This window comes from Rhododendron vialii, chromosome 3a (assembly GCF_030253575.1).
Source record: "Rhododendron vialii isolate Sample 1 chromosome 3a, ASM3025357v1".
In the NCBI taxonomy this organism is placed as follows: Eukaryota; Viridiplantae; Streptophyta; class Magnoliopsida; order Ericales; family Ericaceae; genus Rhododendron; species Rhododendron vialii.
Genome location: NC_080559.1, coordinates 3,786,818 through 3,928,583, shown reverse-complemented (window position 1 = coordinate 3,928,583; position 141,766 = coordinate 3,786,818). Strand labels below are relative to the sequence as shown.

Here is a 141,766-nt window from a genome sequence, read left to right as displayed (position 1 = left end):
TAATAGGGAAAGAGACCTTAGCGAACTAATTTGGTTCTTGACACAAAGTAGCAAAAACCTTTGAACTTGGCTTGGGTAGGGTGCGCCAGGCCAAGGCAGTAGTGCAACACCAAGGCGACGCATGAGATTTTTGGGCCAACTGAAACATTCTTAAAAGTTTTTTTTTTTTGTTGAGATTTTTCCAATGGGTTTTGGCTTAAAATGAGGTGGGCCAGCTGGTAAGCTGAATTCAGTCCACTAAATCCTAGAGGCCCACTTCAAAACCCAAATTCCTCATTAGAAGACCCACGCTTTGGCCACGATGACGGGTATACTAGTCCCGCTTTCAGAAAATCACTGCAACAAGCAACCAATGTAATAAGAAGCGGCCAAGTGTAATAAAACGCGGCCAAAAGTAATAACAAGCGGCCAAGTGTCAAAACAAGCGGCCAGGACTAATAAGAAGCGGCCAAGAGTAATAACAAGCGGCCAAGTGTCAAAAAAAGCGGCCAAGAGTAATAAGAAGCGGTCAAGTGTAATAAGACGCGGCCAAGTGTGGGTACATGGATAGAACAGCTCAAATTGTGGGCACATGGATAGAACAGCTCAAATTGTTTAGACAAATTCTCTTTAAGAATAGCACCACTAGTTTCAGAATCATACTCAAAATGCCCTCCATTTTGAGAATGCCATAGAACTATTCCGGCAAATGGGCAATGGAAGTTTAGAACTAGTGGCTGATATCTTTTTTTTTCCTTCTTTTGACGAGTTCTGTGGCTGATATCTCATCTTTAAATGCCTCATTGTTATGTAAACTAATATTGGCGGCTTGAAACTCTGACCAATAGGATGATAAATAGTGCACTCGTGATATGGACATCGGTTATTGAGGGCTGTGGAACCCGTGGGCTAGGTTTCGAAGCCCTGCAAATTGTTCGTCAAATGGTGGAAAAAGGACCAGAGCAAAAAAGTATTGACCTTCTTGAGCTTATTATCTACTTGTAGCCACTCTTGGCCTTCCTTCTAAGTGAAGGCTATAGATTCTTTTATGCCATGAAATGGAGATTCAGAATGGAACCTGATCTAAATCATTACACTTGTATCATGGATTTGTTGAGTCAGTCTGGGAAGATCAACGAGGCTTTCGGTATGGTTCTGAAACTAGTGGCTTTTCTATGAGGTAGTATTTGGGGAGCGCTATTAGCAGCCTGTAGAGTTCAATAGGAACAAAAAAAAAAGAAGGGGAATATGCAGCTGAAGGCTCTTGAATTTGGAACCCAATAATGCTTGCTATTACACTTAGTAATGTTCAAGAAGTTGTTTACATTTGATGCTTTTTAAGCCTTTTGTTACATTTCACTGAAAATCTGAAACTTGGTAATACCTACATGTATGGTAACTATAGAAGTTTTCAAGATCATGTTTTTGCTGACCTTAAAGTTTTCAAGATCATGTTAACTACACTTAAGCTATTGTTTGCCAACTATCATGTTGGATTGTGACTTTTGATTTCCCATGAAAGCAATAAAAATATTGCATCAACCATTGTTTGGCTCTGCAACTATTTTGCCACAACCATTGCCTGCATGACTTCTCTTCGATCTCAAACGCATTAATTATTTGATAGTTTGGCATAGTTCTTTTTTGGGAAAATTTCAAAAAAGCCCCTGAACTTTCTGACAACTTGCAAAAAAACACCTGAACTTTCACTATTAACAAAAAAACACCTAAACTTTGCATTCCGTTAGCAATTAAACCCCTGCCATCCAATTCGGTCAATTTTTAACGGATGGAGCTAACGGAAGGCGTTAACTTTTTATTTTTTTTACTTTTTAATTCAAAAATTACTTTTAACTCTTTCTTTTTTTTATTGGTAAATAAATATACAATAAAGTTCTTTTTTTTTCTTACTATTTATCAAAAATTACTTTAATCATATTTTTTATTTTCAAATTTTACCTCCCCCGCCCCCCCCCCCCCCCTCTTTTTTTGCTTATTAGAATCAACTCCACACCACCAATTAACCCCACAACCAACCGCCAAAGCCTTAGCCACAATTTCAGAAATTCAAAAGTTCTTTTAACCTCCTCTTTGTAACCTTTTCTTTTTTTTAGTACTTTTACTTCCAAAAATTATTTTTAACTCATTCTTTTTTTTAGTCATAAATAAATATGCAATAAATAGTAAAAATGGGTTAAAGTTATTATTATAAATAGTAAAGATTAGAGTTAAAGTAATTTTTGATAAATAGTAAGAAAAAAACTTTATTTCATATTTACTTACTACTAAAAATAAAGAGTTAAAAGTAATTTTGGAAGTAAAAAATATAAAAAACAAGAATGCTAAAAAAAAGAGTAATTTCGAATTTCTAAAATTAGAGCTAGAGCTTTGGTAGTTGATTGGTGGAGTGGGGTTAAAGTTCTAAAAAAAAAAAGAGGGAGAGAGAGAGAGAGAGAGAGAGAGAGAGAGAGAAGGGGAAAGGTACAATTTGAAAGTAACAAAAAAGATGGTGGTTAAAGTTATTTTTGTAAATAGTAAAAAATAGAGTTAAAGTAATTTTTGATAAATAGTAAGGAAAAAAAAAGAACTTTATGGCATATTTATTTACCAATAAAAAAAAGAAAGAGTTAAAAGTAATTTTTGAATGTAAAAAGTAAAAAAAAATAAAAAGTTAACGCCTTCCGTTAGCTCCATCCGTTAAAAATTGACGGAATTGGACGGCAGGGGTTTAATTGCTAACGGAATGCAAAGTTTAGGTGTTTTTTTGTTAATAGTGAAAGTTCAGGTGTTTTTTTGCAAGTTGTCAGAAAGTTCAGGGGCTTTTTTGAAATTTTCCCTTCTTTTTTTGCTTGGAAAAAGATGATTTTATAAAAGCTCGATAATTGTATATTGAGCGGAAGAAAAAGTGGATAAGCAACAAAAAAAAAAAATTGCAAGAAGGATACTAGGTACTATATGTGAAGGAATCGTTTGTAAATGCCATTGTGTTACAACTTATTGTCATGCTTTCAGATATCTTTTCCTTCAACAATATCAGCTGATTAATGATCCACTTACGACTTTTCCCAGTGACACAAAGTGAATTTGTATTTGGAACCAGAATTATGAAGTTCACAGTTAAAACATTTTGCCACTTTCGAACATGTTGGCTTGTTATTCAGTGGTTCATTACATCGAAAGAGAAAAAAGTAAATGCTCCCGCGTAAGAAGCAAGTCAAATGCGCCTGCGGCGCATTATGAAATGATAGAAAATAGGACTCACCCGAGGCACATTACAAAAAGAGAGAAAATTTGGACGCGCCCGGGCGCAACTTAAATTTGCCGGGGGTACATTGCGCCCCAGGCGCATGTGATGCAACAAATGTTTCTAATTTGTTTCTTACTGAGTTTTTCTAGTCTGAATTGGCAAGCGACTAGGAAAAGGCAATTTTTTGAACATTTTAAGGATTGTAAAAGCATAAGAAGGGGACAAGATGCCCGTACAAAGTGATTCCATGAGTTCCATCCATGAAGATTTCATTGACATACGTTTTGATTCTCAGGTATACATGATTCATAATTTGTTCTTCACTGCTTTGCAAGTTGTGTAGGAGATCATGGACCCCATAGTTTCCGAACCTTATAAGGATTGTTAAATCAGTTTCAGTTTTATTGATAATCCCAAATCATTCTAGTTTACCCATGCTTATCCTAAATGTGTACGCATGATCGATGTAGAAGCCTTTGTTATGCTAGACTATGGTGTGACAGGGTGATAAATAGAGAACTCGTGACACAGAAATCGATAATCGAGGGCAGTGGAGCACATGGGCTAGGTTTCGAAGCCCTGCAAATTTTTCGTCAAATGGTGGAAGAAGGTATGGAACCGAATAGTATGACCTTCGATCTTGAGCTTATTATTTGCTTGTAGCAACTCTGACCTTCTAATTGAAGGTTGTAGAGTCTTTTATGCCATGACGATTGGAGGTTGAGATTTTGGGCATGGCCTATTAAATGACTCGAACCCAACATAAAGTTAGAGGGGCCAGGTTGACAACTTTTTAACTCCAACACGAATATGGTATACTTTTTGGGTAAGTTAAATTCATGAAAACCAAACCAAGTTACAAAAACTACAGAGTACACAACTTGAAAGAGACCTTAGCCCCGCAATTAAACGGTTGATTCACAATTACACACATCTGCATATGTCAAGTCAACTAATTTGGTTCTAGACACGAAGTTGCAGAAGCTTTTGAACTTGGTTTGGGTGGGGTGCGCCAGGTCAAGACAATAGTGCAACACCAAGGCAATGCATGAGAGACCCCAGTAGCTTGCAAATGTAGTGGGTCCTCCCCCTCAAAAAATTAATTTAATAAGGAGTGAGCCGATAGCCCACATATAACATATCAGTATATGGTCATGTTTTCTCTTCTCGTTTTTGTGCTTAGTCAATGTGGGAAACAAACCCCAAAGTAACACATTGGTTTTTTCTGCTTTTTCACATATTTTGCTTGGTTTGTGCCGTCAGCTCAACTCGGTTGTTTGAAGCCTCAGAGCACCTTGTGAATCCGTGTGTCTAACCGCTGAATTTATTGAGTATCAAATTGCTTAATAAAATAAAATAAAACCCCTCTAAATTAGCCGTGTAGATAGCTGGTTTCCCATCCTTTATTAGGGGTCAAGGTTGAACGTCTTACTACTCTCTTTTTCAACCTTAACCCCTAATAAAGGATGGGAAACCAGCTATCTATAGGGCTAATTTAGGGGGGGGGGGGGGGGGGGGGGGGGGGGGGGGGGGGGGGGGGGAGGGGGTTATACTAAGCAATCTGATACTCAATAAATTCAGCAGTTGCTACAATTTAATTGGGATACATGGATTCACAAGGTGCTCATAGGCTTCAAACAACCGAGTCGAACTGACGGCACAAATCAAGTAGAGCAAAACCCAGTTTGTAACTTCGGGGTTTGTTTCCCACATCGACTAAGCAAAAAAACGAGGAGAGAAGACGCAACTATAAAATAAGCAGCTCAAGAGAAGAGAAGACATACCTTTCTCGGCCTTCTAGCTAAGATCAAGTGTAGTATCTGTTCTTATTAGTTTAATATCTGATATATGGGCCATCGGCTCACTCTTTATTAAATTAATTTTTTGATGGGAGGGCCCACTACAGTACATCCACTTGGGTCTCTTATGCGTCACCTTGGTGTTGCACTATTGCCTTGGCCTGGCGCACTCCACCCAAACCATGTTCAAAGGTTTCTGCTACTTCCTGTATAGAACCAAATAAGTTGGCTTGACATCCGCAGATGTGTCAACTAATTACTATCTAAAACTCAGTAAAAAAACAAATTAAAAATATTTGCTGCATCACATGCGTCTCAACACGTCATGTCATGTCCAATTTGGTATTTTTTGATTGCCTGTCCAATTTGGTACCTTTGAAATTTTTCATATTCTATGCAAGATTATATAGGATTTTATGCTAGAAGAATTGCATAATGACAACAGTAAAAGTAATCAAATAGTCAACCAATATATCTTCGAAAAGCCTTTGGGGTGTTTGAGGCACGCATAACCGCGCTCTCCCTTAATTATGAACGATACACCTCCTTCTAAACCAGGTTGGATGATGTTATTTCCTCAAAATACAACGATCTTTAAGTCCACTTTTTTAGAGTGAAGCGAAACTTTACGAACCAATTATTGCCCAACACCGATATACTCTGAGAAATATATGATCACGATGTGCAGATAATTACATAACCAAACCTTGAAGAAGTTCGAGCAAGTGTTTTGTTTTTCTTTTTGTGTTGTTCTCAAAATATATGATCACGATGTGCAGATAATCTCAAAGTCGTTTTCTATTGCTTTTTCTCCTACTAATCCACCATCACTTTACCAATGTCGTTGGATTAAGAATATTTTCCTGAATAGAGAATGTTAGAAATCCATTGTGGCGGCACTAAAGATCATTGTTGTAATGTGGTGGCAGTAGAATGAAATATAGAAAATACTGTTAATCCTTTTTGGTGTTCTCGTTCGGAAATATTCTCAATTTTTGTTGTGTTGGTAGTTTTAGCAAGACACCCAAATTTGAATTTGAAAATATTTAAGCCTCGCTTTGGGAGAATTTCAGTGATGAAACGGTTTTTCCTACGCTTTGATGAAAATTGGATACTCTATGAACACAATGAAACACTTAAGCAAACAAGCAATTACTTTGAATAGTAATTTGATTACCAAATCGAACGTAGAACATGTTTTAGCCTTAGTGGCTTCGGCGATTTTTCTAGTCGTCTTGTTTCTATCCAGTTTTCATGAACGAAACGCAAATTTTTTTATGGCTGGATTCCGCCATCTTTTAGTACTTTCAAATCTGTATTTATTCATATACAATGGGTCTTGATCCAACTTAAAATGAGCTAACATACATGCGTTTTACCTGAATGAATCATATTTTGAACCATCGAGGGTAAAATGGTAACTTCATTTAATGTACAAATGATTTTTTATCCAAACTACTTTGGATAGAAAGTAAATTGGACAAGCTTTCTAGCGGTTCAAACCACTTGCAAATTGGAGTTCGGGGGTGTCCGGGGCAAGTCCGCAAAGTTTGAGCAACATTAATGCATCTCGGGCGCAATCCTACTCGCCCAGTCGCATTTAAATGCGCCCCGGGCGCATCTTGAAATGCCTCAAGTCCCAAATTTGCGAACTTGCCCCAAACACTCCCGAACTCCAATTCACTCGTGGTTTGAACCGTTAAAAAGCTTGTCCAATCTACTTTCCTACCGAATTGGTTTCGATGAAAATTAATTTGTACATCAAAATACATAACCTTTTTACCCTCAATTGATCGGGAAAAAAATTATTTCAATAAAACGCTCGTATTGTTTTCATTTTGAATCGGATTAAGACGAATTATATAATAATAAATAAGGCTTTCACTATATTAAAACATGATGGAAACGAACAATTAAAATAATGAAGTTTTATTTATGTAAGGTTGTCAAAGGGAGAGTGATTCAAAGATCATCAAAGTGACAAAGGCTAAAGTACGGTTTCGCTCCCATTTACACATTCTAAGTTCCATTTGATGCCCACATCCCCAATTCTAGGGTATTCGTTCATTCTGTAAGAGTGCCCGGCCACAAGATTCATTGGCTCACCACACTTCATTAAATAATCAAATACCGTTTCACCATCAGGATTCACCTAGGGCAAGACTTGTGGTGAGGGTGAGAGATAACCTAAGGGAGTTGAGCTCAGAGGGGTGCTCCTCAAGAGAGTTTTTCTTAATGTTATTGCATATGATCCTATAATTGTTAAGTTTCTCTCAATTTGTGTGTGAGTGTTTGGTTTTGATCCTCGACGCACTACACAACCATGAGACATAGATCGAGGATTTGATGTCAACATGGTTTCTGCAAGTTAGGCTCTCTATGTCTAGAGACTTTCCCCAGAAAATTATTTTGATCCTCTCACACCACATGTGGTAGACGGTTAGTGAAAGAGAGAACTTCAGAAAGTATTTAGCCATGGTTGAACACCTAGCCAAGCTTCTCATCCGAGAAATGATAGTATCGAAATATCTTGATCATCATGTTTTAAGGGAAGGAAGAAAGACGTTCAACCTTGACCCCTATTAAAGGATGGGAAACTATCTATCTACGGGTCTAATTTAGAGGGGGGTTTTATCCTAAGCAATCTGATACTCAATAAATTTAGCAGTTACTACAATGTAATTGGGATACACGGATTCACGAGGTGCTCAAAGGCTTCGGCGAATTTTGTAGTTTTCTTGTTTCTATCCAGTTTTCATGAATGCAACGCAAATTTTTTTATGGCTGGATTCTGCCATCTTTTAGTTCTTTAAAATCTCTATTTTTTCATATACAATGGGTCTTGATCCAACTTAAAATGAGAAACATACACGTGTTTTACCGGAATGAATCATATTTTGACCCATCGAGGGTAAAATGGTCACTTCTTTTGATGTACAAATGATTTTTTATCCAAACTACTTTGGATAGAAAGTAAATTGGACAAGCTTTCTAACGGTTCAAACCACGCGCAAATTGGAGTTCGGGGGTATTCGGGACAAGTCCGCAAAGTTTGAGCAGCATTAATGCGTCTCAGACGCAATCCTTCGCGCCCAGGCGCATCTCGAAATGCCACAACAAGTTCCAACTTTGTGGACTTGCCCCAGACACTCCCGAACTCCAATTCACTCGTGGTTTAAACCGTTAAAAAGCTTATCCAATCTACTTTCCTACCGAATTTATTTCGATGAAAATTAATTTGTACATCAAAATACATGACCATTTTACCCTCAATTGGTCGGGAAAAAAATTATTTCAATAAAATGCTCGTATTGTTTTCATTTTGAATCGGATTAAGACCAATTATATATTAATAAATAAGGCTTTCACTGTATTAAAACATGATGAAAATGAACAATTAAAATAATGATGTTTTATTTATGTAAGGTTGTCAAAGGGAGAGTGATTCAAAGATCATCAGAGCGACAAAGGCTAAAGTATGTTTTTGCGCTCATTTACACATTCTTAGTTCCATTTGATGCCCACATCCCTAGTTCTAGGGTATTCGTTCATTCTGTAAGAGTGCTCAGCCACAAGATTCATTGGGCTCACGATACTTCATTAAATACTCAAAAACCGTTTCATCATCAGGATTCACCCAAGGCAAAACTTGTTGTGACGGTGAGAGATAACCTGAGGGAGTCGAGCTCGGAGGGGTGCTCCTAAAGAGAGTTTTGCATACACAACACCACAAAAATTCATATATAAACCATAAAATCTCATATATTGGGCCACAAAAATTCATAAAAGTAAGCCACAAAATTCATAAAGGTGTACCGTACACCAGTGGCGTAGTCAGAAAACTTTGTAAGTGGGGGCACCTTTTAAACACATTTCAACAATAAAATTTCGTTTTAAGCAACGTTAAAACATTTGTGCTAGGAATTGAAAAACCTAACATAATTTTTTAATATAGTAAATTACATAGAATATAAAAACAATCGAATTACTTGAATTGTCTCAGCGGATCAAGTCTAAGAGCAATTCACTACACAATATTTAGCATTATTGCTCCCATTGTTAATAATTGCTAAAGTATAAAACATATAACCCATGGTTTAGGCATTTTTGAATTTTGGACATTATGCATTAGAGAGTTCCAAATAGTAAGTGGAGGCTATTTTTCACATTAGACATCTCATTTCGCCAGTATAATGACAATGTTCAAATATGTGGAAAAGAAATTGAGAATGAAATGATATTTGACTAGAGAAAATACAATTAACTAGAGAAAATACAAAATATACATTTTAAAATCTTAAATTTTAAAAAAAAATATTGAGTGGGGGCGCGTGCCCCCGCTCGTCCTATTCTCCCTCCGCCACTGCCGTACACACTTTCGTACGATGAACCACAAAAGCTAATAAAGTGAGCTACAAAAAGTCGTAATTATCAGCCACAAAATTGGTATATGATGGTGTGTATTGTAATTTTTTCCGTTCTGGTAATTATCTACACATCGTGATTGATAAGAGTATTTGAGTGTTGGGCAATAATCGGTTCGGTGGTTTTGTTTCACGGTAAAAAAAGTGGACTTAAAGATCGATCATTGTATTTTGAGGAAATAACATCATCCAACTCGGTTCAAATCAAAAGGAGATGTATCGTTCATAAGAGGAGCGCGGTTCCGCTTGCCTAGACCACCCCAAAGCTTTTCTAATGTATATTTCGTTGAGTACAATGATTTGTCGCATAGCCAAATAATATATGGGTTAACAGAAGAACCAATGACCTCTGGAGTTTTTGTTTTTTGTTTGATCCAAAATTACGGAGTTCACAGTGAAAACATTTTGCACTTTTGAGCATGTTGGCATGAAATTCAGTGGTCCATTACATCAAAAGAGAAAAAACTAAATGCTCCCAATGAGCAATTCAAATGCGCCTAAGGCGCATTTCAAAATCAAAGAAAGTATGGATGCGCCCAGACGCAACTTAAATGCATCTGGGCCGCACTCGAATTGTGCCTGAGGTGCATGTGATGCAGCTAATCTTTTTGATTTATTTTTTTATTGAGTTTTTCTTGTCCGAATTGGCTGGAGACTAAAAAGGCAATCCTTTAAACATAATAAGGATTGTTAAAGCATAAGAGAGGCACAAGAAGAGTGTACGAAGTGATTCCTGTTAATGGACAACTCCTTCGGGAGTTACCGAGTAAGCCGGCTGTGAGGTGAGAGGAGAGTAATGTGAGGAAAAATAGAGATGTTGGGGGTGAGTGAAAAACATAGTGAGCCAAGTGTTAGGAGCTCGAGGAGAGTTTTTCATCTCACATTGTAATCTCTTATTTTTTGTATAGTGGATTATCTCTCTCCCATGGACATATACTCTAGTTTAGGAAATCACGTATTTTCTTGTCTGTTGTTTCCTTGTTTATTGCGTGTTTAATTTTTTCGATTACGCTTCCGTTTGCGCGTGGGATTGATTTAGGGGAATAATCCCAACAATTCCAAGGGATGTTCAAGCATAAAGAGTGGCACAATTTCGAGTCACTTTTTTGTTTTGTTCTCAAAAGGAGATTAAGGAGCTATTTAATCTCAAAGTCGTTTTTCTGTTCCTTTTTCTCCCTCCCATATTCCCCAGCTATTTGCATACCCAATAGATAATGGAATGGGGAATGGTGTTGACAGTGGCATGCGCAACACTGTGCTGCTGCGCACCTCTGAGTTATTAAATTATGTATCCGATGGCTCGGATCTCATTTCAACAATGAACGGCTTTCGATTGTTGATTGCATCTGAGCCGTCGGATGCGTGATCCAATGGCTAGAAAGTGCGCACAGCTCTCGATGTTGATTGCATCTGAGCCGTCGGATGCGCGATCCAATGGTGTGAATAGTAGAAGTGTCGCTCACCTACCTAATTCAAATCCGCGATCACTGCTCACACTTTAAATAAATCAATTTTTCTTGCTCTTTTCTCTCCCCCGCGATCACTGCTCACACTTTAAATAAATCAATTTTTCTTGCTCTTTTCTCTCCCCGTTCATAAATTCCTCCACAAATATGTAGTCTAAAAATACATTGGATTAGTACAATCTGCGCAAACCATAGCACTCATTATCGAAATATCTTGATCACCATGTTTTAGGGGAAGGGAGAAAAAGAGAGCAAGAGGTTCAACCTTGACCCCTAATAAAGGATGGAAAACCAGCTATCTACACGGCTAATTTAGAGGGGGGTTTTTTATCGTAAGCAATGTAATACTCAATAAATTCAGCAGTTAGACACACGGATTCACGAGGTGTTCAAAGGCTTCAAACAACGAGTTGAACTGACGGCACAAACCAAGCAAAATATGTGCAAAAGCAGAAAAAACCAGTGTGTTACTTTGGGGTTTGTTTCCCACATTGACTAAGCACAAAAACGAGAAGAGAAAACATGACCACATACTGATACTAGCGTTTGTGCCCGTTCTATGCACGAGATCACCATTACGGGTTACCTCAAATTTAATTTCCACCGCACATGTTTTTTGGTGCATAAAACGAGACTAATGCTAGCTTGCATTGAACATGAGACCGGAAAAAAATATTAAACTATTTCACTTAGGCTCCATTTTCGCCAAGGTTCTTGGCAAAAAAATAGAATCCAACTACTGCAATCGCCTTTGAACATTTTAAATGTAAAAAAACACAGAGGAAATCAACTTACTTGGTTGAATTTAAGAAACCCCTGAAGGCTCGTAATCAACAATTGACTCATCGCCTCTTCTGAACCTTGCCTCTGAACTTCGCCTCTGAAAAACAATAGATGAAAGAGAGGATTTTAGATTGGAAAATACAAAAAAGAGAGAGTAAAAGAGTGAAGGAGGAGTAGTCCTACCTTTTTGTCACAAGGGGCGGGGGGTGGGACGGTTCTATCAAGAACGGGGGGCGACAGATATTGGGGGGGGGGGGGGGGGGGGGGGGGGGGGTTGGTGGTGGAGAATGGATGGCAATCAATTGTTCTTTTGTTTGGATGGCTTTTTTTTGTTTGATGTGTACGGGAATGGTGTATGAGGAGTGTTTTACAATGGTAGGTGGAGGGAAATAGCGGAAGAAGATAGATAGATAAATAGATAGATGTGATATGTGGGCTATCGGCTCATTCCTTATTAAATTATTTTTTTTTAGAGGGAGGGCCCACTACAGTAGCAAGCTACTGGGGCCTCTCATGCGTTGCCTTGGTGTTGCACTATTGTCTTGGCCTGGCGCGCCCACCCAAACCAAGTTCAAAAGTTGTTGCTACTTCGTGTCTAGAACCAAATTAGTTGACTTGACATATGCAGATGTGTGTAATTGTGAATCAACCGTTTAATTGCGGAGCTAAGGTCTCTTTCAAGTTGTGTACTCTGTAGTTTTTGTAACTTGGCTTTGGTTTTCATGAATTTAACTTACCCAAAAAGTATGTAATAATCGTAGTGATTTGGTGTTAACATGAACAAAACACGATTGGCTTAAAAAATTTGGAGACTTATATGGTTGTAAGTGTAAACTTCAAGATAAATGTGTCTTTTAATTACCCGAGTATTCATCTGATCAGTGAGATTTGTTGTGTGTACGACAAACTTGACAAGTCAAATACATACATAATTTTGATCATTTTTTTTGGCTTGGTCAGCCTTTACGTGACCAACTACACAATACTTGAAAAAAGCGATCAGGAAATAAAGAGGCGTTACAAGCCGAGCAAGATAAAGATAAACAACTTTAGGATAGAAATATAAAAATGTAGAACCAAAGAATAAGACAATATAACCGTTATGAGCGGTACGTTTCAACCAATTCTTTAGTTCAGCTTCATGCTCTCGTCATGTACCAGAGTAGTATAGATAAAGAAGGGTGGCAGGATGCCATAGCAGAGTTTTCATATTAGAAGTGGTAAAAAAGAAAAGTGGTAGTCAAGGTAGGTTAAAAATATAGGTTTGATTCAGTCAAGCGAGTGAATCACCAAAGCGCATGGAGCCTTAGGAGCTTGCCAGACACATAGAGTCAAGTTACAACGGAACGTGTCAATCAAATTCATTTTTAGGCCCAAGATAGAGAGCTCCATGAAAAGAACGAGCACAATGCCCCCGGTCCAAGAACCACAGGTTACTTGCATAGTTCTACCATTTCTAAAATTTTGAATCATGTAGACCTGAAATCAAAACATACGTCAATGAAATCTTCATGGATGGAAATCACGGAATCACTTCGTGCAGGCTTCGTGTGCCTCTTTTATGCTTTAATGATCCTCATAATGTTCAAAGAATTGCCGTTTATAGTCTCCTGTCAATTCGGACTAGAAAAATTCAATAAAAAAAATTAAAAATATTTGCTGCATCACATGCGCTAATTGAGGCGCAATTCGAATGCGTCCCAGGAGCATTTAAGTTGCGCTTGGGCGCAACCACATTTTCTCTCTTTTTGTAATGCACCTTAGGCGCAATTGAATGCACCCCGGGCACATCCTATTTTCTCTCATTTAGTACTGTGTCTCAGCCGCATTTGAATTGCTCCTTGGGAGCATTCACCTTTTTCTTTTTCTTTTTTCATTGGTTCTTATGTTTTGAACAAAAAATTTGAGCCTCGAGGCTCTTTCAAAAGGAAACAAAAAAATTTCATTCCTCGTAGATCTCTAGCATTTGAGGATGTGATCGATCTCGAGAAGCAAAACCATGGATCAATCCTCTAGCTTCAACGCAGCTCCATCCCGGCTTCTTCATGAAATTGTTGTCGTTCATACATGTCTGTAGTTCTCCAACTCCATCCCACCTCTCAACAACAGCTTGAACAATACTAAAGCTTAGTTTGATTCGGGGATTAGGCGCCTGGGATTCGACTAAGAGAGTCTAATCCCGCTTTTTCCTTCGTTTAGTTCCTGTTTCTGCACCCGATATTATTAATACCAGCACAATTTCTATCTCTATATGGGGGATATAATACAATACCAGGAATCCGGGCTCTGATTTTATTCCGAACAATAGAGGGCTTATAGGAGCCCGCTACAGTAGAACCAGGAACAAAGAGGATTTATAGGAGCTCAAATTAAATCTGAGTCATTCGTACTAAGATGGATGGCCGGATACCAGATCTTGGCGGCTTTGTTCTGAGCTTCTTTGGAATTCCTGCTGTCGTCTTCGGTGGTGAAAAGGACCCCACTGACGGTTACGGTGGCGGTGAAGCTAGGAAATCGACTTCCCTAGCTTCACCGCCACCAAACGGCCAATGGCGTCCCTTGAGAACTCCGGTAAGCCCCACGAGTTGCACTGTCACAAGATTTGCAGTTTCAATTTGTACGTGACTCGTTCTATCGATGGCGATGGGGAAGGAGAGGGGTGTGAGAGTAGGTTCGAAATCGATTTTTATCTATTGATCTGATCAGTTTTTCGAAAAACTATGATTTTCGTTTTTGACTTGTACATCAAACCTCAAGAACTTCTCTTTCTTTTTTTTTATCGGGAACCTCAAGAACTTCTATCTTCTTTTTTTTGGAAATTTGGAACCTCAAGAACTTGTCTGTACCCAATTTTAGTCCCGCGCTAATCAAACAGGGGATTGTTTTGTTTAGGATTGAGGACGAAATTTGTACTAAGATAAATAGTCCAAAATCCCAGAACTCATAATTCTGTCTAATTTAGTCCCCGAATCAAACGGCCTATAAGTGTAATAGCCAGCATTACTGGGTTCCAAATCCAAGAGCCATTTTGCTGCATATTCCCCCATTTTTTTTGGGAAATATCAGAGTTTCCAATTTGTGGCAATCTTTCTTTCAGAAAACAAGTAAATCCCATATAGATGAATAGAGCATTACACATTAGCCATAGCTGCCTTAGCAAGTTTATGGGCAGCTACAACTTCAGACCTGGGAACTTTAATAACTTTTACAACTTCAAATCTAGTACACAAATAACAAAAATCCAGAAGAGCAGGCAGTAGCAAAGTGGGAGCTGCTACTGGATTGATAAGCCCCTTGACAAAACTCCATGCTATCTGTGTAGAGACAAACCTTCATCACTTCTTTGTTGCTGGCCCATTGCAAAGCCAATATGCCAGCTCTAACTTCGACCAATGCCGCAGAACTAGCTTGAAATTCCCTCACTCTTGCTGAGCTGCCTCCATGTTTTGACCACTCCTTTAACCCGAGCTCCACGCATTGACTCTACATCCCAAAGCCCCATCCGTAACTAAGTGCCAAGCTTCATTCAAATACACACCCTCATTCAGCAAGTTGAAGATGAACGAAGACTCGGAATCCTTCCCTGGATAACTTTTAGTCACTGTTGAGACCTCCAGAATTCTCCAAAAATCTCACTTATGCTTCTTGTCTGGGTTCAAAACCCATTCGCAAGGCTGCTAATCTGGCTAAAGCATCATCCAAACTCCCCAACTCTCCTCGAAATTCCATGACATTACGACTGCACCTAACTTGCATGCTTAAATAGAAAGACGAATAATTAAAACAATGTCTATATTTACTCTAACTGAATAACCAAAATGCGATATACAATGCATCTTAGCAATCGGGCAATTGTATACGGTAAAGAACTGCAAATTGCATTCAATTGGCTCATTCATGGCATAGAAACAGCAGACATGGAATTTCAAACACAAGTTCCTTGGAAGAGTTATCATCATGAGGCCTCACCACACCTGCAAACCATTTATGATATCACTATCTTCAAGCCATCAGAAAGCCAATGAGCCTATGTCGGCCCATATGATTTGTAAATCCAGCCATTTTAACTGCCTTCCTTACAAGTTTTACGGGAGCACCTTGCAAGTTTTACGGGAGCATCAACTTCTACACATCTTTCTTCTTTAGATATTAACTATCAGCTTTGAAGCCGAAAGAAAGCGATGAATCCTCAGCCTTTTTCTCTGTATAAGCTACAAGAAGTAAACAGCAAAAGGTGGACAAAATAACGTTTTCGAAGACAAGAAGATTAATGTTCAACAGCAATTTCATAAGAGAATACTAACAGATAGCAAAAGAAGAAATGCCAATGTTTAGAGCAATACTTTGGTGACCATCTCTGGTGACCACATTTTGGATATCATGTGACTCGTCATCATCGCATTGGTAAAGAACATGACAAGTGAGAGATACTCTACCAATACAATGATGACACATCACATGGTATCTAAAATGTGGTCACAAGAGTTGATCACCAAAGCATTAGTGCAATCTTTAAGGAGTATATCGACTTTCTCTGAATAGCTCAACAACTCTCCACATCAATCAGTTGATCTGGTAAGTATCACAACCACAACAATATGGAAGAAGGTGGTGAATAGTAAATAAAGGCCCATAATGCACGGAAGCTGCCTTTCGCAGAAAATCTTGCAACAAGGAAAACACATCTGAATACATGAAAATAACATGTGTATCCACAAGTTACAAAAAGCCAATCGCAGGAGAACTAGAGACAAAATCCTACCTATGACTCCCCTTCCACGATGATCAAGCTACTAGCTAATACCAAAAGCTCAAAAAATGACTTTGGTTAAAGAAATAAGGCTAATCAACATTCCCATATGTATATCTCAATGTTGTCTGTAATGGTAACATACAAAGGATCGTCAACCTAAAGAAGCCCAAGCATTTGTGAAGCATTCTTCTAGTGACAAGGGCAAGCCCAAATTGCTACGTAATTTTTGAAGGCTATTGGTAGTCTGTACTACTCAACTCAACAATCCATTACAGTTGAGCAAAGAAGTTACAACAATCTCTCGAGTGCAGCTTGATGCAGCAAACAGCCTTTTGAGCAATCAAAATCCATGATACTGTATATGGAGCGGAGGAATCAAACACCATTCAGTCCAAGTCAACAAATGAAGTACAATCGATATCTTGGAGAGTAATTTTTCCCATATGCAATGCGTTTATGTGATCACAACATAGAGGGAGACACTTCCGATTCAGACATTCATGAATCGTGCCCATCCCATAAACCCACTTCTTTTCATCTGATGGGTTTATATTCAAATCTTTCTGCAGTAACCGAATTCGGTACACAATAGTGTCTGTTCTGTGGCAGAAATGAGCAACACATTTGTATGAAGGCTCATCAGAAGCCAATCTGATCAGAGCCATTGTTATAGACCCATCCACTGGTTTTGGATCCACAAGATTATTATCTCCCATCATCTTGATCTCCCTTTCTGTAGGAAAATGCACTTCTTCAACTCCATTAACATCAGGAACTTGCAAATCCTTAGTATAGTGTCTGATTGCCTCATGCTTTGTCGCTTCATGCTTTTCTGCTAATGTCAAGATACAAGAGAACCTTAGGTGATAAGTTACACAAGTTTTCACCATTTTAAAGTTGTGGCAACAGCAAAAGAAATCAAGCCATCTTCTCCCTACACCCGCATACCATCTTATGATATCACTATCTTCAAGAGCCATGAGTAGGCCAATGGGCCTAGGACGGCCCATATGATTTGTAAATCCAGCCATTTTAACTGCCTTCCTTACGAGTTCTATGGGAGCAGAGACTTTTAGACACAGTTTCGCCAAATCTTCAACTGTTCTTTCAGCATATCTCCGTTCCTCTTCCTCTTCTATCCTCCTCTCTTCTTCCTCTAATGCCTTTCTAGCTTTCTCCGGCTTCAAATATTTGTCAACTTGCTCTTGAAACTTATCATATGATTCCACAAGCTCTTCAGGCAATTGATCTCGTATTCTTCTTAAAGAGAGAAAATCACCAGCAGATAGCTCCCTATGCCAGCTCCATCGCTCATCCAAAGAACCCAAAAACTCGCGCACTGTTTCATCAGCCCATGTTCTAAAAATTTGTCTCACTTCGTTCTCAATATGGAAATCAAATTTGAATCCATTACTCTGTTTCAACTTCTTAAAAACATGACCCATAAGTTTCAACCCAAGTTTCTTCCTGTTAGTCTCTCTAGCATTCCTCAATTCTAAAGACCTAACTTCTTTCTGTCTGAGGTACTTCTCCCGTGCCCTAATCGCTTTCTCAGACATAGGCAGACGCAGAACTGAAGGAGGAACGGCCTGAAGTTCCATTCCCAAAAAATCAATCTTTTCTGTAATTGCACTATGAATCGCTGTTTTCACTCTATCTACCCTCAATTCCAAAGTATTTTCCAAAAAATCTACAACCCTCTTCTTCAAATCCATAGTCAACATCTTTGTCCCTGAAGTGACCAATAGTATCTCATCCAAGTACCTAACCACATGAATCTTCAATGGCTTATAGAAAACATTACTAGACATTGTTTCTAGCTCATCTGACTCGAACTTGGGATTCTCCCGGTTTGTTCGTAGACGTAACTCTTGAATTTCCCTATCAAGCCCATCAAAATAGACATTAATCAAAATTGAACTCAATGCGCTTTCTTGAGGAAACCCCCTCCCTAAATAACATCCACCCAATTCAATCCTCACCACTCCCAATTTAAACAACCTCTTGATCACACCAATCAACATCTCATCTCCAATTTTCTCTTCCATAATAGAACATAACTTCTCAACATGATCAAAATCAAACTTTTGTCGATCAAACGACACCGTAAACCACCAACTAGGGTTTTCTACGTAGTTCTTGAGGTATCGAATTGCGGTGTGTCGTCCCATACCCACTCTCCCACCATAAGCAAACGTAGCGAACCTATCATCATAAACAACTTCTAACACAATCCTAATAGCTTCAATCAAAACTTTGAGCTTCAAATTGGGAAGAACAAGCGACTCACCTCTCTTACCCATTGGCCCGACCGCCACGCAGCACGACTCGACGTCGAACCGGTTGTTTCCGAGTTGGGTCGCCGTTTCTTGGACCCAGTTGAGAATGGGTGACTCGGGCGAGTTGGGTTGAGTGGCGTTGTGGGTTTGGAGGGGTTTGAGGTTGTGGCAAGCGGTGAGGAGGACGGACGGAGAAGCGACGACGTTTTGGAGGAGGTTGGAGAACTTGCCGTGGCGGTAGTGAGAGAGGACTAGGGTTTTGAGCTGGGGTTTGGTGAGGGGTTCGATGGGAGTGTGTTGAATTGGGTTTGAGGAGAGAGAGAGGGTTGAGCGGAGAAGATGAGGAGAGAGAGTTGGAACTGGGACGCAGCGGAGTACGGTGGCTCGCCGGAGGTTCAAGAGCATTGCAACGGCGGCAGACGGCTGATAACGTGAGAGGACGGAACACTGAACAGAATCCACTATAGTAAGTAGGGGAAAAATTTCTGTGCCGAGGGGGCACCTCGTGTTGCTCGCTCGGTACATCCGAACCGTTCATTGCATTTTTGAACGACTCAGATTTGAAGAGAGAAAAATAAAAAAGAAAGTGTTGGAATGAGAAAAGATAAAGCGTTTCAATCCGAGTCGCCCAAGAGTATATTGGACGGCCCAAATGTGTCGAGCGAGTTCCACGAAGGATATATCCATCTAGCACAAAAAAAATTCTCACTAACTAGGCTTTGTTTAGAACTTATAAAAAATGAGAGAAAGAAAATAGGAGGAAAAGATTATACTATTCACTAAATTTGAATTTTTTTTGTTATCTCTTTCTTTTCCAACCGAACAATAAAAGGATTTTTTTTTTAATTTTCATTTTTTTCCTTTAAGGGCTTGCTTGAATGCAAGTAAAATTTCGGAGGTTAAAAATATGAAGAAGGATAAGATAATAAAGGATATTATTTTCGATGGTTAGCCCACATCGATTTGATATTTATAGAAAGGGATAAAATAGTATATAGTTTTGATGAGGTATGAAACAGGAGGATAAAATTTAATTTTGTTTGGATGGTTATAAAATGGGGGGAAAGGGGTGGATGATGGGAAAGGGGATAAGTAAGGGTAATTTCGTCCAAATTCCACGCTCTACAGTCAGATAAAATTTGGGGAACCCAAGAGAAGTCCAAAACTTTCACAGCAGCAGCCCTTGTATGCGTCAAAAAGAACAAGGAATAAAAACGAAAGAAGGGAACCAATTCTGCATCCAAACACCAGCAAAAGCAAGGGACCCACCCCATTTACCTCCTCTTATATTCCCCTCCTCTTTTAACTCTATCCACGCAGACACTAAGGGCCTGTTGGATGCAGTTAAAAGAAAGGGGGAAATATAAGAGGGGGTAAATGGGGTGGGAATCACTGTTGTGCCGTTGTTTGGGAACCAAAATTGGAGAGGTCTTAGTTTTCACCCCTTCTTTCTTTTCACGCGTTTTAGGGTTTCTCCAGTAGAATTTTTGGGCTCCTCTTAGGTTCCCCAAATTTAATCTGGCCGTAGAGGAGAGGAATTTGGACGAAATCACCCTTGCTTATCTCCTTTCCCTAACCCGAAGACTCCTTATTTAGTTTCAAGACTCTCTTAGGATGCTCATTTAAAGGCCTTAAAGCCAAAAATCCATTATGATCATTTAAGATAAAATAATCAAAAAAATAAGATCTTTGCACCGGTTCAAACGAATTGAAAATTGGAATACTTATTTTTTTAACTATATTTTTTAATATAGTTTCAGGGCTCTCTTAGGATGCTCGTTGAAATATCTTAGAGCAAAAAATTTACTACAACCATGTAGAATAAAATGATCAAAAAAATAAGATCTTCGCAAAAATTCAACCGGATTAAAAATTGAAGCACTTATTTAAAAAAATATTTTTTAATATAAATTTTTTAGAATTGACATTTTTTAATATTAATTTTTGAATTTATATACTTATTTTAATACATAATCAAATTTAACACTGCACATGGACAAAATAGTCATTTAACAGCTTTTCCCATCATCCACCCCTTCTTATCCCTCATTCTATAAACCATCCAAAAAAAAGTCAAATTTTATCACCCCCCCCCCCCCCCCCCCACCCCATTTAATACTCCCCCCCCCCCCACCCCATTTAATACTCCATCCAAATCACATACTATTTTATCCCTCCTCCATAAACCATCAAAATTAATACCCCCTACTATTTTATCCGTCTTCATAATTTTTACCCCAATTTTATATCTGCATCCAAGCATGCCCTAAGTTCCAAATAGAGAGACTAGGTTCTGCCAAGTAAAAAGTGTTTTTAGCCAGTTTTTGTTCTCATTTAATTTTTTTTTTGTGTTTCACCAAACTTTTGTGTATTATTATAAGAATTTTTTTTTTTTCTCGAGTATTATACGAATCGAAAAAATAAAAAATCATTTGGAGTTCTGTATCCCTGCTTTTTTTTGGAGAAAAGTGTTGCAACACAATCGCACAGCTTAAGATTGCGCGTAAAGTATCACTTAACATTTAAATTGTATAATGGTGTGAGTGTTGAGTTTTAAAGGCTAGGAGGTTCTTATTGCCGATCAACAAAAAAAAAAAGCTAGGTTCTTATATGAATTTCAAGGATCATTTCTCTGTGTAAAGTGGTTAAATATCGTATCAAAATAGGAGTGGCACTTTTTTCGCAATTTGATTCAAACATGACCACCACATTTTTTACGGATTATTTTTTGGAGACACGATTTTAATTATATCACTTTTGTCCAGTGATTATCAAGGCCGGCTGACAAGGGAGGCCGGAGAAATATGGGTTTTGGATCCCAAAAGAACGCTTAAAATGAGGGCCCCTAAGGCCTCGTTCAGTTGTCAGGAAAGTACAGGAAATGATGGAAAAATCAACTTTTCCATAACTTTTGAAGTGTTTAGTTGCCAGGAAAGTAGTGGGAAACATGTTCTTAAGTTTTCCTGCAAGATTTACTTTCTTGCAAAATTGATCTGGCCAAAAACATAGGATTTTGCAGGAAAGTTTTCTCCATTGTGGAGCTAAAATAATTGGCGGGTAAGAAAAAAAGCAAATGACGCCAATACCAAAAAAATACGAATTAAATTCTTAGAAAGGCACTTTGAGACTTACGTAAGTAACAACAATTTTGACTACTGTGGTACTTTCTGAGATAATTGTTGTGGAAAAAAATTAGTAATTGATTTTTTTGTATTTATTTATCTTGTCATTAGTCTTCAGTTTTGTTTTGTACTTACTAATTATCAGTTTATCAATGAGTTTTTATATCGGCAACTAATCAAGCATAGTTGTTTAAAATTTATTTATTTAGTTATCATCTACTTATTTTTTAAGCTTCATGTTAAGGCTTTGTATTAGATAAAATACATTTTTTGGTATGTGTTAGCTCTCAAAGTTACGTTAAGCCATGGAAAATAAAGAAGTTTCTCATAAGGGTCTTTTCCCGACAAATGAACCACTAAACTTGAGTTTTCCTGCAAAAAAATTTTGTTAAATGAACACTTACAGGAAAATAGATTTCTTTTTCCTTTACTTCACTTTACTTGACTTTTCCTGAGAATAACTTTCTTGTACAACATTCCTGACAACTGAACGAAGCCTAAGAGATAGTGAAGCAGTTTGGCTATGAAGGTTTAATTAATACGTTTGCAGCAAAAAGTGCGAGAAGACTAATTTTCAAATGATAGATTTTGAGATATTGTAATGATTGCATTTTTATGAGATAATTATAGGCTTATATTTTGTAATGGTAAATCTATTGTAATGATTCTTTTTCTCTTTGTCAAAATTTAAGCTCATCAACAAATCAAGAACTTACAACGGGAGTTGATTCTCAAACAAAAAGAATATGTCAATAAACAAAGGCCTCGTTTGATTCAGGGATTAAACGGTTAGGATTGGACTAAGGGCGCCTAATTGCACGTTTTCCCATGTTTGATTCCCGCTTGAGGTATGCGGCATGTGCACCTAAGTGTTCATGTTTCCTAAAAAACAACTTTTCAGATGAGCGACTTAAAATTCAACGAAACCTATGGATAACGAAATCCACCTCTTCTTTTCTGTATAAATGAAAAGCCTAGTACTGAACATTGTCTATTCGAATATAGAGCAATTACTCTTGGTCGAACTCAACATTGTTTTTCTTAATAACCTCGAGGGGTTGGCGATGAAGGTTTGGAAGTTTAGCAGTATGCTCTCTCCGAATGTCTCAAGTTCAAAATATCTCATGTACTATTAACTCCAACTTTGATTAGGATCTCCGTAAATGGGTGGTCGGATTGGTTTCTAACAATCAATCGAGTTGCGTGTAAACTGACCCGAGCACGTTTTAAAAAAAAATTTTAATTTCTTTAGATCATATCGTAAGATGGGTCGGCCCCCACCAAACATGAAGATCACTGAACTAGTAGCCCCCTTTTTTACAGCAAAAATTCCCCCTTAACATTTTGAAACGTTTGTGGGAAGCTAAACAGTAGGCCGCAGTTAATTTCAAGCATTCATAAAACATTGTTTAATGCACAACGTGAGACCCACAAAAAAAGCCAAAACCCAGAGAGAAAAACCAAAACCCAGAGAGACAAAAAGAAAGAGCCAGATCTGTTCGGGGGAGGGGCCGCCGCCTCTTCCCCCCCCCCCCCCCCCTCAATTTCTCCCATTTTCGTTCCTCCCCGCTTTCCCCCTCCCGTTCTTTTACCTTCCTTTTTCTGTCCAGTGGTTCGGCTCTCGTGACGGGTTTCCGTCCCTGTTGTTCGGCGATGCTTGTTCAGACCGGAGCTAGAAGGCGGTGAGTGGTGGTCCGGCAAGCGGCAGACGTTGATGTGGTAATAAGGTGAGATTTGGAGTTAGGGTTTTTGCTTTTTTCTTTACCGGCCATTTGGTCTGGCTTCTACCGGCCTGTCCGGTTTGCACTGGTCTAGGCTTCTAGATCCAGTGGGTGTTGGTGGTGGGCAAATAAATTTAGGTTAGGGTTTGGTGTTGGCCGGAGTTTTCAACTACTGTTCCGCCTTTTTGCATGTCTGGGTTGTGTCGGCGGTTTTGGTGCGCGATTGGGTTGTAGTTGAAGGTTTTGGTGTTCGGGTGTGGTGTCCGGTGCTCCGCCGCGGTTACGTGAGCCAGTCGTGTTGCCGACAATCGCGTACTGGAGCCTGAAGTGTCAACAAGGCTCGCACCGGTGTGGTCCTACCCGTGTCAGTGAGGTCGTCGACAGTGGTGGTTCGCCAGGGTTGTTGTGCTTTTCGGATGCGGGTGTGCCGGCGTTTTTTTTTTTTGAGCTCTTTCTGGACATCGTCCTCGACCAGATTGCATCTTGAGCGTAGCTGGGGGATTGGACTGTTGTCCCTTGGGACTTCTACGATCACTTTCGACGACTGGCTCCTAGTTCGGCAACCGAGTTGCAGGCCTGCTCCGGCAGGGGTGTCGAGAGTAGTGGTGTCTTATTGGCATGTACTCGCGTCTAGCTTGTATTAATTTTGGTTCAATCCTGTATTTTGTGATGTAATCTGTTTGCCTTCGGGCTTTTCCATTATTTAATGGATTGACATTTCAAAAAATAAATAAATAAATAAAACATTGTTTATTTGAATATAGACAATGGCCCCTTGGTCGAACTGAACATTTTTTTTTGCTTTCTAACTCCGAGGGATTAGTCTAGTGGTCAAGATTTGGAATTTATGGATTCGCTCTCTTTGAAAATCTCAGTTCGAAATCTCTCAGATGCTAGTCCATGTACAGCTTTGCTTGGACTTTTACTAGGACCCCCGTCAAATCGTGCTGGTCTCATTGAATTAATCAAGGAGTCCATAAACTGTCCCGGACATCTAAGTAATATAAATATAAAAAACAACTTCCCCCCACCAAACAGGAAGCGTCACTAAACTAGTAGCCCCTTTTTTACAGCAATTCCCTCTTGCCATTTTGACATGTCTGCGGGAGGCAAAACAGTGGGCCCCAGTAATTTCAAGTATATATATACACCATCTCCAATGCCTCCAATCCCCCATTAGGAAACAAATACTACCCCAAAACCTTCTTCTCCCCTTTCATTTGTAGTACTTCATCTTCAAACAAAAACCCATTGCATAGATCACAAAAAAACCATGGTTCCTGATATTGACAATGATTTTGATGATCAACTCTATAGCCGGCCAACTACTTCTGAGGTAAGGAAAAGAAAAATTGCAAAAAGAAGAACTCACCATCCCAGTTTCCCAATCTTTACGAAGAAAGTAATCACAACTTCTTAATTTTCTGGCATTTTCTCGATTGGTTTCTTCCTTCTTTTTTTGTTTTTAACGTAGTGGAAGAAATCAAAGAAATAGGGAAGATCTCATGTCCAGCAGCAATAGCAGGGCTACTACTAATCAAGAGCCAGGATCTCAAATTCTCAATGCTATTCCTCGACTACCTCAGCGAGCTAGAACTCGCCGGCGACTCTCTATCCATCGGCTTCGCCAACGTTACCAGTTACTGTGTCATATCCGGCTTTGACATGGGCATGGAACCCACCTGCGGCCAAGCCTACAGCACAAAACAGAGGAAACTCCTCCTCCCATCTGCGGCCAAGCCTATGGTGTAAAATAGAGGAGCCAAGCGTGCGTTGCAAAACAGAGGAAACTCCTCCGCTCCTCTGGTTCCATTCCAATGGCTAAGCCGGTGAATTCTAGTTCGCTGAGGTAGCCGAGGAATAGCATTGAGATTGTGGCTCGTGAGTAGTAGTAGCCCTGTTATTGCTGTTGGACCTGAGATCTTCCCTATTTCTTTGATTTCTTCCATTGCGTGAAGAACAGAAAAAAGAAGGAAGAAACCAATAGAGAAATTACCAGAAAATTAAGTCTTTGTGATTTTTTTTTCTTTTAAAGATTAGGAAAATACGACTGTGGGTTTTTCTTTTTGTCTTTTTACCTCAGAAGTAGTTGGTCATCTATCGAGTTGATCATCAAAATCATTGTCAATATAAGGATCCATGGTTTTGTTGTAATTTATGAAATGGGTTTTGTTAGAAGAGACAAACTCATCAAAATGGCAAGGGGGAATTGCTGTCAAAAAGCGGCTACTAGTTTGCAAGACCTTAAGAGGTGCCTCACTGGTATCAGAAGCTTGAAGGGTCCTAAGATGAAAAGACCATTCTTGTCATGGGTGACATAGTGATTCTCAGCATATTTGGCTGGGGTGGCTGTTTGTTCTTTGTCTATGGGGTGTGAGTTTTTTTTTCCCTTTTTTTTCTTTCGATCGGATAAAGTCAGTATTATTTTTCGATCGGTGTGTGAGTCTTGTAGGTAGGTGATTCTTTTCTGGGTGGAGGGTTGAGGTCTGTTGTGCTCAAGTCTTGTGGGTTGGTGGTGTTTGGTAAGTTGCAATTCAAAAGTTATCATTGTCTCTCTGGTGATTGGTTCTCGTTAGTTCAAAAGATCCGTTTAAAGCTCAGGAAAAATCAGGTTGGTTTCTCCAAAGCCTTGTTCAGATTTGTCCAAGCTATGCTGCAATTCTAGGGATGCATTGGGTTCATGGTGTTGCTATTGATGTCTAACTAGGGTCAAGGGCTTCCTCTTAAGAGATTGGTTGAGTGGTCTTCTTTGATATTGCATAGGAATGAAATGCTGCTCAGCCTTGGTGATTCATGATGGCCGAATCATGTATACTTGCTTGGAATATGCAATGGAGACATCTATTTTTTTATTTTTTATTTTTGGTGAAATATGAGAAGGTGTTTCACAATTTTTTCGTCTATTTGAATGTAGTAATGCTGTCGGTATGAGTCTTTCCTTTATGTTGTTGTAACTTGTAAGGCTAGGAGTGTGTTCTGATAGGGTCTTTCCTATGTTTGTACGTACGCCTGGTCTCAGGTTACTGTTTGGTTCTAAATAAATTAAAAAGTTTCAAATTTGGAAACTAATTTGAAACTTTTTAGGCCTTTATTGGGTCTTTTCTATGTTTGTATGCCATTTTGTCGATGAGTAATGATTGGAGGTATGAGTAATAAGTAGAGAAAGAAATGAGAATAGTGATTGGAGAGATGCGAGATAAATTAAAGTAATGATTAGAAGTAAGGGTAATGAGTGTTTTTTGAGTTGAAAAATTTCTAGGCCGGTCTTAATATTGGATTTCATAGCCCACCAAGTCCTATGGGGTAAAATTGCAATGCTCACTAAGTCCTATGGGTGTGATTTTACTTCTTTACCTCAATTTAAATAGCAACAAATGAACACAGCCCATCATTTAAGATTTCAAATGAATGCAGCCCACCTCTCTCTCTCTCTCTCTCTCTCTCTCTCTCTCTCTCTCTCTCTCTCTCTCTCTCTCTCTCTCTCCAGTCAGCCCCGCCACCACCGGCTACTCCTCCGTCGATCTCAACCCCGCCACCGGCCACTCCTCCGTCGGTCTCAGCCTCGCCACCGGCCATTCCTCCGCCAGTCTTAGCACTGTTAATTGTAAATTTAGACATAATTTAACACTGTTAATCATAAATTTAGACATAATTTAACACTGTTAATCGTAAATTTAAACTTTAACACTGTTAATCGTAAATTTAAACATAAGTTAACACTGTTAATCGTAAATTTAGACATAATTTAACACTGTTAATCGTCAATTTAGACATAATTTAACACTGTTAATCGTAAATTTAAACAAAAGTTAAACACTGTTAATCATAAATTTAGACAGAATTTAACATTGTTAATCGTGGCAGTGGTGGCGGCGGCGTGGTGATGGGGATGGTGGAGGCGTGGTGGTGGTTGTGGCGGCGGCGTGGTGGTGGTAGTCATTGTGGTGGCGGTGGCGGTGGCGGTGGAGACGTGGCGGTGGTGGTGGTGGCGGCAGCGGCTTGGTGGTGGTGGTGGCGACGGCGGCGATGGTGGTTGTGGCATGATGGTGGTAGTGGTGGCGTCGTGGTGGTGGTGGTGGCGGCGGCTGGTTCGTCTCGTTGATGTCTCTCTCCAATTGCCTTTTTTTTTGCGAGGGGTGTTTTTGTCAACAAAATAATAAATAGGACCAACTGGGTTATGGGCTCTTTGTGTAGGACCTAGTAGGCTATTCTTCACCCAGACAGGACCGGCAAGGAAGTTCCCCTTATGTAGCCCGCCTCCCGCTCAGGCAACTGGCTAGTTTGGCGTTTAGGCTAGTTTCCTTCAATAGCGGCAACGGCATTTAGGACTCCCTTAGCCAGTCTCGTGCTTAAAAATCCTCTCTCTTGAATTAAAGTATGGTGTCAGTCTATGCGCAACTCAAAGTATTCTTATGGTCCATTCTACAGTTGTTTCACACACATATGAGTTGAGGTGAACTGGCCATGGGTGAAAGCAAACCCTCGAAACCCAGACACAGATTTTTTGTGTGGTGCAAGATAAGTAGGTAGTTCACATGTTCACATATATAGTTTTAAAAAGATTTTTTGTGTGGTGCAAGATAAGTAGGTAGTTCACATGTTCACATATGTAGTTTTAAACTTACAATGGCTTTTAAGGTGAATGTTTGACGTTCGTGTCTATGGAGAGCCGTCAAACATCTTTTCTTTGTTAACCCACTAATTTACTTCTAGCCCTCCACTGGTGTATACTATATTGGCAAAAAAACAAAACAAGGCTAAAACTTCAACTAATAACTCGATGGGTGCAACTCATAAATTGGTCGCACATGTAATCAGCTAGTATGAAAAAAAAAAAAAAAAAGGGAAAAACCAGAGAGAGGCATAAATGGAGAACTCGACAATCATATGACAAATTATTTAAAAGACTAGCCAATGGTTCAACCGGTACATTCTATAGTAGTACTCTCTCTTTTTAACCGAATGTCTGGACCGGCTTACGCGTAACTCCACTATTTTTTGGGCTCTAAAGTTAACATCCGAGCAAACCCTCCAGACTCCAGGTGGCCTGAAGGTTGGTATATTGCAATTATTTGCAATGCGAAATCCAAGCTCAATTGGACAGCGATCCAAGAAATACGAATTGGGTTTCCCTAGAAAAATTAACTTGTCTTTTTATTTTTGTTTTTATTCAAGTTTTTTTCGTGTTTATGAATTTTGCATCAAATATCTGAACAGTTTTCAAATGGAAGCCAAACAATGATTGTTCATCTTCTGTGCGGCTTTCATTTGAAAACCCTAATAAACTTTCTGTTTTTCTCGACGTGTTCCTCCCGCATGCGTAGTTACACAATGATTCTACCCTCTACAATATGGTTCTTCATGACAACTATTGCCCGAATTTTGGCTCCGTCACCGCCTCCGCAACAGCAACTCTCAATTTGGTCATCAGCCACTCTAAGACGGTAACTAAAATATCGACATCCAACTGGTCTGATATTTTGCATGGATACCCGGTGTCGAGCCCAAATTGCCCAATAAAATGAACAGAATCAATCAAATTATGAATCTTGGGACGGATTCAATTTTCAATTTCAGCATCGAGTACATAGCTTCCGCTGCGGTATTGAATAACATTAGATGATTAATCTAGCAAAATACGAGGATAGTTAATGGAATAGAAAAGAGACTTCATAATCAGGTTGCTCGCAATGAAGACGAGAGATAAGCACTACTTGGTTGCACTAGTTAGAACCAACTAGCTAGTGCTATATATCCTACTTGGCCAGCCCTTTTTTTCCGGATAACTCAGGGTGTCGATTCAGTTTACGCGCACTTCGACTAATCCTTAAGAAACGATCCCACATTTCACTACCGGGAGTCTAATTAAATTAAAGTCCGGGCAAAGTCACTTCTAGATTGGCCTTATAAGAGTTGATAAGGTCAAGAATTAAATCTCGTCACAAACAAAAATTGTGGTATAGTAGTTCCCTAGGTAGAAGTGTCATTCGTTAGTTTATTTCTTCTTCGGAAGCACGCGGCTGTCTCAGGCTGTCGTGTATTAGACCGGACTTAATTGTCGCGAATCTCACATGATAGTCACAGCGTCCAGTAATTCTCGCGCGCTTGACATCAATGTTTTTTTAAAACTAGTTGGGATAGTATTTAATCGGCATGGTGTGCGAATATGCCTTTGGTAGCGTTGAGGATTAAATATAGTTGTTTTTTTAGACTTTCTCGCATATGTTCTTGCTATAAATAAACACGTCTTTAATTAATTATTATAAAAATATAAATATAGAAAGGTGAATAAAACAAATGCTACGATTGTTCTATGAAATCGACCGACTATTTAGTTTTTTATTATCGGCTTTTTAGGCGGCGTGTGCAAAAGGCAGAGATGTAGTTAGACGGATTATTTATTTGAGTTCGAATATTTTACGTTGCTCCTTTTTTTACCCGATGACCAATTAATAATTAGATCACGTCAAAGCTTCTCGACCTATGTGTTAAGGTCAACAAAAAATATCTCGATACATAAAAAATCCATTGGTTTCAACTTTAAACAAAATTAAAAAATCCACCCAATGTTTTTGCACAAACATTCTTATAATTACCTAACCACGACATACCGCCTATATCAAGGCATGCACATGCTAGCATGTGATTTACGCATTAGTTAATTTTAGATTTTATAGGGTTTTGCTAGCTCCCTAATTAATAAGTTTCCAGAATCGAAACCTCACAGGCGCAATCAATTTCTTTGTGGCCAATTCATACGGAGATTTGCTCTTGTTTTAATTGGGCTATCCGTAAATGGGTAGGATTGAGCCACTAAAATTAGACGAGTTGCGTGTAAGCTAGTCCGGAATCTTGAGCTATTAAGAACGACTATAGATTTTTAACCTTCTTATAGAGAATCTCCGGTGGGATGGCAAGATGTAATTAAGTTTTAATTATTGCATAAATAGGTGACCAAATATATAGGGTGAGTTATTAAACGATAGGCTAATAACTTAATTTATCTAATCCATTGGAGTTAGTTTTTGTACATTCACTACTCAGTAGCTAAAGTTTTAGCCATTCACCCAATTGAGGGTGTGTTTTACTAACTCAAATAAGTACTTATCTTTCAAAAGAAAATAAGTGTTTATTTTTTGAATCAAAGGTGGTGTATTTCTGAGAGAATGGCATGTCTCGTAAAACAAAAAATAAAAACTTAAAAAATAAGAACCTCAGCGGAACAGGACTTCAGTGTTTCATAGGGTCCATTTCGAGATGCTCTTATACATTACACCCACACACACTCACAAAGATATGGGCTCCACCACACACGGGAGGTGTTTAGTATATGTGGGCTCCACATACCTTGTGAGTGCATGTAATTGTTTATGTATTTGTTTGTGGTCGTAGATTTACTGATATAATAGGTAGGATCTCAGTACTCTGATGTTATACCTCCCCGCCCCTTGTTTCTCCTTCCACTCCACAAAAAAATTTCAAGGAGAAAAGGGGGAAAAGAAAATGAAAACGAAAGGGTACAAAAACATCACCAAATGTGAATAAGACATCACTCCTTATTTTGCAACAAGGGAGTGCCAAGTAATTTAATTATATTCCACTCAATGTATATCCAGCGAGGGAGGTATCATCTCAATTTAAGAAACCAATCTAAACAATTTTGTCGTTGCTTCTAAATTCTAATTAATTCAACATCCATGACATCAAGCTTTGACAACATATGTCTATTGTATAAATAATATATAAACGATTATAATCGTCAAATACCATTGCCATGAGATCCAGTTTACGTTAAATCACTGAGAGGATACTTGTATACTCTAGATGATATGCATGGCCCTAGGGACCAAGCTTGCACAACAGGTTGCTATGCCTGGAGAAAGAGTGTCGGTTTGGGTCATAAAAAGTAATCGAAATTGTTCACTTTATAGAGCTTGGCTCTTGTACCCCTAAAAAATCTAGTCAATAGGTCATTGGCAATCACATTTTTTAGCTCTAGCGTTGCAAACTTCGATAATTGCTCCGTTGAGACGTGTTTTGGCCACTAGGTTACCTAGTATATCAGCTTCTAAAGCAGACTGCCTGATTGACGTTTTAACAATTTCTTGAGCACAGCATCCTGTAGTGGCCCGGCCCCTTAGGAAAATAGTTTGATGGTCTTAAGACATCGCTATGCCGTAGTTCTGATATTCGATAATTTTTTTTTGTCAATAAATGGGAGAAATCATTTACATCATATCATAAATTACGAAATATAAATCACGGAACACTACATCAATTATGTAAAACTCCACAAGATAATCAAGCCTGACAATTAAACCATCACAAGTACTAAAGCCCCATTACAGGGAAGGAGAGGAAGAACCCCTCTGGGGAGATATCATCCATCGATTCTTGCCTTGGGCAAGACTCTGAAAACTTAGAGGGTGTTTTCAATAGTGAAAATTTTGTAAATTTTTATTTGTGGTTGGAAAAATTGTTAGGTGTTTTCGGTAGTGAATAAGTTGTTGAGAAATTTTAAGTTGTTTCCGGTAGTGAAAAAGTTTTTGCTCGGAATGTGAGTGAAAAATTTGTTGAGTTTGTAAAAACTTTCTTGTTAGTGGAAACAAGTTGGTAAAATGTGTTTAAGTTTTTAGTGTTTTTTTGTTAGTGAAAATGATATGGTAAAATTTTTGTGATTTTTGTTAGTAGAAATGGGCCTAGGGTTTTTTGGCTAAATAAAGAAAGTGGCTTATTCTTTTATCCTTATTCAATTTTTTTTCGCATTTATTAGTTTTTTGTCAATTTTTTATGAATTATCCCTTCGTCATGACAGGAGCAATCTAAAAAGTAAAATATTATGACCGAAACTCTCTCTTTTTAAAATAAGCCAAAAATCAATTTTTTTCGTTTTTATTCAAAATATTTTGAGTTTCAATGTTAATTTTCTACTTTTTAGATTCCTCTCGTCATAACGACATATTGATTCACAAAAAATCGACACAAAACTAACAAATGTAAAAAAAAAAAAAATTGAATAAGAACCAAACAAAAAAAAAAACACTTTGCTTATTTACTACTTAGCCAAAAAAAAAAAAGGCAATAACCTCCCAATATCATATGTTGATGCCATGCTTCCACTAACATTTTTCAACAACTTATAACATTTTACAAAGTTGTTCACACTAATCAACAAATCATCAATTAGTAAAAACAACCATTTTTCAACAACTTAATATTGATTAGTGAAAACAACTATCAGACTTGTCTGCAACAACAAAATCTCTTTTTTAACTCGCAACAACAAAATCTCCGTTTGACTTATGAGATTAATTTTTTTACATTGCCGGTGTGAACATTTATTTTCTCCAAATCAATTATATCACGCCTTGTTGCAAAACAATGGTCCCAAACAATAAAATATGACGAGATGACGCAGTATAATTAATTTAGAGAAAACAAATATTTTGTACCGACGATTTAAAGAATTTAATCTGTTTTAACTTATCCCCAACCTGAAACTCCCCACAGTAGCCTTTAGGAATAAAAAACAGTCTCATTGTTGCGTAACGATAGGAGTAATTAATTTCCTCATATATACGGCAGATTGAAAACAGATACATAAAGCAATCCAGGCCGTCCGATTGCTCACGGCTTTTGATCGGACGGTTTTCAACTACCACAAAAAAAAAAACCACAAAAAAAAAAAACCAAAAATTACAGGAAACTTCTTCCTCAGCATCAGGAACACCACAAATAAACCCCCGACCGCGACAGCCCATCAAAACGGCGACGGTTTCGTTCATTCACCTCTGCTGCTCCATCATACGCGAGAAGTCCTCGAAACACACGAACCCGTCCCCGTTCTTATCCACCCCACTTATCATGCGCCTGCAGTCCTCTAACGTGCACCGCTCGTCCCCGATCGTGCCAAACACCGCGTGCAGCTCCTCCGCCGTGATCTTCCCGTCCTTGTCGGCGTCGAAGAAATCGAACGCCTCCCGCAACTCCGAGTCGCACGACGGCGGCCCGAACGCCGAGCTGATCGCGCCGAACTCCTCCAGGCTGATGCAGCCGTCGCCGTCCGCATCGACCTCGCTCAACATCGTCACGATCTCGTCCTCGTCCCCGCCGACCCGGCTCAGCAAGCTTTCCAGGTCCTTCCTCGTTATTTTACCGTCGTTGTCCTTGTCCATCATTTTGAACGCTTGGACGAAGTCGAATTGGTGGAATTCTGAGGGCGGCAGCACGCTCCTCGGCGTGGCTTTTCCGGTTTTGGACTTTTCGCGGTGGATTGATGGCGATTCGGGAGAGTCGGACGAGGATGAACTGGAGCTGAAGGAGGAGGGCTCGGAGCGGGAGACGGAGCGGGTTTTTTTGGATCTGGCGGTGAAGAGTTGTTTGGGGTTGATTTTGTTCATGAGTGTCATGGTGGAAACGTAAAAAGTACAAGGAGAATGCAAGGTGGAGTTGGGAGAGAGGGGTAGGAGAGTGAGGAGAGAGAGAGAATGGGGGAAGGATGAGAGAGAGAGAGGAGGGCAGGGGCGTTAAATGGAGGGAGAAAGCCATGGCAAGGGCAACTTCCAGGAAACTTCGTTTGTTTAAAGGGTATTTATTGGGGGTAGTTTTAATTAGGTGAAATATAAGAGAAAAAAATTCACGGAACGGTTCTTTGTATACTTTTGTAGCCCCTTTCAAATATGGGGTGGGACCAAAACATAAATATGGTCCACATCATGTAACGGGGCATTAAAGTAGGGGGCAGAAGAAGCAAAAATGCTAAGTGTATAATTATTCGAGCACAACATCAAACACAATTACTCACATATATATAAATCTGTCTTGTTAAATGTATGTGGAACTCACGTGTATAAAAGGAATTGTATTTAGTATCGTGTTCGAATAATTATGCACCTAACATTTCTCGTACTTGTATTTGGTGTACTCATAGTCGGGCTAGGGAGGCAAATTGCTTTTCCCCCTCCCCTGACACCACACCCCCTTTGGACCCCACAGTTGTTTTCCAAATTACCCCCCAACCTCACAATTTCTTTTTTTATTTAATTGTCTTTATTTTATTTATTTATTTTATTCAATTTTAAAAAAAATTAAGTGTTCCAAATTTCAATTCGTTTTTTAATTTCTTTCTTTATTTATTGAATTATAAAATTCAATTTTTTTAAAAAAATTCAAGTGTTCCAAATTTCAATCTGTTTGAACCGGTGAAAAAATTTTAATTTTCTGATCATTTTATTCTAAATGGTCATACTCGTTAATTAGCTCTAAGAAATATTTGATTCTACGATTTTCTTAAGGCTAATCAACGAGAGTCCTAGATTTAAAATTTAATTATGATCATTTAAGATAAAATGATCAAAAAACTAAAATCTTTCCACCTGTTCAAATGGATTGAAATTTGGAACACTTAATTTTTTACCCATATTTTTTAATTATTTAGACCATTTATACATTAAAAAATATGATTAAAAAATGAAGTGTTCCAAATTTCAATCCGTTTGAACCGGTGAAAAGATTTTAGTTTTTTGATCATTTTATCCTAAATGGTCATAGTTAAATTTTAACTCTAGGGCTCTCGTTGATTAACCCTAAAAGATATTTGATTCTACGACTTTCTTAGAGCTAATCAACAAGAGTTTTAGATTTAAAATTTAATTATGACCATTTAGGATAAAATCATTAGAAAACTAAAATCTTTCCACCAGTTCAAACGGATTAAAATTTGAAACACTTAATTTTTTAACTATATTTTTTAATATATAAACTGTCTAAATAATTAAAAAATATGGTTAAAAATTAAGTGTTCTAAATTTCAATTCATTTGAACTAGTCGAAAGATTTTAGTTTTCTGATCGTTTTATCTTAAATGGTCATAATTAAATTTTAACTTTAGAGCTCTCGTTGATTAGCCTTAAAAGATATTTGATTTTACGATTTTCTTAAGACTAATCAACGAGAGCCTTAGAGTCAAAATTTAATTATGACTATTTAGGATAAAATGATCAAAAAACTAGAATATTTCTACCGGTTCAAACGGATTGAAATTTGAAACATTTAATTTTTTAATGGAAAAGGAAATAAATAAAGAAAAGAATCAGAAATTAGGAAAAAAAGATAAAATGAAACGGAACAAAAAAAAAAGGATTAAAAGGGGGGTGTTGTGAAGGTTAAAACGGGAAAGAAGAGGGGGGGGGGGGGGGGGGGGGGGGGGGGGTGTGTGTGTGTGTGTGTGTGTGTGTGTGTGTGTGTCAGGGGAGGTGGGAAAAGCACCTCTCGCTAGGGAGGAAGAGCATTGGGTTTTGTTTTATTGATGTGGATTTTTGAGGAATCAATGTGATTTGGTTTTGGTAGTGGTATATGTGCCGAGCGAGTATATTCCACATTGTATACATTCGGCGCATATGAGTTGTTCGATTCATTTTTGGATGGTTCGGATTGAAATATTTTCTCTCATCTCACTCTAATATTTTCTCTCGCATATTCTCTCTCCAAGTTTGAGCAGTTCAAAAATGAAATGAACGACTCGAATACACGAGTGGACACCACTGGTACCCGTTCGGGCTCGGGACTAAAAGTTTTTTAACTTTTTTCGTGGAAGTGGAGCTGTTTCAGACTTCTTGTTTGGTGATGATGGAGGAACAGGGGAACCCAAGGAAAAAAGGCACTTTTTATGGGAAAGTAAATTCGTCTTTTGACCTCTCTTTCCAGTTTAGGAGTATTTTATTTTTGTTTCGATTTTTTTAACTTTGTAACAGTTTTTTTTTTCTTTTTTAGGAATCTTGCCCTACTGGAGACCAAATTTTTTGTAACTACTAAACTACCCAATCGTTTTGGGAATTTAGATTTGAATTTGAAGGTACTGATTGTAGAGAGAAATAAAATAATGATTGAAAATAAGAGTAATAATTGAAAAGAGAGAAAATGAGATTAATGATTGGAAAGAAATAAAATAATAATACTCCCTCGATCTCATTTTCATTGTCCATTTTTGAATTGCGTGCTATTTTTGAATTGATTATATCTCTTCAATCTATAATGTTTTCATAATTTTGAAAACTTTGTATTATAAAACCAATCTAGATTTATCAGACAATATCCAAATTGCATAGTTTTCAAGATCCATACTAAAAGATATTGGCAAAAAATATAAAAGAGACAAACAGAATAATGGACAGTGAAAATGGAACGGAGAAAGTAATTAGAATTCAAAATTTTAAACGAACGGGGTCTAAGGTTTCAGACCACTGAGAGTGCTTCTTATCAGCTCGAAGTGTTTAGGCCATGTTCCATAACCTTAAATAAGTATTTATTTTTTAATAAGGTAATTTTAAGCTAAAAATAATGTGTTTATGCAAATAAATTTTCTGCCAATATGAATCTTATTTGATAGATCTCATCAAGATCTTTTTATACGGTGCAACAAAAATCAAAAAATTATATTTTATTTATATTATTTTTGAGTTTGAAAATATGAAATAAACTGCTTATTTTTTAAGAATATTTCTGAAACGGAGCCTTTAATTGTTCAAGTCTGTGCGCCTTTTGAGAGGCTTTTTCGTTTTGTTTTTTATTTATTTTAATTTTGTTTGTTTTTGTGTATTTTGTTTTGTTTTGTTGTATTTATTCATGTTTTGATATATACACATGGGATGATTTTATTTGTAAAAAAAGTCTATGCACCTTTCTGCTAGTCCCTCCATCTTGTATTTTTTTCCACTCTTCTAGACATCTAAATTAATTTATATGCAATATTTTTAACTGTATAACATTTTGTCCACTCTCAAATTATACTTTAAGTGTACAATATTATTATTTGCTATCAGAATCTTATTTAATAGATCTTGATTATTAATATTAAAAAAATTAAAATTATCAATCAAAAAATATAAATAATATACAGATGACACTCACACCGAAAAAATAGACGAAACAAAATTGGGAGGGAGGGAGTAATTTTTAGATGACTAATTTTATAGTCCCCTAAAGGGTGGTCCAATTAATTTTTAGAGGTTATGTGTGTAAGTATATTCCACTAACTAAAATAAGTACTTATATTTTGAATTAAAGTTGATGCATTGTAAGAGAATGATCTGTCTCATTAAACGAAAAATAAGTACTTAAAATATAATAACTTTAATGGTACATGCTTAATTTTGACTCTACGAGGTTTCAAACATGAGACCTAATTTTTTTACAATTTATTTTTGTTTGATGTTTCTTGCTTTTTGCACTGTTGCACACGAAACAAGCTAGTGAACAATTTGCATAATGTAATTAAGGATTTTGACTGCAAACTAGTAATATTTTATCATCGTTAATCGTTTGATGTAAGAATCCATCAAACGGTGGGCTGTGCGCCAATAGATACATACATGCAAAGATATACAGTGGCCGGTGGGTAAGTAAATGGAGTGAGAGTAGCATTGAAGAGTGAGACGGGATCGGATCACTTCTGTCCCGAAAATTTTTGTGTCTTTGGGTCGAGGAGTTTTTCGGCTGTTGAATTGTGTGTATTTTTTTTATATTTTAAATTTAACGGCCGAAAAATCTTTCGATACAGAGACTCAGTCACACAAAGATTTTCTGTACAGATAATCCCGTCTAGATTGAGAGTACGTAGCGTTGAAGACAAGCATGTCTAAATATACTGTGCCCGAAAAGTTGTCAAAATGATGACACTGAACAATTTGACAAAATAATCCACAGACGAATTTTCTTGGAAAATCCAACCCACTGGAGTAGTATTTTCCAAGCTAATTACAGCATCTTCCCGAGGAAATGATAGGAATTTTCCAATTAACACCTAATCTTATCCTATCCCATTAGTCTTTTCAGCCGGCTGGGTGCGATTAGCGTTGCAACCGAATAATAACTTTACTTTTTTTTATGAAAAATTCTAAAATTAGCTCAGTGGGCTGACAATAATAAATATGTGAATGTATATTAAAAGGTATAAAAAGTACACAGAAATACGTATTTTTCTTGTTTTCTAGTGTGCTTATCGTCAGCCCAGTAGGCTGACAATAACAAGACCGTTGTTTTATTTATTTATTTATTTTGACAATTGATGTTGTCATAAAATACTAGGGTGTTTTAGTAAATTCACTCTAATAAAAACAAAAATATAGACGCATTACCACAGCCGTTGATTGAGTTTTGGTGGTTGGTTTCTGTCCGGTCTGGATTTCAGATCCGGGTTTGGGTGCTTGCAAGGAGGTCTGGCTTGTTGTGGGTTGTCTGGTCTTCTACCGGGCCCGGAGTTTCGAAGTGCCAGTAGAAACTCGCTCTGGAGCTTCCCTTTGCAGCTGCAAGGGATTCGTCCCTTTCGCGGTGAAAGCCAACATTAGCCATTAAAGGACCGTTCTAATGATTTGAGCTCTGGGTTGCTCATATACCGTTGCTAGGACGGATCCTAAGCCGCATCGCGTTGGTCTGCTTTTGCAGTAATGCATCTTTGAGCTTATATGCCCTTTGTGGTTTGCTCACTTTCTAGTTTTCAAATAGATTTAGCCATTACCGACTGTTATGTTTATTTCATGTAAATGCCGTTAGGCTTCTTGGTATGGAATGAATTTTGCTGCTGATAAAAAAAAAACAAATAGAGATGTGACAAAATTGTTAGCCTTTATTTTACGGGCTATATGCTCTCTTTCTTTTTTCAATAATTCTACAACCACACCCATTTTACACACCCAAATGCACACTCACACACACAAGTGTGTGGGACTCCACACACTTGTGTGTGTGGGTGTGCATCTGAGTGTGTAAAATGGGTGTGGTCCTAGAACTACTCTATTTTTTTTTTTCCGGGATATGTTCCTGTGGAATTGTTTAGAAGAATTTAAAAAACATATCAAGCCAATTTTTTTTTTTTTGTTGTGTTTGGTTGAGAGTTTAATTTAATTTAGTTTTGGTAGTGGGTGGAGAGAGAAATAGAGTAATGATTGAAGATAGGGGTAATGATTGGAGAGAGATAGAAAAAAATGGAAAAATAATAATTAAAAAAATAAAATAATGATTGAAAAAAAAAATAAAATAATAATTGAAAACAAAACTAAAACTATATATATGTTTTCTGGAATGGAGTCCCAGAAGTGTTGGGATTCTGTTTGGCGCCAGCAGATAAAAGCACACGGAAACAGTTTGCACTGATTGCACACGGTTATTTCAGTCATCTATCTATCAATCTATGTCTTGATCGAGACGTGTTTACAACTCAACACGCTTTTTTAAGTTATTCTCCGGTTCTTGTTTTGGCGTGATACGTCAAAATGATTTCTTTTTTGTTTTTATTCAAATTATTTTTGTATTTGTTAATTTTATATTAAATTTTGAATTCGTTTTGTCGAAAAGAATCGAAAAAGTAAAAAAAGTAATTGAAACTCGTAATTTTTTTAAAAAAGACCAAAATAAGTCAAAAAGATAGTCTTTTCTTTTTGACTTTTTAAAAAAATTATGAGTTTCAATAAATCAAAAAAAATTGAGTTTCGATCAATTTTCTTTTACGTTTTTTATTCCTCTCGTCTAAAGAATCAAGAAATCACAAAAGTTTGATGCAAAAAAAAAAAAAAAGTTAACTTCTTTATCCAAAACCGCCCTTAACCTACAATTATTTACCCCACCCTCCCGCAATGAGATGCACAGATAGTGCACAGATGTTGATGTGGGGCCACTACGGGTCCCACACAAATGATTCGAGCCATTTATTAAATTTGAAATATTTTTTCAAGGGCCCCAGTAAAAAATCAGCTCAATCCGATACCCATAAGTACTCGATCTAATCATCTAACTTTTCATTCAATTTTGAAACCTGAATGAAAACTTATATGATTAGATCAAGTACTTATAAGTATTGGATTGAACTGATTTTTTACAGGAGCCTTTGAAAAAATATTTTAAATTTAATGAACGGCTTGAATTTTTTGTGTGGAATCCGTAGTGAACTCCATATTAAAATCTGTGCACGATCTGTGCACTATTTGTCTGTGTCGACCGACTTACGCAAGAAAAAAATCATAAGCTCTACGTTCATTGGCAATGTATATACACGTATGTAACTGGAGTTTGACAGGTCAATCCGACGCAGAGATCTTGTCTCTATATGCCTACAACATAATAAAGATCAGTTCACTTGAATGAATAGTAAAATAGATCATCTGAAAAGAGGAAGCGGGGGGCTGCTGTTCCCCGTTTTTGGGTCCATCGCGGTCTCGCTTAGATGATCGGAAGCGTTCATTTTGTAGAGCTCGTCGAGTAAAATAACTATGCAAAAAATCAGCTTAATTAGATTTCATTAAGTGCCTAATTGAAACATTTTTATCTTGAAAAGAATGGATCCCAAACACTGGATCAAATCTATTGTAACCCATGGACCGAGAGTTATATGGGCTCCGATTAGGCACTTAATGGTATCTAATTAAGTTGATTTTTTTGCATAGTTGTTTTACTCGACGAGCTCTACAAAATGAACACTTCCAATCATCGGACCGAGACCGAGGTGGGCCTAAAAACGGGGGACAGCAGCACGCTGCCCGCCCCCTTGGGGTAGTAGCCCCCCCGCTTCCCTGAAAAGATCATACTCCCACCGTCCCAAATTGGATGTCAATTTTTGATATCCGTATCAGTTTCAACTCATTATATTTTTTAATATGAATCTCAAAAAATATGCAATATGGATCTTGTTTGATAGTTCTCGATTAATTCTATTATATAATGTTTTCAAACTCATAAAAAACATTATAGATTGAAAGATATAAGAGATGAAAAATAACACGCATTTCAAAAATTATTATTCTTTTTGGGACGGAGGAAGTACTATAAATAATTAATGCAAACCAAGCAAAAATATCGTATTCTCTGTGTCTAAAAAATAGACGGTTTTTTAGACGGTTGTATGTATAAGTTATTTACACACAATCGAGCTAGCTTGGGGCGTATGAAAGCCACGGCCCCCGCGTTGTTTCAATTTTTTTTAAATTAATATTAATGTAGTTTTTTTTTTGTCAAGAACATCTAGATATTGTATTTCATGTTGGGTGTTACTTAGATATTTAAATCCTCTAAAAATGTGCTCCTTTTAATTGGGTCCTAAAATCCAATTTCTCTCTCTGCGTCACGATCTCTCATAAGTTTTTTCTTCAATTATTAATGTCATTCCTCTTTTTATCTCTCTTCACTTACTACTTGAAAAACCTCCCTCAAAACCTCAACCAAATAAACTATTAGATTTCCGAACATTAATTAAAATCAAAATCTTGTTGTTCATAGTTCGGCCCCTGCGTTTGCTAAATTCTGACCTTCTCATCCACGGCATAGAAGCTAGCCAACTCCCGAAAAAATGTGCTCCGGTATAAATGAAAAGAGAGAATCGCATTTTATCCCTTAACAATGTGCCCAACAAATTCATGCGTTATGCCTTGCAGGCTGGGTCGCATAACTCTTTAATAGAACTCTTTCTCCCACTCTCACTTCTTGCTATACATTCTTGCTTTTTACTCTCACTCTCACATTTTTAGCAGCTTTGGAAAGTTCACGCTTGCGCTCTCAGTCTTGCTTACGCACGCCCAATTACCAAGGTATGACGTAGGTTCGCGCTTTTTTTTTTTTTTTTTTTGCAAGTCTTGTCACTATTATTGTTAGGAAATTTCAATGAAGTGAAAGTGAAGCCGCAGAAGGCTGTTTGGGAGAAGTTTTTCAGTGCCAAGTGGGCACGGGCCACGTGGTGCCAAGCACCATCTTGGTCGTCCAAACGTGTTTTGGACGGTTCATATCTGTTTGGATAATATTTTAGTGTAAAATTATCAAAACACCCCTTCAAGCCCAAACAAATATGTGCAGTTCAAAACACGTTTGGACTGCTGATATGTGTATTCGGCACCATGTGGCCCGTGTCCACACGACACTGAAAAATTTCTCGCGGTTTGGACTTATACTGCACTGTATTACACAAGAGTGATTATAATGGCCTAAGACTTTTCAGTACGATAGTGATAAATTGAGCCCTTGTGTTCACAAATGCATGTGTTTGTCGCTTTGGCAATTCATGATTCAATAATTGAAAATGCCCACTAAGGATCTGTTTGGTATGTCAACAATTAATGAGTTTTTTTAAATTTATTTTGGGATCTTTTGAGTATAGTTTTGGTCGATCGACACTCTATATAGCTTCTAGTCAAAAATAGAAAAATTTATCTTTCGCTTCATTTTGGTGATACAGTTATGAACCTAAAATTGATGAAAAAAAGTTCTCTAAACAAAAATGTATAGCCCAAAAGCTAAAAATTTGGTTTCTTTTTGTGTTCCATATTTTTTTGTCTTTGCTTCATATTTTTATTACGCTACGACTCCTCTCATTGAGACAGATACAATCAAATTCCTAACCCATGTCTAAGAAATCCAAAAAAGAGAAAGAAAATATTAAAAAAACTAAGCTTTATAGAGATTCGAAACATAGTGCCTGTTTGGACGCCTCTTTTTTACATTTTCAGCTTCTCATTCTTTCATTTTGGATGTTTGGGTGGTTAATTGTAGAATGAGTTCACCGTTTCTACTATTCCAGGCGAGAAGTAAGAAAGAGGCTGGGGACGTTTGAGAGCCTACTTTTTGGCTTTTCATTTTCTACTTTTTGGCTTTTTGAATCTGGTAGAGTGTTTGGATAATATATGCAGAATACATTTTGCAACATAAGTAGTGTTTGGGAGATATGTGATAAAAATGAATTATGAGTTGATTTTTTACCATGTTACCCCTGATTATTTATTTTTTTGGAATAACGATCATATTTTTTGGTTTGAAAATCCTTTTTGTTTTTACTTTATTTTTTGATAATTGAAAGCCTCCAACAATGTTTTAATTTTTTATTAAATAACAATGACGTTATTTTTTTCTGCGAACCCACATCTTGGTTTTTTTTCTTTCTTATATTCACTGCAAGTCACGCAAATCAACACTTCAATCCTTTCTTTCTTTCGTTTTTTTTTTTTTTTTTTTTTTCTGTTTTCGTTTTTTTTTTGTAGACATATTTTCCATTGTTTGGTACTTGGGTTGAGACGATTGTTTTTCTGTGCAACGATAATGATTAAAACTGCAAACAAATGTTAGATGAGGGTCGGGCCATATATGGTAAACTGCTAGTACAATGTTAAGAATGTAATAATTTTTTGAGAAAGGTAGTGACAGTTATGTCTTTTTTCCTTGCACCCAAGTTTAATTAGAAAATGAGAAGTTGAAAAACTCGTCCTACCCTCTCTTTTCATTTCAGCCTCTAAATACAAAGTCTGAAAAGTCATTTTTTCAAAACGAGGTTCGGCTTTGGGTTGCCAAACACCCAAAACTCAAAAAGTAGAAATGAAAAAAAAGCTGAAAATGAGGTATCCAAACAGGCCCGCTAGGAGGGTACTTTTCGAATTATTGGATTTTTGTATTTTCAGGTCAATTACTAATATACCCTCCATTTTTCGCTGGTCTATCGTTTTTCTCTCATCAACCCCTACGCAGCAACTACGACTCACGGACTGAACAAAAAACCCCACTTTCCAAACTCTCCTCCGACAACTACAACAAAATTGATCTCCATGACTCGATCTCCATGATGGCAAAATCAAACTCAAGTACAACGGAAACGAGATCAACGGCGGAAAAATCGAACTTCACGGCGACGATAACGGCAAAATCGAACTCGATGGCAAAATAGAAGATGGGTTTGGGATTTGATTTCAATTCGTCGGTTTGAGATTTGATTTGAGTTCATCAAAATAGAAGATGGGTTTGAGGTTTGAGATTTCAGTATAGAAGATGGGTTTGAGATTTGATTTAACATAAAGAAGTCGATCAGTTTCAGATGGGTTTGAGTCGATCGGTTTCAGATGGGTTTGACAGTTCTCCGATTTGTAGAGAGAGAGAGATATATATATATATATATATATAGAGAGAGAGAGAGAGAGAGAGAGAGAGAGAGGTGGTTTTTAATTAACAGAAGATATTTTATGACATGGGCAGGGGCAACATAGTAAAACACGGTAAACACCGACTCATAATTCATTTTCATTCAATATCTTCCGAACACTAACTTGCTACGAAATGCATTATACACATATTATTCAAACACTCTATTAGATTCAAAAAATACATTATGATCATAATCAAAAAAGTTAAAAAGTCAAAAAAATGAAAATGAAAGTAAAAAAGCAGACTCTCTACCGTATGTCTAATATACATACGATTTTTTTCGAAAAAGTTGAACTTCTTCTAGTTATTCGTTTCTTTACTATTTTTTCCCCAGCTTTTGTTTAAGAGAATTTATTTTTTCTATTCGTGTAATAAAAAAGTAAGAAAAAAGGACAATATCTAGAAAAAATCAATGCCTCGACAACTGAGATGTTTTTTTTATTGAACGGCCCAAAAAATAAAGAACGAAAGGAAAATTTTAAAATCAATTCAATGGGTTGACAATAGTAGATATGTGAATGTGTATTAAAGGATGTAAAAAATAAACAGAAATGCCTCTTATCGGACTTCAATTAATACTCCCGCATTTTTTTTCTCGGCGAAAGTCAGTATTGTTAGAATAGTCAAATTAAAATCTTGGAAGAGGTCCAAAGGACCTGGAGTATACTTCAACTCTTAACTTGTTGAACTCATTCCTAAAACCTAAGTGCGCACCCTAATGTCGTTAAGCGAAACACCTCTTAGCCTTTTCTCCCGCTTTTTTGTAGTGGAAGTAATTCTTACAAGTCGAACTTGAGCTGAAGTGCTCATATACATAAGGTAAACATGAATACAACATTCCAAGTACGGTATGTGTATATAGGGCTGCAAAAAAACCGAGTTGCTCATGAACAATTCAAAGCTGATTTGCTAAGGCTTGATTTGGCTTGACTCGTTTAGTGATCGACCCGAGCTTGTGTTTTAAGCTCGCGTAGTAAACAAACCGAGCTCAACACTTTAAAGCTCGATTCGTTTGCAGAGGATTGTTTGAATAGGGCTCAAGTACTCGTTGGGGTAACCTCTTTAACAAAAAAGTCAAGCTCGAGCTTGAGTTGTAGGCTTGTTTACTAGCTCGAGTTTTAGGTTCATTTAGAAAACGAGCTGAGCTTGAACAATACAAAACTCGGCTCGTTTACACCTGTATGTGTATGCTCATTTTAAAGAGAAGCAAAAATGAGCATCTCTAACCAAAGATGTCAAATATGACATGGCGCGTCAAAGTGAAAAAATTGGCATGTGAAACAACTTCAACCAAAATGTCAAACGTTTATGTGTCATTTGACATCCCCCTTCATACCAAATTTGACATTGATGTCAGAATTTATTTTTCATTGCTTTGTACTCTCCAAAAAAATTGACATGATAGTTGGAATGGATATACTCAAGATGTCAAATTGTCACGTAAATCTTCAAAAATATTTGATATTGATATTCTCTAAATAGAGCTGCTTCCCCAACCCCCCCCCCGACACAGCACCCCCCGCGACCCCACCACTCCTTTCCTGTTTTACCCTCCAACTTTTTCTTTCCAATTTTTATTCTTCTTTTTTTCTTTCCTTTTTTTTTTCTCTATTACCCCCTCCCGTTCTTTCCTTCCGACTGTTTTTTTTTCCTTTTTTTCTTATATATATGTATATATATTAAAAAATATAGTTTAAAAAATAAATGTTCAATTTTCAATCCGTTTGAACCGGTACAAAAATGTTATTTTTCCAAACATTTCATCCTAAATGGTCGTAGTAAATTTTTTAATACACTTATTTTTTAAACTATTTTTTAATATATAAACGGTGTAAAAAATAAGTGTTTCAATTTTCAATCCATGTTACTAATCAAACTATTATTTCTTACATTTAAAAAATTTGTTCTTTCTTTCTTACACATTCAAGTCTAATTCTAGATTTTGTAAAGTAATTGAGAGAGAGAAAGAAAAAGTGTTTCAATTGATTATGTTTATCCGACTATTTTTTTTCTCCTTTTTTTCTCCTTTATAGATTAAAAAATATAGTTACAAAAATAAGTGTTCCAATTTTCAATCCGTTTGAACCGGTGCAAAGTTGTTATTTTTCTGATCATTTCATCTTAAATGGTCGTAATAAATTTTTGGCTCCAAGGCCTTTCAATGGACATCCTAAGAGAGTCTTGGAACTAAATAATAAGTCTTAGGGTGTTTTGTTGAAAGGCCTTAAAAAGATATGAGTAATTAAATAAAGAAATAAATTAAAATAATATGATCAGAATAAAAAAATCTTCACACCCGTTCAAACGCATTAAATATTGAAGCACTTAATTTTTTAACCATATTTTTTAATATATATAAACGGTCTCAAAAAATTAAGTGCTTAAATTTTCACTCCGTTTGAATCGGTGCAAAGATCTTGTCAATATAATCAGAATAACAAGATCTTTGCACCGATTCAAACGGAGTGAAAATTTGAGTACTTAATTTTTTAATTTTTTTATTAGACCGTTTATATATTAAAAAATATGGTTAAAAAATTAAGTACTTCAATTTTTAATACGTTTGAACGGGTGTGAAGATCTTTTTATTTTGATCATATTATTCTAAAGAGACATAATCAAATTTTGTCTCTAGGGCTCTCATAATTACGTTTCTGCTTCATAGGATTGTAAATTGATGGTGAGGATTTTTTTTAACCCAAACGTTGCCGTTTAGGGGCAAACTGTGCGGAGTAGAGCCCAGGGCCAATTAAAATGGCGGAGGGAGGTAATTAAAAGGGCTGAGGGAGGATAAAAGCGGAAAAAAGGTATGGGACCGGGAGGGGTGTGGTGTCAGGAGGGTGGGAAAAGCAATTTACTCAAATTTAAAGCCATGGTTGGAGATGCTCTGTCTGGCCCATACAAATGCTAAATCTAGCTTGCTTGCTATAAATTCCGCATTTATTTGGTTAAATTATATGCATGTCGGCCGCCGAAATATGGTTTGCCCAACTTCTGCGTACGGAATATTCAATTACAAGTTAGTGCTCAAAGATACCCAATTACAAGCTAGTGCTCAAAGATACCATAGATAAATATTCTTTTCTCACCCAGTTTTCTGACCCACCTGTATTATCGACGTAATTAAGAACCACATTTGGTTGCCCTAAACAGGCAAATGATAGTTACAGGTTGAATAAGGCATATATAGCTCCACCAAGTTAAAAGTAGTGGTAATACTTAAAATGTTCTTTATAACTTTGCCCCCCACTTTATATATTTGACTGGTGAGGAGGGGAGAGAGAAGTCAACAAAATGGGCTTTTAGTTCCTGTCCAACTTCTTTTTTATAACGGATGTTCGGGCCAACTTACGCGCACTTCGATTAATTTCGGGATCCTGAATATAACGATCAGGTATAACCCCTAATGGCCCCAAGGTTTGAGATGGTTGACTTCCATGGAATTCAAACATGCGACCTCGTGGCCAAGCACTTATAATTGCTTTCATGTCCAATTAATGAAATTATTCCGACGGTATTTTATTATGTACTAAAAAACTAATGAAATCATAGAGTAAATTTTATTTTTCTCCCTTAAGATTGCGACCATTTTATCACTTATAGGTTGATAAGGTTTGATTTTTATTTTTTCCCCAAAATTTGTGCTCTAGATTATCGGCCTTGTATCACAGCCCACAGGTGTCAATTGGGAAAAAAAAATCCATTTAGTTTAGGGGCAAATTGCAATTATATTAAACCTTAACTAAGGAGTGGAAAGTTAGAATTGGTGTCAAAAAGTGAGAATCAACTCTTCCCGCAAAGAATCTCTGATCAAATTCGAACCATGCAGCAATGGACGGTCTAAAATTGGACTTTCTACTCGGTCTAAAATTTTGGGTTTTGGATCAGGGAGGATCCAATTATAATCTCACAGAAGTTTCGAGAATTTTAAGATTATGGTTGTTGGAAGACGGTCGCTTTCGGCAATGGAAAGTTCGAGAAGCGTGAGTTGATTTTCGACCAATGCAAAACAATGGAGGATTACTACTCACTGGGTTGGGGGAAAAAAATCAGGCCGACAGTGGATAACACGCGGAAAAAGGACAAATCCCAAAACGCGTCAATTCTTCAAAAAGTCATGCGCTCTTGTTCACAAATTCTCACACTGTGTTAATTCTCCAGCTAACCAAGAAGTTATAGACTACTTTTGATTGTTCAAAAATGTCAAGTTATTTCTACTAATAACTCATAAGTTGCAATGATATATGAGCGGGTCAAAGCAAAAAATATAGGGAAAAATGGAGAGGAAGAAATTGTGGGTTAGTACGAACAACTTGACAAAAGAACCTAAGCTGCAGTGCAAAATTGTTAGTGAAAACGGAGCCTCGATCCTTGCTCGAACGAATTTTAGTTAGGATGCGTTTTAAAGATACTTTCACGCTCGCGTTCACACGCACGCGAATTACATTAGACTTTTAGAGCACAAATGGACAAACCTTTTTTTGTAAGCCTTCCAACCAGACAATCACAGTTGCACATCAGCCTCGGTATAGATGGGGACTTGCCGACTTGGGAGTAGTCTTTGGGCTACTGCCAAGATTTTTTTAGGGAGTGGAATCCTCTGGCTCCACCCCAAACGGTTCTGTTCACATTCATGGAAGCCTGGAAGGTTTTGAAAAAAAAAAACTAGGTAATTTCTTCACTTTCCTTGTGGTCAAGGTGGTTTGGTGTGGACAAACAGAGGTCGGGAAGTTCTAGAGAGAGAGAGAGAGAGAGAGAGAGAGAGAGAGAGTTTGGGGTAATTTCTTCACTTTCCCTATTTTCTCTTCCTTCACTCTTCTCTTTCAGTCCCCCACGCTTTCGGACTCTTTCTTAGTTTCTCTCCTTTCCTCTGCTCTCCTCTCCCACCTCTATCGATGTGAGATGGTTGAGACTCTCTTTTTATGGAGAGAAGTTCTCCCACTTTCTCCATTTTTTAACTCGGGGAGCCCAAATTTGGGAAATTAACTCTGCGTTTACGGCTCTCAAATTCAATTAGTTTTGATGATGGATTTGTGGGTTCTCCAGCAGTAGCGGTGGCGGCGCCAAGCAGCGGCGACTGCAGCGGGGTGGGATGAAAGGCCGTTGAGCTCCAGCGCGTACGATGTGATTCTTCCATCTTCCTAGTTCCTCTAGCCACATCCACGAGTGGATAGGTGGTCTCCAACACTGCAGCTATTCAATTTTGCTGCTTTTTGCTTATTTATTTCCTTTTTGTTTCTTTTTTCCTTCGGACCTTTTGGGTCCTTATTGTATCTATTATTTTCGGGCCTATGGGTCAGCACAATTTGTATCTGATTTTATCAATTCTAAGTTGCGTTTCCTTAAAAAAAAAGAAGCTGGTTAGGTGCACCTGTTGCACAAAAATTTCTTCACTTCCAAATTTTACCACATCATCATCATTCACCCAAGTAAAGAGGAGAAAATGTAAAAAGGTAACACAGGAAACTTTTTGATTACAAGAATCACCATTCCTGTATAACAGTATGACCAAACGAACAGATTTCAAATGAAAACAATCTATCGGATCAAAATAAAATAAACTGAAAACAATATAATGCTGATAACTAACGGCAATTTAGATGGCTGCAGCATGGCTATGCCATATGACACTACCACCACTAAACAAGGTAGCCAAAAGAACTACAACACTCAAAAACATCTGATTCCCAAACTACAAACGACAACACACTGCTAATATTTACAACTGCATCTCCTACATGGTGATGCTTTGATTTCATTTATTTTGTTCTGTTACGTGTTTTCGGTTCTGTTTTTCTGTTGCGAAGCGAAAAACACCCTACTCTTCTGCTGGTAGTGCAGAAACTTCAGTTTCAACTCCAGCGCTCGATCAACTCCATCCAGTTGCATCAGACAAAATTATCAAGAAATCATCGTTAATTCTTTAACCGTCGAAATCTGCTTCATTGCCGCCAAAATCAGACTCGGAGCTTATATCAATTTCCTTTTCTGGACAATCGAGTTGTGTGCATTCCTCTGCGACCGAAGTATACGACGGACTGTTGTTTTCCGAATCGTGACTCCTGTTTGTTGGGGTAAAATCTTCCTTCTTCACCACATTGAAAACGATCCCGTTAGGAATCCTCTCCGGCTGCAAAAGATCACCTTCGGCAACCATGATGCTTGAACTGTTCGCAACAACTATGTTAGGGAAATCTCTTTGATTGGATTCCACGTCCAAGCTTCTATCAGGGGTTGCAACCCTATAATTCTGATCGCTCGGATCCTTTCCTACCAACTGAACAAGGAAATCATTAGGCTGATGTACTTTGCTCAGTTTTCCATCAATATCCAAACTTTGGACGTAATCGACGAATGTATCTGCTGAAGTCGTCCTCATTAAAGGACCGCCAGATCTTGTCCAAGAATTGAGATCAGCGCTCTCCGATTCACTATCACTTCCCTCGTGATGTACGTTACGGTGGATCCGCGAGTTCCGGGTGGAGTGACTTCCCGTGGACCCCACCCCCCCTTGATGAATGTCAACTAGGACGTCTTCGTCGAGGGACCCAGTGGAGTTCTCCCTTGCAATGCAGTTCCATGACGGAATCCTCTTAGAAGCGTGGAATCTAACTAGGCCATGAGAGGACGCGGCAGCTCTCTCTGCGCTCCTCTTGAGTCTACGCATGTGGTTTAGAATTGACACACATTCGTCTAGAGCAAGCTCGATCCCACAATTGGCTTTTATGGCAGAGAGCTTCTCCCACGTGCACCTCCGTCCTTGGTTGGCGGACTTTTGAAGCTCTGAATAAGATGGGTTCTGTATGACTTTGGATAGCTAAAATGGGGAAAGGAGAAAATGATGTTAATTTACCGGTGTTAAATGGTCGTTGATCCACACTAGTGTAAACACAAAAATGCAATTGCAACCAGACATAGTGCATACATTGAGTCATTGAAAAGCCTCAAGATCAACAGTATAAGAAGCCAATATGGACTGATCCATCCAAAGCTTGAAGACAAGAGTTTAGGAAAATGGAAAACACAGATCTCATGAAAAATCTATTCAAGTTGAAGGTATGGATGTAAACCAGTCATGTGGCCGAGGCCACTTCACCTCAACCACAACACCCTCAGAAGGTGGTTTGTTTTTGGTTTATGTGGGAAAGAAAATCTATATTTCCAAATCAAGTGTGGATAATAGGAGAAAGTCTGTCAAAGGAGGGCATTGGAAAACTTCCTTCGAGTCACAAGCACTTAACTGAACAAAAAACTCCAACCCTTGGCTTGAAAGGAGAGCATTGCATTGGCTACGAGTGGTTCCGATGGTAATAAACCCAGGAGAATTCTGGGTATCTGCCATGATTTTCCATTCTCGTTGTTTCTTCCCCTTTCTTCTCTGTGAGAGTGATTGCTTCACATTCAGGGTAGGCTTAAAAGCTTCACAAAGCAGTCATGAAGCACCAGACTAAACTAAATGAGGAGGAGAGGCTCCACCCGGAGGCCACTCCCCAAGATGCAGGCAGCCCAAGTAGACTGTAGTACTAAATTTATTTTATTTTTCAAAAAGATAGAAAATAAAATAAACATGTATTTGGCCCTCCAATAATTTTATGACATGTCACCCATGTCGCATGTTCTATGTTCTTCCATTGTCGGAAGAGAGCACATTCGCCTCTAGTTTTCTCCTTATTCTTAGCTACTGCTTCTTCATTCAAAATTCAATACAAGAAGAAAAGAAAAATCGTACTCTCGCTTGATGAAATACCTGAGCTAAGGTAGCAGGCATTACAATAGTGACATCACCCTCCCAATCTTGCGCAAACAGCTTGGCGAGCCCCCCAAGTGGAAAACCAAGTTCCAGGATCTGATTGCATCTGTGTTTCACCTCCATCTCGACTAGATGAGCAAGCTGCATGCAAAGAACTAAAACCATCAACTCCTAATCTTAATAGAAGCAGCCATGGAGAACATAAACTTGCTGAAATTCAAACCATAACAGGTCCAGGATAAATAACCTTTTTAATATGGGCAAATAACCAGTTAGTTAGCCAATATAATCTTTCTCAAGTTACTGGGGAAACCAAAGCCCAAAAAAAGAGAGAATATAGAAGCTGGGAGAAGGGGTTACACTTGTTTCAAAAGTGTTCAGTATATTCCAGTAAAAATCCAGATGTCCAACGACAATGTACATGTCACACAAGAAGTAAAAGACTTGCACAGATGCAAGTTTTCTCATATTGGGAGGTTTTGAGAACTCTACTACAACTGGGGGAACTTTTGCATGACCAAATTCCAACTAACTCACTGCACAACAAATTTGATGTTCCAGTAGAATCTCTAAAAGGAAAATTGTTTGGCACTAACAACAGAAACTTTGAACAAGAAACAGGACTAATATTACTGGACACTTGCAACACAGAACTAGCATTTGATACGATAACCTTTTCTATGAGCAATAGCTCAATCATACCACTTCTTCAGTCCCACGCCATCACCTTGTTTTTATTTTCACCATCATCTAGTTAATAAGCAAAACAGATAGATTGAGTCTAACTGTCCAAGAACCTAGGAGCAACTTTGAGGGCATTGTGATATTGCAAATGCAGAAAACAGGACGAACTATCCTAATGCCTACATAGATATTGTTGCCACAAATAAAAAAGAGCAATAGCAACTGAAACATTAGAATTTAGGAGATTGATTTCTTCAGATTATGTAGGAGCTAGATTCATACAGAGGATAACTGGGCCAAAGGGTTAAAACTTCCTGTAATTCTTTCCTTAGCAGCATGCTGGCATCGATATCACATCCTAACGATACTTAAAATTAATGCACTGTTTCTTTCCATTTCATTCTATATAGTATAATACACACCTAGAGGAGCATATAACAAATGCAGTGTCATCTTCAAGAGTGGTTAGAAACAGCAATCGAAGATATTAGAAAAATGCCAAGCACTATCAATAAAGATCAAAAGAATCAACAATTCAAGTCCAGTAGCACGCACCTTAGCAGCGAAGTTACCTCCATAGGCTCTGACAATATCCTTCATCCTAAGTAAAGGCGCAATATGAGGATTCGCCTGACTCACAATAAAATGATTGACATTGAAAAGCTCCTTCAGCTGCATCATGGGCAAATCTATCTCCAGGCTTCCATCCCTCCACCTACGTGGTGAAGACCCAGAAGCATCATCAGGATCAAAATTAAACGGCGGGTGATATGGAACAATTTCTCCGCTTCTATCTTTTGCCATCAGTTCCTGGGCTTCATAAAGCCCAGGAAAGGCACAAGAGGCAGTCACTGCACTCCATATGACAACATGAGGCGAAGTTAAATAATTAAGGCATCTAGGAGGTTCATGTTTCCTTGGTGAGCAAACCGTAATTCCTAAAACTCGCCCAGTCATATCGTATGCTTCTTGGAATGTGAGATTATTAGTGAGATTCCTTAACAGTATTTGTAACTGTCTGATCTCATGCAGTGCTCCTCTAGTCATCACCCTCTTGAAAACCGTGAAAATCCCACCCATTTGGTCGAAAAACTGCAAAGAGTGCCAAGAATCCTCGAAGAAGCTTTGGAGCTCAGGCCAAGATCTAGTGGCCACAACAGCACACATAACTGACCCAACACTGGACCCCGCTACAATCCGAGGCAAAACCTTATGCTCCACCAAGGTTTTCACCACACCAACGTGGAAAGCGCCAAGCGAAGCACCCCCGCTCAAAAGCAAAGCAGTCCTTCCAAAAGCATGTCTTGTTTCATGCATAAAGGCAAGTTTCTCTTCCAACAGAAGCTCCTCCGAATCGGAATCACAAACCATTCTCAATTGAGTCGAAACCTCATCGATATAGTCCTGTATCAGTTTAGGCACATGGAGCCTGCCCTTATGAAGCTCAGGGTTGCACATGTTACCAAGGTTTCTAACAAGGTCAGCGCGCATACAAAATATGATATCTCTCAATGAACATTCTTGGCGACGGTGTCTAAGCTCTTGGAGCTTATTCCTAACCAATTCTTCGTCGTAAAGGTTCGACTCGTTCATCCTAGGGGTTTCCTTATCTAGCATCTTAGCAGCATGAGCCCATTCCTCATAGGTTAAGGCAGCTCTCATCATATTCCTCCAAAATTTCCTCCTATATGCCATCTCAGCCTTCAATTTCACGTTCGTGTACCGTTTCAACAAGAAAGCTATAAGTGTCACCAATGCTAGAACCCCTTGTGGATTCCCAGGGTGGAGCCATGAGATCATGGGTATCAAATGGCTCTTCAAATAACCCTTAACCCCATGGAAGTAATATATCAACAGGTGAAAGATATGTTGCCTAAAATGCGAAATCGAGTTGCAGAATAAGATTCTGAAAGCAATTGTCCTACCCATGATGGTTGAAGGCCCAATTGAGAATGGATCAACACTGGCCTCATTACTTATATCCATGTCTTGACAACAAATGGATTGTAATTAACACCGATGGTTCTAAGAAAGGAATCTCTGGGTATGCAATAATTAATCCAAAAAATGAAGCTTTCCCTGGAACAAAGAACTGGGTTTGGTTTAACAAAGATTTTTTCTTTAGCTCTTAAATCAATAAGTTACAGACAACATAACAAATGGGTTATTTCCAAAAAAGAAAGAGCACAAATGGGTTTTCTCCGTTGGGCTCAAAATATACATTCAGCAACCAATTAAACGAGCTCCTAATTAACAGAAAGAAAGAAAAACGAAATCAAAGACAAAAATGCCAACCTCTTGGACCCCTATAAGGATTTGGATTATGAAGAAGAAGATACAGGAATTGATCCAATGTGTCCAAAGAGACAAAAAGGGTTTGTCAATTTGAATGGCAAATAGTGAAGAATTTGACAATGACCACCGACTGAAAAGTCAAGAAAACAGATTTCTTAATAAATAATTAAGGCCTGTCTCTTTCTCTGTATTACTCCATTACTAGTATTAAATACAATTGTGGAATTAGATAGAGATGGGAGTGGCTCTGGTAATGCGTTGGGATCTGGAAAAAAGACAGAACGGGTATGGGAAAAGGGAGATTGGGATAACGATCTGGAGAAGTGGTTACGGTAATGTCTATATTATATTTCTAGTTTTTTTATGTTTGTTTGTGGGGATAGAACTGAGAGGAGGATAAGGAAGAGCTGTCTCTCTCCTCTCTCTCTCCTCTCAAATTCTTCGTCTTCTTCTTCTCCTCTATCTCTCTCTCTGCAACATGACAAAGATCAATTCTTTATGTCCGGATAAGACAATAAAAATGGAGTAGCACTTTGGTTAACATGGGCTTAGCAACCAAACTATCTTTTCCTGACGGTGAGGGTGTTCGAGTAAGCTAACACGGACTTCAATTATGGGAAAATGACGGTTAATAATATGTTTTGATAATTAATACCCGTCAAGGATATTCAAATATTAACAAATGTTTTTAGCTTGTCTTTGGCGGGTATTAGTTATCAAAACAAGTCCTGGGCCGTCATTTTTCCTTCAATTATTTCTCTCATAGGTCCGGTTAAAAGTAGGTCATTCACGCCGGAACTAGAACATTCACAACAAATTTCTTTCTTGCGACATAACTCAAAGGATTGCCGAGTTTTGAACTCTTTAAGATGTCAATTTACGGTTCATCTATATTACCAGTAAAGCTATAGTTAGATAGCATTATGAAGTCTACAACTACAACAGTTGGCCCAATTGAAAAGGAGGTCTCTGGGCTTTGCCTTCGATTGGAACGCAGTAACCCACCTTTGCTTGTACTGGTTATGGACTCTTGTATTGGGCCTGCATACATAAATGCATAGTATATAGAAAATAAAAATGGCAGAAAAATGGGTGGGAAAATGATACTGTTCATCACAATGCTAATTTTTTTTTATTATTTCTCCTCCTCTCCCAACCAAATAATAGAAGAGAAAATTTTAAAATTTTTCTTTTATTTCTCTTCTTTTCCACAAGTTTCAGACAAAGCATAAGTAGGAGATAAATGAATAGCGACAAAATAGAACAACTAATGTCATTCCTCCGCACAATCAAAATTGCTAAGCGCATTGAAAACTAATGACATCCTCTTCGTATCCATCTCTCTATGTCCTTTCAAACCTTTCTACAACTCCTATTCTGTGGCTCAATTTCTGAGCTAAAACGACGATCAAAATCGTTTCTCGTAAGTTTTGCAAGAGATATTATCTTTGTAAAAAATAAATTTGTCTATAATACATCAGTATCTCAACTAATGAAGGGTTATAAACTGACAACCAATGCGAGTTTAAATTTTAATCGACCATTTAATCAAAAGATAAAATACGTTTTTTTTTCACGTGTCTATCGACATCAAATCAAATCTTTTTTATTTTATTTTATAAAGTCTTCAATTTTATAAATCTTGAGATCATCTTTGGGTCTTAAAGTTGAAAATTTAGAGGAATATATAGGTAGATGGGATTTGGCTCCCATCCATTCCTTTCTATCTAGTCTAGTTTGGGCCCCTTTTCGAGCCTTTCCTAAGTCCACAATAATGATCGGAACTGTTTATTTTTCGAATTCACCTAAAACAACCACGTCGGAAATCAAGTTGATGGGATATCCCCTTGATATGATTTCGAAATGTTTCAATCTTGTTAAAAAATAAGTGTGCGACACAATATTGCAACCCATTTGGCACAATTATCTAAATCTTAATGCATTTCAAAATCACATCAAACGGTATTTGAACAATCTGATTTCTGAGGTGCTTGATGTTCTCAGCAATCTCTGAAAAAATGAACGATTCTGATCATTGTTGCAGATCAGGAAAATAACTCACAAACAGCCCAAACTGACCTGGATGGAGAGAAAACTGGATGGGAGCTGAGTCCAGGTAAATGGGGCACAGCTCATCCAGAGGAACTTCCAGAGGAACATTTGACAGATCTTGTTCCCCGCCAATTTCGACTAACAGAACTGAATCACCGGCGGACGACTACCCTGGCCCCACACGGTCTTATAATTGACTAATGTTTTCTCTTTTCTCTTTTTTCTCGACGGTACCATCTTACACGTAATTCAACTAATCTCTTGTGCGAAACGGTCGAAAGCAAGATATTCGCGTCGAGATTAGGAAATTTACAAAAAAAATTACTTTCTTTCGACTTAAGCCCAAGAATCGAACCCTTAACAACTGTGAACCGTGGGAGAAGCAAATCTAAGAATATGTTTCATGTCATAGGAAATTTCAAGCATCCTATATTTATTGTCCTGTCGAGGTCGGTGATCGCAACCACCCAATTACGTTCACACTTCTGACATGGCTAAAATAAGCCCCTTTTTTTCTTTTTGCAAACTCCCAATGCACAAAATTTAAATACTCCTACAACTCTCCCCATTTTTTAGAACTCTTTTAGAATTAAATTTGTTGAAGTTATCATGTATTTATATTATACACTCCCCATTTAAAAAAAAAAACCCCATTAATGAAAAATCACAGTCATTTCTTAGCATAAAATAAATCCTTTCCTAGATAATTTTGAAATTCTTGTACGTGAATTTAAGGATCTCAATTAGTAGTTCAATGACGAGGCAATTGCCTCGTGTAATAAATTTTAACATTTTGTGCTTTATGTCATCTCTAATTATAGCGTTTCAGTGTCTCATGAGAATTACAACTTCTCACTTTCATACATTGATTATTGTGAGGTCTACAACTTTTAATGCCAACTTATGCAATATATTCTAGGGATTAATGTCTAGCCAATCATATTCTTTCACGCGGCTTTTTAGTTTATTAGAGTGAATCCACGGTATTCTATTACTGTCCAATCAAATCTTGTAACTCGTTTTCAATTCATTTTAGTGAGACCCAAAAGGTTGAACAATTTATTGATTCATTATTTTTGCACATTTTCTGAATTTTTTTTAATTGTGGTCTTACTCGTTAGTCTTTATTTAAAATTAAGCAGGTACGAAGACATAAATAATGAAATTAGAAATGAGTTTTGACTGACTCTCCCTTTGAAATTTCTTCCAAATTGACCTTGCACTAAATAAAAAAGAGTATAATATTTGGTAGCCAATGAGAGAGTAGACTTCTAACTCTAGATTTAACTCTATGACTTCTTGGTAGGCAGAAAAATACAAATGGTGTGAGCCGTGGATGTATTCAAATATACGGTTGGAAAATCACGTAAATTCAACGTGTCTTGCGTTTTTTCCCCTTTCGTTTCTTGATTATCTTTGCGTGTTGTGTGTTATTGTAGTTGGTTTGGCTGTATTCTCAACACAATGTACTACTTTTTTACAATTTGGAAATAGATCCTATATGAACCATCTAGTTTGTCCATTTTTAATTTCTTATTAATTGAAATCGTCCATATTGTAGTCCTATTTTTTATTAGTATATATTTCATACACTTCAATACATAATTTATTGAACGCTATAATAACATATTAAACATTTAATCCGGGAAAAAAAAATCTGAACATAGAAAATTAAGTTCCAGTTTTTATTTATTTTTTTACATACAGAAATTAAAATACACTTCGAGATGTGTTTGGATTCCGTTTTATTAAAAACATTTATAGCTACTTCAATGAAGACAGTCTTGCCAACCAGATCTCGCCAAGCAAACAAATTAATGGCCGTACTGCATGCCTTGACTAGTGTGCAAAAGTCTTCTCGCAAAAGAGAACCGCAAAAATGGGGTCGGATCATCTCATGTCCAAGTTTTGATAGGAGGAAACAGTCCAAATCTTTTTTTTGAAAGAGAGTAAGAGGGTAAATCTTGACCATGAGAAAATCAATGATTCGAATCTGCCCAAAGATTCTTCCCGCGCGAAAACATTTAGCTACTTCAATGAAGACAGTCTTGCCAACCAGATCTCTCCAACCAAACAAATTAATGGCCTTACTGCGTGCCTTGACTAGTGTCCAAAAGTCTTCTCGCAAAAGCCAACCGCAAAAATGGGGTCAGATCATCTCCGGTCTAAGTTTTGATAGGAGGAAACAGTCTAAATCTTGACCGTGGAAAAATCAATGGTTTAAATCTGCTCAAGGACTCTTTGCGCGAAAAATACATTTCTTCCGATAAAGAATCTTCGAGCAGATTCGAACCATTGATCGCAAGATTAGGCGATTCGAATTTCAACTATCTCCTCTAATAAAAAAACACATGGATTTGAAAGGATCCACTTCCTGCAAAAATTATGCCAATTCAGTCCCGAGGTTAATTTGGTCGGTGAGTGAATTTGCTTTTCACAAAAGCAAGTCAAGGCAGCCATTTTGTACAATTCAAAGCGTCACACTCAAATGACTCAAACCTCAATCAACACTCAAATAGGAATTTTCCCTACTAGCAGCTGGAAGCTGAAGATGAAGTTTACACAACAACAAAAAAGCCAATCACTTTAGTCCAACCCCAAACTTTGGAATCTCACCTTTCCGATTCATTTATTAACTTTTCGTGCAAAAAAATCAACCACACATTGAAAGCCACTCTGTTTTTATTGGGAATTCCAAATAAAAACCAAATCTCTCTGGGGAAAATCCCATCTCAAAAAACACCTACACACACACAATTCAAACCTTTCTTAATTTCCTCGCCAATTTAAAAATCAATTCCCAAGATTCTCCCTTCTGTCAGAGAAATCAAACTCCATGAAAATAGAATCGTCTTCTCCAAACAGGGGAGAAACAGAGTCAAAGAAGAAACTGAAGAAGAGTAGATCCATTAAGCTATCCAGAATGTCAACCACAAACCCATCTGGGAAATGGGCAAAAACCCGGCTGGTTCAACCAGTTGACTCGGTCAGTGATGATGCAAGCTCGGAAAACCCAACTCAAATTGAGTTCTCCTCCACTCCATCTCCAACCCATTTGAAGGAAACCAGCAACTCTGAATCCAGTTTTGAAAGAAACAATTCGCAGGAAGAAAAGGAATCGGATCCCTGGAATCCAAATACCGTTTCTTTCCCGTACGCAAAGCCATTGGGAAACCCAAGAAAGGTGCTTAGTTTGAAGTCAAATAGGCCATTGAAGAAGAAGAGCTCGAGAATTGCTCTGTTTTCGAACTTTGCTGATGCTTATGTTATGCCCCACCGGGACGGAAACGAATCCGATCGGGCCTCCGTCGGTTCGTCGTCTGGCTCGAACCAGGAGAGGGGAAAGAGGAGAGGAGCTGAAACTCAGAAGGAGCTGAAGCCGAAGAGCAAATTTGGTACATCAAGATTCGATCACCACCCATCTCCCAGTTCTTTGAAGGCAACAAGCACTTCCGAGGGGAAAAAGATGCATTCACGGGCAAGTTTACTTGATTCTGAATCTAGTAATGGAGGTGGTACTACTAGTTTGAAGACTTTGAAAAGAACACCCAGTTTGAGACCTCTAAGGATTCTAATGAACAAGTCTAGTTTCAAATCCAAGAAGCCTTCAGTAGTGAAGAACTGCGCCCAAATTCCCGAAGTCTCGAGTGTTAACAAAGCCACGTGCTCGTCGGCTCTCAAGAGCTCGAGAGTCTCTCAGAGCGTGGAGGAGAGAGAGCGCGAAAGAGGTTCGGCGGCGGCGAAGGTCTGCCCGTACAACTACTGCTCCCTCCACGGGCATAACCATTCCTCCGCCGCGCCTCCATTGAAGCGGGTGTTATCGAAGAGGAGGCGTCCGTTGAAGACCCAGAAGAGCATGAGGCCGAGGCGGCAATCCTCGATGAGAGGGAAATATCCCGGTGATATAATGGAGTTGCTTGAAGCAAGCCGAGCGGTCATCTTCATAGGGAAAGAGGTGGATTCTGATTTGTCCGTACAAATCTACGCCTCGCCGAGAATGGAGTTTTTGGGAAGATCCAGCAAAGGAAACAAAGATGACAATGTAGCTGAGCTTGTTTTGGGCGAGGCATCGTACTCTGAGAGAGGTTTTCAGGGAAATCTCAATGGAGATAGAGATTTCGTTCCGGGTGAACCAGAAGGTCCACCAGTAACGAAATCTACGATGGGAAATTCTGAATCCAATTCCACTACCGATGAAGTACAAAAATCCCACATTCATACAAGGAACCGTAGTAGCTTGTGGCGCCTGGTACACCAACATATCGAAAACCAGCTACTTGAGGGAAAACATGAGGAAAAGCAGTGGGATGAGGCCAACGTAGATTCGTATCGGGATACGAGTGTTGGAAACCGCGATCAAGATGATCAAGAGATTGAAATCCGGAAGACGTATGCAACCAAGGTGGTGAGAGAAGCAATTGAGAAGATCCTACTTCCGGAAGTTGAAGACCAGTCGTCTGATGACCGGTCGGTTACTTGTGATTTCGGTCCCGAACAAGAGATCTTGGATGACAACCTTGGTGAAGGTGAGAAACTAAGCATTTCAAACTCGACAGGGGCGACGAATGAGGGAGAAAAAATGCAGAAAAAGAAAGCACCCAACAGCTGGAGTAATCTAAAGAAGTTGATCATTCTTAAGAGATTTGTCAAGGCACTGGAAAAGGTGCGAAAATATGACCCACAGAAGGCTCAGCATTTGCCCTCGGAGCCTAGCCCAGAAGCAGAAAAGAATCATCTGAAGCCTCGAATGATCGATCGGAAGAGAAGTTCTGAGGAGTGGATGCTAGACTATGCACTTCAACAGGCAGTGAGTGAACTGGCTCCAACTCAGAAAAGGAAGGTGGAACTGCTTATAAGGGCCTTCGAAACAATGGCTCCATCATCAGATGAAGAGCAGATTCAGCTGAAAATTGAGAAGAGACTTGATGTAAGTGATCTCCTTGGCTTTCGTTAAAGATTCATACTCTTGTTCTTAATTTGAGTTTTCATATTCAGTTTTGCAGAACCCCTTTTAGATACGGTTTTTGGAAACGAAAAATACGCTTCATTTCCATATCCTCTCCAAGTTTTAGCGAAGATGGTTTTCGAGAATATAACCCCATAGATTTTATTTTTTCTTGAAACTTGGATTCTATAAAACCATATTTTGATTCTTAATGGAAAATAGGTTCTTTTTTGAAGAATTCCTTAAGACTCAAGATTTCAAACTAAACAGCTCTATTGTTTTCCTGTAAGTGAAGACATAAACAAAATTTGAGAACTGAAGCCAAACAGGGCCATAATTCTTGAACATGTTCTGCTTGAAGTCAGATGAAAATTGTGAGCTCTTTCGGTATGTAGGTACCTGTGGATGGAAAACAAGACGATTCTGCTCGAACTGGCCAAACTGCAGATGGTAGTGACAAGATTACCTCTTCAACCACAGACAACAAAGAGTCCACCCTCACTGGTAAGCATTCTATTTCCACTGAATCATGTTTACCAGCACACCTCTTGAAGCCTTGTTGACCTACTAGTAGCAGGGACTCGCAACATGATACCGACACTTTTACAGACATGTTTCCTAAACAAAGAACACTACATGCCCAGGAGACGTTAAACATATGAAGTAGATATCACATAATTCCAACCAAACCTAATAAAATAAACCATACATCTGTCTTTTAAGAAAAAATGCATTAATCGATGCATCATAAATTACATCGTCTAATGCAACATTCTATAAGTTATAAACTTGAAAGACAAAGGCTCAATTACACAAGGGACATGCCACATTTCTATAAGTTCTCAGCAATTCTTCTGATGAAATTTCAAACTAAAATTCAGATTTGTGCAACGAAGACGATCCAGAATCAAATAGAGAAAAGTTGGAAGTGGGTGAATTCACTATTGCAACAAAGAGAACAACTACAGATGATAGTGCCAAAGCAGCAGCAGAAAACATCATGACTTCTTCTGCTCGTGGTTGTGGCCCTATCGAGGAACTCACTGAAGCGGAAGAACAGAAGGACAGAGACTCTGAGCCAGACAATGAATCAATTCAACAATTTCATCGAGTCAATGATACTGAACCTGATAATAGCAGTCACGAAGCATACAAAACCGAGCTTGAGAAAGAGAAGCATGTAAGCATGTGGCATTTGATCCATCAACATATGGTAGAAGGCCTTTCTGTGGAAGGCAAAAGCAAAAGCCTCCGTAAAGACAACGAAGAGCAAGTGGGTGAGACCAACACATTGGCTGCAACAGAAAATTCGCATTCATGTCTGGACTCAAGTGCTTGGGAGCAAAGTACAGGAATGGAATGTCATGGCACAGAATGTCAAGAGGTTGAACTCCGGAAAATGTTTGCCATCAAGTTGGTGAGAGAGGCAATCGAGAAAATTCTTCTTCCTGAACTACAAGACCAGTCATCTGATGATCAATCAGTTACTAGTGAAATAACTTCAGACCAAGAGGTGATAGAAAAGAGCCACAGCGAAGGTGGGGAGCAGAACGTTTCAACTCCCATCGATTCTGCTAGAGATGGTTCCATGGATCGCAACAGCAATATGGTCAGGGATAATGTGTCATTCAGTCAACAAGGGACAAGTCTTACAACTACAAATATCTCAGAATCAGAAAATGAGAAAGCAGCATCAAAAGCACAATCCGAGAAGAAAACACCCAAGGGTTGGTCTAATCTGAAGAAATTGATCCTTCTCAAGAGATTTGTCAAGAAACTGGAGAAGGTGAAGAAATTTAACCCAAAGAAACCAAGGCTTTTACAGTTAAAGCCTAGTGCAGAAGCTGAAGAGGTTTCTTTAAGGCATCAAATGATGAATGAGAGGAAAAACACAGAGGAGTTGATGCTTGATTATGCACTTCAGAAGGTCATAAGTGAACTGGCTCCAAAACAAAAACGAAAAGTGGCACTACTTGTGAAAGCATTCGAAACAGTGGCTCCAACATCTGGGACACCACAGATTCAGGTGACGTATCGTGAGTACAAAGATACTAATCCTGAAGGTTGCAGCGAAAGTGAACGGGATAAGTGTGATTCTGAACTCATGGAAGCAAAAAAAGAAGCCGAGGATATTGTCACATCTAATCTCGATATAGGGCCTATTCAATCTACCATCACCAAAGAGAAGTCTAACGTAAGTGACCTCTGCATTCCCCTAGTTGAAAATCCTCTATTGTCCTGATGCTTTATTATATGTTTTGTATTTGTTGGATACGTTAGGACATTTTGGGGACATGTTAGGAGGTCAGCATACATTTTCCATGGGACAACCTCATTTGGAGTTCACCCTTTTCAAGTAATAAGCCTTGTTCAAGAAAGAAAAAGAACCGAGTTATTAAATCCATATTTAGTGAGTTTATTGATCTTATGTCTCCATAATCATTCGTTTCATTTATCACAAATTGGATGCAAATATAATTTCATTTTCACAAGAATCTATAATCTTCCTATATGTTTTATACTCCTACTAGATATGGCTCCAACGTATTCCTAACTTAATGCTTCAAATATGCCTCATCCATGTGTCTATTTTGTGTCAACTTCATATCATGCTTCTTAGCTAATAACATTCACATGTTGTCAAATCACAATATGAATGCCTCTTGTGTGAAGGTTGCCAAGGATAAAGATGTGCAGGAAGCAATACATGAAGATCGGGTGACAACTTTTTGCTCGGAGATTCTAAAAGATGGTTCTGAATCGACTAGTAGAAACACGAAGCTTGATGAGCAATTGATGGCTACCAAAGAAAAGAAGAAAGGATATCCTGAAACAGATTGCACTACCGCAGTAGACTCCAAGACCCAGTTGGACAAACAGAAACATATCAGTATGTGGCACCTGTTATGTCAACACGTTGTATCAGATATTGCCACGAAAGTTGAAAGCCAGCTCCCTGCTGGAGAGGATGAAGATGAACAGGTAGATAGCCCCAACCCCAAGACAAGTCTTTTGAAAAATGGTTCATTTGACAATGAAGGCTCAAGAGGTCAGAGAATTGGATTCAGCCAGAGGGATGCTGTTAAGCTTGTGCGAGAAGCAATAAAGGAAATCCTTTCTCCAGAAGTTAACGATGACTCATCTGATTCTCAATCAGTTGCTAGTGACATTATCACGGAGCAGGAGCTTCCAGAAACGAATCATGGCAATGTTGAAGATTCAAGCATTGAAACTCCAATATATTCTCCCAAAGATGGTAGACAATACAGAAAAACTGAAGAGAAAGAAAAAGAAAATGGGCTTGCAGCTGATAATATCCCTACCTCGGATGAAGAGAATACAGTATCACTGGAGGGAAACAAATCTGACCAGGAAAAGCTCAAAAACTGGAGCAAACTGAGAAAGTTAATGCTTCTGAAAAGATCGATGAAGGCACTGAAAAAAGCTAGGAAGCCAAATTTACGGGCAACACAGAGTCTACCGGTGAATCTTGGCAAAGAAGAAGAAAAGGTCGATCTAAGGCACCAATCAATGGCGGAGAAGAAAAAAGCGGAGCAATGGATGCTTGATTATGCGGTTCAACATATTGTCACTAAACTAACTCCTGCTCGGAAAAGACGAGTGTCTATGCTAGTGGAAGCTTTTGAAGCAGTTGTTCCACTGCCTGAGGCTTAAGGTAAGACTTAAGAGCAATACTCAATTTTTACATTTATAGTTACTTTTCGAAAGTCATCACTTAAATGGTGCTCCTAGATCTCCAAAAGACTAAAAATCACAGATATAATTAAGTTGGCCACCTTAATGGATCTTACTAAATCTCCAAAGGAAAAAGTAACTCCAAAACAATAGACGACGTAGTGTGAGAATTTGAGCTCTATCTGGCTTCAACTAGAGGGGCGTTTCTCATTATTCTACCATTAATCAATGTGCAGGTTGAACGATGAGAAGCTATTGAGGACGTCTGAAGGGCTCAAACTTAATCGAATTGGATGGTTTAGCTGCATATTTCTTGGGGAGGAATTCTCGAACAGAGAGACTACTGCCTTCATCAGAGCTATTAAACTGTAGTTTCTGTTTTGGATGTAGCCAGATAGCAGATTTGGGTAAGTTGTAGATTAAAAGCAAAAACAGAAAGAAAAAAAAGAGAGAGAGAGAGGTACGCATAGGTAAAAGAGTTCCTTTGGCTTTCGAAGTCCTAGGGACGTTAGGATTGAGGAGAGCAAATACAATAAGTTTTCAAAGATTCCTTTGTATAAAGTTATCTGTTGTATAGATTCTTCACGACGCTGTTGTGTATCTTAAGCGATTGTTGATTGTGTGTTTTGGTATCATCAAAGTAGAGGATGTATCATAAAATGTTTGTTCTTGGTATGATTAAATGCGATAGTCCTGTCTTGGTATGATTAAATGCGATAGTCCTGTTATGTTAGGACAGTCTATCTCAACGTCTTTGCGAAATCAGTATACCAAGGTGAACAGAAACACACATTTAGAATCAAATGCCATCTACGTTAGCTGGATCCTTACAAAATGTATTTTTACTCGTGTAGGATACTCGACACTCAAGTAAGGTATGACATCAGGGTCGGACATGTTTAGCTGGACAATGACTTAACAAGCATATTTTCTAACTTAAATTTCCAATGAGCTATGCATGGAACTACTATGACATGCACGCAAAGATTCAAGACAAAATGGTGTTTACCATTAAAGCTTCGGCTTTAAATGGGCCCGTTGGTGGAATATGGGATTGGTCCTCTAACGACTGTGGATGTGCGCGTAAGCTGTCCTGAACGCCCGAGTTGTCAAAAAAGCCATAAAATATGTATCCTGCCAGATGAAAGTACTGAAAAAGGAAAATTCAAAATTGGACCATGTATATATACATATATACACATATATGTGAGTCATTTCAATCCACAGAAGAACCGGGTGGCTCACTGCTTGACTGTCACAATTGACACACAAGACATAAAAATTTAATGAAATTGCACAAGACTGTCAAATGAATAAGCTAACCACAATAAAGAAGTAGCGTCCATTTTCGCTGTCTAACCCATTAGCCTTTGTGTGTTGGGCCTGTTGGCTTTGCGTGACTCAGCTGCTTGCTAGGGCTTCATAGGACCCTTCCACTGGAATAACCAATTTCCATCTTCATGAAGAAAATCACTGAGGGTAAATTGGTCATATCTTTTTGATGCTCAAATAATTTTATATTCAAATTACTTGGGTTAGAAAGTAGACTACACAAGCTTTCTAACGGTTCAAACCTTGCGAAAATCGGAGTTCGGGAGTGTTCGAGACAAACCCGCAAAATTTGACCAATTGTGAGGGTTTATTGTTTATTGCTCCCCAGGCGCAATTCCATGCGCCCAGGCGCACATTAATGTGCCTCGGGCGCATTCTTCAAATTTCAAAATCGACCAAACTTTTCGGTCTTGTCACAGACACTCCTGAATTCCGATTTTTACGTGGTTTGAACCGTTAAAAAGTTTTTCAAGCCTAATTTCTAACCAAACTAGTTTGGCTCAAAAATTATTTATACATCAAAAGATATGACAATTTTACCCTCAATAGGTTAAAAAATATATCATTTTGGGAAAATCCTTAAATCACAATAGTTTTAAATCGGATCAAAACCTATTTTATATCAATAAATAGGGTATTAAAATTACTACAAGATGGTGAAGTGATGGTGGTATAGGGGGTGGAGGGGTTGTGTTATGGTGATAGTGTTGGTGGTGGAGGGGTGGTAGTGCTCTGTTAATCTTTGTAGTGGTCTGCTTACTACGCACTTTTTACGAACTAAAGTTTATTTTATTCATCTTTGGATTCCACTATCCTTTGGAAGTTTGAAATTCCTCTCTATCCATATATAAAATGTCTTTATCCCATTTAAAATGAGGGGATACGAGCGTTTTATCGAATGAAAATTTTTTTGACTTACCGAGGGTAAATTGGTCATATCCATTTGAAGTTCAAATAATTTTAGATCCAAACTAGTTGGGTTGTAAAGTAGATTCCATAAGCTTTCTAAAGGTTTAAACCTTACGAAAATCAGAGTTCGGGAGTGTCCGGAACAAACCCACAAAGTTTAACCAATTGTGAGGTTTTATTGCGCCTGGGTGCAATTCCATGCGCCCAGACGCACATTAATGCTCCCCGGGCGCATTCTTCAAATTTTAAAATCGATCAAACTTTGCGGTCTTGTCACGGAAACTTTCGAAACTCTGATTTTTACGTGGTTTGAACCATTGAAAATCTTTTCAAGCCTAATCACAACACATGTGGAGTACCAGATGGCCTTGCTCCTCTCTATGGCTAGTTTGTTTGGAGAATTTGAAGACATGCACTAATCCTCTGGCTGTGGGGAGATATGATAGTCCGTGCAGACATAGGGTAAGAAGTCCTATGGGGATGGGATTCCAAGTACTAGTATTTGTTGACATGAGGAGGAAAAGAATAGAGACGATGGTATTGTAAATGACTGTTTTGACATTTTGATCTATAGAAAGCTTGTGATTTGTATATGGACAAAACAATGAAAATGCATACCACGATCACAACAAAAATTCTCCAGGCTATTAGCCGCATGGATGATGATGTTTCAACGAGCTCACATAAGTGAATGAATCCGATCATTGAAATGAAATTAAATAACATTACCTTGGGCGGAACTTACTGCATGGGAGCCCCACGTTTTTAAAAAAAAAATCCTAATATTTTGTGTAAGTCTATTTTTTTGGTATAAATTTATGTATTTTTGTTTTTAATCTTGATTAATCTAGGTTAAACTTAAATCAAATTACATCACCTTTCGAGATTTTATGAATTACGTAGTTTCATAGACAAAAAAGGAACCGGGGATGGTGCTGTGCAGGTGGATGTTATGCATCATTCGAGCCGTCCGTTTGGCAATTCAATATTTCAAATCTCATCTTCACTATGTGGAATCCGAGTCGTTCATTATCGAGATGAAATCTGTACATGTGCGTTTCAGTTACCGATCGAATAAGAGTGCTAGCTTCTAATAAATTACCTGATGCATTGACCAAAATTTTCTAGATTTACCTTGTATGATTCTCAATCACTCAATACCCCCAAAGTAGCACATAGCATTATCACGTGGTACTTTCTATAAATAAAAGAACCAAAATGTTCCTATCACAAAATTTATAACAAGAACAAGATAAATGCATACTACCGCACCATGTAAATCATTCATTATCTCTCAACCACCCAAAATGTCACGACCGTAAAATTTGTAACAACATAAAATGCTTACGAGTACCACGTAGGGAAAGTCAAGTGGTACCCCGAGAGGGCTGATTAATTATTCAGGACTCACTAGTAATTGGAGACAAAACACATTCAACCTTTTTATTTACTTATTATTTATACTTGGCGTAGTTTGACCAAAAAAAGGTTGCTTGGCGTAGAGCCCAAACCAACGCCGCCGCCTCCTCTTATTCAACCTACTTCTTCTCTGCTTGCTATATAAAGAACAAACGCATGCAACCCAACCCTGCATGTTCTCAATTCAACTCCAATCAATCATCTCTCTCTCTCTTTGCAAATTCCATGGCAGCAAACGGACTTCTACAATACTACTTCTTCCCCACCGACTTCCTCTACCCTCGCCGCCAGCACCGCGTCCCTCCCCTCCTCCAACCGCCGAAAACAGAGCCCGTCAGCGATCGGAACCAGCCGCCACCGTCTGAGGCCGCCGCCGCAGCATTGGTTCTACGTGACTTGCATGGCAACAACAACAACAACAACGTTCCTCGACGTCGCAATGAGAGTACGGGCACGAAGAATCGATCAGGTGGCGGGTGTGGCGAGGAAAGTTATGGCGGCGGTAATTGGGAGGCCGAACTGACGCCGCTTCACCTTTCTTGCCCTGTTACGATACCGGCTTTTCTCCAACTCCCTTGCGGAGTGACTAGGTTTAAGGTTTAGGGTTTTTGTTTGTTATCGGGGGGTTGGCGATCTCTTTGATCTCTAGCCTTTCTGTTGGGTTTGACATCGGGATGTTATAGCTAGTGAGGTGCATCGGAATATGGATCAATTTATTTTTTAATAATTTTTTATTGTATACATGATCTTGATAGGTGATCAATTTGATAGATCATGAGATTTGTGATGAAAACAGAAACAATATAGGAGTATCATCATCTAAAGGGGATGAAATTCAGGTACGATTTGACTATAGGATGTATCATCTGTGGAGCAGTCTTGGCACAATTACATCTTTGGGGCACTTAGGCCTTGTTTTCCTAATCTTTTTGGGTTTTTTTTCTTTCTTGTTTTGTTCTCATTCAAATTTTCTTTGCGTTTGCTGGTTTTGGATCAAATTTTTGTGGATTATTGATTTATCTCGATAAGAGGAATCAAAAAGTAGATTTTTTTTTTACTTTTACCCAAATGCTTTTGGAAATATCGAAGATAAAGACTCAAAAGACGGCTTTTTGAGCTTTTATTTTGGATATTTCCAAAAATATTTGGGTAAAAGTAAAAATGGGTTTTTCGATTTCTCTCGTCGAAACAATTAATAATTTATAAAATTTTGGCGCAAAATTAACAAACGCAGGAAAAAATCGAATAAGAACAAATTAAATACTAAGAAAAAAACCCCAAAAGCTTAAGAAAACAAGGCCTTGCGGATTCTGAATCCTTAGCTAACAAAGTACTCGTACATGATAGAATTGAAGCATAAAAATGAGAACCCTCGCCACTAACGGTAAAATCATTTACAAAAGGTATCGGCACATTTATTTATATGAATGATCTTCTTCTCATCAAGCTTGTCCATAAAAGAACCTGCAATAAAGTTGATTTTCAGTATTATATCATCTAAAAGCCGATTAATTGAGTGCCAAACGATATTTCGAGCTTTACCACGAGTCATCCGTGGCAAATACAATACCCTCAGACTTAATTCCAGAATTTTAGGTGTTTCTGTTATGAAAGAAACTTATTAACGGCTTCGTACAATCTCAGCCGTCTGTTCCGGCAATCAATGGTCTAGATTTAAAAAAAAACTATTTGCGCGAAGAGTTAAACTCTTCTGGCTTAACTCTTCGCGTGAATAGTTTTTCCAAAATTTGGACCATCCAAAACACATTTGAATGCGCGCGATTGAGCGTCATAAATTATTTTCACGGCTCCGCCGCAAATTTTTTTTCTTCCTCTTCTGTTATAGCATTTCCTATATTTTTGCTAAAATCCTGCATAACTAAAAATATTTGGATCAGATTCGGTCTACCGAAACCAGATTTACCGATTTCGATTTTAGATCATATTTGAGTTAATTCAGATTGGATCCAAATACTCGATCTAATCCTGTCCGTTGACAGGCCTACACCAAAGCTATTCTGACCAGGCACTTAAATCATCTCCAATAGGCTAAGCAAATGAGCGCTTTCAGCAAAATAACTAGCCAAAGCCCAAAAAGCCCTTACCCAGCAGACTAGCTCCATGCTCGGGGATTTGATTGGGTGCTACAGTAGCTTGTTTGGTCTGGTGTGGCACTGTAGCTCTCGTCTGTCGGCGATTTCTTCTCACGCTCTCACTTTCCCTCGCTTTCTCTCATCTCCCGCCCAACCAAGTATAACAGTTCTCTCGGTTTCCCTCCTTTTCTCATCTCTAGTATTTAACAAGCAGATTCATTGCTGGGTTTGCTGAGATTTTTCATCCTCCTCAACATCAAGACAAGGTATGCCTCTCCCTCTTTCGAAATTACATGTTCTACTTGTAATTCTGGTTCAGATTATGTATTGTTTTCAACCATATTAGGTCTCAATAGTATAAAGTTAGACAGAACAATCTTTCAAGTTGCTTGTTAGATTAAATGCCCCATTGAGCATTTAGTTTCTTTATTCAAAGAACTACTAATTTTGACGGTGCAACAGTATTCCCAATGTGATTTAGAGAAATAATGTGTTTTCTTAGGTTAGACGTGCTGGAATTAGCTGAACGGGCTTGATGGAAGTAGCTGAATGGGCTTGAGGGGAAATAGGAGAAAGAATGAAGTTTATAGAACAATAAAATTCAAGTTGCGATGGTTGTGGAAATGTATGATATGAACTTAGTCATAGATGAAGGGAAGCTATTAGCTGTTTACCAGTTCAAGGGAAAAAGGGAAAAAAAGAGCTGTTGCAATTACCAATTCAAATGTCGTTTTTTTGCAGGTTGCATTTTTTTTTTTTTACAGTTTTTTGCATGGCCCAATTTGCTTGGGCTGTTGGAAGCTTCACACTAGAAAGGGCTAGCGAAACTATTATTTGCGCCTAATTGACAAGTTCATGGCCCAATTGCTTGGGCTGTTGGGAGCTTTCACATGCTGGAATTAACAAGTTCATTTGGTTGACAAGATTTTACCCATCAACAAAACAACCACTTACAAACAAAAAGAAGCATATAATGATACATAAACCAAGCATCCTAAAAAAGATTGCCTAACCTTGAGAGGTTGACCTAGTGATCTTAGCATGAGACTCTGAGTAATGACGGCTCTACATTGCTTTGAGGGTATCAAGTAAATCCGCTGGGTTCAAAAAATACACTAAAATTTGTATATATATTGTCATATATAATTTTATTTTTCTTTACTATTATTTGCACTGGATCATTCGAATGAAGTCAAAATAATATGGCTCAACAAAATAATACAGACCATGCCGATAAATTTTTGAACAAAATAAATATGTTAATTTTATATACAACATTTTGTATAAAAATATTTGTGCGTTTTTGTCACCGCTGAAGAACAAAACGTCTAATAATGCAAACAGTGTTAGTAGAATGGGGTTTGAGGAGTTGGAAAAGTAGAAGGAACCTTACTTGCATCTCAAGTCAATTTTTTAACAGCAAATTGGTCTAAAGTCCAAAAGAAGAGGTCCCAAACTAGATTTAGTCCAGCTTAAGTTTCAGTAATGTGTAAAGTCCATTAATGAAAATATTTTAGAGTTTAAGGTCCGTGAAAAGACCAAATTGCCTTTAATGAGACAAGGGCCTTGTTTGGCTAACACAAAATATGTCTTTTTTCGTGTCTTTCGATCTTACTGCACTTTCATAGGGTACCCTAGGATTTTAGGCACTTTCATAAGGTACGCTAAGGTTTTAAGCACTTTTATAGGGTTTTAGGGTTCATTTTCCTATTATAGGGTTTTAGCGGTTTAGGCACTTTCATAGGGTACCTTAGGGTTTTAGGCACTTTCATATATAGGGTATCCTAAAATTTTAGGCACTTTCATATGGTACCCTAGGGTTTTAGGCACTTTTATAGGGTTTTAGGGTTCATTTTCCTATTATAGGGTTTTAGCGGTTTAGGCACTTTCATAGGGTACCTTAGGGTTTTAGGCACTTTCAACACCGGTCAACGCCGGTCAATGCCAGTCAACACCGGTCAACGCTGGTCAATGCCAGTCAACGCCGGTCAATGTCGATCAACGCCGGTCAAAAAAAATGATCGGGAAGGGCTTCATCTGAACAGTTCCAAACAATTTTTTATTAAACGGTTCAAAAAAAACTGCTCAAATCAAGCCCTTTCCGGTCATTTTTTTTGACGATTTCTCGCAAGTATCCTTAAAATCACATTCTAATCACATTGAGTGGCTCGGATCATCGAAATCTGATCGGAAAAGGCGAGAAAAGGGGAGGTCCGCATATAAGGTTCTTGTTTTAAGGTCATTACCTGAAGATTTCTATATATATATATATATATATATATATATATATATATATATATATATATATATATATATATATATATATATATATATATATGCATAGTAACAAATGAGATGAGGTTGTCATTAGTTAGAGAGCGCCATTGGAAAGGGGTAGCAGTGGTTGTGCAGAGACTGCAGAGTTACAGAGTTGATCGGTGTCAATTAAAAAGATATAGGCAGTGAGCCAACAAGCCTAAAGGAAGAAAGATTAGACTGCATATCAATTTGGTATGTGAATGGTGTTGTATAAGATAATTAGTTTAGTCATATTGAAAAGAGAAGGTAAAAATACAATACAGTGTTTGGATAAGTAATTGGAAACGAGAAAGAGTATAACTCCACTCTAATGGAATAAAGATAATTAGATTCTTTTTAGGTTTTATTTGGAGCTGTCATTTTTTTAAAAATCAAGGTCCATTTATAGCACATTCATAGAAAATTTCGTAACACCCCTAAAAAAAAAAACATAGGAGGGTTTTTATTTTATTTTTTATAGCATAGTACTAATTAAAATAAGGATCCAAATGTAACACATTTTCTCTAAGCCGGTATTAGTGTGATTTTGGAGAACAACGGAGGTGTCAACGTGCTTTTGAAGGAATAGAAGGGATGTAAGTGTAATTTACGACAACAAAACTGGGGAAGAAGTACAGAGGAGCCGCAACAGGCTTCACCAAGAATACAGTGGCGTCTCCTTCTCTCAGGTAAAACTCTGAAATTCCTCCAAATCTCTATAGCTAATGGCGGTATATTTGTCTAACCCTCAACACGATCACGCACAAAATTGGTATACGTATTTGATGTGTAGCTATTGATTTCTGTTGGGCTTGTTCCGTGCGTGATTTCGGAATTTTGGTGGTAGTCCTCCAAGATTGAGTTATTTGATGTTACGTTCTTGAATTTTGATGCGTATATAACTTGGCCGCTTCGGTTACGTTCTTGAAATCTTCTTCATGTACATTAGTATTTGTTATCTGACCATCTGACCGTCTGAGTATTTCGATAGTCTAATGTCATCCCATGGTGAGAAAGTAGAAGATAGTGGGGTGATGGTTATGATAATTGGTTTTAAATTGATTACTATTTTCCCATAACAATTATTCAATGGCAAGTTAAAAGTAGTCATAAATACTTATGGAGATCACTTTTGTGACGGGGCTTTAGAAATGGGAGACACCAAACTGGTGCTCCCCCTATATATATTTGAACAGATGGTTAAAGATTGATGGTTTACCCGTTACTGCTCATCCTTGTTGTGGTATTTGGTTTTGGTTTTTGTTTATGTCATCATTAATGTGATATCAGTGTTCTGGTCTTCCTAGACCATGATAATTTAGGCTATTTTGTGGTTTGTATACTTCTGTGCCAGTTCTTGGAACTTTTAAGTATCTAAGCTACCGGTTTTGGTTGCACTTGTTCTTTTGAATTTTTTTTGTCATTTTGTTACTTTTGTATACAGGATAACTTACTGCAATTATTGTTTCCTCAGGTTTCTTAGAAGAGTTTGAGGACCCTCCACTTCCTTCTTTGAGGAAAGGACAACTTTGCGGTCAAAATTTCGGATAGTCAATCATGGAGTATGGGTCAGTTGGAGTTCTAGACGGTAATGATGTGAATTTCTGATGTGAATTTATTGGTTTTACCGTTTTAGGACAATCAACATTGTTGTTCTTTCTTTCAACCTTTTTGGTCCTTTGGTTGCGCTTCCATTCTTGGCCTCTAAGATGAGTGAATATGGACACAAATACAAATAGGTAAATATGGAAATTATACGGACATGGGGTCCGGAAACTCTAACAATATGGGGACACGGTCATGGTCACTGCAAAATGCATGTATATTTACGGTTTGACATTCATACATGTGTGTTTGTGAGTGTGTGTATTTTCAGTTGTTATTCATATGGTTCTCGTATCTAGAATTACCAAAACTAATATTATATTCTGCAGTTCTTACCTTTAGTTTTCAATATAAGTTACGAGAGTTTCATCAGGTCTGAAATTTCTTATTTGTAATTTCTACCTTTTTGTAAATATTATGACTTGACCCCCGAATAACTTTTTAAATTATAAATGGACCCCTGCCTAATCCCCGCCCATATCTAACTTGACACATGCGTGTCAACGATGTGTCCCGGGGTTGACACTTGCTTAAAATTATTAACATAAATTGGACGCGCCGCCTGGCATGTCACCAGTTCGGCGTGTTCCCATAGCATCACGGTTGGGGAACGTTTGTGCAAAACTCTATTTTTACATATGAAATGCTCTATAGCAGCTTATCCTCACCATTTTATACTCTAGAGTTCCATGGTTTTCAAGCACTTAATTTAAACGTTGCATACAATGAAGTATGAACTACTGTCTCCTTTTTCTCCCTTGGAAACCTAAAACCACCAGCATTCGCAGAATGAGATCTTTTCCAAGAGAAAGGAGGACTAACTTGGGGCGTCTAAGTGCTATTGGGTATGCCTGTCTGGTGTCTGGCATCACTTATAAGTGAACTTATTTCTTAATCTCCATTTTGAAACTTTTTGATCGTATTTAAGTTGTTTCTTCAAATTACCATAATAAGAAGCTATCTAACTTGTTTGCTTTTTTGACAGCTTATCAATGCTGCACCAAAACGTGTTAATAACTTATTCAAAGCTCTTTAAGCGAGTAATCTAAGCTACCACACTCTAGAAAGCTATCATGTTGGGCCTGTTTGGAGGGGGTATAAGGATGGGGTAATAACTAATGTGGGGGGATTAGAAAATTAATACCCCTTTAGCCTTGGTTTGACTGGCCAAAAGGAGAGGGTATTTGTTAATACCCCTTTCGATTTAATACCCCTCTAGACCCCTTTGGGGGGGGGGGGGGTTTGTTTGTGGGGTGGCGATAATTTATGGATGGGTTCTGAGGTGGTTATAATTAATACCCCCTAATCCCCCTTGTTTTTTTTTACCGTCCAAACCCTCTTATTTTATCCCCCTTCATAAATAATACCCCCTCTTATCTTATTCTACCTTTATAAATAAATAATACCCCCTCTTATCTTATTCTACCTTTATAAATAATACCCCCAAAACTAATCCCGCATCCAATTGGGCCTTAAATTAGTGTTAAAACACATGAGGTCTAAATAGGAGATAGTTGTAAAGCCGCAGACGCTTGAGACAAACAAAAAGTCACCTCCTGTTTGGGAATGCTGATGTTGAAGATATGTAAAGGTATATAAATCAAAGGTCTTCCCAATTTACTGAATTAAATTCTTTATCAAAATTGGGTCAGTTTTTGGTATTCGAGGTGTTCTTTTCTGGAAGTCTGAATCCTTTCAAAAGGTGTAAGAAAGAATTTTTTTTTGTCTTTCTTACCAACTCGATTGTTTTTATGTACTAGTTTGGTGGCTCAATGGAGGAGGTACAATACTCATAGGATGTTGTGCATCTTAATTCGAAACTATTCGACGAAAAATTGAAATTGCCAAACGGGATGAGAATTCTTTGTCCATGGTGAGCATTTCAATGTAGTGGACAGTGTTTGAATGTTGCCTGCCTCCATGTAATTATCAAGTCTTGTTTCTTCCTTTCAAAACACTAACAGAACAATAGCACGAATAGTTATATTTCAAGTTCTATAGTTATACCAATGATGGTTTATCTCATATTGTCAAGCACCTTGTTTTTTGCCGTTTCAAGCAATTTAAAGAAGTTTGAGCATGTTCGCATGCTATTTTGGCCTTTTTCCTCAGTTGAGTTCAGTGATGGTTTCCCTTCAATCCCTCTTTTTGCGTACTGAACTAACTCCTTGAATAAATGGAGTCAATAATGAAGCGAGAGTTAATGGTCTTATATTTGTCTAAGTTCTTGCTAAAACAAAATCTTCATAGATTCCAGCGGAAGGGGGTAATTCCCATATTATTGCAGAAGATAGAACTTCAATGTTACCTCACGCAGCCATGCGGCCCATGCTGGGATTCTTCCTTGTATTGAAACTGTTTTAAACTTTGAATGTAGCAGATAAGGAGACCGGCAGAGGAAAAAAATTAGTTGAATCAGCTGAAACTGAGGCGAATATAAAGGATGATCCCAAACAACACATAGGTCCTCTAGAAGACATGGCACAAACTAACACTGGTGATTTGGAAAGCGGGGACAATGTCTCACATGAGGTTAAGGCTGGTTTGGATGCCTCTGGCGAAGTAAATATGGAGGCTTCCATATCATCTGATGACATTATACGTGCCGGAGGGTTTGGAGCTAGAGATGACATAAGCAGTTTTCTTCCTGTTGCAAGTGACTCAACAGATTTTGAAGCTTCTCTTCGTGATGCTAGAGAGTATGAGGATCCACAGGAAGAAATCTGCAGACCAGGTCTGGGATGGACAGCAGCTACTAAGTGAGACCAATTCTGTTAGTACCACATGGAGTTCTTGTGATCAACCCTTTTAGTATGTGTTGGTTTCTTAGATTCCGAGTCATGTGAATAGTGTGAAGTTCCGATTTGTTTCAACTGGAAGAACTCCCTCTGTATGTTACCAGTTATTTTGTTTCTAAATGGAATCGATCATATCTTTCCTTGTGCATAGATGTGTTATCATTTTTACTGTAGCTATTTGGAGTTATAAAAACTTGTATTCGCATGGGACAACTGAAATTACATCTTGACATCAAGAAAAATGTTAATAGCACAGAGTCCTTGCTAATGGTCCTATTTACTTGCTATTGTCGGGAAACCCAAATGAAAGCACCGAAAAATTTATTTGCAGCATGCTCCCTCTAGTTTTGTGAGAGAGCAAAAGTTAATTTAGGTTTAAGCATATCATGGCTTTTGTTTTGACAGTCGCTGAGGCTTATTATAGAGGCTATTGTCATGAAAAGGCTCTTGCTTTCTGGAAAATTCTCTGGCCGGGAGCTAGGATTGCTAAAGGGTCATATTGGGATTTCCTCCTTACAAAAACATCCCATTGAGGCCCAAAGTGGGTCCGCCACGCCTCTTGAGTGGTGTAATGGGGAACATATTGCTTCACCTCAAGAAGTGCTGTTTCGCAGAAATCTACGATTCTTTTGTTTTGGTTTAGAATGTGTGCTAACCCATCTTTTCCTGTTGAATATGGGATTGCGGAGGATAGGAAAGCTACTAGGTAGAAAATTTCTTCATCTGGTGTAACCATGGATGTTTTGTTGTTCCACCTGCATTATAGAGATGAGCTGAGTCAGGTTAAGTGAACTAAGCATTTGAACTACTTAATGAGATTTTATTGAGTTAAGGTAGTATTACTTGGATTTGTTAACTGGGTAGATGAGTATAGGACCAGTGCTGGAATCTGTAAGAATTTTACCAAATACTACTTCAGCAAATTCGTGAATTCTGCTTTTCGGAATTTGAAGATTTAGCCACGGGTGATGGACGTCCCACAATCCCTTCTCCCGTAGTTTCAACTCTGATGTGTGGACTCTGTCTAGGAATTCTGCATAGGAGACTTCCGAAAGGAATAAGGTGGACTGAATATAGCTCAAGTCTGACAACAATCTATTGATTTTCTGCATTTGTAGAGACGCAATGTTTAAATGAACACGCCAGTCAAAAAAAGAAGAAGGTGTAAATGAACACCCTAGGTAAGATTTGTTGGAGGGACGATATGAAGTTTTTAACATGTTTCACCTGGTTTACTTTCACAGTCTCCTCTGGGTTGAAGTACTTGCCTATTTCTAGGCAAAAGAGAGTTTTTCCATCTGAGTTAAACTGACTTGCTTGAACTGGATCTTTGGGATTGAAGGAAGATCTCCAGTTATTAAGAAGACCTGTTCTGTTTTTTATCACTAATCCTTCTAAGTAATCAAAAGTATCCTCCGATGATATCAAATGCTCTTGGTCCTTTGTGAAGGTGGAAAAATCCGAGTAAAGTACTCTAATCCATTTTACCTGTCAAAAGTGGTAGATTAGCCATAGAGGTTATCCATGTGTCATTAGATAATTATGCTTCATATGTTTTTTTCACTCATATGAGAAGGGTAATCTTGTAATTTCACAAGAATAAGAAATAAAAAATGGCTGTGCATTTGGATCAGAGAAAGTCAATCTACAGAAAATATATCCTTTACCATCAAGGGTGCAGGTTCCAGAGAAATTCTAGCCCGGGTGATGATACCAAATTGTCCCAGTCCTCCAAGAACACCATAGAAGAGGTCCGCATTTTGACTTTCTGAACAGGTAATCAACTCTCCCCTTCCTGCACTGAAAGAAGTTGCAGTTATCCCATTTTCGCTCACATTTTAATACTACAAACAAAATTTCTCTCTGTTGCATTCTCATAGTATGTTAAATATGTCTACTTTATTTAGTTCTATGGCTTAGCTCATTTCATTTCATTACTGAGGTCTCTTTCGAACTTGTAGAAAGGAAGAGAAAATAGTTAAAAGGAGGAAAATTTGAGGAAAGTGTAGAGATTCTGGAGAAAAATTTTGGGTGTGTTTGGAACTTGGGGAAAGAAATGGAAAAGAAGAGAAAATTTTAAAAAATTCTTTTCATTGTTTGGTTTCTATAGAAAGGGAAGGGAATGTTTAAAAATTAAGTTCAATTATCTCTCCAGTTTCTTCTTAACATTTCCTCTATTTTCCTTTTTGTTATTTTCCCTTCCTTTCCATTCTCTGGCTTAGCTCAATACTTTGGTCTGTTATTTTCTTATCTCTTTCTTCTCAAACCAATCAAGAGAAGAGAAGCCTCTGCTTGCTCATGATCATCTTTTTGCAGAGATTGCTCTCTTTGGGATTGTCTTCGTTTTTTTGCTTGATTTCTTTTTCCAGAAGAACCATAAGACGTGTTTGGCTAACTATTTTGGACAACAATTATCGGAAGAATTTTTGGAAACAATTTCTCCTTTTGGTAAACACCCTACTCTTCGGTAAACATCAGAATGACGCTTTGATGCTTAAATACTGATTTTTAACCAAAAATATAATCAACGCGGAAACAACTACTGTTTTGGAACTTTCATTTTATTTTCCTCCAGAAAATTGGAAACAATAGTAAAGTAAATGAAAACAAAAGCAGATAAAATTGCCTGTATATTGCATTCTTTCAAGTGATGCTTCCCCCCCATAAGCAATGTTACAAGGTGTTATTAATTCAAACTATTCATGACTCACTCTTGCTTAAATACTTTGTTATCTCTATGAATGAATTTCCAACGAAATTTTTCCTAGACTGTATTACAAAAAAATTATGAATAATTCACAGAAACATACCTGTGACAACTTCCAGACGATACACGTTGTTTATCTGTGGGCCATGGCGGAATGCCTGTCCACTGACTCCAGCATTCGATAAAGTTCCTCCCACAGTGAGATGCAGGTAATCTGTCCATGATTTTGGTGCAAGCCCATGTTTAAGGCTCTCATGTAGTATATTTATCCATAGCTCTCCACCAGAAACATCCACATAAGGGAATTCCCCTTTGTGGAAATACATTTCTTGTTTAAGTGATTCCATGTTGATGACCACCCCTTGATGGGCTTGGGCTTGGCCTTGGAGGGAATGGGCATGGCCTCTGGCCGCGACCGTGAGGTCCGACGTGGAGCCCATGTCGAAAATATGCTTGATAGTAGAGGAGATATCAGAAACTGATTTAGGATATAGAACTGCTGATGGCAGGTGATGATAAATATTGCCAAAGTCATTTGATGCATGGGCAATATTCTTGGAGCTTAGACACCCATCAAGTCTAAGTTTTTCCAGTGATGCAGGAATGTTTGGGGATCCTGAATGAGAAGAAATTGTTGAGGTGACAAAAGGGTGGTTATGACAAAGGTTGTTTCTGTTCATTATACAGGTCAAGAGCATGACTATGAGAAACTTGACTGTTAAGTTGTTTTTCCTAAATGTTGGTGGTGACATTTTGCTGCGTAATATTTGTGGAGAGAGAGAGAGAGAGAGAGAGAGGGAGAGGGAGGAAACAAGGAGAATTTAAAGGGAAGCTTGTGAGCAGCAATGTCAACAGATATCAGTGTTTATATTAGTATTAAGAGCGCTGATAGTTTTATAGGCAGTTTGGGAATAAATTTTTAGATGTCTCTTTTGTGTTCTACAAGAAGTCACAAAAATGAGAAAGATTCCACTTATGATTGGTACCTTTCAGTGCTTTCACAGTTGAAACACGGCTTCTTGTTTCTCTCATTCCACATAGCGGCATCTTTTTCTATCTTGTAGCAAAGCATGTCCGTGTACTTGCATTTCTTGGTAGTTGGTGATTAGATTGCGTCATTTCTGATGGCCTATTTTGATGGGTTATTTTGGGTCCATGTATATAGGTCATTCACGGAAAAAAATATGATCTAATTGTCATAGGCGCTGGTTGCTCATATTCATTGCAGTTTATTCTGGAAACCATAATGTCGTCTATTTCTTTGAAATAACTATGACAAAATTATGAGGCAACATGGTTTGAATTAATTGAATTGTTGTGCAACAGACCTGCAATATTTTCGCCGAAAAACAGGAACGGACGGAACTGATCTTTGAAATCAGCTTACATGGCGGGCCCACGAGGATGCCACAAGAAAATTTGGATGAAGGCGACCTTGCTATTACCTTTCCCATTCTCAGATCTTGCTGTAAGTGTGAGTAATATGCACTGCATTACTGCATTAATATCATACTCTGTGGTCCATTTCTTTGAAAGAAATATGACAAAATTACAAGCAACAAGCCAACGGGTTTTGAATTGGTTGTATTACTTGGCAACTAAGCTACAATATTTCCACCTAAAGTAGAACTGACTAATCTTTGAAATAGTCGAGACTGCGGGCCCACATGGACCAGCTGCACCATTCCGCCACAAAAAAGCCGGATGAAGGTGATTCGCCTCTTACCTCTCTCAGATCTTGATGAAGGTAACGTTTCTATTAACACTCCAAGATCTTGCAGTAAGCACGAGTCTTATGCGCTGTGTTGGTATCGTATTTGTTCTATAACCGGTCATGGTCCAAACCTCACCTAGAGCTCTTGACGGGGCGGCCCCTACTGAGTTACTTGAAACCGCCCTTAGATTTTCGCCAGATGGTTTGTCCATTCTAAGCAAAAAGGCACGTGACAAAGCCAACAATCTCTTCAAAAAGTGACTGCAGGAGTCCAGAGTGCTGTCCACCTGGACCATTCCACCACATAAATTCACTGCATAATATGTTGTTGTGTATCAGCAGGCATAGATTTTGTTCTGACTTTCTGGTCCTTTTGGGGAGCTATCCATGGGGGCGGCCCCTACTGAGTGTTGATGCTGCTAGAGGTCTGTGTTCAGACTGATGATAAGATTCGGATATGCTGCATGCCTAAGACTCTGTACATTTCCTCAGAAGAAGGGTATGGTTTCTTTGTTGGGCTTTTCTCTAGTTGAGTTGCATTGAGTTCATTTCCCAGTTGAAGGCGCAGCATTATTTGACATGCCTTCAACCTAAATGGTCAAGTCTAAATTAACGGTCAGGACACAATTTTGGTTTCGAATCACGGGAATCAATAGTTAATTAATCTTATTTTTTATGGACTATGGGCGAGCTTTGTAAGGATGCATGGCATGCCTCAATTTTTCTTCTGGTGCAGAAATGGAAATAGTTGGGAAGCACTGATGTTACTTGGACTCAAATGTAGGTGTCGGGTGTGAGTGTACGCCATATTCGTATGTCGTCGCATATGTCTTTTAGTTCTTAAATGTTACAACGTGTCGTGTGCTCTTTATGGAAGTTCTAGACTAGTTGTACAATGAACTTAATATTAGATGCACATTCCATACCCTTAAAACCCTAAATCCATATGCAATTGAAATGTTTTTTTTTTTGTTTTTTTCCTTTTGATGACTGTATTTAATTGAAAATGTTAGACACATATCAGATACCCTTATTTAAGTGTCAAATGTACAATGTCCGACACGGGTACTTAAAATTTCAAAAAGTTCGTGTAATAATTTATATAGAGGGGCACAGGAGGGGAGCTTCACCGATCGAAAAACAGTTGGAGGAGAAATGTCACAATGGGAGAAAACCTGTATGTTTGATGCTTGTTTAATATGGTAAAAGTATCAACCAAACACGAATATAACTACTCGGCTCAACTCGGCTCATTTGTAAAAACTTGAAGGATGGTTAGTTTTCTTACCATGGTAGATTGGAATTTCCCTGCATCCTCTGGCCTCTGAAGCTAAATGATTTTTACAGTAGTTTATGTTGGGGCCTTGGGTGGTTTAGGTCCTTTGGATAGGGGAAACACTTAAAAAAAGCCTAACCTATTACCTAGATTTCCTTAGGATTCTTACATCCCAGCACTGGGACAACCCTCAATGATGCTTTTTTTAGTGTTTTCTTCACATGATGCCTCTTCTGCTCCAAACAGACCACTGTTTCTGAAGTTATTACACCATCCTGATGAGTACTACTTTTGAGATCATTGTTCAAATCTATAATCAGTAGTCTGTTGCTTTATATTGATTTTTTTCATCTCAAATACTAGTTTCTATCCAAGGTACTCGGGTTCTAGAATCAATTTTACATGTCGTAAAATGTTAGAATTTCTATCTATATATGAAGGGAGGTCAAGAAAATGGTTTTTAGATCGAGCGTATTGAAATACGTAGCGCTTATCGGTCACACGATTGATATGGATATCATGTTCGTCGCAATCATAAAATGGATCTCTTGTTTGGAACTTGTGTTCAGCATGAAAACCTGCTTAAGATAGGATCCGGCTCCTCTCCAGTAATAACAGAGGAGCTACCCGTCCGGTTTGGATCAGGCATTGAACGGTGTGTGATAAAACAAATTTTTACATGGTTGAATTACTCAACGAGATCTACATAATAAAACGATTGCGATCATTAATGTAGGCCCAGTATGGACCCGAAAAAGGAGCAATCTGACGGAAGCTCCTCTCCCATTGCTGGAGAGGAGCCAGATCCTTAAGATTTGTCATGTTTCCGGTTTAATTGAGGCTGGATTATTTCTACTGGTATTGTCTTCCTCTCTCGTCTTTTGAGAAAAAGATGTTGGATCAACTTGCGCGCACTTAGACTAATTCCGGGGCCTTGAAATTGATGGCCGACAAACCTCTAATGGCTGCAAAGTTTGGAATGTTTGGCCTTCATGAGATTCAAACGTACGATCTCTTAAGATGCAAGTCCTTTAGTTGCTTTCTCATACCCAATTGGCCAAACTCCTCGGGTTGTCTCATTCAAATAATTGGGAAGGCGTGTTAGGCAGAATTTGAATTTTTTTTTTATCCCAACCAACAATAATGCTCACTGCATTATGTCAAATGGTGGTCCAAATTTGACTAACAATGAAAAAGAAAACTAAAAGGGAAAATATTTGTGGAGCTAGGACATCCTTTCACACGAGCTAAACTTGGAGCTTGCACAATATACGTGGAACGCATCTAGAATATTATACTTTAGTGATGTAACAAATTTGTAGAGAGAAAAGATGAACCGGAAGGTTGGGTTAAATTAATTTGGCGTTTGTTACATCTGCTAAAGTATCTAAAATCTGTGTCAGAAGTAACAAATTTGGCGATTGTTACCTTTGCTAGAGATGCTCTAAGACTCGTACGTGCAGTTAAAGTACTTATATTTTGTGTGATGATTTTTCATTCTTTAGTGTGCTTGTTGATAAAAATCATCTTCTTGTTGCATAGTAATACCATACAAGGCAATTGACATCTTGACACATTAGCTAAATCATTTTATCTTTTTTAAGATAATCTAGGTGTTTGGACCAACTTACGCGCACCTCGAGTAACACATTCTATATTTATCCACTTGAACGTATAATCTGATCGTTTGATTCCACCCAATAGGTCAATATAATGCAATATCCAACCCCATATGAAAAATGAGGTAAACAATTGGTTTTTTTTTTTTTTTTTTGAGAGGTATGAATCTGCCTAAATGTTCCCTTAGAACAACCTATTTCAGAAATAAAATATGAACTAGTTAGGGCCAACGGATAAACTTTTTACGGTTTTTGGGCACGGGTTATTTTGTTTGTTTTCTCTTAGTTTGTACAAAATTTGGGTCAAATTACATCATATTTTTCGAGATAAGACAAACAGTATGATGTAAGAATTTGACTCGAATATTTTAAGAGAAAAAAAGGGGCGCCCAAAAGTCCCTAAAAAATTTCTCCAAAAGGCCATTAATCCAATACAGTAATGTAACTTAGTAGTATATTGCCTTCAATGATCAATGTTGTCGAGAAGCGTACCAAATCTCAGGCAAATAATGTCAAAGTTAGGCCAAACATGAATTTGTTAACTATGAAAGCCACGATTTAAGTAGCTTTTGGTTGGGTGCTGGAGTTGGAGAGGTGGCAAATGAGGAGGCGACACGTGTTGTTGAGCCGCATGATTGGAGGGCCAACGACTTTGTACTATATCTTTTAGCTTATTTTTGATGATGATTATAGAAAGGTTCTTTTATTACTATGAGCGCCTCTTCGACTAACTCTGGGGACTAAACTCACTGGTCATGACTTGTGAAGAACCGACTTAAAGTCAAGACAAAGTGCCATATGGTGTAGGGGACTGATTTAAAGCCAAGGTAAAAACCCCATATGGGCACGGAAGATGTTTTTGAACCTGAATTATAGGAGCTTGTAAGCTTCAACGTTTGCAAAATCCCAATCTAAAGTTATTGGTGCATGCAAATGTTTCACTTCTAGGTATGAGAATTGAGATGGTTTGTGACTTGAATAATTTTACGAAGAACGGAGAAACCGACTCTAAAATTAGTCACACAGAGTGAATCGATAGCTGGGATTTATTTCGAATCGGATCCCATCGAAAGAACTTCTAGAATCCTGATCGGGCTTTTTCCTGTAATCTGTTTCCGTGCCCGTAAAATTATCCTTGTGAGTTTTATCACATCCAGGTGAGTGGAGATCGAACACGAGAAAAGACTAACTAAAGTTAGAAAAGAATTCCAACTCCAGGGCTCACAGGACCCAGATATGTGGGTCTGATTGTGACTAACACCAGCACAAAATATAACCCTTCACTCCATCTACTGCAAGAATGTTTCCCACAACATGAAGTGACATCCCAAAAGGCTAGAGAGAGAGAGAGAGAGAGAGAGAGGCGAGAGGAGGTTGAAGGCAGCTGTTGCCTTGGGGCCAAGCAATTGAGTTAGTCATGGACTCAAAAAAATTTGTGCATACGTGTCGCCACGCCAAGCAGTTCGCCCCGGACCCGAACCCGTTCGCGACAAGTGTACCAATGGGGGGGGATCAGCGCACCTGGATTGGTTGGAAAATTTGTTTACACAAATGGTTAAATCTTATCTACACTGGCAAGTCTCATCTAAAGAAAACGAAAGTGGGTTTCTATTATTGCAATGAAACAGACAGCACCCTTGTTTGGATGAGAATTTTGAAAAATGACTGGCGAATATTTTGTAGAACTTTCCGTAACGTGTGGAGAAAATATCCTTCTCATTACAAGGGAAGGCCGGAAAATCGGACTCGTCCCTTTTAGTGTTAGAATTGCAAACGAGCCGAGCTTTAGATTGATCAGGTCCGTTCGTTAAGTTTTTTAAGTCCACTCGAGCCGAGCTCGATCTCGATGAAAATTTGACGAGCCGAGTTTGCCTAGTTTTGAGTCAAACTCGAACTTGTTTGCGAGCCTTAACGAGTCAAAAATTTTAGATATTTTGCTCCTATAAAGATCTAGAACTACAAATAAAATTTTATTTGGTAGTAAATAAATAAGTTCATATATATATAATTTCATATTAAACTGTAAGGTTATAGTACTATTAAAAGTTAATAATACATGTACAAGTTATAAAATTAAAATATTTATTATGTACATGTAAAGTTTTATACGTATCAATGTTATATGTGAAATTTTTATGAGATAAATCTTACCACAGATTCGCAAATCTAATTGAGTCGAATAATGTCAAGTTCAGCTTATTTGTTAAACGAGCCTAAAATTGAGGGTCAAGTTCGGTTCGTTCAGCGTCCAAATCAAATTCAAACGAGTCTTTATCGAATCGAACCTCGAGCAGTTTACAAATAGATTGGTTCATTTGCAACTCTATAGTTATAGCTACCTTGAAAAGTACTTGACCTCTTTGAAAAGGAAATAATCCTGTTTTCCAATTTTTAGGCTTACCTGGCTGGGCTTATGGCCCAAAACTATGATATAGATTAATGAGTGTAAGCCCATAATGTAAATTGGTCATTTCATTACTTGTAAAGCAGACCAACTTCAATTTTGGGTCTTGGACCACATGCCCACACCACATCAGAAATCCAGCCTAACCATCCCAACGCCAGTTACCAATATACCCCTCAGGTAAGCTTGAATCCAGGACCTCCCCAATGGTAGTTTGGTCATTCTGATAGCACTACAACTCCGGCGGTCAAGAAGAGTAAATCCATTGCTGATAGACTTATTTTTATGAATTTAGGTGTTCAAGCCAGCTTACGCGTACCTCGACTAGTCATGGAAGACTAATCTCTCTCCTCATTGTTGAAAACCTAAACTTGATCCGTTGACAACTTGAATTCTTGACATAATCAAACGAGCACGGATTTTGATTATAATTTTTCAGGAGTCCATTTCATTCTGGTCAAACGAATCTACTAAACCAATAGAGTAGACATGTGATGAGTAGAATTTGTGAAGCTTTTGAAATGCTACGTGAAATGCTGGTCGTATTTCAGCGTTACTGCAGCTGTGGATTCACAGGAACAGAGCTGTATTAGATGGTGCCAGAAATTCGGCAGGGAAACAAATGCTCTGGTTCAAGAACTGACTGGCTCCTCCATCCATGCGGCTAGAGCCAATCTTGAGATGGTTCAATGGCTGGCTCTGATGGATTAGAGGGACTAGGGGGAGTACGAGTTCATTTGGGTTGTAGATACAGTGCGGACTCTACCACCAAGACCTGACCTTTGAGGAGCAGTTTTCAAGTATTGGGCTTTTCTTTGAAAACTCGGGCGTCCCGGCCAGTTTACACGTACTTTGACTAGTCTCAATTAACCAATTCCACTGCCCACTTGTGTTTCATAGATATGATCAGAACACTATCGTTCTCACTCTTTATATTTTGTGGGTCACTCATGTAAGAACTTTTGGCCATGTTCCCCGAAAATAGCACCATCATTCTCACTTTTTCACTACAAAATTTCCAAACTCGCTTTGTAAATTTTCTCACACTCACTGTGAAATTCTCACACTTTTGCTGAAAAAATTCTTACATTTCACGGGGGTGAAGATAATCAACAAAGAGATAAAGGAACCCAAACGTATGTGAAAGAACTCAATGATTGACAAATCTAGAACTTAGGACGGCCATGCCAATACTTAGGCCCCGTTTTAAGTGCTTATTTTTTTCCTCTTTACATCACATTTAATTCAAAAAATAAGTATTTATTTTAAATTGTGGAACACACCCTTAGAAGACATACACGTAATCCATCCCACATGGATGTACTTTCCCATAAGGACTTTTGATAAGTTTCTCTGATGATATCTCCTTCTAAACTTTCATTTTTTTCATTCATAAATTCTCATATTTTCATGGTCAAATTCCACACTTTTATTTTTTGGGGTATGTAATCACGCACTTTCATGGGGGCATCATGGTCAACAACGAGACAAAGGGACTTAACCGTGCATAGAAAAATTACTCCTTCCGTTTCAAAATTATAGTTGCACAATGAAAAGACAAGACATGTAATTTTCAGATAAAAACAAAATTACTTTTCCTTCATACGTAGTTTTTTAAATTTCTTAACATCAAACTAGAAATCACAATTAATTCTTTAAATTGGTGAGAAAAATCTAAAAAAAAATATTACTATAAACTAATGTATTTTCTTTTTTAATCCGAAAATTTAATGTTTTTTCATAGTGGAAACTTCAAAAGAATCAAAACAAAAAGGGTAAAATTTAAACCCTACCTGTGGGCCAAAAAACCCTTGAAAAATGTTCCACTCCCTTGAACCCAATAGAAAATCCACAACAAAAGGGAATTTTACCTTACTCACATAATTCTTTAAAATGACATTCGCTCTCGTATCAATCCTCGCTATGCACTTATGTTTTCAATTTTTGCACTCACGGATTTTGTGGGGCTCCGTTTACTTTGGTCCGCTTCCTCTGAACCTCTAGTTAGAATTAAGTGAATCGCCTAGCCTCCACTTGACCTGCACACATGCACACAAGTAGGTACGACTAAAGAACCACATTGGAGGAGCTCCGGAATGGCCCTCCGGCGTTCGGATGAGAAAACTGCAGAGCAAGCGAAAGGAACTAGGATTTTAAGTGTGGGAGACAATGTACCTCTTTAAGGTTGCCAATGAGGGGTATTTATAGGGATCTCTAAGTACGCACATGTGCTCAGTACGTGTCGGCTAGCGTCACCTTGATGTCAAAATTAGGATTTTGTAAATGTTCAGGGTATGAGCTGGCATCCCCATGTGCGCTCATCATTATCCTACAGCGTACAGCCAGGCGTGACGTCATACACGCCACCCTATCACGAAGCGATTACTCGCACATGCAAGTGCTGGCATGCCAGGATATGGCCAAGCCTAAGAGCTCGGCACTGGCACGAAGTGCGGGTTCGTGAGTTAGAGAACTTGGAGATGTCCCTTGCCTGGGCTCGGCCACGGCCAAACCTGGGAGTTCGAAAACCTGGCCTAGCCTGCCGGCGACCCTACAGGATAATTGACGATAGTCGGCGAGAGATTCCCCGGCCTAGCCCCAGACTAAGCCTAAGAGCCCCGCCAGTAGCAAGACCCATCTTGTTGGTCCGAGCCATGTTGTTCAGCCCACTACAGATTTTAATTATTTGAGAGACTTTTAAAGGCATTTTCACGACTCCGCATCTGCCCGTGCATTATGGGAATTTTTTCCCTCACTTGATTTTATTTTTTTATTTTTTTATCCGCCCCTCACTTGATTCCTCCGATTTTTTTTACCAGTAATAATTCTCACACATATAATGTTGCACATATATTTTTGTGGGGTCCAAATCGGGGTTCCACAAAATGATCCAAACCACTTATCTATTTTAAAATATTTTTTGGAGAGTTCTTGTAAAAAATCAGCTACAACAGATATCGGTAAGGGTTTTCTCAAAAATCATAAGGCGAATCATTTGTTTTGCCCTATGAATTCTGAGAAAGCCTTTGGCGATATCTGTTTGAGCTGATTTTTTTCAGGAACCTTCTAAAAAAATCTTTTTAAAAAAAACAAGCGATTTAGATAATTTTATGGGACCCCGATACGAGCCCCACAAAATATATGTGCAAGATTATTTGTACAAGTAGCGGTTGTTTTTTTACCAGTAGGAGTTGCTGCCAAACCTTTCCCATTCCCGCTCGGAATTTCTCGATCTTTGCCCTAGCTCTCGTGTCCCCTCCCTCCAGTCCATCTCAGAGCTCTCTGTGGCCGACCTCTCTCTCCCTCTCTCGCTGGTACGTCTCTCTCTCTCTCTCTCTCTCTCTCTCTCGGCATGTTTCTTTCTATGTCTCTCTTTGTGTTTGTCTGTAACTCACATAATGCGCGAGCGAGAACGGGAGCACAAGCGTTGAAGCTTCCAGTACTAAAATTTGTAAGAGCGCGAGCGTAGAGCAATCCTAGCGCAAACAGAGGGTCACACTGAAGGATTAAGTGACCGATTGAGGCGGTGGGTATCCAATTAGGGCGGTGGACGCATAAAGGGTACAATTTGTGGCTTTCTTTTCGGGGACTAAAATCGCTCCGAGGTTGGGTTCTTGTGTTTGAATCGATTCGCAGGCAGCATTCCATATATAAACAAGCTGAGTGAAAAAACTGGTGAAGAAATCATTCCCTATATAAAGATTTGAGTACTAGAAACTATTGGTCTATTGGTTTGCTGGTAATACGGATAGATATATTCCAACTCAAGCTGTTAAGGTACCCTGTTCTCTATACCCTCGCCCTCTTCGTGTTCTGGGCAGATATTCACCTATTATGGAATTAGGGTTTTCGCGATAGCCTCTACCATTGGTCTAGTTTTTTCTTCTTTGGATGCCGATGCATCCAAGTCTGGTATGATTTCGATGTGTGCCTTCATGCAGAGAGTCATTTAAGCTGTCTTATACATCCTTAGTGGTTTAATGGCTTACTTGAGTTGGCTATAAAGTTTGCTTTGTAACTTCTTAGGCCATCTCCAGACTCCATGCTTTTCATGTAAGAGCTTCATTTAATATGAAGCACTCTATTGAGTATTGAGATAACTCAAAATCTTAGGATTAATTTAACTGAAAGCGTTGTTAAGACGATCTCCAATCCTTGACTCAAATTTTTACTGAAAACTTTATTTGATATGAAGCACACGATGAACTTTCTTAAATTTAAGGTTGAATTTGATTGAAATCTTCATTAGCTGCGTAGTTGAATATAAAAACCTAAGAAAGGTGGAGGATAGATTTGGGTTTGACTAAAACTTGATTTAGGTTTTAGTAAAGGAGTCGAATGCGTTTTTTTAAGGACTTTTTAACTCAAATCTGAGTTTTATTTGGGTTGTTATTAAGGAGTGGAGATGCTTGTAAAGTTCGAAGGCACAAAAGGACCTTCAAAAATTTGAGTCTTCCTTTATCTGAATGAAGATTTGAGTGAAACTAATTTTGATATAGGTCTGAGTCAGTGTGTGGAGGGGGTTTTGTGAGGTTTTGCATTAAAATTTGAGTGTAGATTTGAGTCAGGACTCTAGGTGCTTACTATTGTTAGTATCGCTCATGAGATCTGAGTTCTCTCTCTTGGGTTTCATGATGATTGGCAATATATCAGATTTTAGACCGGAGAAAATATCCGGATCTCGCAGGCTCGAATTTGTTTTATTTCTACTTGTTTAGTTTAAAGTTCTGTTTCCCATTTGAAGATCTGGTGTTTTGATCTTGTTTAATTTATATTTTCCGTTGGTCAGGAATCATGGACGTGGACGATGATAATTCCGTTTCAACTTCAGTTATGGAACCTTCCGCTGCAGTCATTGATGGCCAAACTGTAGTTGCAACCGGTCCGGTTCCAATTCAACCAGTTCCAATTATTGGACCTCCACTTGGCTCTCCTGTTCCTCCAATACCCACACAGCTTCCCTCAATCACCCCTCAATTGGCTCCTCTCCCGCCTGTCGTTAGGCAACCCCAAGCGCAGCAGAATGGTGAGGTCAGTCCCAGTGACTCAGACTCTGACAATGATGGTTCAGGCCCCACTCCGTCTACTGCAGAATACGAAGTTTCAGAACAGAGCAGACAAATCAGAGAGAGGCAAGAAAAGATGATGCAAGAATTACTGATAAAGCGGCGTGCTGCTGCCCTAGCTGTTCCTACAAATGACATGGCTGTGCGGGCCCGTCTACGTCGCCTTAGTGAACCCATAACCCTTTTTGGAGAAAGGGAGATGGAAAGGCGGGACCGCTTGAGGATGCTCCTGGCAAAACTGGATGCTGAAGGGCAATTAGAGAGGCTCATGAAAGCTCACGAGGATGAAGAGGCTGCAGCTTCTGCGACAAAGGACGAAGCTGAAGAAGACATTCAGTACCCATTTTACACTGAAGGGTCTAAAGCACTTTTGCAGGCCCGAGTAGAGATTGCAAAGTATTCTCTTCCGAGGGCAGCTTTGCGGCTTCAACGTGCAAGAAGGAAAAGGGATGACCCGGATGAGGATTTGGATGCAGAGATAGATTGGGCTTTGAAGCAAGCTGGGAGCTTGGTTTTATATTGCAGTGAAATAGGAGATGACAGGCCGCTTTCAGGATGTTCTTTTTCGCATGATGGAAATATGCTTGCGACATGGTAATTTCTCTCACTGGCTTCCCATTTACCTAGAGCAGCATCTTATGTGGTATTTAGTGTAATTTATCTGTTTATGCATGATATGTTTTATGCTAATAATGACATAATGTTGGATGTTGTCGGCACATTTTTTTAGAACAGTTCGTGACTTGACATGGGACCAGAGCTTAATTCAAGTATCTCTGTCTGCATCTTTTTCCTGTTTGTATTATGTATCTCCCCTTTGGATTTTTTCCATTCTATGTACGGATGTTTACATCTCCACCTGCAAAACAGGGTTGCACTCGAGGGAGTGTGTTGTATAGGTTGATATACATTGTTGGGCCCGTTTCCTATCAATTGAATCTTTCTGGACAATTGTTGACTTAACATACAGTTGGCCTTTTTGGGTCAAAATTAGTTTTTTCTGACAATCAAGCAGCCTTATTTAATGTTTACGAGGTTGTAGCCACTATTGTAACTGAATATAGGACTCTTTTTCTGGTAGTGTGAAGGGGATTAACATTTTAGTCTCTGGAGTGGTAGTGTTACACTGAACTTCTTCAGTTCCTCCATTGTCCCATTAAAGAGTCCTTTTTTCCCTTTGAGTTTTAGATAACCCTTTAATTGTCTGCTTTTCTTCCTCTACGCAGCGCTTCTAGCGGAGTTGCCAAATTATGGAGCATGCCTCAGGTGGAGAAGGTTTCTACCTTAAAAGGGCACACAGAACGTTTAACTGATGTTGCTTTTTCTCCCGTGGACAATTACATTGCAACTGCCTCTGCTGACCGGACTGCAAGGCTTTGGAATACGGAAGGGTCTCTCCTGAAGACATTCGAGGGCCATTTGGATCGTCTAGGTAGAATTGCCTTCCATCCATCAGGGAAGTACTTGGGAACAACTAGCTTTGACAAAACTTGGAGATTATGGGATATAGATACTGGCGAGGAATTGCTTCTCCAAGAAGGTCATAGTCGAAGTGTGTATGGATTAACCTTTCACCGTGATGGATCTTTAGCTGCGTCTTGTGGTCTAGATGCACTTGCTCGTGTATGGGACCTTCGTTCTGGAAAAAGTATTCTCGCCTTGGAAGGCCATGTTAAATCGGTGAGATAAAACTGTCAAACCTCTACGTAGTTTCTTTGTTCTTCAATTAATCGTGATAGTTTCATTTTGTTTCCCCTTCTTTCTTTTGATGTTGCTGTCATTGTGGTGGTGTGCTTCGTGGGTGGTGCTATTCTTTTTCTTTTCTGTATTCTTGATGTTATTATTATTGTTTTCATTTTTTGGTTGTGTAAACTCTATATGTTGACTCGCAGACTTACGATTACCCATTCTCTCTCAGGTTTTTGGTATCAGTTTTTCTCCCAATGGCTATCATTTAGCCACAGGTGGTGAAGATAATACTTGCCGAATTTGGGACTTGAGGAAAAGAAAGGCATTGTACGTAATACCAGCACACTCAAATTCTCTCTCTCAAGTCAAATTTGAGCCTGAAGAGGGATACTTTTTGGTTTCTGCCTCATTTGATATGACAGCCAAGGTAAATTTTTTTTTGGGTCAATTTGTGATTACATATCTTTGAGCTATTAGTTCTTCATGTTCTAAATACTTGGACTTTCTGCGTCAGGTTTGGTCATCTAGAGATTTCAAGCCTGTCCAGACATTATCTGGTCATGAAGGACGAGTTACATCTCTGGATATTGCAGGAGGTGAGTTTCTTTTATCTCCAAAAAAGCAAATTCTCAGTCTTGTCTAATTTCTCTCCTCTCTGTTTTTTCGGAAACTGAGAACATTTAATGTTTGCCCTACCATACATCATTTGGCTTGCAGTTTCAATAGTTATGTATAGCTCTTCTAGAAGCAGTTTCACTGTTTCAGGCATAGCTTAAAGCATTTTGTTTAGATAGAATACTACGTTGCATGCTTTAGAGCATACTAATGTTGCAATTTGTCTTGGTATATGTGCCTATTTGAGATGTGTGCTTAAGAAATGGTGTGCCTATTTGAACCTTTTAGTTTTTTATTTTTGAAGTATGCTGAGGCTAAGAACTTGATCAAATAACGTAGGTGTGTGTCTCTACACATTCGATGAACTGTATCGACCTTGTAGTCCATCAGGCCAAATTTTTTGACATGGACTTGATAGGTATTTGCAAGTTTTTGGATCTGCCAATACAGTTAGTACGTTTGTGTCCAAAAGTTGGGTATTGATAAGTCTGAATGAAGTTGAAAGAAAAAAATCGATGAGTTGTTCAACTTTTCTATTAGGCTTGTAGATAAAATTTAAAATTCAGGGTGATTCAAATCGCGAAAACATTGGGCAAAATATGAAGGGCAAAATATCTTGGGATTTGACTGAATGGAGCTCAGTACTTGTTAAATGCAAAATTGCAGACAATTTGAAAAACTTGATAACTGTAGCTATTTTTTTGGTTGAAATTTGGAAAGTCTAAGATTACCTTTAGGAAAAACAATGCTTATTGCGTTCTAGATTTTAAATATTTAACACCAGATTGGCATGTTACTAAATGCTCACGGTGTAGGTGACAAGGTTTGGGCCAGCATTGCCTTCAAACGTTTTCTGATAATAAGCTAAGGGTTTGCAAAAGGAATAAAAAGCTTTCTTGTTATTTTGAGTGAAAATTTAATACAAAAACAACAAAACTTGTAGGGTGGTTTGTGTTAACTATCAGCAGCTGATCCTCAGTTAGTTGAGCTTTGTCATGACAATGGTTGGGCCTTGCAAGAAAACATCTTTTCCAAGGATGCCTTCGTCTTTTCTAGGATGGTACTCTTCAAACACCGAAACTGCACTACACAACTCAAAAGAAATTAGATTCGTGCCATAACAGATGTATCATAAGCGATACTGCGATAGCACTAAGCGGTGATAGTGATTTTGATCAGTGAGTACTTTACCCATGTTGTCCATCCTGTATATCTGATTCAATAGGCTTTCTTGTAGTTCCATTTTATGACTTCTGAAATCTCCGTATTTCCATTAAAAAAAAGAGAAGAAATCTGAAGTAATTTTGTGCCGAAGTGGAATATGGTAATGTAATGTGCTAACATTCCGAAGCTTCATGCTTTTGTTACCGACTATATTGGTTATCAGTATTCATGATTGTTATCCCTCTTGTTGGTGGCAGATGGACAGCATATTGCAACTGTGACGAGTGATCGGACCATCAAACTTTGGTCAAGCAGAAACAGTGGTAAGGAGAAAGACATGGAAATCGACTAGATTGCCTTCTGAACCTTAAGAGTTGGAAGATTTGATAATGCTGGCCACTGCATTACATGATTGAGCTGAACCATACGTTCTAATTTTGGCCGAGGAATCCAATCGGGAATCCCTGAGTACATGGAGTAGCTTGTGCAGCTGGAATTCCAACTCTAGTGTCGAGTGGAGAAAGGTTGATCGTAGAGCTTGCATTGGGTCCAATCAACTTGCAATTTTTCCTTGTAGGATTGGCTCCACATTTGTTCGATTTCATCACTGCTGCCGGTTTTTGTTCTTTATGAGAAAAATGGACTGACAGAAACTGAAGAAATGGTTTGAATCAGTTTTGTACTTTCTAGTGTATGAGAATGCCTGACTTTTCCAAAATGAACATCAGTTGTAAGCTCATCTTGCCCCTTGCTGCGCTTGGAAAGTATGAGAATGCCTGACTATTCTGCATTTTTTATGTATTCAGTTAGCAAGAAAGTCGTGAGACCCGCCTCTCTATTCTTCCTCTAGGATTAGTTTTCTCTCAAAAAATTTCCCAAAAAACACCAGATTTTGTGCCAATCTCAATTTCATATTAGTTTTCTGCACAATTAAACTACGAGCTTTCAACTTTCTCATCAATCTTGTGTATAATGAAAGCGTATTGTCTCCGTGGAGTAGGCGTTCCTGCACCGAGTTGACTCTTGCTTCCTGTCCTGTGTGTGTGAGTGACCAACGATCTCCAGAGATTCCAAGAAAAAAAGGGTCCATTGCTTTGAGTGTGTCTCGTAACGTTGAATGGAGACCATGAAAATCAAAATCATAAAAGTAGAATTCTCTGGAAGGGTAACTCAGGATTGGGGGAAACGATATAATAATATACCAACAAATACTACTATATTCTTGGAAGTTAATAATCATCAGATCATGAATTCTGGTGAACAAGCTTAAACAAATGAAATTCTTACTTCGGATTACGTTATGAAGGCCCGTTCCGTTAACTAAAATAAATATTAATTATTTTTTTAATTAAAGTTATGTATTGAATGAAAATGATTTGTCTCATAAAACGAAAAAATAAATATTTAAAAACTAAAAACCTTAGCGGAACGGGGTTTGATTTGAGAAGAGATGATAGTTTGCTTTTGGAGGAGGGGAAATGCTTTAGAAAGAGACCTGGTTCGGCGGAGGTTGGTGTGGTTCACGGTGGTGGTCAAACGGCTGACGAGCTGAGGCTTGAGAGCGGGAGCAATGCTGTCGTCACAATTGCTTTTTGATATGTAATACCCCATCGTCCAAATTTGTAGGGGGTGAGAATTCCAACATGACACGAGAGCATGACACGAAGTCGACACCAAATTAGCGGGTTAAGATCAGCTATTTTTGACACGGAACACGAATATGACATGACACGATAACATGAAAAGCTAAACAGGTCGAGTTAGAGTTGAGAGAATTCTTATAAGAACATGAGATGAAAAGACACGAACAAGACACACGACACTACGCGGGGTGAGAATTTATGAAAAGCTAAACAGGTCGAGTTCGTTCAATAATGCCGGGCACACCGCGCACACATCAAGTTTATCTCATGTTTTCAAAGCATTCATGAAGTACATATTTTTTCGTATTGGTATTCGTCATGGGACTGCATTACTTTTCCATTTGTGTACACCATCTTAGTTCTTGCTAGGATCCACGTACGCACAAAATGACCCTTTTTTTTTATGTGATGTACTTCTGTGATTCAATCTTTGTAGTTATTGCAAGCTGCATAGACTTGAGCAACTGTTGTTCAATTCGGAGTTAATGATTAATGACTTCTACATGGACATGTTAACCAGTTCGTATTGACAGGTAGCGCGAAGTGAGGATATCTTTTTATGTTTTTCTTTTTTCAAGCCGGCAAATATGTTTAATGCTCAGACTCGTCAGTGGAGGAGAGCCCACTGATTTCAGTTCTGTTTCCAGAGGAGGTGGCGCAGTAGATTTTGTACCTGTATATACCTCGAACAAAGAGATGTTGAGTTTGAACTTGCATGGGAGCATACCAAGGATGGTGTTTTCACTGTTAAAATCAGCTTACTTGCTGCAGTTTTTTTGAGAAGCATGTGCTTGTTCTAAGAGAGGAGCAGGGTCAAGTTTGACTTTTTATGGAAAGGTTTTGGGTTTTGGGCTTCCACGCAAGCTTCAATTATTCATTCAGAAGGTCATCCATCATATCCTCGCTATTAAGGATTGCTTTGTTGAGAAGGAAAATGGAGGTCACGCCAGAATGTCCGATGTGTGGGAGTGCGTTGGGGACCATAAAACATTTGTTCTCCCTATGTTCTTTCTCCAAAAGATAATGGAGAGCTTCGCCTTCTGGGCTTTAATCTTGATGTGGGTTGCAGGTTGGATCAAGGAGGCGCCGAGCAAAGAAGTATTCTGGGACTCAGTATGTTTAATGTGAATTATTTGGTGTATGCGTGAAGTGTGCTTTTTCGAGGGGACTGCTGTAAAGTTGATGATGCTTTAGCTCCTTTTTTGCAGGTTTGTGAACTAGTCTCGAGCTCAAGCCGAAGATGTTGAATGTGGAAAGGTTAGAGTTTGTTTGCAGATTCGAGGAGCTATTACTATGACTGCTAAAAGTGGTTGCTTTACGTTTTTGAAGCAAAATGTAGAAGAGGAACGGCTGAGTCCTTGTATTTTTGTGACGAATGGGGCATGGAATTCTGATTTTATGAGTGGCGCTGCCGCAGCGCTGCTTGGGGGAAAAGGGGGAACTAATCTGAAGCAACAAGTTGACGTTATTCCAGCATCTTCAGCAGCTTTGGCGCAAATCACGCCAGGGTTGCAAGTGCTGGAATGGGCCATCAACAATGGGATTGAAGCAGTGAGCATTCACACTGATTGCCTGGTTTTTGTTCAAGGTCTAAACAAGCCAAATAAAGCTAGTTCTAACCTTCAAATGCAGTTTTTGATTTCCATCTTCTCTTTTCTTTTTCTAAATTTGTAAGAACTACTATTAAGTAAGACCGGATGTTAAGCCTGCTCATGACGTTTCTAGAGTGGCTTTACTACTATGCTTGTAATTTTTATATATAATGGTATGATCTTGTTCGTCAGATAAAAAAAACACCATTGCAGTTCTATCTCGTCCAATGATTTTTTGTGGCTAGCCTTTTTTGAGCTTTGGAGTTTAGATCTAATTAGCTACCATTTTAACCAATTGATCGACTACTCAAATTGGATCCTTTCCTTTTTGTCTGAGCATCTGGCAAGAGCTCTTTTTTTTTTTCTTCTTCTATTTTTCCACATGTTAGTGCAGCCGATCTTGAGCTCCAAAATCAAATTTTTAGCCACTCGATGGCATGTGACATAGATGTAAAAGCCGATAAAATGCTGTTCTATTAAAGTTTAATTTGTCGACTGCACCTTTCCAACATCTGATCTCCTCATCCGCCGACCACAACAGAGTAGAAATTGGATCCTCTGGTTCATAATATGGAATGGAGATCTGGATTTCAATCTAAAGTGGTATGTTGTGGACCCATCATTGATTGCCCATGAAGTTGCTCCAGTAATAGCCTAGCTCTTGGCTATGGGACTGAGGGAGATGCTGAAGAATACATGTTCAGTATTGGTCGGACGTGAGATGAACGATCACTTGAAATCTCAACACCTAGCAGCATAAACTTTTGAGTTGGAATATAGTTTCTATAATTTTCCCGGGCATAATCCCAGCTTCATCCATGTTCTTCTTGTAACGCAAGACTAATAAAGTAAAATCAGTGTCAATTTCTCTCACATGTTGGCTGCAATCAACATTTGAATTCAGACTCCTGTAAATGTTCCACCTGAAAAGTGAGAATTAATAAGTAAATCAAAATGGTTTTATTGCCTTGGGTACATGCAAAGAATCAATTTAATACAACTCCATAATCCTTGACCAACCAAAGAAAAATAATAAACATAGTTGCCTCATAAATCAACTCCATGAGCAATATGTTCCAACACCAAAAAGTAAAGGTATAATGTGTGGATGAGACCAAAACTGAGCCCTTTGAGTAGCACTTCCAAAAGAAGGGGAGAAACACTTGGGGATCAGGAATAACAGCAGCGTCTGAGCTCCAAGAGCGAGAGTGATGCCCCGATAATAGAGGCATCAACTGAGCCAAATGAAGTAGCCCAGGATTGAGGCCACAACATGAACGTAGCAGAAGCATGAACATATAGCAGATTGAGCAGTGTAATTGGCCAAACATCAACATAGAGCGGCTGCAAATAGCATGACTAGTAGTGTATCACAACAATCGAAAACCACAGCAACAGAACATGTAAAATAGAGCAGCAGCAGCAGCAACATCACATGACTTATAAAGACACCAGGAGATACGAAATCTTTGGCCTCAGAATAGATAGCAAAGATCCCCCAAAGCACCAACAAGAAAGCAACCAAGATAGCTTGCTGAACTACACCGAAGCTTGCCAGCACCAGTTGAGCACCATCATAGCATACTAGAGCAAGCAGCTTCAATAGGACAAAAAGACACTGCACCAACTACCCAAACTTACCCCTGGACAAGACACCAAGAAAACTAGAGAAACAGACCACCAAACACAACCCTCACCAAAACACAAACGCAACTCACAGGAGTTGGAGCCATTTTATGGGGTCTAAGATAATTGCATTTTGCAAAGATAGGTTTTTTCGTGTATGCTACTATTAATTTCTGTTTGGGTCAATTCAACCGGGATTTTTCCCCGATTATAGTTGGGCCCCTCTAGTGCACTAACAATTAGTCCACGAATTAGTCAGTTTTTTGGACCGGTACCGAGTTGTAAAGAAAAAGAGTTGCTCTGCACAGGGTCTAACATAATTGCAAAGTAAGGGTTCTTTCATGAGAACGGTAACAAGGAGCTTGGTTTGACTAATCATTGGATATATATCTTCTTTCCAACCTGCATATATCAGGTAATTAGTGGGTAAAACTGATTTCGTTGCTTCTAACCTAATTTGAAAAAACAGTTGATCTCAAGGAATTTATAAGTTGGCAAAGACAATGCTCCTAAATTTGTACACAACCCACTTTACGAATTGATAACAAAGGGAATGACGCAAGCCTCCCTATTAAACAACTTGCAAACATTCTGAATTGTTGTTAGAAAGAGAGAGAAATGAGAAAAGTGTTTAGGGTTGTTAAGTTACCCTAACACACAAAGACTTTATTTATATTATGAGATACTCATTACAATGAGATAACTAACCAATGTGGGACTAACATAAGCCTGACAATACTCTAACACTCCCCTTCAAGCTGGAGAGTAAATATCACAAAGTCCCAGCTTGTTACATAACAACTCTAACCGGGGCTTGAACAATGACTTAGTAAACACGTCAGCTAACTGAGCACCTGTAGACACAAAGGGAGTAGCTATCACACCACCAACTAACTTCTCGCGCACCAAATGACAATCAACTTCAATATGCTTAGTCCTCTCATGAAATACCGGATTGGATGCAATGTGAATTGCTGCCTGATTATCACAATACAACGGAATGGGTAATTGCATCTGAAATCCCAGCTCCTCAAGAAAGGATCTCAGCCAAACAATCTCACATGTGGTATGAGCCATAGCACGGTACTCAGCCTCTGCACTAGACCTTGCAACAACAGTTTGCTTCTTACTCTTCCAAGTAACTAGGTTGCCACCAACGAAAGTACAATAACCAGTTGTTGAACGCCTGTCAGAAGGTGACCCTGCCCAATCTGCATCCGTAAATGCCTCAACACGAAAATGACCATTAGAACGGTAAAACAAACCGCGTCCAGGATGAGCCTTAAGGTACTTAACAATGCGAATACAAGCTTCCCAATGTGGAAGACAAGGAGCACACATAAACTGACTCACGGTACTAACAGCAAATGAGATATCAGGACGTGTATTGGTAAGATAATTCAACTTACCAACCAATCGACGATACTGGTCTGGACGAGGAAATACCTCCCCCTGATCAATGCAGAGTTTCACATTAGGATCCATTGGAGTCTCCACAGATCTAGCTCCCAATAAACCTGTCTCCTCTAGAATATCCAACACATATTTCCTCTGGGATAGACTGATCCCATCCTTGGACCTCGCTACCTCAATACCTAAGAAATATCTCAGCTTACCCAAGTCTTTAGTGTGGAACTGACTATGTAAGAACTGTTTTAGCTCATCAATCCCTTTTTGATCATCTCCAGTAATAATAATGTCATCTACATAGACAATGAGCAATACTTTCCCTCGAGCCGACATAAGGGAGAATACAGAGTGGTCTGATTGACTTCGACACATGCCAAACTTCATAACTGCATCACTAAACTTGCTGAACCACGCTCTAGGAGATTGCTTAAGTCCATAGAGTGCTTTGCGAAGACGACATACCTTATGATTCTCCCCCTGAGCAACAAACCCAGGTGGTTGCTCCATGTAGACTTCCTCCTGGAGATCGCCATGGAGAAAGGCATTTTTGACGTCGAGTTGGAACAACGGCCAACCAAGATTAGCAGCAAGAGAAATAAGAATGCGCACAGAACCAAGCTTGGCAACGGGAGAGAACGTTTCTGAAAAATCAACACCATAAGTCTGGGTGTACCCTTTGGCAACCAAACGGGCTTTGTGGCGCTCAACAGTGCCATTAGGAAGGTACTTGACAGTATAGACCCAACGACAACCGACAGTAGTTTGACCAGCAGGAAGAGTAACCAACTCCCACGTGCCATTATTATGAAGAGCAGACATTTCATCTTCCATAGCTTGCCGCCACTCAGACCGTGATAATGCCTCCTGAATAGTGTTAGGAACAAAAACAGAGGAGACAGTAGTAGTGAAAGCACGAAGAGATGGAGATAGATGATCATAGGAGATAACCTGAGAAAGAGGATGAGAAGTGCGAGAACAATTAGAAAAACCATATTTTAAAGGCGGGTGGCGATTCTCACGAGTCGGATAGCGAGGAGCAGGCGGATCTGGCGACGGGGGAGAAGACGGAGGTGCTGGCGAAGACGGTTCGGCAGGCGAGGAGTGTTCTGTATATGGAGGCTGGGTTGGTGCTGGAGGCTGGGGTGGTGTTGGTGCAGGGGAACGCCGAACATAAACCTGCAAACGATTTGGTATAGTGCCAATTGGAATAGCCATAGGTAACACAGACTCTAGGGTAAGGAGGTCATTGGTAGTAATAGGAGCTGAGTAATATGGCAAAGACTCATTAAACGTGACATCAGCACAGACAAAGTGACGACGTAAAGTAGGAGAGTAACATCGATACCCTTTTTGAGTGTGTGAGTATCCCAGAAAAATACACCGAAAAGACCGAGGGTCAAGTTTACTCCTATCAGGGTCAAGAGCATGGACATAACAGGTGCACCCAAAAACGCGAGGAGGTAAGGAATGGAGAGGTCGATCAGGAAATAAGACCGTATGGGGAACCTGACCACCTAGGACCGTAGAGGGCATGCGATTGACTAAGTAACAGGCAGTGAGGGCAGCGTCGCTCCAATATGACTTAGGAACCTGCATTTGAAATAATAAGGCACGCATAACTTCAGACAAGTGCCGAATCTTGCGCTCAGCTACTCCATTTTGTTGTGGAGTCCGAGAGCAAGACGATTGGTGAATAATGCCATGATCATCAAAAAATTGAGAAAGGGTACTATGAAAATATTCACGGGCATTATCTGAACGAAATGTCTTAATGCACGTATCAAACTGATTCTTAATCTGCATGTAAAAGGATTTAAAAACAGATTTCAATTCAAATCTCTCTTTCATTAGATAAAGATAAGTGATACGAGAAAAATCATCCACAAAAATAACATAATACTGAAAACCAGAAATACTAGGCACATGAATAGGCCCCCAAATGTCTGAATGAACTAATTGAAAAGGACGCAACGCACGACGCTCAACCCTAGGATAAAAACTGACTCGACGATGTTTACTAAACTCACAAACTTCACAAACCAACTTATTAATGGAACGACACGAGGGCACAAGTCGCTGCAAACTCTTAAGAGAGGGATGACCAAGACGACAGTGCTGTTGATATGGAGACTCTGATGTCTGAAGGGCAACAGGTTGAGACACTGTCAAGTAATAGAGGCCACCTCGCTCAATGCCCCCACCAATCTTCCTCCCCGTCGTGAGATCCTGAAAAACACAACCATGAGGAAGAAATGTAACGGAACAATTTAAAGATTTTGTAAGACGGCTTACAGACATAAGATTAAATGGGAAACGAGGAACATGTAATACAGATGTCAATGTAAGAGAGGAAGAGACAGGAACTGAACCCAAACCAGTAACAGCAGTGGTAGATCCATCAGCTAAGGTAACATGAGATGATCTACCAACTGGCTGTCGATCACAAAGGAAAACAGATGTACCAGTCATATGATCCGTAGCTCCCGAGTCAATAACCCAAGGAGAGGAAGAAGAGGAGGCAACACAAGCAATAGATGGACCGGTCTGAGCAAGCGTAGCAGCGGAAGATCCTGTCGTATTCTGAAATGACAATAAGCGCTGGTACTCATCAGCTGAAATAACCAAACTATCGGTAGAAGATTGAGCAAACTGTCCAGTATCCTCAGAGACAGTGGCCTGATGAGCCTGAGGAAAACCATACAACTCATAACATGTGTCCACCCAATGATTGGTCCCCCCACAGTAAGTACACAACCGAGCACCACGGCCGCGACCACGGCCTCCCCCTGTCGTGCGGCCACCTCGACTAAATGTACGATCACCTCGACCACCGATAACAGTATCTGTACGACCAACAGAACCACGGCCATGTATTCCAAAATCGCGGCCACGACCTCTAAACCTAGAATCACTGCCGCGAGCACGACCACGGCTGACTGAGAACACAGAGCTATCAGAAACAGCGGAAGTTAAAGCAGAACGGTCAGGAGTCGGGGCAGAAATAGATGATGACTGACGGAGACGACTGAAAACCTCACTGAGAGGAGGTAAGTCACGAGTCCCTAAAATCTGATTACCCACAGGACCAAAGTTCGATGATGCACCGGAGAGAAACCGAGTGACCCTCATACGGTCACGCTGGCGCCGCATAACCTGAATATCAGTAGAAAGTGGCTCACAAATATCCAATTCATTACAAATGCGCCGAAACTTAGCATAATAATCTTCAAAAGAATCATCACCCTGAGTTATAGCAAAGAAAGACCGATGAAGGTCATATGTGCGACGGAGATTGTCGACACCTGAATACAATTCTTTAGCCTGGGTCCACACCTCTTTAGCAGTATCACAGAACATTAGAGTACTAGCAACTTGTTCAATCATACTATTCCATAACTCGGAACGAATACGGGCATCAATAGCTTTCCATGCCCTATATGTTGGTTCATCAGTAGTAGCAGGAGCATCATCAATCAAATAGGAGTCCTCGAATTGACCCATATAATATACTTCAACGGCTTTAGCCCAAAGAACATAATTGCCCCCATTTAATGGGGTGGAGGTAATAGGGCGCCTGTCGCGAGACCAAGAGCCACCAGATAAGCTACCAACAAGAGTAGAACTAGTGCTAGATACAGTACCAGAATCAGAATCCTTCTTCTGCTCAGACATTTTACCGGTCAACGGAGAGGCACCAATCAATAAGAACCAACAAGATCAACTAACAGGAGCAATAACTATCAACAAGCGAACATCAACAGAAGCAAGAACAACTAGAACTGACCACAGCCATAAATACCCAACAGATTGGACGTGCGTTAGACATTACAGTCACGGATACGAACTCCATAGATGACGTAGATCCACCAATAACTAAACAGGATAAATCGAACACCGTCCAACCCAAATAAACTGAACAAAACAACTCCAAAATGTCCGACTTACATCAATATTGAGTAGAAGATAGAGAAACAACGATCACAGGAGGCTGAAATCACATGAATCTGCAACTAGGAGACTCGCCGGAGTCAGGCGAGGGTCGCCGGAGACTGGGTGACCGCCGGCGAGGGTCGCCGGTGGCTGGGCTGTGGGTGGCGACGGGTTTGAGGCTGGTACAAAAGAGAGTCGGCAGAGAAAGGAGTAGATATGATAGAGAAAGAAGCAGATCTGGTACAGAAGAGAGTCGCCGGAGTCAGGCGAGGGTCGCCGGAGGGTCGCCGGAGTCAGGCGATGGCCGGCGAGGGTCGCCGATGACTGGGCGACGGCCGGCGAGGGTCGCCGGCACCTGGGTTGGAGTTGTCAGGCGTAGATCTGATGGTCTTCAGAAAACTCCACTGTTCACAGCCGAGATTACTGTTCACGACTGTTATGTGGTGGTGGGTGACGTATGGTAGATTTACGGTGGGTTCCGCTCTGATACCATGTTGTTAGAAAGAGAGAGAAATGAGAAAAGTGTTTAGGGTTGTTAAGTTACCCTAACACACAAAGACTTTATTTATATTATGAGATACTCATTACAATGAGATAACTAACCAATGTGGGACTAACATAAGCCTGACAATACTCTAACATGAATAATAGAGAAAGACACTATTAAATTTAAGCCCGTGTATGAGAATGGTGGAGGGAAGAGAAAAGGTAAAGGAAAATATTACTCTAGAAGGTACGAAGTGGGCAGACCAGATATTCTTCTAACTTGCACCACCATTTCCCTTTCCCTCCATACACAACTCTACAAATTCATGACCCAAACACAGCATGAGAAATTTCTCCATGTTGGCTAAGAATCAGGAAGTTACCAAATTTTCAGCAGGCCCAGTATGTATGATTCTACCCCCTGATCCTCCATCTCAGGAACTGTGTTCTCCATATCAACAGCAGCATTCTGTCTTATAAGAATAAAGTGGTTTCATACAACGCCTGAAAAAATATATATTGAATAACAAAATGTAAAAAGATGGTAAGGGCAAGAGACAAATGATGTAAAACTACCAGAGATAGAACTAATATCTTCACATATCCAGTCTTTAATAGATGGCCCTCTTGAGTTCTATGATGGATGATCGTGCTGGATATCGGGGAATGCTTAATAATCTCATGAGGTAGATTGACCTTCAATAAAATCCGGGATAGTTAATCCAGCAAATTTCAGATGTTAATGGCAGCCGCTTAATAATGTAAATCCATTGCAGTCACCAAACTTTTAATGGTACTTTCTCAAAAGCCGTATAACTTATAGTTTCACAAATGCCTATCAATTAATTCGAACCAAGTCACCAAGATTTAAGAGTACAAGATAAAAAAATCGCTCATTCACAGCAGATAGAAAAGCCAACCCCGATTGAATGGAAACAAGGCTTATTTTGGTTTGCTCTTGTCAAAACACATTTAAAACCAGAGAACTTTATTCAGATTCATGAGTTGGCGAGGAGACAATGTGATTAGTACACACCATATATCTCAACCCCTTTATATATACCAGCACGAGCAGCTAGACCACCCTCTAGGGCTTCTACACAGGACAACAACTTGAAAATTTAAGAAAGTATACTGAGTCAATTTGGCAGCTTAAGATCATGGAAACCACGGAAAATTGTCCAGACAGACATAGGAGAGAGAGTAGCTGACATTCTCCAAAAATTTAAAGGAATTGTCGTAGTTGTCATGCTTTCTAAGACTCTTCCGTCGAATGTGCAACATAACATACTAAAAACTTCCTTCTTTGTTTTCCTCAGTGAACAATTTATAGAACGGCATGTGTTTCAAGATGGACTACAACCAAAAAAAAAAAACTTCATACTTGCAAACCCTATCAGGGAGAAGTAAAATGCATATTCTTCATCCCCATTCATAAAACTGATCATTATGATCCATGTTATTGCCTCCTATTTAAGCATTACATACGTGTACAAAGTCTCCTTCGCAATGCTGCACTTTAATCGAGCGTGAGAACCAGAAGACAGTGATCATGAGGTTCACTTACCAAATGCCTAGTTTTAGGTTCCATGTTTATGAAGAGACCGACTCCTTGCAAATTCCCATCGCTACCAAACTGATATTCCTGGAAGCAAAAAACCTATGTAAGATTGTAGTGGGTATTTTTTGAATATGGTCTAAAGGGAGAAAATAACATTTTGAGATGCACCAACAGGATTGATGCAACCATTATAAAGCAAGTAATGATGTTTTCCCATGCTAATGATAAGTTAGCATGAGAAAGCAGGGCTCAATCCTACTATTCGGTCGACCTCAAAGTGAACATTTTTATCTGGAAGAACAATGGGGAATAAATAAAAGACCTTTCGACTGATAATCAGAGTGTAGGGATCTCCATGTCTGGAAAGCATTCCAGCTTGTTGTAAGCTGCATCTGTGGACCTAAGTTCGAAACATTTCCACCATTGTTTGTCGCAGCTTTAAATTGCAGTCTGCAAAAAAGTACAAGTTGTCAATTATACTTCTAGAAAAGCACATTTGCCCAGTAATTGATGCCGATCTACTACTGAATCCAAGTCTTCCATCTAAAATGAGTTTTAATCGGGCCGAACACGAGGAGTTTAAATTTTCATATATCACAGGCAAGACGAGCAGAGTAGTAACCTATTCGACCTTGCTTTGAAACTTCAACGAGCTTCAAAAAGTGGAGGCTTTATCTCCCTCTTTTCTTCTGTAACTTTATGTCCACATTCACTATGTATGTAGAAGGAAAACTGGAAGTTCACACAAAGACGAGGTAACTTCAAGGGATCAAGTCCGAACTGAAAGCAATCCTTTTCGTTCCAATTAAGAACCTAAAAATCTCTAGCGAAAACCAATGCTCGCAAAAGCTCCTACAAAGAGTCGAAATTAACATCAGATTGTGTTGACTGATTAAGAAATTATTGCCAAGAACAATGAAAGCTAAAAAGAATCGAAATTAGCTTATTGGGTATCAGATTGTGTTGACGGATTAGAAGATTAGAAGTGATGTTTTACAATGGAGTGAGAATCCTTCTCCGCTGGACAACCTCGCCGTCTTCGGAGTGAATATATTAGCTTAAATGATACAGTGTGGCCAAATCTATTTTCATAAAAATAAATTCACTTTGATCGTCTTCGATTATAATTCATTCAGCCTTAGATTCATATTATCTTTGACACTATGGATCTTCTTGACAAGCTCTACAAGTTGAGAGATTTCGATCATGGAGACAAATCGAAATGAGATCACAATTTGACGAATTCAAAACAACCTTTCTCTCTATCCGAATGGGTTTGATACAGTACATCCAAGTTTATTTTTACAAAAACAAATTCGCAATTATCGTCTCCGATTATATATCAAAAAGCATTCGATTCAAGAAATCTGTTTCCAGGTTTGTCTTCATCAAAATATCTTCAATATGCACATTTTGGATCGTAAAAATGAACCCTAATAAGCTCACAATTTGATAAATTCTTGTTTCAAGGGATTTCGCAGGGTCAAAATGAGAAGTCCTAGGGAGTACGGGCGACATCGTTTTTGGTAAAGCTCGCGTCTGTCATATGCGAGGCTTCTGTAAAGCGGTATTGAGAAGCACGTTTCCCTCATAAAATGGGACGGGAAGCAAAACTTCGTGGCCAGTGGATTGTATTTCGCTATTGGCAAACACACTTTTCCAGCTAGCAAAATGAAGCGGCCAGGAGATAAGATAGCGTGATTCGCAAATACGCTTTTCTCATAGGCTTGAATTTGGAATGAGCTTCCACCGTCGTCCTCCATGGCAGGGAGAGACTCCAAGAACAGCCAACCCACTCCTCTCTCTCTCTCACCTCCTTCCTCTCTCTCTCTCTCTCCTCCTTCATCAAAACCTCGACTTCAACCCCGCAGAATACTCCCAACCGAATAAAGGCAAAATGACACTAACCAGTCAATCGCAAGAAACGGTTTCAAGGAGTCCTGTTCAAGTTCGGTCCCAACCCTATTCAGGTACGAAACGAATCATTTTTTTTGTTTGTTTTACATAGGCGTGGTGGAATTCGCGTTTATTTCTTTTCGATTGAGTTGCTTCGGGATCTGTTCTTGTTTGAAACGAATTGGATTTTTGAAATGTATTTTATACAGGGTTTTATCCCGGCTTCAATTGGGGCCACCCGTGGACGGTGGGATTGGTGCGAGGATTGGTGGAGGGTGCACAGCTGACCCGGACAACTTGGTTATAACCAAAAAATGGAAACTTCATTAGTGTTATGCAAAACTGTGTAACTCTATGCTGTACTGCTTGACAATCCAATTTGTTCATTTTGCAGGCTTTTTCATCAAGCTTTTATCCATGAAGAAATCAAATTTATCGGACATCACTGTCTACCGATTACAAGAGAAAGAGACGGTCATTGTATTCAAATTCTGATATGTCCAATACTTTTTTTACCCTCTCAGTAAGTGTATTGATATACACAATGATAAAAAAAAATTCGAACTTTTTATGTTCGTTTCATAGGTATCAAAATACTTTTTGCACATCAACTACCGTTGTTAGAGCATCCCCATTGGGGATGTAAAACCAGGTGCTATAGTTATAATACAATCCATATGTAAAAAAAATTGCTCCAATGGGGAAAATTAACAAGAAGGGAAAGTTAGTTAATTATCCATCTCTTTTTTACATCTCACCATTGGAGAGTGATGGGTTTTATTTTACATCCAACTAACTTTTAACCACTTTTTACATTTAAAATAACTATCCATCCCCTTCTAAAATACATCCCCATTGGGGATGCTCTTAGAGGGGTTATTTCTATATCTCTGGTAATAGTTTTGGTTGATTGACTAATAAGAAAAACACCAGATATGTTTCTAAGAATTGATTTCACTGCTCAAAAAACTTGGCTCGGCCCTTGTTACAAATGAGTTTACAAGAGACTCAAATTCATCTCCGAAACACTTCATTACAGACATCCCAAGTTAACAACACCAACAGTACTCTTCGAAAACGAGTCGACAACGCAGCTGAACAAAATCTCTGATCTTCACCTAGCCAGCTTCCAAAATGAGTGAGCCACCAAATTGCACTCTAAATTAAGTATGTTTTTTTACTTTTTCTCATAAGTTCTGATCACTTGATTCTGCCTGACTTTGGATAACCAATTTGATTTTCATCCGTTCAATCGTCAGCATTTGATCAGCTGGCAATCTTGCTGTGGTAACATTTGATTGAGTAAGGCAACAATGACGGTGATATCGTCCACTTTGCCGCCCCTGCGATGGCGGTGCCCTGCTTTTCTAGCTGCCCGAGCGTAGGGAGTGTCGGCGTACTTGTCGAAGGAGTTATACAAAGCAAGGTTTGCAATGCTTTCAGCCAGTTGTTGTGGATCTGAATCTGAGTCTTGTTCCAAACATGGCCTTATTATTTCTTCAATCTCACTTGGGTGCATGTTGTCAAGCAACCCATCTGTTCCCGCTACAACAACGTCCCCTGCTTCTACTTCCAATTCCAACTCCTATTAAGTCAAAGAACAATATTTGAGAAATTAACTAGGCAAAATTAACTAGGCATAAGATTACGGTATCACCTTATTATTTGTTAAATTGCGTAACTATAATAGTAGGAGGAGTATCGAATGACACGCAGCGGGAATTAGATGTAGCGGTCTGTGCGTTTTCAGAGATTATTTTTCAGCGTTAAAAGCTTCAAGCAATCGTACGGTTGTTAGGTATCGGCTGTGAAGTGTTCCACGAGCTGGTACGTAACAAAAAAACAAACAAGGGCAATCGTGGTTTAAATAGGCATAAGAGCACGGTAACTTATATTGGCATAACTAATTCTATACAAGTAGCTAATTGGCATTAACTGGGGTGAAAATTGTTGGGGATTCCAACGGGCCAAACCAACAAACACAACACAAAGAACAAACCAAGAACAAAAAACAATCTAGCAAGCAAGACAAGACAAGAACCACCGAAGGTGGTAGCCTAGTTGGCAAAGGTGAGTGGCCTAATGCCCTCCCTTCCGTACACGGACCTTGGTTCGAGTCCCGCAAGACTTCATCTCGTTGCTAGACTTCACGGACTGGGCCCTTTGCCAACTATGTACCTAGGTGGTACTCTAGTGACGGTCTGCTCTCCCGAGCAGTAGTTATGGCTCAACTGGACATTCCACAGTGGGTAGGGAGCCCCCATGGTCACGCCCAGGGAGAGCTACTACGCTGGTGGCCCCCTCACACCTTTTTACAGTTCAAAAAAAAAAAAAGAAGCAAGACAAGACACTGAGATCGATTTACGTTGTGGTTCCGATTTAAGTAGATTGCTTGTCGTACTCCATGAGGTGCTGAGGTGTTTCACTATGATAAAAGTATGAATAAGAGTTATCGTGGAGGTGCTAAGGTGTTTCACTATGATGAAAGTATGAATAAGAGTTACAATGGAGGCAGCCCTAGGTATTCCTCTTACAGTTCCAAGGAACCCTAGCGCATTAAAACCCTCAAAAAGAAAGTAAGGAATTTTTATCTTGCTACTTGAAGACCAAAAACTGAGGCAAGATAAAAACAGAACATATGTGATCAATTTACAAACCATTGCCAAGTCTGGATGGTCCTTCTTGCTACTTCCCAATTGATATGGGCAATTGAAGCTCCATTGCTGAATAGGGGATTGATATATCACTCTTCCGCCTCGAACCACCATGAATCCACTGTCTCCCATGTTAACTGCGCGCAAGGTCTAGGGAAAAACAAAAAACGAAAAACAAATAAGAAATCATACATGAAACACATTCACTAGATTCAAAGACTACATACTTGCTAGTTGCTATGTTTTTTACAACCGCAAGGACAACAACTCGCGTAGTATACAAAACATGATCAGGAAACGCGATCACCATTCCATTGCTTATGACCAGAGGATAAGTAAAGAAGTAGTAAAAAGCGAACAAAATTGCGTACATGGCCATTGAGTGTAATTATGCAAGCTGTTGATGATCCTTGAGCCTTTGTGTTCGAATAAGCTTCATTCAAAACCTGTTTTGGATCCACAGCTCCTTTGGGCTGGTTAAGAACTGCAATGGTTGAGTTAGTCATGAGCTCCCGGGAGTATTCCCCTGCATCCACACCCGTCTTGGCCCACCCGCCGACGCCATCTGCCACGCCAATGGTTTTCTCCTCTATGCACATGAAGTGAGCATCTTCTCCTCTGGGTTTCAACTTGTCTTCCTTTGGCAGGTATAGCGATCCCGCAACCATCTTCAAGTTGGTTTTGCTAGAAACAATCCTACATTGAGAGGGGGGAAATTAGAGAAACAAAAAAAAAATAGAATTGATATGAAGAGGAAGAAAGATTAAAATCCGTGTTTTCTTTATATGCTTATATAAAAGTCTCGTGAAATTAGTATCGCTCCGTATTTGAGAAACAATTCTTCCGATAGAACGATGCAGGAAGAAGGCCATCTTGGAGACAGAATATATAGTAAGAAGAAAGAAGATCGTTTGATAGCATGATCTATTATGGTCGGCTTGGAGACGTCAGAGGATCCACCGCTGGTAGAGTATCTATGGAGCCCCGGATAGCGCTTCTCACTACGGTTAGGGCCAGAGGCTAATCGGTCAACCCAATTTTTTAGTTTTCACGGCATATAACTATTCGTTTCAATCTCAGTGATTATATGCAGTTTGGCCCTCCGTTTTGCTCTGTTTAGAAAACAGAGTAACCTAAAAGTTTTTACATCAAAAGCCATACTACACAAATAGACATCCATACGCGTCCATGTAGAATTACATATATATATATGCATACATACAAATACAAATACAACTGTAAGCCAGAATGTTAAATTACTTTTGGCGAACGGATCTGCATCCGCAAGGGGAAGTCTCGGAGAGATTCACAAGCCGAAGGCGTTTCTTCGCAACGATCATCGCCATGTTTCGAAATCAAGCGCAGAGACCAAATCTGCACGAGCGCGAATTTAACGAAAACTCTACGGAAAATCTAAGGAGACGGCGAGAGGGACGAGTGATCTAGGGTTGAAGAATGAAAGGCTTCTTTTTCCCAGAGATACGAATGGTTATGTAGAATGAAGCAGTGAGAGGTTAGATATATAGAGATAGGGTTTTTAGTAGGAGAGTTGTTGCTTGATTGGCAAGTAATCGGAAGCAGTGATTTTATAAGGAAAGTTAGTTAAGATTGCGCGGGATTTGTCTACCTGGCATACACGCCTTGTCTATCGAAGGAGTAATTGTTGAATGCTACCGGAGTATAATGTGGCGTTGCTTACGTGGTACTCCAACTATTTATTACGCGGTGCCGGGCCCAATATTTGGGTTGCCCAAGTGGTGAGCGGCCCCAAGCTTGTTTTCCCATTTACTATTGAGAATAAATTCTTTACACCGCCGGCGTAAACATTTGTTTCCTCCAAATCAATTACATTGCGCCACGTTGCAAAACAGTAGTTCCAATCAATAAAACATGACGACGTGGCACAATATAATTGATTTGGAGGGAATAAATATTTACACCGACGATGTAAGAAATTTATTCTCTTTACTATTAAGTCTTGGAAAGATTTGAGTTCGAATGGCGTCCCGGTCATGTTGTTGTAGACAAGGGAAGGGTTTTACATTCTCTCTGTTAGCTTTGGAAAGGGATTTCTTAGTTTAATCTGAAACTAATTTATTTTGTAGGGTTTATATATTTTCTTTTTTTGTCGGGTGTAAAAGAAATATTTTTGTTGACCTATGGTGGGGCTTTGGCAGGCTTGTGAGACTTACTCTGGGGCTCGCTCTACCTTTACATATTGGCAAATTTTACAGTTGCATTCACTTTCGTTGAGTGATTGTGAGTGGCGAGACAAAAGGATGACACACATTGTGTGGTGGTGATTTTTTATTTGCAGAGAATTCCCCACATGGTACTTCAAGAGTACCCAATAAATAGTAATTATTCAGTAGAACGGGAATACCGTCATTTGGTACTCCGAACCACTAAAGAATCACATATTTATCTAGGTTCCATACATTTAGTTGTGATTCCTACAAGAATGTACGGTTGTAAAGTGGTTCGTAGCACCACGTGGCGGTACTCCTAGAATATCGTATAAGTTCACCCCAACAAAAAGTGGCCCTATGAACACTCCAACTTCCCAAGCCGTAACTTTCCTTTCTAAAAAAACACTTCTTCTGATCATCTTTTATTACCTAACAATCACGCAACAACAAAATCTCAATCCCTCTACATATATCACTACCTACTAAAAAACCCTAAATCTTAGTATTAATTCCGCAGCTTCATTATTTCCTGTTCACCCAAAAAAAAAACAAAGAAAGAAAAGGTTTCATTATTTCCTGTTCACCCAAAATCCTCTTGACATCTCCTCCAATTTCCTTCAGGAATTTGATCAGTTTTCAGTGATTCTCTCCAGTCCTAACTCGCATCCTCGTATTTTCTCTACGCCTGATTTTTGATATTGCGATGATCATTCCGAAGAAGCGGCGTCGGCTCGTCAAACTCTCCGAGATTTCCCCGTATGGATGCTCTGCTCCCGAAAGGTAACTTATCTCTTCTGTTTACACTAGAAATCTGTACTTTTATCAGTTGATGCATACATTAAGGCGTAAGCATGTATATTTGAATTGGGTTTTTTCCAAGATGAAAATCTTTCTTGGGTTATGTTTGGCTTGATAGAAAGTTTGGTTCCTCTGTTTCACGCTTCTAACTTACTATTAGCGTATGTTGCAGAAAAACCAAATTTTACGGGTGAACGATACAGATGTCTAGATACAGGACACGGATGCTTGATACGTGTGGGAGACACGCATTATCGGATGGATGGCTATGGAGTACGGACACATTTTTCTCAAGATTTGTGTCTGAATATCTGTGTCCAATGCACTTTCCGAGAGTTTATGGGAAGTAATGTATTTTAGTGCTCCGCAGGACCGCAATTAAAGGAAGTACGTAATCAAATCAAACAAATATTGTAGGAGTAGATATAGCCCTTCTATGACCTTATAGTAACAAGCTATAATGAACAAGTTCCCAAGATTTGGAAAGAAACAATTAGACGCTAGTGCGGTTGGTTGGTTGGACGAGCCTCCAAGCATGGACGATCGTGTTCTAATACATAGTGATAAGGTCATATATCGGTCAATATCAGAGACTATCTAATAGTTATAAAATACCATACACGGATTCGGGTCCCTGTAGTGAGATTGGACACTATAGGGTCCGGCCTCACTACAGAGACCCCGAATCCTTGCATACACATTGGAGGATATGATACCTCATTGTGAGACCTAATAGACAACTGCTGGATCACAAAATTTATGTAGGAAAAAAAAAACCTACTAAAATGGTCTTGATCGAAAATAATTTTCGGCAATAATACCACACCTTAGAAACCTACTCTAATACCACCTTTAAAACCTACTGTACTTCGCATGTTTATTTTATACGACTAAATGAGAATGTGTTCTAAATTCATGCCCTGTGCAGCCAGACATAACTGTTCATATTTCTACAGATATAAAAGTATGCCTATGCCAATCGTCGGATTTCTTTGATGGGTATTGCACGGTTGAACTTGACTGTGAATGTTGATATGTCTCGTTCCCGTTTCTATGTATGTTTTGTTTTGTTTTTTTGAAGACTTGTAATTGCCTGGTAACTGATTTTTGGTCATTTACATCAATCCTGCAGCTTCAACTCGATTGAACCAAGCCTAAAAATGATTGCTGGTTCCTACTATATCCCAAAGTACAACGAGTCAAAACCACTAGGAGAAGATTCCCACTTCATTTGTGCCGAGAAACAGATATTCGGGGTAGCAGATGGAGTCGGTGGATGGGCAAAGAAGGGGATAGACCCGGGTGAATACGCGAGGGAACTTATGGAAAGTTCTGTATTTGCAATTGAAGATAAGCCTGAAGGAGGTGTTAATCCAATGGTAGTGCTAAATGAAGCTTTCCTAAATACTGAGGCCCAAGGATCATCAACAGCTTGCATTTTGACACTAAAAGGCGATGTATGTCATTTTTTCTGCTTTTTTTTTTTTGGTCGATTGACATCTCAAATTGGTATTCGTATGCACAGTTTTTCCTGGTGTTTCTAATATTGTTGTTTGTTATTTTTGGGCAGGTTTTGCACGCGGTGAACATTGGAGATAGTGGATTCGTGGTGATACGAGGCTGGAAAATCGTGTATAAATCACCGGTGCAACATCGGAGGTTTAACTGTCCACTTCAGCTAGGAAATTGGAGAGATAATCCTAGTATGGCTGAGGTTGGTATCATTGCTCTTGTCTCAATTACATTTTGTTGATTTTACCATTTGCTGTTAGGAGTATCCGATTGCATTAGAATAGGCTTACACTTACATTTGAGGCCTATGGCCATTTAGGGTGTGTTTGGCTCTAGGAAAAGAAGAAAAGCAGAGAGAGTAGAGGGGGAAATTGTTTCAGGAATTCCCTTCTTTTTTTCTTTTCCCTTCAGAATCCCAAGAAGCAAACAAAGCCTTAGTTTAGACCAGGCCTATGGCCATCAAAATAGTCCATTACTCATCTGCAATGATATTTTCACCGGAACCAGTTTTTTTGATTCATAAGTAGGATATGGAATTTACTCTAGAAAAAAAAACTCGATCGGAGCAAAACAAATTTACTGAATTATGCCTAATTTCTTCTTTTATTTTCCCTGCAGGAGCTTAAAGTTGGTGTTATACCAGGAGACATAGTTGTAGCAGGAACCGATGGATTGTTTGACAACCTCTACGAATCCGAAATTGAGGAGTTGGTTTTCCGGGGAATCCACGTCCAGCGCAATTTTCCAGCAGAACTGGCTTCCACTATAGCCAAGTTTGCTCTTATTAACTCTATGGACAGGCTTGCTGTTTGTCCTTTTACCATAGCTGCGCAAGAAGCCGGACTTGAATTCATGGGAGGCAAAATTGACGACATAACTGTGGTTGTAGCATACATTGGATCATCTCCAAACTAGGAGCGATCATTAATTTGCACAGATTAGCTAGTATTCAGCAATGGAAGCGTACGTACATTGGTTTAAGTTGCATATTAGAATCAACTTATCCATGCAGATTGGATCTTCATCCTGAGAAGTTGTAGAAAGTAGTAATTGTACAGATTAGCTTCATCAATGAATGAATCCAGTTGGTTTTGAAATGTAGTACTACTATAAGATTACATTCAGTCTTGTAAATTATTGCTGCAATGTAGTACTCGGTCTCGATTTGCATACTTTGGTGGAGGAAGGAAGGATATAAAATTGCCAAGATTACCCTTTGTCTGGGTGAATATAAGCAGAGATGGACGTTAAGATTTGAAGTAATTTTCGAATGTTTAGGGGATTATATTGAGAGTACGAAAAAACTTGAGGCTTAATTGTTTACCAGGATCAAGCCATGCCGTAATTACGTGGTTTTTTCCTTAGCTTTTGCCATGTTGCATATAGTCCGAGGGTGTGCCTTTTGATATCCTGCTAACTTGGATTGATAAATAAACCGAACGAGCCCAACAGTTGATTGTTCAAACTTAGTTTGAAAACTTAGCGAATTATAAATATATGTTTATGTTTGACTTGTTTATGAAGCGGCCCGATCGCAAACGAGCTTTAATTAAGTTTGGTCTCGAGTAGCTTGAATCTCTTAATACGTCATGAGTCGAACGAGCCAAGTAGTAGTTTGTTTCGAAACTTAAACGAGCTTTAAAAATATTCAAGCTTGATATATTTAAGTTACAAATTGATCTCAAATAGCAAACTCAAGCTTGAATCGTACAGTTTGGTTCATTTAATAGCCCTAATGATTAACAAAAAATTAAGCTCTGGAAACACTATTGAGGACGACTAGTTGTTTCTTCTTAGGGTATTCACAATACTATAACCAAATGTTATCACATCAACTTTTGATTATTTATTTAAGAGATTGCTAAGATTAGTAATGTAGATGTCTACAATGACATAATCAAAATTAGATAACCAAAACTTATCAATCATATTTTCAAACTACAAAAAACTAAAAATTGTGAACAGTAGAAAATAGTTTTTCTAGAAATAGTTTTCAAACTAATAAAAACTAGCTATTTTACTAGAAATAGAAAATAGTTTTTGAATCTTTTTTTGGAATTTTTTTTTAAAAACTGTTTTCTAAAAAAAAAATTAGTAAAATATTTTTTTTTCAAAAATATTGCGTTGCCCAATGCATATATGATGCATTAACATTTTTATATAATGATTAGTGTATTTGATTAAAAATATGTAGAATCTATTAAATTTGGTTATTGTCAAAAAGTTGCTAGTTATAGTTATCCAAAGCCTAAAATTTGATTATTTCTAAGGAGATTATTGAGTTTTGATTATAACATTGTGAGCCATGTTTTGCACCAATATAATTATATGATGTGCTCAACTAATACCAACCAGTCATGTGTTTCTCGTGTAGAAATGGAGCATTGTGGGTCCATGGACGGCCACTATTAGTGACACATTGCGTGACCGTGTTCACAGAAGATAAAACTGTTGACATGAGACCGTTCAAACAAATTCAATCATGTTTTAGCATATTCAGTCACTCAAGGAAGGAGGGACGCTCAATAGCAGAATTAACACGGCAATACTTCTCTAATTTTATCCCATCCACAACCAACAAAGAGCAGATATCACATCGGATTATGTAGACCGTGGGGGCTACTTAGCTTTTTCTCTGAGTATCTCTCCTCAACTCCCTCTCCTCCTCCACCAAATCACGCTCCTCTTCGAGTCATCCGGGCGATACGTGTTCGGGCCTTCTATATTCGGGTTATTTCTAGCCCATATTGCACATTTGGGTTAGAAAGCATTTTCCCGAACTTACATTTGGCAACTCTGCTGACTCGTCTCAGATGGTGTGCCTCTTGACTCGAAGAAGATCGGCGAGATGGCCTCGCTCGTTATTAGATATTTGCTTTATCTCTAGCTTGCTAATTAATGAGACTAGAGGCCGGGGCAAACGCGATGCGTGTGCAAGTTGAATTTTCACAACATTTGTGAAAATTTGATTAAATAATAAGTGGGAAGCATTTTTACAAAAACATTGTGAAAATTTGACTTACACACGCATCGCATGTGCCCCAGCCTCTAGTATTAACCTATTGCGATAGTAAACAACAGTTAAATTCTCAAAAAATCAATCAAATGGTTATATACTATAGTGATAATTAACATGTATATACATATCTATACATTACCATGCTAATCGCCACTGTTTTGCTAACGTCGCTGCTACCACCGATTTTGCCACAATCTAATACCTAAGTACTCTTCAATAAGATTTCGTAAATCAATTGTGTTAGCTCTCACAGAGAACATCCATTTTGAACAATAGATTCCTATCTTTACTATCCGCATAGATTGTGAAGTCGAAACCTGTCATTCAATAAAGAATATAGTGTTACTTACAAAATTTCCTAGACAGTTTTCTTTTAATGAGATAATAAGCCACACAATATCGAATAAATAAATTTACTTATTACCTGTTGTACATCTGTCGTCGCTTCATTAGTCATAGTACTTTCCTGTTGACAATTTTCCCAAAGTTGAAATACTATTTTTCTATGAGACATTCCTACATAATAACAAACAAAAATGAGCAGCATAGAATGATTATTTGAAAGTGTTACAACAACAATCTATTCTAATAAGCACGAAGCTACAAATCCGACTTGCACACACATCATGTATGCTCCGACCTCTAGTTATCAGCAATGGAGGCTTGTGCACATCAGATTTTGACCAAATTTGCAAAAATTCAATCATACAATAAACGGAAAGCTATTGTAAAGTATGACTTGTGCACCCATAATGTGTGTCCAGCCTCTAGTTATGACTAAAATCTTAAGTACAATTACCAAATTTTCTTTAATTTGTCAATAATGAGGGTATGTGTAGATATCAAACTTTGAAACAAAAGTGTCATTCCCACGCTTTTATAATCCACTTTTTTTTTTTGGGTTATATCCTTCCCCATACATATAGATTACAGAGAAACTCATCATTCCCCATAGAAACTATTTTTTTTAATACAATATTGAAGACACTCTTTAGTCCCTCACACATGCATAGAATGAGAGATTAGCTTTTGGATTCTTATGTTACAAAATACTCCCTTTATCCCTAAATAAATGTTCGACCGCAAACCTAGACCATTAAATAAATGTATTATTTTCATTCAAAAAATTAGACAAACCCAGCTTCTAGCGTTGTCCATTAGTAGTAACGGTACTTCGAGATGTGCCAACGGGTTCAAATTAAGTTTTTTTTTTTTTGTTTGCCTCACTGTCATGAAATTAACAAACCAAAAGCCATGCAACATACTCACTAAAGCGTTTTATTGAACACGTCAAAGACAAAACTCACATCCCTCTCCCCGCATATTCTTCTTTTACTCCCCTGCTCATCCTACTTTCTTTCCCACGTACGTAGCCCTTTTCAGGTTTTCCTTTTGTGTAATACTACCTATCCTGATGCATGATGGCCACGTGAATTATAGAAATAGGAGTTGGAAAATTTACTAATGGCGGAAAGAAAGATTATGAGAAAATGAACTTTTTCGTACCGATTTAAAAAAGAAAGAAAGAACTCTTTCATCTACTAATGGGGAAAATGAAAGTCTACTCTAGCACACAAATAAGGGAAAGAAGATTGAGAGTGGACAAACCTGAGATGGTGGAAAGGTGGGTGATTTGCAAAAATTTGCCGGAAGAAGCAGCGAGGGAGAGGACGAAGAAGTAGGCAGGGACAAAACTTTTTGGCAGTTACAGCTTGTGAAGAAGAAACGTGAAGGAAATAGAACTGTGTGTGTGAAGAAGAGGGGTGGAAGAGAAGAAGAGGGGAGTTCTGGCTGAGTTCACATCGTGGGGAGCAGTTGAAAAGCAGACTTACCCTTTTGCCATATAGTTGACTGCTGTGAATTGGATTCGAGGAAAATTTAGGGGTGAATTTTTAGATGGATATTTTTGGAAATGAAAATACATGACAGGGAGATACCAAACTGATGCTCTCCCTTTATATATTAGAATAGATATATTAGAATAGATTGTCATTATTTGGGTCCACATGAGTTTTTTTTTTTTTTTTTTGGCCAATATTGTATATATAGTTAGTGGGGGTTGGTGGGATATTAGTCAACGGGGGACTCAGAGGTTATCCATAGCCTTGAAACTCAAGGGTGGAACCAGGGGGGGTTTAGTGGCGGCAGCCGCCACGACAAGAATTTTAAAAATTGCAATTATTATATGTATAAAAAAAAATTAATCCTAACATATATAATCTTGCCACCGTTAGATTTTTTTTCTTTATTTTTTGTTATGTACTAATCGTAAATCTTCTACTATTTTTTTTTCAAGGAGACCCAAAAAAGTATTCCAAAACTAAATTCAATGGGCCAAAGTGAAATAATATAAAGGATAAATTATAATTAAGGGGAAAAAAAACTTCACACTTTAACTCTAAAATAACTTAACTTAAAAAATTAAAGTTAGTCTTTTTTCGTACTCTTTGTGCAAATGACAAATATCATTTACTATAGTTTTTGTTATGTTACTGTAATTTTTTTAATATTGTAATGCATCTTTTTATTTTTTTAGTTTACATTTCGTCACTGCTAGGATAAAATCCTGATTCTGTCCCTGCTGAAACTCTAAACCCGCCCCTCATGAGGCTCGAACACTGACCTCCACCATAGAGGGGGAACTCTAAGAACCAGTCACTCGTGCGGTAGTTCTTAGTCCACATGAGTTTACTGCACGTGCCGCTGGGCGCACCCATATAAAAAGTCTGAGTTATTTGTGCTCCATTCCTTATTTGAAACTTATTGTTCAACTAAATAAGTCATTTGGCTTTTTTTATTTATTTAAAAAAAATTACATTTGTTAGTTTTTCGTCAATTTTTATAGATTATTGTTTCGTCGTGACAAGATAAATCTAAAATGTAAAAAATTACGATCGGAAACCAATTTTTTTTTAAATAAAGACAAATAAGTCAATAAACCAAATTTTTGGTCCTTATTCAAAAAAAATTAGATTTCGATAGTATTTTTTTAATTTTTAGATTCCTTTTGTTACGGCGAAGCAATAATTTTTGAAAAATTGACGAAAAATTAACAAATGTAAAAAAAATTTGAATAAAAAAAAAATAAGCTAAATGACTTATATAGCCGAACAAGCTTATTACGTGCTCTGTGCGGCAATTACAAGACCTTGACTGTGTCAAAATGGGTCATGGGCTAAAGATTTTTTAACTCTATGTTGTTGCCAACTCCCTAGTTTTGAATACCGTATCGGATAGAGTATCGATTTTTCTATTGATATGGTACATATCGGTACCGGTGAGATACCAGATAACATTTCAATTTTTCCACTAAAAATAATAATTTCCTTAAATTCTTACATACTCCCTCCATCCCAATTTAAGTATTTACTACGGTTCTGCGTGTCAATTTCAATAGCTTATATCTCACAATATATATTATATTTTATGTTTTTAAAATCATTGTCTTATAAAAATAATTGAGATCTATCAAACAATATTCATATTGCATATTTTGAGCAATGAGAGATACTCTAAAAGCAATTGAAAATGATACGCAGAACTATAATGAACACTTAAATTGATATGGATAAAGTATATAGTAATCGAATATATATTTTTTATCTGCTTGGATATACTACCAGCTAAAAAAAAAAAAAAACAAGCTTGGATATGGGGAAATTTTGCATTGAGAGATCACACGTGTTTATTTATACAGTCGACAGTAATAACAAACACCAATATTAGAAACAGACATTCGGGGTAGCAGATGGCGTCAGTTCATGGGTGAAGAAGGGGATAGACGCGGGTGAATACGCGAGGGAACTTATGGAAAATGCTATATTTGCAATTGAAGATAAGCCTGAGGGAGGTGTTAATCCAATGGCGGTGCTAAATGAAGCTTTCCTAAATACTGAGGCCCAAGGATCATCAACAGCTTGCATTTTGACGCTGAAAGGCGATGTATGTCATTTTTTCTGCCTTTGTTTTTTGTTGATCGATCAACGTCTCAAATTGGTATTCGTATGCATAGTTTTTCCTGGTGTTTCTAATATTGGTGTTTGTTATTTTTGGGCAGGTTTTGCACGTAGTGAACATTGGAGATAGTGGGTTTGTGGTGATACGAGGCAGGAGAACCATGTATAAATCACCGGTGCAACATTGGGGGTTTAACTGTCCATTTCAGCTAGGGAATTGGAGATCAAATAATCCTAGTATGGCTGAGGTTGGTAACATTGCTCTTGTCTCAATTACATTTTGTTGATTTTACCATTTGATATTAGTAGTATCGGATTGCATTAGAATAGGCTTAGACTAACATTTGAGGCCTATGGCCATTTAGGCTGTGTTTGGCTCTAGGAAAAGAAGAAAAGCAAAGAGAATAGTGGGGGAAGTAGATACAGGAATTCCCTTCTTTTTTTTCTTTTCCCTTCAAAATCCCAAGAAGCAATCAAAGCCTTAGTTTGGATCAGGCCTATGGCCATCAAAATACTCCATTACTCATCTGCAATGATATTTTCACCTGAACCAGTTTCTTTGATTCATGATAGGATATGGAATTTACTCTAGAAAAAAACTCGATCATAACTGATTTCTGAGCAAAACAAATTTACTGAATTAAGCCTAATTTCTTCTTTTATTTTCCCTACAGGAGCTTAAAGTTGGTGTTATACCAGGAGACATAGTTGTAGTTGGAACTGATGGATTGTTTGACAACCTCTACGATTCCAAAATTGAGGAGTTGGTGAGCCAGGGAATTGACCAGGGCAATTTTCCAGCAGAACTGGCTTCCACTATAGCCAAGTTTGCTCTCACTAACTCTATGGACAGGTATGCTGTTTGTCCTTTTACCATAGCTGCGCAAGAAGCCGGACTTAAATTCACAGGAGGCAAAATCGACAACATAACTGTGGTTGTAGCGTACATTAGATATCCAGACTAGGAGTGATCGTTGTTTTGAACCTTTCGACACCTATCTGCACAAATTAGTATTCAGCAATGGAAGCGGACGTTGGTTTAAGTTGCGTATTAGAATCAATTTATCCATGAAGATTGGATCTTCATGCTAAGAAATTGTAGTTTTTGAAAGTTGTTGCATGTAATTGTACGGATTAGCTTCATGAATGAATCAGTTGGTTTTGAAATGATGTAGTACTAGTATAAGATTACATTCAGTCTTGTAAATTATTGATGCAATGTGTATGATTTGGTCACGATTTGCATTCTTTCTCCCTGTTATCCCCAGAATTAGTCGAGCTAAATTCTCTTTGTACGACTATATCGACCCCATAGAGTGGGACCTGAGGTCTCGTTATAAAATCCGATTCTCAGTCCACTTTAAGCTTTGCTATAAGGGAAAATTGGCCTTTCAAAGGTTGTGCTATGAACTCTACTCAGTGAAGAGAGAGGCCCTATCATTTAGTATTCCACAGAACAAAACAATTATAGACATTAATACAATTAGACTTGCTCAAGTTTGACTTGTTTATGAAGCAACCCGATCATAAACGAGCTTTAATCAAGTCAATCACGAACTGATCTTGAGTAGCTTGGATCTCTTATACATCATAAGTCGAACAAGCAAAGTAGTAGCTTGTTTGGAAAGCTTAAACGAGCTTTAAAAAATATTCAAGCTTGATATATTTCTGTTACAAACCGAACTCAAATAGCAAACTCAAGCTCGAAATCAAACGGTTTGGTTCGTTTAATAGCCCTAATGCTAACAAAGAAATTAAGCTCCGGAAGTACTACTGAGAATGACTAGTTGTTTCTTCTTATGCTACAGTAATATACTTGTAAGGACCCTAGCAAGCGAGAAATTATTTGTCTTTTGAGTACATGGTCATATAGTGCGCTCAACTAATACTGAGCAGTCGTGTTTCTCGTGTAAAAAGGGAGCAATGTGGGTCCATGGACGGCCACTATTAGTGGGCACACTGCGTGACCGTGTTCACGGAAGATAAAACTGTTGACATGAGAACGTTCAAGCAAATTCAATCATGTCTAAGCATATTCAGTCATTCAAGAAGGGACTCCTAAAAGTAGAATTAACACGACAATATATCTCACAAAGATTGAAGAATAAGAAAGAAAGATGGGGAAAACCTCCTCCAATGAAAGAGAATGAACCCTTCTTCTAAATTTATTTTGTTGGCCTATGGTTACTTCTTCTTCTTTTCTTCTTCTTCGGGACTGCAACATGTATGGTTACTTGTACTGTGGAAAATTTGCAGCAACTGGAAAATAAGAGGAAAAGATGTTTTTCGTATGACAACAGCGAATATGCAAATCTGCAAACGAAAAAAGCCGAGAAGATTTCTTCTAATTTTGAGGGCCGACATACCCGACTGTACAGCCATCTCACATCACAAACTTTGCCATACGACTATGAGAGAACTATATGATGCATATCTTGCACAAAATTGCCTAACCGCAGGGGAGTAAGAGAGCACAAGTATTAGCCATTTATGAGAGGAATTTGGTGTGTCAAGTCACAAAGCAGAAGTGCAAAATATTTACATTCAAATGGGTGCTACAGTATAATTGTTGCAAAAAGATTAAAATAAAACAGAGCAGGCTCATTACACTTTCACTTCAGGTCATAGAAATCAGTTGATAAAAGTAAAACTCCAAGGACAATGTCGTTTTATTTGTGATGAGACAGAGAAATAAAGAAGCTGCACCTCAGATTGGAAGATCAGAACCATAAACTTGATGTTTTATGGTATAACCTGGGAAAAGCTGAATAGAAATAGGCTTGCTGATCAAGGTTATGACAAAGGTTTCTCCGTTAGCTGCTGTGAAAGGCCGGAAACAGGATTGCCAGTCGGACCTGGGTAGGATGGCTTTATGTCACACACTCTGCTCCATGTCACACACTGAAAACTGTAGGTGCGCTTCCCTCCACAAAGTCATACTCCAAACACGACCTAAATGATCTTCCATCGCTCCACACAATTTCACGATCCAACCACATTAGAAGCCGTGCAGTGCAATGCAACTGGACCAAAGTTGCAAGCTTTTATTTAATAACAGCCACATGATTGAGATTTTGTGATGCCTCAAGAGCTTATGCTGAGTAGAATACCAACCTAGAAAAAGTAACAACTGAATTAGAGAAGTGTCCAGTAGCTAAGATGTTCTACAGAAGCAACCAACTAGTTTATCATATAAACTTATGGGAACTATGAAATTGGAAAATGCAAGTGCAAAGTGCAAAATGCCAAACTTCTTGGCTACACCACTCAACGGAAGGGTACAAATAGTACTGATGAACATGTTAATCAGTCCAAACTTCAACTTCCTTTGATTGAAAATTCAGCCCTTGTCTAGCTCAGCATTAAACCATGTGAAATGCAGCGCTGTTTGTTATCAGTTAGCTAAATTTCAAGCTCAGAAAGTTGTAAACGAAACAAGACTGTTCAGGAAGTAGAAAACCAATAGGGAAAGTTGGGAAGCTGCGGCCATTGCCTAATTAAAAGTAGGAAAATTAGCAAAAAAACATTAAGCAGGCTGCATAACACTTAAAAAGAATTTAACATACAGGCTTAACCAAGCACCAACTTCAATAGAAAACAGTTCAATTTTTAATAGAATAAACAAGAACAGGCTTACTATATCTAATTCCTCCAAGTTATTCCACTTCATGACCGATCACCATGTATTTTGGTACTTGTTTTTCAGCTTACAAACATAATGTCCAAACAACGTTGCTAGCACCACACCCAAACACACACCCACACTCACATGAGTGGTGGGTCCCACGTGTTGTGTGCGGGACCCATCACTCATGTGAGTGGGGGTGTGTAAGTGGGTGTGGTACTAGAATTATTGATTTCTAAATGGTACTAAGGTTCGGAACGATCTTAGAATAGCCACCTAGGCCAATTACATAGTGTTACAGCTATGAGAAATCTGCTCGCAAACTATATATTCCGAAAATGGATTTTGCTATGGACCAGTACATCTTTTGCGCTATTTGCCACAGAAACTTCAGTGACGACAAACAAATTCAGTTCCTTGGAAAATAAAAATAAAACTAAAGTTTCCTGGAATTTCGTCATCTTTATAAATAAAGAAATAAATAGAAGAAGCTTTTTCTCAAAAAGAGAAATGATTGAGAAATCAACATTGGCCAGTTGGAGAACTAATGACAAAAGAATCAGAAGATGAATGGAATGAATAGGCACAGGTCAAAATTTCGTTGGAAGTATTCTATATATCATGCAAAACACATACCTGAATGGGAAACTCTAGTTTTCCCTGGCTGCCGCTACCTGCAATATCATGCAAAATCTCCTCCCCACCTATTGGACCGAGATCGACTTGGTCAAAGATTGCTTTCCCATCCATAATTATGACAGGGACGTGAGCAACCTTATGCCAGTCTTCTCCTTCCTCCTGGCGGCAACGAGGTTTCAGCAATGGACAGTTCTCTATTCGCAGCACAAAGAGGGAAGTGGGAAGCCTCTCTCCCGGCAAGGATTTGAGCTGAGGGCATTTCCCAATATACAGGTATTTGAGAGAGCCAAGAAGTTGAAGGCCCCTTCTGTTCAGTGATTTGAGATTTTGCAGATGAAAAAGGCGGAGACTTGTAAGAGTGGTGGGCAGCAGCCCTTCCTCTGGAAATGATTCCAACGCATATTCAGATTTGCGGCCAGTCAGTGTAAAATGTCTGAGAGAGGGGAGTGTGTGCAAACCCCAGTCTCCCCTGCCACCAACAAGTTTCTTGCAACCGGAGATATAAAGGCAATTTAATTTGGAGGGCAAACCCCCTTCGGGAAAAGACTCAATTTCTGGACAAAAACTGACAAAAAATGACTGAAGAGATGGCAGGAGGGTGTGCATTTGTTCTGGCAAAGCCTTCAGTTTATTGCAACTACTCACCTTGAAAAAAACCAGATTTGGAGCAGGTAATCCTCCACAAGGAAAAGATACCATATTTGTGCAGGATATAAAAACAAGCCATTCAAGCGATGCCAGATTTTTGAGCTCATTCTCATTCGGAATCAACAGGGTCTCAAAATTTTCACACTCAGAAAAGTATAGATATCGAAGCTTTGGGAACAAACCTAGAGGGAAGGATTTGAGACTCTGACAACCATGCAAGCTCAATTTTTCAAGGGATGTGTAGCAGTAACCCATCTCCACAGATAGTGGGAGAACTAGTTCCGAACACCACCTAATACTAAGTTCGTTCAAATTGTTGAAGCTTTTTTCAGGACCGATGGCTTGATCAGCAGAAGGACCTGAGGTGGAAGGACCTGAGGCTCTAGAATGGGCGCCAGGAGCCTCCGGAAATGAAGAAAGCCTCAGACATTTTTCCAACTTTAGCTCCTTCATATTCATTAGTGTTAACAGCTCGCTTTCAAATTCCGTCAAACTTCCAAATCTTGAAATCTCCAATGTTTCAACAGAAGGCACACCTTGCCACTCCAATTTTAACCCTTGGCAGTCCTCCAACACTAGCTCACGTATAGAAGCAGTCCTCGGAAGTGAAGCCACAAGCTCTGGACATTCCTTTATCTCAAGCCTCACCAGAGAAGGCACCTTCTTCGGTAAGTCTCCGATCAGCTTGGGACACTTGATAACCTCTAGCTTTCGAAGCCGAGAGAACTCTACGGCTTCTAATTCATGCCATTCCACCCACTCTGACATTTCTTCAAAACGTAGTGTCTCTAGAGATTCAAACGGTTTGCATGAAGATTCACTCTCTCCACAAAATTCATAGCCCACATTCTCTATTCCCGGCATCCTTGCAATGGTAAGCTCTTTCAAAGAGCACATCTGACCAAGTGGTGGTAAGGAAAAGCAAAACTCGCAATTCTCCAAACGTAACGATACCATATTGCAAAACGATTGATCTCCTAACCAAGTAGGAAATCTTGTGCCTCTATAATTCCTTATCTCAAGATGTTTCAAGTTTGTATGAGGCTCTAGCTTTTCAAGTACCTCTCTTTCATTCTGTGAATCCTCCATAGGGCTACCCCATTCCAATACTAACTTTTCAAGGTGCTTTTTCTCCCCCATCTTTGCTTCTAATGCATCACTACTGATGGTTACATTTTGCAAACCTGAGATGTGGATTGTTCCACGAAGACAATGAAGCTCTTTCAACTCATTAATACCTGACCCGCTACACTTTCCCACTACAAAAACAGTTAATTCTAGGAGATCTTTCAACCTACTTATATACATTGGCATCTCATTTAAGTTGGTTCCACTTAAACCAAGATGACGCAGTGAAATTAATTTCACAAGCTGTGCTGGTAAGGTTGTAAGAAGATGACAATTAGTTAATAACAATGTCTCTAAATTATAGAGTGTACACACTGGTTTGGGCAATTGATTGATCCGGGTATAAGAGAGGTCCAAAAGGCGTAGATGTATCATATTGCGGATTGAATAAGGCAATTCTGTAATCTGATATCTCGGCAAAGATAGCAACCGTAAGTGTGTCAGTTCTGACAGAATCTCATCCAAAACCTTTTTGCTCAACCATTGTTTGCCATTCATTTTGCGGTCTATTTGAAGTAAACTTCTTAAATACTTGGCCTCCTTTATTTCCTTGAACTTCTCAAAGCCATCAAATGTACCTCGAGCATACGAGAGATGGCGTACCTTTTCAAGAACACCACACGGCTTGCCATCCTCTAACCTATAATAGAAATCTCCACTCATAGATTGAGCTAAATCATGAACAAGATCATGCATGACAAAATGAGAAGTTTTACCATTTGATCTCTGGAAAAAAGACCTTGAAAGCAATTCGTGGAAGCACACAAAACCTTCTTCTTCCACTGTCTTGTTATTTTTGGGCTTCTCCAAAAAACCTTCCGCCATCCAAGTTGACACTAATTCCTTCATGTCAAATTCATAATCCTTCGTAAATATGGAACAATGAGCAAAACATCTCTTTAAATGGGAGGGGAGATAATGATAGCTCAATCTTAAGGCTGGAAGGATGCTACTCCTCTCCTCTGATAATTCCCAGATGGCACTTTCCAATATATTAACCCAATCCTTAGCATCTCGTTGGGAGCGCAAAAGACCACCCAGTGCTTTTGCAGCTAAAGGCAAACCTTTACATTTTCTCATATCTCCTTACCAATCTTTTCAAGTTTTGGATGTGCATTGCAATCTCCCCTCTCAAATGCATGTTTGGAGAACAACTTCCAACAATCTTCCTCGGGTAATTCCTTCAAACCATGAATCGGAACTGTTTGCACAATAGATGCAACGCTCTCATTGCGCGTGGTAACGATAATCTTACTCCCATGTGCTCCAAACCTGAAAGGAGTCATCAAGGTGTCCCAATGGTCATCCTTCTCGTTCCAAACATCATCCAAGACTATAAGAAACTTTTTCCCACACAGTAATCCCTTCAGCTTGACCTGAAGCGAGTTTAGGTCCCTTGCATCTGAAGCCGACCCATTGACTGCCTCGACAATTGTTCTTGTGACACTTAAAACATCAAATACGTCAGACACACATACCCATGCTTTCTCACCAAAATGCACATCCACTCTGCCATCAATGTACAAAAGTTGAGCAACAGTGGTCTTGCCCACCCCACCCATCCCCACAATCGGAATCACATCTAGCTCATTACTATCTTCTCCATCGGAGAGCAACAATTTCATTATCTCCTCCTTGTCATTCTCCCTTCCATAGACACAAGTTTCATCCACCAAAGAAGTTGTTGGCAACCTGTGAGACCAGGTCTCTCCAACAACTTCTCTCAAACCAAGTACATCTTTTTCTTTCGTAAAATCTTCTAATACATCAATCATCCTCTCTAACTTGGACTCTATCTCATCGTCAAACAACTTAGCGAAAGACGAGATAAGAGACTGTACCTGGTTTGGGTCGCTTTGGTACTCGGCCTCCACCTTGCACCGCAAAGCCTCAGTAGCAATCTCGTCCACCAAGTCTTCAGCGTGGTAAACGGCATCTTTAAGCTCGCACAACCATTCTTTCACGGCTCGATCGGTGAACTGCTTGCTCTCTGCATCATTGAGCACCTTGTTGAGTCCAAGCAATTTTAACTTCAGCTTCTTAAGGAGCCTTTCGTCGTGCTTTCGGCCCCGGAAGACCTTGACGAGCTCGGGGGAAGTCAGACGGTCGAGCAGCACTGAAAATGCAGCGCCGAGAAATGCTCCTCCAACCAAGGTTGCAGCCATGTTTTTTCTCTTCTTTGCAGAGTAAAAGAGATCTCAAAAACGATGATTAGTGCAGTGCAGGAAACCAAGATGGAAGGAGACTATAACCTTACGAGGGTGAGTGGACTTTTCGGAATTTAGGGATCCGATGTCGTATTTTTTATTCATGGAGTGTGCATTCGGTACATATGGACGTATGGACGAGAGAAATTTATTTACGGAGGAGTCGTGAATGAATGAGCTGTTCACGGAACACATGGAAGCGCAATCTCATTTTCATTTTGGCAATAACGATATATTTTTTTTTAATTTTTGACCGATAAGAAATATCTCTTATCGTTAATAATTTATCTTTAATCTAAATCGTTCAAACACTTTTGAAAGGGCGAAATTGACCTCACCCCGTACGGACATGTGCGTGAACGGAATTTATGGAACTTAAATGTATAGTTTCTAGTGGCAGTACGATTTCTTTAGAAAGCAAGTGGATTTTAGTTAAGAATGGGACGAAGAGTTTTGGCAATCCTGGATGCGAACAAAATCACCAAGTCCGAGGGTTGGTTGCCTCGTTCTGTTGTGGGTTTGGAAAATTTTTGGGTTTGTTTTTTGGATAATGAGTGAGAAGAGAAAATAGGATAATAATTGGGAATATGGATAATGAGTGAAGAGAGATAAAGAAAGAAATGAGATTAATGATTGGATATAGAGGTATTGAGTGGAGAGATAAATGAAAGTAATGATTAAAAATATAGGTAATGAGTGGATTTGGATTTGAATTTTTTTTTCCAAACCCACAACCGAACAAGGGTAATTCATCTGGCTATACTTCTTGCTTTGCGAGGGGGAGTTTTGGGGCTCGATTCTATGGAGCGACATTGAACCATTTTGGTTGTTCACACACTAATTTTTCGCTAACCTTCCACTAATGCATATAATATTGCCAAAAAAAAAAAAAAAAGCATTCCTTAATGTTATTGGTATTTAGAAAAAATCAATTGATGAAATGGTATTATGGAAAAGAAAATCAAGTTTTCTGATGCAAGACACGACTAATTAATATTACTGGCATGGGGGTTGCTTATGGAATCAAACAATCAAATATTAATACCACGCCCATGTGCTCTGCAGAAGGTAAAGACCATTACGAAACCCAATTAAGCTCTCTAAACAAGAATCAAAATAGAGTATTAGATTGTGCACTTACCCGGTTGAAAAGGGAAGGCTCGTGTGCACCTACCTACCCGAGTCGAGAAGCGAGAGGCCTCTTGTGCAGTACAAGGGACTTGGGGGCTCAATCAAACGGTCGAGATTTTTATGCACTCGAATTAGATTCAAGCCGTCCGTATTAAAACGAGCAGCCGAATGGACCGCTTGGCACCGCTATGGCAATTGTTCTTTTCTCTATTCAAAATCTCTCGTGCCTTCGAGCTCGGACAATCCATCCGTCCTGACGAATTCCGGCAAAGGCTCTAGCACATATGTACACAGTGAAGGCAACAATCGAAATGCCAGTCTTCCCTACAAGTCATGTATGAAACCCATAAAATATGTGAAAGAACGTGACAAAATCATACACGTTGTATATAATTTTTTAAAATTTACTCGTCTTTTAGACCAAGAAAAATTGAAACATTAATTTTTGAGATTATGATACACATTTTGGCCCTGTTCGGTTTGGGTTTTGAGAGAGACTTTTAAAAATAACAAGTAACGAGAGATAAAAAAAGAAAATTTATTATTGATCGTGCCCATCTACACAACAAATCAAGTCAATTGAATATTGGTAAAAGAGCCTGATCGAACAACATTTCTAGCGAAAAAAGTGAAGGTTGAAACTCTAGTTCGTCCATTTTTAAAGATATGTAATTCGTTTAAAGATATTATTGACATAGGGGCGAAATCCACTTCTTGTGTCATGCAAAGATGAAATAGCACGACTCGAACTTCACCACGATAAAAACCATGTTCTTATGTTGAAAGTTTGAAACACAAACCTCTACCTCGGCAATATTATGCCGCTGCTTCTTTTTTTCTTTTTATAACTCGGGTGTTCTGGCCAACTTATGCGTACTTCAGCTTATGCGTACTTCAACTAACCCTAAGGACCAATCCCACTTGACACTTGCTTCTTGTGTTCGAGATTTTCCTATTTCTGTGCTCTAATTTTGAATTCCAAACCTTCACAACCATTTTACAATGGCCTTAGCAATAGTCATCATCTTTGTCATAAATGAAGAAAAAAAAACATTCACGAAGTACACTCTGTAGCTAGAAAAAAAACTGCACTACCTCAAAATGTGAAGAACAATCCCTACACGTCAACTATCAATGAAAGGAATTTACAAATTAAGAATCAAAAAATAGCCGGGGAGAAGAAAAACTCAAAATGGGTATCAGCTTGAAGAAATTAATCACGGTGAAGATCTGACTCGCGTCCAAGAACTGCATCATAGCAAATACGCCAGTACTCTTTCCATGGGATGGACATCCATGGCATTGTTGAAGGTAGACCAGACCCCAACGTAGATGGAATACTGTACAAGTTTAAAAACTGGAATGTTAAAAATGTGAAAGAGTGTGCGTGTGCGTCTCTGTGTGTGTGTGTGTGTGTGTGTGTGTGAGAGAGAGAGAGAGAGAGAGAGAGAGAGAGAGAGAGAGAGAGAGAGAGTGAAACTGCTGAGCTATCAGATTTATATAGATGGAACAGAAGACCACCTTCTCCCGGTGAGAACTCCATATGCTGATGAGGCAACAAAAGGGGCAGAAATTTCAGAAAACACTTTTCTATAATGAGGCCAGACAATTTGTCCTGCAACATATTTTCCAAATAGTTACTACAAGATTGTACAAATTAACCTACGAATATGTATGCGTACACATGATTTTACAAATAAAAAACACAGATGTAAGAACTTAAACCAGGTAAATGGGGAAATTGTGCCCCTGTAGATACATATTTACCCATGCATTTATGCATTTTCACTGATCATCCCCAATGGCACATCACATACGAACAAAGTTGGCAGCGTCCTACCAAATATTATGATAGTTCAAAATCAAGAGGTTTCATGGTGCTAGAAACCAAAATAGAGTCAGGCGTAATGGTCGACATAAATAAAGAATGGCCATGCCTTGCTGTAGTGGACCTAGAACAGCATCAGTGGCAAAACAGACTAAGAATAGTAGCTCAATGAGTAAATGCCTTACCTATATTCAAAAAGTTGCTCTGAAGAATAGAAACCAATACATTGGACCGACTTCCGCATATATCTGTTCTTTTCCATGACTTTTCAGATGGTGTAGAAGCATCACTACAACGTCCAACGTCCATAGGACCAGCATTACTCCTACAAGAGATGATTTCAAACCACATGCCAGAGGGAAATCTTCTCGGCCTCACCAACCAGAGAAAAATTTTGATGTAAGGTGTAGCATGAATGATAGATCTAAGGATGTCGATAGCTAGACAGGCACAGCTGACGGCACACATCAATATGGTGAAGAAAATATAGAAAACCGAAGTGGTTGGTAGCAGAAGTAAGAGAGGCGTGAAAAGAAGAGAACCAACTATGTGTTGCTCCACGGTATACTCATAGCTATCATATCTCTGACGAAGAGGATTCACCTTTCGACCCCTGCCAGTAATTCATAGCCATGTGAGGGATTACAAGAATTGAAGCCACAAAACTATACATTTGCAACATAGTTTACTCAAAGAACATATTGGACCGTAGAAAAGTCACTTTGTTTAATATCCATCATTGAAAGATTTCATTCACTTGGCATAAACCTTGCATAGTTTTCTGCTTATAGCACAGATTTCATTGCCTTGACAGCTGGCATATACCTTGCCATTGTTGTGTGTTATCTGCAATGTGCCTGAAATCTTCTGTAGTCCGTACTATGGGCCACGATGGAATAAGCCAAACATGTAAGTTGCTTCTAACTTGTTTTTTGAGCCTCAGTTGCTTATTCAATATGAGGCATCTTCCGTTCAAATACAATTGAAGCATGTGGAGATACAGTTATATCACGGACTGACAGAAGAAATGTTCATATGTTCCCAAATCCTACCGCAACATAATAAATAGCAGCACGAAGGAGAAATTATTAACTTCCCTTATATCTCTGTTTTACCTAAGAAGAAGAAGAAAAAATAGCTTGCCTGCAATTATGTTTATCAAAGGAAATAATTGTTTGCAATTGCCAAATAATTTTACGACTATCAGCATAACGATACCTGAAAAGACGCCATAAAGCTGCTATTGCTTGTATCTGATGAGAGTAGGTATATGAGATCAACCAATGAAGAGTTGACACGTGTAACATTGAAAGTAAAATCATGTCAATAACCAGAGCAGCAGGTGTGGTAAGGCCAAAAAGAACCCCTGCTATGGCAAGTCCTTGAACAAAATAAATAAAGAGGAAACCCACAAAGAACCAAAGAGTAGACCAAATTTGGATAGCATTGAGAGAAATCATCCCCAGAACTCCTGCAAGCTCAGTGTTCAACTTGAAACCCGCAGGCACTCCCATCAACCATGCGCAACCATTACGCAACAAATGGTTTGTAATGTTGTTGGCAGAGTTCGAAACCCAAAGGCAAGCACAGTCTGAATGAAAGAATAATGCTATACCAAAAAGGTATCCCAAGAGAATATCGACAGCTACACTTGACCACATGGAATGCTTATGTAATGCAGCTTTCTCCGCATAGTCCACACATGATTGAGACCTTACAAATCAATGTAATCGAAAAGAGTGAGGGAAGTAATCAAGAGATCCAATTCCAAGAAAGAAAGAAAAACTTAATCTTTAAATATGTACAGAAATCAACTGCACAGCTATATGGAATACTAAAGTATTGATGGGGTCACCAACTTCGTTGCTTTTTCATGAAAATTTTCAACAAACATTGTGTAAAGAAAGGACAAAACCTTTGAAGTGGCTAAAATGGAAAATTGGCCTACTAATTGTAGGAACAACTGGAACCATGACTCATCAGCAAGGTTTGGTTTATAAGCACTGTAATCCCAACAAGCAACTATTTCTTTAAATCTACTATGAGTCCATGACGCTGGTGACATAGACACCACATATAAATTCCAAATAACTGTGTGCATTACGCCATGAACAAAATAACAACACTAAAGAATAAAAATACAGAAGCTATCAGGTTATGTCAATTAGGAAATGGCAGATATTGCCCAACATTGTCATGCTCCGCATCGAACAAATCATCAGCACCTAGGGATGTCCAAATTTTTCTCAAAATCACTATCACATCTACATGTCGATTGCACGACTAGTATACCTATCAGATAGAGGAAGGCTTGTGCATCGGTCAAATTAACCACAAGCCCATGACCTTTATATTACCTGAGAACATTCTCTTTAAGGAGGATTGGCCAATACAACATTTGGGAACGGCGGATTTCAATATTCCTCAATGTATTGCTGAATACCTTTTCCAATGTGAGATACATCAATGATTGTGATCTAGAACTCAGAAGGACATGGAGTAACCTAAAAATGAGATAGAATAAAGTGGACAATGAAGCGATAGACACGGCCAATAATTTCCATGTCAAGGTAATACACCTGAAAAGCCAGAATAACCATTATCAAAACTTGCGAACCAATAGAGACTAAAGGGGAAAAGAAGAGACCAGAGTATAAAAGAGCTTACACGACAAAGATGGGGAACCGGGTTGTAGGACTAGTGGAACCCGCAAGTCTTCGAAAACATAATTTGGCAGCATTAGCACTGTTAATTGCCATAACCACTGTGTCCTGCAATAGAATAATGCAAGCAGCAAATAAGAATCATGAAACAATCCAAATATAAAAAATCTTGCACATTAAGTTACCAAATCAAGGAGTGGCTGCTTTCGATAAAGATCTCCCACCCACTTGGGTTTCTTCAAATGAGTTTTAACTTGCTCAGAACTCGGAAGCCCAACTGAAAAATGGTGGCTGCCAAACATGGGTATATCGTAGAGAATTACCTGAGATTGTTTAGGCAAGCAAGTTAAAACACTGCCAGAAATGACAGAAATTCAGCGTGCATGAGGGACTTACATACGTGGAAATCAAAATTGGATACTGTTTGCCCTTTCCTATGAATGTGATGCAATTTGGGGATCCAGTTGAATTTTCCACCTCTTCGTCCATGAGAACCAGAAACTACCTCAATCCAATTATCTTCTTCAGCAGAAACCAGACTACAATGGTGTAATCCGTCAAGCTTGCAACATCCACAGCTCCATTGTCCGTACTTTGCACCTGACATATTTCTACAGCTTTCTGTACATCCATTACCATGAGAGAAGTTCACTTGATCATCTTTTTCTACTCCAGCAGCCACCAGTTGACCATTTATGCTCCAATCTACTGCACAGTGACCAAGCAGGGAGAACGTGCATTTGTCTTGTAGTGACACAGACATGCTTTCACTTGTCTCACGAAGGATCCCCTGTCATGAAGATGGACTCATAAATGACAGAAATTCAAAACAAATCTAAATCCCTCAAATAACTCGCAAAGTAGCAATACGTCATACAATGGCCAGGGAGGCAAAATACTATTTTTGTCCGGCCCATGTATCACATCCATGACCCATTATATATGGCAATACTTAAGAGTAAAAGCATATATATCTTAAGTCTTAACTAGATAGTGGTGAATCTTTCTGAAACCATACTGTAATCGATTGATCCTCTGCCATAGGTGCTGGAACTTGACCCTTGGGTTATAAACAACATTAAAGCAGAGGTATAATACCATTAGCATGTCATTTCAATGAGAATAATATGCACAAGGAACTAAATTCAATTTCAGTAGAAAAGTCCTAAGCATTTCAAACTCTCTGGAAACCAACATGCAAACTTGAGATTTCTTGGGGGGAAACAATCTTAAATTTGCTGCAAAAAAAAAAGTCTTCTCCATGGAAAATGCTACAGAATTACGAGAAAATTTATGTATTAGTACAACTATAATATAGCACCACCCAATATAATATCAAGGGTAAAAAATCATACACCGATTCCATTCATAATTCTTGCTTCTTCTTTTTTGCAACTAAAATCAAATTCTAGAACTTCACATTCTTCATATACAAGTAGCAATTGTGTGGTCTTAGAACATTACCAGCCAGGACGGCCCTACGCTAAGGCCCAACAATTTTGAGTACCCAGCACATAAGCCCGAAAGAAAAACTTTTAATGCCCATCATATGAACCTAAAAGAAAAAATTAGGCCCTCTTCTAAGTTCGCGTTAGGCCACAAACTGTCTGAGCCGGTCCCGTTACCAACATACAGATTTAACTACAGCTGCTCAGCTAAAAGGGACCAAATTGAAGGATTCAAAATTTTGATACTGCTAACCAATGAGGGGTTGCTTCAGTGTTGGAAACTAGGACTTGGTTGGACAAAGCCCACGTTTGAGTCCTATGGGCTAAACATACATCACCTTAGCTTCAGTCCCGAAATAGGTGCGGTGGGGTAACAGTGCAGTGTGACGGACAATACATCTTGTCGGAGATACGGTACCACACCATCACTTCTATTTTATGTACCTAAAAAATAATAATAATAACACTTAGGAGAATACAATAATTTATACCTGAAGACGAGATTGGTCGGGAGAAAATGAAATCTGATCGCGTGCAAAAGCCACTACAATGTCGGAGGACGAAATGAACCACCCGAAAAGCAGAAATGAAGATTTCGGTTCAGCCGTAGAGAGGTCGATCGGCCACCAGAGCCGACATTGGCTTGTCGTTTCCATCTCATGACCTCAGCCAATCATTCTTCGAGACAATTGTAGCTTTGTAGTAATTCACTAAAACAATGGAAACTCACTAGAAATCTCCGTCGAACTCTGACCGGACTGCTAAAACCAAGGGGGGAAAACCCTTTCCGGTGAGCTGCAGCTTGGGTCAGATTGAGAGAGAACGATCGCTGACGATGTCACAATTTAGTATTTAAGGAGAAGAGAAAGAAACAAAAACCAAACGCTAACGAAATTCCGACGCTCCAAAAAAAATAAATAAATAAAAATTCAAACCCTAATTCGCTGAATCTCTCTCTTCCTCTCTTCGTGGATTCTCCAAGGACAGTAGGGGCGGAAAAAAATTTTCAATGCCGGGCGGGTACTATGTTATCCGGTTGACTTGGTATCCAAGCAGGCACGTTTAAATCGTTCAAAAGTGTATTGAATGGCTCACGTTGAAACGCTCTCTCTTCTCACCCACACTCTCTCTCTTGTTTCTCACTCAAATCCGAACCATTCAAAACCGACGCACCATGAGGTTTGAAAATAATTTTTAACCCCCTAAGATTTGGTCGATTTACTTCACTGGATTGTGTCAGAGTCCCATATAAATGATCGAACGTAATTAATTTGTTTAAAATATATTTTTAAGAATTCTTGTAAAAAATTGGCTCAGTTAAATATTGGTAAAGACTTGATTGACTGTTAAATTTTTGGTCTCATAAATTTGGGTGGGATTTCAAGACGGGTCCAACACAATCCAGTGTAAATATTTCGAAGAATTAGATGTAATTGAAATGCATCACCAAACTTTAGGGGGTTAAGAATTATTTTCCAAACCTGGAGGGGGACAGTACTTACGAAAACCCGGGGGTGACAATGGTATTTAC

At 38.7% G+C, this 141,766-nt stretch overlaps 11 protein-coding genes, 2 long non-coding RNA genes, 1 other non-coding gene and 1 pseudogene across 26 annotated transcripts; 7 read left to right on the top strand and 8 right to left on the bottom strand.

The window, feature by feature from the left end:
* The first annotated feature begins 5,006 nt into the window (after positions 1 to 5,006).
* LOC131321454 (U2 spliceosomal RNA) lies at positions 5,007 to 5,200 on the top strand. Its single transcript, XR_009198501.1, has one exon. It is a non-coding gene; the product is annotated as a U2 spliceosomal RNA (small nuclear RNA).
* Positions 5,201 to 16,227: 11,027 nt separating this feature from the next.
* Positions 16,228 to 19,192, bottom strand: LOC131318612 (nuclear intron maturase 3, mitochondrial). The gene has a single exon (XM_058348518.1). It carries the CDS (start codon positions 19,133 to 19,135, stop codon positions 16,838 to 16,840), a length of 2,298 nt encoding a protein of 765 aa, XP_058204501.1. The 5' UTR covers positions 19,136 to 19,192; the 3' UTR covers positions 16,228 to 16,837.
* Positions 19,193 to 33,106: 13,914 nt separating this feature from the next.
* Positions 33,107 to 34,202, bottom strand: LOC131318611 (probable calcium-binding protein CML36). The gene has a single exon (XM_058348517.1). The coding sequence runs from the start codon at positions 33,980 to 33,982 to the stop codon at positions 33,359 to 33,361; it is 624 nt and encodes a 207-aa protein (XP_058204500.1). The 5' UTR covers positions 33,983 to 34,202; the 3' UTR covers positions 33,107 to 33,358.
* A 15,018-nt stretch (positions 34,203 to 49,220) lies between these two features.
* Positions 49,221 to 55,728, bottom strand: LOC131318610 (triacylglycerol lipase SDP1). The gene is made up of 3 exons (XM_058348516.1): positions 53,506 to 55,728; positions 52,264 to 52,407; positions 49,221 to 51,333 (listed from the first exon to the last, which is right to left on the bottom strand). Exons 1-3 carry the CDS (start codon positions 54,934 to 54,936, stop codon positions 50,440 to 50,442), a joined length of 2,469 nt encoding a protein of 822 aa, XP_058204499.1. The 5' UTR covers positions 54,937 to 55,728; the 3' UTR covers positions 49,221 to 50,439.
* Positions 55,729 to 59,800: 4,072 nt separating this feature from the next.
* LOC131318608 (calmodulin binding protein PICBP) lies at positions 59,801 to 66,562 on the top strand. Its single transcript, XM_058348514.1, has 5 exons — positions 59,801 to 62,224; positions 62,638 to 62,746; positions 63,124 to 64,436; positions 64,916 to 65,918; positions 66,175 to 66,562. Exons 1-4 carry the CDS (start codon positions 60,134 to 60,136, stop codon positions 65,915 to 65,917), a joined length of 4,515 nt encoding a protein of 1,504 aa, XP_058204497.1. The 5' UTR covers positions 59,801 to 60,133; the 3' UTR covers position 65,918; positions 66,175 to 66,562.
* A 7,982-nt stretch (positions 66,563 to 74,544) lies between these two features.
* LOC131318605 (uncharacterized) lies at positions 74,545 to 78,540 on the top strand. Of its 8 annotated transcripts, none has more exons than XM_058348513.1 (4): positions 75,464 to 75,577; positions 76,580 to 76,678; positions 77,076 to 77,185; positions 77,975 to 78,540. In XM_058348513.1, exons 3-4 carry the CDS (start codon positions 77,161 to 77,163, stop codon positions 78,355 to 78,357), a joined length of 408 nt encoding a protein of 135 aa, XP_058204496.1. In that variant the 5' UTR covers positions 75,464 to 75,577; positions 76,580 to 76,678; positions 77,076 to 77,160; the 3' UTR covers positions 78,358 to 78,540. The 8 variants fall into 8 exon arrangements, with proteins under 8 accessions (XP_058204491.1, XP_058204488.1, XP_058204492.1 ...); XM_058348511.1 differs by having other exon boundaries at positions 77,972 to 78,540; XM_058348508.1 differs by lacking the exons at positions 76,580 to 76,678; positions 77,076 to 77,185 and adding an exon at positions 74,545 to 74,678.
* On the bottom strand, positions 77,101 to 82,231 carry LOC131318604 (cytokinin dehydrogenase 1-like). Its single transcript, XM_058348504.1, has 5 exons — positions 81,203 to 82,231; positions 80,060 to 80,187; positions 79,620 to 79,880; positions 79,236 to 79,498; positions 77,101 to 79,147 (listed from the first exon to the last, which is right to left on the bottom strand). Exons 1-5 carry the CDS (start codon positions 81,849 to 81,851, stop codon positions 78,826 to 78,828), a joined length of 1,623 nt encoding a protein of 540 aa, XP_058204487.1. The 5' UTR covers positions 81,852 to 82,231; the 3' UTR covers positions 77,101 to 78,825.
* On the top strand, positions 80,042 to 84,912 carry LOC131318607 (uncharacterized). 4 transcript variants are annotated; one of them, XR_009197749.1, is made up of 4 exons: positions 80,042 to 80,168; positions 81,195 to 81,308; positions 82,426 to 82,567; positions 82,749 to 84,912. It is a non-coding gene; the product is annotated as an uncharacterized LOC131318607 (long non-coding RNA). The 4 variants fall into 4 exon arrangements; XR_009197751.1 differs by having other exon boundaries at positions 82,426 to 82,846; positions 83,156 to 84,912; XR_009197750.1 differs by having other exon boundaries at positions 82,453 to 84,912.
* A 6,372-nt stretch (positions 84,913 to 91,284) lies between these two features.
* On the top strand, positions 91,285 to 97,436 carry LOC131318603 (U4/U6 small nuclear ribonucleoprotein PRP4-like protein). The gene is made up of 6 exons (XM_058348503.1): positions 91,285 to 91,426; positions 92,902 to 93,772; positions 94,405 to 94,858; positions 95,097 to 95,294; positions 95,382 to 95,463; positions 96,904 to 97,436. Exons 2-6 carry the CDS (start codon positions 92,907 to 92,909, stop codon positions 96,996 to 96,998), a joined length of 1,695 nt encoding a protein of 564 aa, XP_058204486.1. The 5' UTR covers positions 91,285 to 91,426; positions 92,902 to 92,906; the 3' UTR covers positions 96,999 to 97,436.
* An 11,017-nt stretch (positions 97,437 to 108,453) lies between these two features.
* On the bottom strand, positions 108,454 to 109,765 carry LOC131318601 (uncharacterized). Its single transcript, XR_009197746.1, has 3 exons — positions 109,517 to 109,765; positions 109,217 to 109,344; positions 108,454 to 108,978 (listed from the first exon to the last, which is right to left on the bottom strand). It is a non-coding gene; the product is annotated as an uncharacterized LOC131318601 (long non-coding RNA).
* A 1,943-nt stretch (positions 109,766 to 111,708) lies between these two features.
* On the bottom strand, positions 111,709 to 114,905 carry LOC131318598 (probable protein phosphatase 2C 55). The gene is made up of 4 exons (XM_058348499.1): positions 114,705 to 114,905; positions 113,816 to 114,140; positions 113,448 to 113,594; positions 111,709 to 112,375 (listed from the first exon to the last, which is right to left on the bottom strand). The coding sequence occupies exons 1-4, from the start codon at positions 114,788 to 114,790 to the stop codon at positions 112,046 to 112,048; spliced, it is 888 nt and encodes a 295-aa protein (XP_058204482.1). The 5' UTR covers positions 114,791 to 114,905; the 3' UTR covers positions 111,709 to 112,045.
* A 1,105-nt stretch (positions 114,906 to 116,010) lies between these two features.
* LOC131318600 (probable protein phosphatase 2C 55) lies at positions 116,011 to 119,065 on the top strand. Its single transcript, XM_058348502.1, has 4 exons — positions 116,011 to 116,413; positions 117,564 to 117,888; positions 118,002 to 118,145; positions 118,562 to 119,065. Exons 1-4 carry the CDS (start codon positions 116,337 to 116,339, stop codon positions 118,856 to 118,858), a joined length of 843 nt encoding a protein of 280 aa, XP_058204485.1. The 5' UTR covers positions 116,011 to 116,336; the 3' UTR covers positions 118,859 to 119,065.
* Positions 119,066 to 121,785: 2,720 nt separating this feature from the next.
* Positions 121,786 to 126,148, top strand: LOC131319411 (probable protein phosphatase 2C 55). The gene is made up of 4 exons (XM_058349639.1): positions 121,786 to 121,791; positions 124,689 to 124,904; positions 125,020 to 125,166; positions 125,593 to 126,148. Exons 1-4 carry the CDS (start codon positions 121,786 to 121,788, stop codon positions 125,881 to 125,883), a joined length of 660 nt encoding a protein of 219 aa, XP_058205622.1. The 3' UTR covers positions 125,884 to 126,148.
* A 1,238-nt stretch (positions 126,149 to 127,386) lies between these two features.
* On the bottom strand, positions 127,387 to 133,222 carry LOC131318595 (putative disease resistance RPP13-like protein 1; annotated as a pseudogene).
* A 2,069-nt stretch (positions 133,223 to 135,291) lies between these two features.
* LOC131318596 (N-acetylglucosaminyl-phosphatidylinositol biosynthetic protein gpi1) lies at positions 135,292 to 141,214 on the bottom strand. 3 transcript variants are annotated; one of them, XM_058348495.1, is made up of 9 exons: positions 140,727 to 141,214; positions 139,188 to 139,577; positions 138,973 to 139,110; positions 138,792 to 138,895; positions 138,482 to 138,703; positions 137,343 to 137,837; positions 136,310 to 136,737; positions 135,818 to 135,911; positions 135,292 to 135,636 (listed from the first exon to the last, which is right to left on the bottom strand). In XM_058348495.1, the coding sequence occupies exons 1-9, from the start codon at positions 140,889 to 140,891 to the stop codon at positions 135,510 to 135,512; spliced, it is 2,163 nt and encodes a 720-aa protein (XP_058204478.1). In that variant the 5' UTR covers positions 140,892 to 141,214; the 3' UTR covers positions 135,292 to 135,509. The 3 variants fall into 3 exon arrangements, with proteins under 3 accessions (XP_058204478.1, XP_058204479.1, XP_058204480.1); XM_058348496.1 differs by lacking the exon at positions 140,727 to 141,214 and adding an exon at positions 140,252 to 140,617; XM_058348497.1 differs by lacking the exon at positions 140,727 to 141,214 and having other exon boundaries at positions 139,184 to 139,428.
* Positions 141,215 to 141,766: the final 552 nt, after the last annotated feature.

Excerpts from the sequence above, each read along its gene's own strand:
- LOC131318611 (XM_058348517.1), bottom strand. The coding sequence starts at position 33,982 with ATGACACTCATGAACAAAATCAACCCCAAACAACTCTTCACCGCCAGA.
- LOC131318596 (XM_058348495.1), bottom strand. The coding sequence starts at position 140,891 with ATGGAAACGACAAGCCAATGTCGGCTCTGGTGGCCGATCGACCTCTCT. Across the intron at positions 139,578-140,726 it reads CCGACCAATCTCGTCTTCAG|GGGATCCTTCGTGAGACAAG; the intron begins GTATAAATTATT and ends TCTTCATGACAG. Across the intron at positions 137,838-138,481 it reads CTTAAAGAGAATGTTCTCAG|GTCTCAATCATGTGTGGACT; the intron begins GTAATATAAAGG and ends TTGATTTGTAAG.
- LOC131318604 (XM_058348504.1), bottom strand. The coding sequence starts at position 81,851 with ATGTCACCACCAACATTTAGGAAAAACAACTTAACAGTCAAGTTTCTC. Across the intron at positions 80,188-81,202 it reads TCGTCTGGAAGTTGTCACAG|GAAGGGGAGAGTTGATTACC; the intron begins GTATGTTTCTGT and ends CTTTCAGTGCAG. Across the intron at positions 79,881-80,059 it reads TGGAACCTGCACCCTTGATG|GTAAAATGGATTAGAGTACT; the intron begins GTAAAGGATATA and ends CACTTTTGACAG.
- LOC131318603 (XM_058348503.1), top strand. The coding sequence starts at position 92,907 with ATGGACGTGGACGATGATAATTCCGTTTCAACTTCAGTTATGGAACCT. Across the intron at positions 95,295-95,381 it reads CATTTGATATGACAGCCAAG|GTTTGGTCATCTAGAGATTT; the intron begins GTAAATTTTTTT and ends TTTCTGCGTCAG. Across the intron at positions 95,464-96,903 it reads ATCTCTGGATATTGCAGGAG|ATGGACAGCATATTGCAACT; the intron begins GTGAGTTTCTTT and ends TGTTGGTGGCAG.
- LOC131319411 (XM_058349639.1), top strand. Across the intron at positions 124,905-125,019 it reads TTTTGACGCTGAAAGGCGAT|GTTTTGCACGTAGTGAACAT; the intron begins GTATGTCATTTT and ends ATTTTTGGGCAG. Across the intron at positions 125,167-125,592 it reads ATAATCCTAGTATGGCTGAG|GAGCTTAAAGTTGGTGTTAT; the intron begins GTTGGTAACATT and ends TTTTCCCTACAG.
- LOC131318605 (XM_058348505.1), top strand. The coding sequence starts at position 75,547 with ATGGAGTATGGGTCAGTTGGAGTTCTAGACG. Across the intron at positions 75,578-77,971 it reads GTCAGTTGGAGTTCTAGACG|CAGATAAGGAGACCGGCAGA; the intron begins GTAATGATGTGA and ends CTTTGAATGTAG.
- LOC131318612 (XM_058348518.1), bottom strand. The coding sequence starts at position 19,135 with ATGCTCTTGAACCTCCGGCGAGCCACCGTACTCCGCTGCGTCCCAGTT.
- LOC131318608 (XM_058348514.1), top strand. The coding sequence starts at position 60,134 with ATGAAAATAGAATCGTCTTCTCCAAACAGGGGAGAAACAGAGTCAAAG. Across the intron at positions 62,747-63,123 it reads CAAAGAGTCCACCCTCACTG|ATTTGTGCAACGAAGACGAT; the intron begins GTAAGCATTCTA and ends ACTAAAATTCAG. Across the intron at positions 64,437-64,915 it reads TCACCAAAGAGAAGTCTAAC|GTTGCCAAGGATAAAGATGT; the intron begins GTAAGTGACCTC and ends TCTTGTGTGAAG.
- LOC131318598 (XM_058348499.1), bottom strand. The coding sequence starts at position 114,790 with ATGGCGATGATCGTTGCGAAGAAACGCCTTCGGCTTGTGAATCTCTCC. Across the intron at positions 113,595-113,815 it reads TAATTACACTCAATGGCCAT|ACCTTGCGCGCAGTTAACAT; the intron begins GTACGCAATTTT and ends GTTTTTCCCTAG. Across the intron at positions 112,376-113,447 it reads ACCATCCAGACTTGGCAATG|GAGTTGGAATTGGAAGTAGA; the intron begins GTTTGTAAATTG and ends TTGACTTAATAG.
- LOC131318600 (XM_058348502.1), top strand. The coding sequence starts at position 116,337 with ATGATCATTCCGAAGAAGCGGCGTCGGCTCGTCAAACTCTCCGAGATT. Across the intron at positions 116,414-117,563 it reads GGATGCTCTGCTCCCGAAAG|CTTCAACTCGATTGAACCAA; the intron begins GTAACTTATCTC and ends TCAATCCTGCAG. Across the intron at positions 117,889-118,001 it reads TTTTGACACTAAAAGGCGAT|GTTTTGCACGCGGTGAACAT; the intron begins GTATGTCATTTT and ends ATTTTTGGGCAG.
- LOC131318610 (XM_058348516.1), bottom strand. The coding sequence starts at position 54,936 with ATGGATATAAGTAATGAGGCCAGTGTTGATCCATTCTCAATTGGGCCT. Across the intron at positions 52,408-53,505 it reads GAGGTAACTTCGCTGCTAAG|CTTGCTCATCTAGTCGAGAT; the intron begins GTGCGTGCTACT and ends CTTTGCATGCAG. Across the intron at positions 51,334-52,263 it reads TGCCTGCTACCTTAGCTCAG|CTATCCAAAGTCATACAGAA; the intron begins GTATTTCATCAA and ends TCCCCATTTTAG.